Source organism: Lygodium microphyllum, chromosome 26, assembly GCF_053477565.2.
Source record: "Lygodium microphyllum isolate KBCC chromosome 26, Lygodium_microphyllum_v1.1.10, whole genome shotgun sequence".
In the NCBI taxonomy this organism is placed as follows: Eukaryota; Viridiplantae; Streptophyta; class Polypodiopsida; order Schizaeales; family Lygodiaceae; genus Lygodium; species Lygodium microphyllum.
Window position 1 is genome coordinate 115,048,748 of NC_141160.1, and position 130,171 is coordinate 115,178,918.

At 40.9% G+C, this 130,171-nt stretch overlaps 1 protein-coding gene across 1 annotated transcript; it reads left to right on the forward strand.

Moving 5' to 3' along the window:
- The first annotated feature begins 74,593 nt into the window (after nt 1-74,593).
- On the forward strand, nt 74,594-121,422 carry LOC148013713 (nicotinamide/nicotinic acid mononucleotide adenylyltransferase-like). The gene is made up of 9 exons (XM_087668507.1): nt 74,594-74,915; nt 95,892-95,971; nt 109,033-109,118; nt 117,872-117,955; nt 118,071-118,155; nt 118,297-118,376; nt 118,644-118,745; nt 118,999-119,054; nt 120,857-121,422. Exons 1-9 carry the CDS (start codon nt 74,710-74,712, stop codon nt 120,957-120,959), a joined length of 882 nt encoding a protein of 293 aa, XP_087524633.1. The 5' UTR covers nt 74,594-74,709; the 3' UTR covers nt 120,960-121,422.
- The last annotated feature ends 8,749 nt before the right edge of the window (nt 121,423-130,171 follow it).

A 130,171-nucleotide genomic window follows, 5' to 3' on the forward strand; every position in this document is an offset into this window, starting at 1 on the left:
TCCTCCTGCTAACTAGAATTCCCTATGACAAGACCTTTCATGTCATGATTGGTCTAAACTCACTAACGGGAAACAAAAAAAGAAAGAAAAATCCCTTGGAGTAGGTTTTATTCACATTGGCCTTAGGGAGGTCTAGCGCCGTCAAGAACAATGCTCACTAGAATACTACCTCAGTTGGTAATCTGCACTCAGTCATCCATCTTTTAGCCTAATGATTTTAGGAAACATCAGTACCTAACTTACAGTCACAAACATCTTATTTCGAATGCATTATACTTAAACTTTTTAATAAGTTTATTTCCAAGACAAATCTTTTCTTTCCAAAAATAATAACATTGAGGCAAATTAGCCTAAGTGGTAAAATTAGCGTAAGTGGCAATACCTTTCAATAGTCTTCCTAGATTTTTCCTTTCTTGAAATCTACTTAGACTAAATCTAAACAAGAATTTTATTGAGGATAACCCCTTTGGAGTTTCATGGGTCCTTGCCCACAATAAAAGAAAATCTTGGCTTGGAACAATATCTCTTGGCAATTTCATCTCAAGGTCTCTTATATACTGGGGATTAGTGTCCCTGATTACCCATCGAAGGTTTCATTCGATCAACACAAATAAAAAACATTAAATCTTTTAGGGATACAATACCTTCCTTGTACTCGCTTAGGTTCATCTTGTAGACCCAAGTTATTCCTTGGAATTTGTGATTACAAATTCTTTTAAAAATATTATATGTAAAAATTGAATAAAATCCTATTTCACGAATGCAATTTTTATTGCCCGTTCATGGGATGAAGGCCTGCTAGCTTTTTTTTTTTTTAATAGTACTTGAAGATCCATGACGGGTGCTTGGTTGATGGCATTCATAGCTTCATTTCTAATCCTCGTACTCACCATTTCGTTTGTAGTAATTGTGTCCGCAACGTTAATGGCAGCTCTTGCCTCCGCGACCTTCGTAACTTTCTTCTTCAAGGCCATGGTATTTAATTGCAAGTATTGAGAAGGGGATTTTGGGGAAGGAGTGTGGGGGTATTTAGATTGACAAAAAAATTATTGATGGGGGAAGTTAATCACCAAGAATTTAGAAAAATCAAGAAGAGTCTTGATTCCATAGAGAAATAGGATAGAAGGGATGGGGGATTCGAATTCAAGAGCTTGCGAAGTATCCTCCTTGTCTTCATGACAAGGTTTCCCATCGTAGTGCTTCTCTTGCCCACTTCCTCTCACTCTATATTCCTAAGAAGGGCATGTCCTCTCTGTTCGGACTACCTCAAAACGGCTTCTCATGCCTCATATTTATAGGTAAATTGAAGGAGAAGGGTTGTGGCCAAGAAGAAGAGCTCTTTATGGAGGGTATCTTGGCAAATCAGCAAATCGAGAAGCTTTCAACATCCAATCTAATACTAGTGATTTGATCTTTGAGGCCTAGAGAGGCTGCCATAGATGCCATGATTGATTCATCTTTGATGGACCAAAAAATGAGCCAGCACTGGCTCATGCACTAGCCAGACCTCGTCACTACGCACAGGACAACCCCTCGGCCTCGCGGCCAGGAGCGTCTATCAAAATCTCTGCCTTCCTAAACATTGCGTTTGTAATACGTTGTAGTCCAACTGATCTTAACCCAATATTACTCCTCAGAGGGAGTCCCTTTCACATAGCCAAAAGGCTCGAATCACATACATATGGGGTTCCTCCTACAACTGAATGCCGTCAACCCTCTGCGACTCTCCTACACCTTGGGGATTGGCCCCTCGATGCGTCGCTCAACAAATAGACATTTCGCACAAAAGTCGCTCAAGGTACCGAATAAACGTATCCAGGAATGTACCATTGTCCTTACTTGATTTCCCCTTTGGGACCCCACGACTAGCCTACAGCATGGGTACCTCACTGCCTCTCATCGTAGGTCATGTCCTAATAAACCAATTGCAATGCATGTCCAGGAGCTGATCATTGATACTTTTAAATTCTTTTCATGCTCTATGCATTTGGTGGATGCCTAGTGCTCAAGCATTTAGTAAAACAGTGTCGTGCACAAGTGCAAAACATCCTTTTCATGGTTCCTTTCTCACGATTGTGCTTCGTTGCATGGTATTTTACGGCTTTTTACCTTATTTTTTCATATCAAAAGCGGACAAAACCGAACTAAAACACAAAAACAAGGCTGATCTAAAGCAAATCTTCATGCCTCAGCCCTGCTATACATTCACGAACATTACTCATAATTTTTCCAATTTTCCGAAGCCCAAAATATAATTTTTCCCTATTTTTTAGGGTTTTTCCATCATTTTCTTGCAAATTTCCCCATTTTCTCCCATTTTTTAGTTGCTAAAAATTAAGTTCAGTTTATGGGCTGTGGCCCTTAGTTCATTTCAGCAGAAACAGAAATTTTAGTAGGTGTGGATTAATTTATTGCATGATTTTTAGCCCAAAAAACCCTATTTTCCTTCATTTTTATGGTTTTTCGTGTCTCGGTTTTCTATTTTCTGCTATCCCACACATGTTTTTCTGATTTTTTAAATGATGAACAGCTAGAAAACAACTCAAAGCATGACATACTCAAAACTCAATCCATATGAACACATTTTTATCAACCAAATTTGCATCAAAAGACCATTTTCTTTGTAAAAACAATTATTACCGTGTCTTGCGGGTTTTTCATTAAATTTGGCACGTCCCACGATTGATTTCTAGCCATGAATTCTGCTTGGAATCAGCAATCTACAATGGTTTTGCATTGCTCTTTCATCCCGTCAAGAATCGGCATCCATCCGGCCGTCCATCTCCATCCTATTCCTTCAAGCACGAACGGGGGCTAAGAGGAGAGAGAGGGAGGAGAGAGAAAGACTGATTTTCTCTCTCTCTCTACAGTCCACCATTGCGGGAGCGGAGACCGGCGATTTGATCGGCACAATGTCTTGATCGGGCCTGAGTGCTCGTAGCTATGGCTTACATGTAAGCCATGAATCGATTATGGGTGGGGGGGGGGGGGGGCCAAAGGTCACCCCCCCTCTCTTACACCTTTTGGGATTTCCATTTTGGGCCCCCTTTTGGGTACCCCGGCCGGTTTCGGGCCATCTTCCACATCCGGACTCCAAACTTCGATCTGAAAATTCCTGTGAGCTCGTCTCAACATCCCGGACAAGCCTGCAGCTTCACTGACTGGCACGGGTGCACGAAAAAATTATGAAAATTCACGGAGTGTCGCACGGGCGCCCGTCAAGCACTTAATGCTTAAAATCGTCCTAGGTCGAGCCGCCGCCTTCGCGATCTGGTATTTTTCCCCGCATTTTCACATTTTTCTGCTATTTTTAGGCACGTTCCGGGGCCTAAAATCCATCCTTCATTGGCGACCACGGGATAGGACGACTCAGTCCGTCGAACCCATGAACATATCTGCACATAAACAACCAAAGGAGCATCAAACTGCTACAAAACAAAAATGCAATAAAACACAGCACAATGCTCACCCTACCCCTGACAAAACCAAGGCATGAAATCCACGAGGAGTAGGCCCAGCATAATCTGCCAGAAAGCCTGAAGCCAGTCACTAACCGACTGCTCCAACACGGCCAGACTAAAAGAACTATCATAGAGGTTGCCCTAAGTGGTGGTCTGAGCTGCCTACCTAACGAAGGACAACAGAACCAGGAGTTCCTCCTAGGCAAGGACTCCTATAGCCTGATCAAAAGATATATATATATAATTTTTTTTTAGCACATTTCAGCTTTTAGGTTTTTATTTCCATACTCAGGCGTGTAAAAAGGAGGGAGCTGAGCGTAGTGACCCAAGGAGGACAGGGCATCGGCCTCGGGTCCTGTCTTGGTACCCAAGGACCTACCAAGCCCTCGCGAGGCGACACGTAATCCTTCTCTGACGCTCACTTTTGTTTTCGCTCCAACCGTCCTTATTTTCTCTTTTTTTTTCTGGCAAGATGTCACCCCAAGGAAGGGCAAGGCATCGGCCCCGGGTCTTATTCATCCCCAGGAACCTACCAGGCCTTCGCAAGGCGATGATCAACTGCTTCTAAGATTTTTCTTGTCTTTTCTTCTTTTAGGGGCTAGAACTCCTTTTTACACACCTCCTTATTTATTGTTTTTTTTTTTTCCTTTAGGGATTTAGGGTTTTGTCCCTTTTATCATTATCATTTTTTCCTCTGGCAGGCTTCTCTATCGGCCTCACAACTAACAGGGACTCCTAGAACGGCTGCCTAGCAAGTCAGCAGAACAGGGTCACTAGAACTGCCTTCTAGGACAGATCTTTCAATGTCTGGCAATGCCTTCACAGGAGGCAACAACTAGTCAGACCTCCTTCAGATATACCGAACCTAAACCTGGGACTTCATGCCTTGGTTTCCGGTCCCCAACAAAAATATATCCCCTCGGCAAGTACAAATACACATATAACAGGAAAGAAAAGTACTCGTAAAGGAGAGATATCACCTGGATTGGCCACAAGAAGCTTCCATCGCAGCAAAGGCTCCTCCAGGCTCCACCAAATTCCACGAAACACGAAACCTGTCCAGCACAACACTTAAAACAAAAACCCGATTAAACGCACCCGCACTAGACAGGGAAATGGCCCTCTTGGCCTAATGAAATCAAACACTTCACTACAAAACTGCATCGGCCCTCTTGGCCTAATGAAATCAAACAATTCACTACACAGAACATCCTCCTGGAAACAACTATGATAGACAGCAAAGCATACCATTCCCAGGGGAACAGGGCTTGTAGCCCTAAACTAGGTGCATTAGATTATGACCTATCCCTCCTGCGTATATCGCAAGAGGTGTTCGCATTACATGTCGTCGAATCAGTCTGTGGGTCTGAGATAATAAAGGCAGATGAGTCTCGCTTACCCTTTGCATCACCCAAAGCAACCATCGTCTGCCAAAAAGGGCATGTTCAAAAAGCATACCCCACAAACGACCGGGTCCTGTCTCACCATCAATAGATATATCAGGACAAGGGCCACAATTAAAGAAGAGGTCCTCTTCATACGCAAGATTAGCCAAAGAATCGGCAAACTGATTCCAATTCCGTGGAATCAGCTGAAAAGACACTCTATCGAATTTGTCTAGCAGGGCTATGGCAGTATGATGGTACATACAAAGGATGGGGTTTCGTACGATGTACGTCCCATTGAGTTGATTTAAAACCAACTGAGAGTCCCCTTTCACCAATAACTGACGGATACCACCCTTCTTTGCAATATTCAAACCCATAATCAGGGCTTTGTATTCGGCCATATTATTGGTAAAATTCGCCCCGAGATAAGCAGCTAACTTTATGACAATGCATCGTCGGGGGTCTCGGATGACAACTCCTACACTTCCTTTTTTGCATGGACCCCTGGACGCCCCATCAAAGTACAAAGTGTACGTCCATAAAGGGTTTACATATCCTGCCATCCTGAACTCTACTCGTAATTATGGCAATCGAAATTCAGCATATTCAATGGGTGGACTGTAGGTTCCATCCCTCCATCGTCATTGAATTCAACAGGGATACTCGTCAATATTTGTAGGCAGTGATGGCAGAAGACCTTGATCTCCCAAATAAATGTCCCGCCTTCTTGCTCAATCACCTTGTGTCCTTTGCTCCACCAAATGAGCTTTCCCTGATGATACCTCTGTTCCAAATATGGGTGTTCTAAATAAGGGATCAGACGACCCATCAACCTCTATCACGATTTCCTTGCAGATGTTTGATCGATCTCGCCTAGACCTGCAAGGCAGTCATAGCATTAGTGCAATCAGAAATAATAAGGTTTAATCTTATTAAGATTAACCTTATTTTTAAATTCTATCCCCTCAAGGTCAGCTAACAACACTGTAGATTTATTCTTTCCTATCCTAACAATCCTATAGGGCCCATCCCATTTGGGTTCTAGCTTGCCTGGAAATAATTCTCGTCGTGCGTCATAATACAGAACAAGCTGTCCTTTCTTGAAGGTGTATTTCTTGGCTTTGAGGTCGTGTAGCTGCTTCATTCGGCGCTTCGCCACTTCTTGGTGCAATAAGCTCTGCAGCTTAAGCTCATCTAAATGTGCCAGTGTCGTCAAGCGCTCAAAAAGTGCGTCTTCATCGCTCTCGGATGATCTTGCTTTTATCCAAGGTTCTTGTTGAACTAAGAAGAGGGGGAGATTGTTGGAGTTAACTGTTGAATTACTGAAGCTGGATTCATGCTTTTTGATGGAGAATCAGAGATGTCAAAATTGGGGGGTTCATGGTGCCCTTTTTTTTCCATTAAAAAAGGTGAGGTGACCTGTTCACAACGTCTTCTTCTCCTTCTTCTTTATTCATAAGCTTTTAAAACTTAAATATTTGTGATTTATTTGACTTGCCAAGTTTAAAATGTGTTTGGTCAAATTTGACTTATGGCTCACAACTCTTATTCATACGATAACTTCTGTGATAAATGGATACAATCCTTGTCAATCCGAAAAAATGTCGAGTTACGAACCTTGGACCATTTTACTCGAGATCTTCTCCATTTAATGATTTAGAGTTCTTCAAGTACATTTTGTGAGAAGTCGGGAAGATTTAAAATTAAAGTTAGGGTATCACAAAATAACAACTCACTGATGACATAGCAGTTGTCTGGTGATGGCTAGCAACAAAATGCAGTAGTCTGAAAGGTGGTGATGGTTGATTAGCTATAAACCTAGCCTGGATGAAGGTTGGCAGTAGGTATTTGACTGGTGGATAGAATCATAAACTAAACTATCCACGTGAAGGGGATGTAGGCAGTAGTAGGCTGAAACACACAGACTCAAACAATATGTATCGTCCACTGAAGATGGATCCTGATGACTGCAGTAACCACCAATCGGATCCTGATGTTGATGTGTATCGTCCACTGAAGATGGATCCTGATGACTACAGTAACCACTAATCGGATCAACAGCTGATGAAGAAAAGTGATGAAAACACAAAAAGGACCTAATGTAGATGATGGAAGCTAATCACCAATAGCAATGGGAGGGTGGGAAACAATTGTAGACCACATAGTAGCAATCAATGGGAGCTAGACAACTAGTGGAAGAGATTTGATGTTGAAATGTGCAAGACAAGGATGGGGTTGAATGATGGGTAGCCTATCTACTTATATACATGAAAGGATCCTCTGAAATTAGGGTTTTGCATATGGAACACAAAAACTCTTTAGAACCACTCCCCGTTAATGAAACTTTTGGTAATTTGTTATTTTGAGCTATTTTAAAGAGCTAATCAATGGACAATGAATTTTTAGCTCAACAACTCCTCTAAGGCCCAAAACTAGAACCAAGAAGAGATTGGAAGAAAAGCTTAAGCTCATTTGTACCCCAAGGCATCTGACCCCACAATAGCCAAGGCATCAAACAAAGGGTGCACATCGACTGCCCAGTGGCCTACTAAGACTACAACAATGGTTATCTTACCAAAGGAGTCCCATTACTCACCCCCCAAAGAGGATAGTGCATCAGACAAAGGGTACTTGCCAGTGGCCTACAAAATCCTGCAAAGGCAAATGGAACACTGCGCATCCCAAGTCCCAAGCCCAAAAATAACTGATGCAAACCTGCATGTTAGCCCTATACTAAAAACAAAATTGTGCAAGAAATATCAAAATCTACAAGACAAAGGTCAATAGTGAGATGCTCCAAATCAAAATAAAACAAAAAAGGAAAGCTAAATGAAGTAACAATGCAATGAGTGTATATGTATGAGTGAAAGTAGTAGAAGATTGAAGGAAAGAGTAAAGATGGAGCCACCATCATGTATGTCCATCAACATGTCTTTGCCAATGAAACACTTAACAAGGTGGAGAAGTGGTCCTTAATTGTGCAAACGATGACCTAGGAATGGATGCAAAGAGTGCGATGGGATGGGGAGCTAGTGGACCAATCACCTAATCCTTCAATTTTATTGAAAGATATAGGCTACTATGACTATCCTCCATGTGCCTCATGTCTAGTTGCCACTAGGCCAGATGGAGTAGCAAAGGATCTGAAGTGAGAGATTTAGCCCCACTAGACTATCTAGTAGGAGATAGTTGCAGCGATCTATTGAGGCTTCTTATGAGGAAGACCCTAGGCATTGGTACGACACTCCTTGTCCACATAGCCCAATCTTTGAAAGTGTATGCAAAACCTATTTTTCTTAGGAACTTGTTGCCATATGGATTTTGTTTCTTTGGTTTTGTCTAAGAAAGGGGTGTCACCCTTGTCTTTATGTACTTTCACATCTTGTGAGTTCTTGCCACCACTAGTTTTCCCTTGCAAAGAAGAGGCAACTTAACCCCTCTCTAAGTACGAGTATGTGGAGGATTTCTTGTGGACTTGATCATGCAACCTTGCGTAACACAAGAACTAACACTCAAACTCATAGAAGGTCAGAAATTGGGGTAATGAGATAATGTGCTAAATGAATTGGAAACATTTTTCATGTAGCTTATTCAAAAAGAATGTAGCCTAATCATTGTTTGACTTCAAAGAGCTAGTAGTGGCAAACTCAATGAGTAGCCTTCGATATTTGGCCAACTTGACTTTAAGATTATCCCCTTCTTCATAGAAAATTCCTAATGCTCAAAATTGAGATTGATACGCAAGTGCAATCTCATGCCGCATAGTGGTCAATGAGATGACTCTAACGCGAGGGGAAAATGTTGTAATTGAGAATGGAACTCACCTCCATTAACTCAATGTTTGTTGTGGCATTATTCTCAAGGTGAGCTATTCGAGGGTCTGTCATGGACTCTAGACCAATGATGAGGTCCCAAAGTCCCTTAGATTCAAGCACTTATTGCATGAAGTTCAACTCAGTGGTGAAAGACTACCTTTTAAAACGAGTCTTATCCGTGAAGGCATTCTTGGCCATTGCAATAGGAATGGTGGTGTTGTAGGAAGAAGAAGGTTGGGTAGGGTGGGGAAGTGTACACTTGGGAATTAATCCTAGAGTCCACATTATGCATATGAAGAGTGTGCACAATGGATCAAATATGGGCATGGACTCACTGAGCATGGACATGGTGACTGCATGAGTGCCCCATGGAGAATAGATAGGGACACATGAAGCAAAAGATGGAAATGCATATGTAGGAGTGATCCATAGAGTGTGTGATGATGCACCTTAAGCAGAGGATGGAAATCCTTGCATTTGAAAGGTCAATAAGTAGAAAGGTGAGTGTCTAGGGGAATAGCCATAACTGACATCCCAAGTTGAAAAAAAGTGCGCACTTGCAAGAATGTGGAAGGCACAATGGTAAAGGGTGGAATTCCCTCTAGTGATGTCTTAGGGTGCAAAGGGATAGTAAAGTGAGGGTAGGTAGAAGATGGTGTGGAGAAAGAGAAAGTGCTAGGAGCAAAGATGGAGGATCCAATTCCTAGTGTATTGAATGCGCAAGTGGAGTGTAATCCGAGGTTTTGGAAAGAAGAAGAGAGGAAATCAATATGTGGATTATAAGAGGGTGGGAGCTGAGGGATTTGAGAAGAGTGGTTTACATGCTCAAATTAAAGAGAAGATATAGATATACCTAATGAAGCATAATTTCTTCGAAGTCCTCTCTATTGAAGTTTACATACTGAAAACGGTCTAAATCCTATACACCAAAAGGAGAAACATGAGAGGGTTTTGATTCATACGACTCAAAGGGTTTATATGAACCTAACGTTGGGCCTAGTTGAGATGAAGAAGATGGGTCACTACTCATCCCAAATGTCATATGTACTCCCTGATCAAAGAGGTGGCTAGCCTCACCAATCAGTCTGGATGGAGTAGCAAAGCTGGTAGGAGGAGTGTAAATTCGACTATACGTAATGCACAACTAAAGAGACAAAAATTTGGAACATTAAAAGAAAGATAGGATGAAGGTGAAGGTTGGGTGTCGTCTTCCTCACCGAGTCCATAATGTCTCCTCAAGGCCTCCAATGATGGAAAAGCCTAATAAAGACATCATGGAATCCCGAGAAGGTCGGTGAGACATTATGAATCACTTATGTGTTCTTTGTGTATCTCGAACAAAACTAAGCCTCCATAATATCCATTGGATACTCTTTATAAGAGCACCAATTTTGATATCATGTCAAGATATGCTAGGGTTTACACTAAGGAAACACAGAATGTAAGACTACAACTGAAACACAAAGACTCAGACATTGACATGGAAAACAAAACCCTAAATGAAAAACACCAAAACAAAAACACAAACAGAGAAGAAAGAGAACTTTGAAGAGAATGAATCAATTATATAAACAAAAGAAAGAATGTACAAGGTGCTCAAGGGTAGACTTGTCCAACATCCGATGGCTCTTGTGGCAGCCGAATGAGAAAGGTATCGATGTGTATCATATATCAGGAGAGACAGATCCCGAGTGCGATAGCTACTAGTTATTGAAGTAGAGGTTGATAAAGAAAAGAGCTAAAAACACAAAAAATGACATGATGTAGATGATGGAAGCTAATCACTTGCCAACAACTCGCCCAATCGGAGGTTGGGCAGCAATCATAGACCATGTAGCAATAGTTGAAAGTAGCCTTCCTTCTCGGATAGGATGGTAATACTTGATTAAGCACTTAATTACAGCAATCAATAAATGAGTATAAACTAAAATGCACACTTTATCTTAATAATCTTGGACAATAGACACCCTATTGGCCCCGAAATTGGCACCCATTTTGGTATTTCTTTAATTTTAATTGATAATGGATTGATTACAACAAGCAGAGATTCTACAATCTCCTTAGCTAATCCAAAAGCCACTTGCTATACCAACAATCAGCAAACAAATTGGACAACATTTTCTCGATTTGCATGGGCATTTTTGCCAAAGTGGCAACCTTCTACACCCAATTTTCAACATTATCCAAGCATTAAACTAATTTTTATAATTAATTTATTCTAAAAATTAATTTCAACCCTTATAACCCTACCCAAAATTAAATGTATCCATCCATAAATAAATTTGCTAGGCCATTTGCAACGTGGAGTGGTCCCCAATCTTTGTTGGTCCTTAGATTGACATTAATTAGTTAATTAATGCTAGTCCCTAGTGTCATCACTAACACTTGTAGGCCAAACAAGTATCCTACACTCAAAATTACCACCAACTAACAACCGAAACCCAACTGCTATAGCTTGTAACAACTTTTGCCTTTGTTGACACCCATTGCGTCCTCAGGTCCTTGGCATATTACCATAAAATAACTGCCATTTACAACACATGCTAAACAACCTTACACATTCGATTAGTAACTTAATCAAATGGCACAAATATCCATGAAAACTATGAAAACATTTTGGGGTCTAGTTTCAATCATTATGTTAGTTTTCATCCTATAAGAGAGAGAAAAGGAGCTACTAGTCCATTTTATGAGCAAAGAGCAGCAAATTGCTACAGGTGACAACCATTTGAGGGCCTTGACACAAGTAGACGACAATAAGAGGATCACCATCTAGAGCCAGCCATTATATTTATTGATCTTCAAGCAGCATGCAACTACATTTAATGCAATCAAGTTTATATAGAATTCAACCATTTCTCACATGAAAATTAGGAATTTTTCTCTCCTCTTGTATTGTTTTACCTTCTCTAGTCCATTCTCAGGTTTTCTCACCCATTTGGAGTGTATCTCAGCTAGATTTGGTTGACAATATGAGAAATTCTACTATAAGCCCTAATTTACATTAGTAAAATGTAAATTAGGGTTTAGCAGTCAACTCAAGACTTATGCCATGAGTCAAAGGCATCGTATACTAAATTCAACATCTAAGATTTATAGAATTTTCAAGGAATTTAGATATCAACCCATCCACTGTGAATTTGAGGCAACATTTGGCCACTTGAGGTTCCATTAGAGCAAGTCCTAGGTGAAATTCAAGGGGCATTTGCCCAATTTGTTTGCTAATTGTTGGTACCACAAGAGGCCTTTGGATCAACCAAGGACATTGTGGAATCTTGATTTCTAATCAATCCATTAGCAAACTGAAGTTAAAGAAATATTGAAAGGGGCACCAATTTTGGTGCCAACAGGGTATCCATTGTCAAGAATACTAAGGTAAAGTGTGCATTTTTAACTCATTAGTTCATTGATGTAACTAACTACTTAATCTAGTATTACCACTCTATCTATGAAGGAATGCTAGTTTCATGTTTCCATTGGCAGGATACCACCTAATTCTTTGATTTGGTGGGCTTGAGGCACTTGATTGCAAGCTAGAGCTTTGTGCTCAATTTAGTAATTATAGTACGATGTCTTCATATAGTGAGATGGAATCAAGCAATGACGATGCCTTTCAGTATGGACATTGGCTTGGGAAAAAGGAAATGCATTGCCTAATCTTGGACAAGGCTCACATGATAGAGAGCAAGCTGAAAATATTGCTATTAGACAAAATGTAGGGACTTTAAGGCAAAATGGGATATGGACAATAGTAAATATCTTTGTTGAGTTGGCAAAGGATCCTTTGTTTGGTGTACAATCAGCTCCATCCTATGTTTTTGTTGCTCTAGCTCACGTGTGAGTGTTAGTCATCATTTCTATCAATGAGGTTGTCTCCTTGATATCTTCAACACTTGTTTTTCCTTCTCCAACTAGTTGTTCTCTTGCTTCTAGTGGATCATCTTACTCTGACACTTGTCTTTCTAACTTTGTTTTGGTTGCATGTCCACTTCTCTATCATTCTTTGCTCCTATCGATTAAATTTGGACTCGGGATCTATCTCTGGTGAATGTCTTCAATACTAGTTATTTACCTGATTCCCAAGCATGCATTTGCATTAGATCAAATGACATTGGATGTCGTATAACGAATCCTAATATGAAGACCTACTAGTTGTGGTCAAGTTCAACAAATGCAAATGAAACTTGTATTGATTATGACACTTTCAGTTTTTATTTATGTTCAGCCAAGTGGTTCTCATTTTTTTACCAATGGTAAATGTCATGTCAAGATAGTATAGCTAAGGGTTAGGATGTTCCAAAGATGTGAGGAAATTTCTCATAGGAATGTCATGGAGTCTACAAGATGAGCTCTCATAGCTATAACATTAATAGGATGTGGACTTTTAATCTCATATTTGAGGTTAATTTTCTATTTTATAATTGCTTTATCTCAACGTTATGATAAATTTACAAATTGTAGTTCCACATCTTTTAATGGGTTTCTTCACTTTTAGTCATCACAAGGTTATTTTTCTATTTTTTAATTGCTTTATATCTCTCCTTGTAAGTCATTATTGTGATAAATTTACAAGTTTTAGTTCCACATTTTTTAATGGATTTCTTTGCTTTTACTCATCATGAGGTGGTCCAAGTAGCTTTGGTTGCAACAAGTAGCTTCAATCCACCAATATACATGCATTTGAAAATGTTCGGTATGTGATGCCTCTATGTGTGTGTGTGTGTGTGTGTGTGTGTGTGTGTGTGTGTGTGTGTGTGTGTGTGTGTGTGTGTGTGTGTGTGTGTGTGTGTGTGTGTGTGTGTGTGTGTGTGTGTGTGTGTGTGTGTGTGTGTGTGTGTGTGTGTGTGTGTGTGTGTGTGTGTGTGTGTGTGTGTGTGTGTGTGTGTGTGTGTGTGTGTGTGTGTGTGTGTGTGTGGTTATCATATTAAAAAGCTATGAGATACACAAATTTCCATCAACGTGACATACAAAAACCATGCACATCAAAAAGAGCAAACTAAAAGCAATACAACCTTCAATAAGAACTTATTAAAGCCCCATCCTAAACATTGTGAGGTTCTTGCACCATCATGGAAAAGAGAAGAAAAAGAAGAAGAAGAAGACTATATGTATGTTTCTCAAATGCCAACGTGGCCTTTGAAATGAGATGAATATATACACTGAACTATATTTGTCAACTAGAAAGGTAAATGATGAGCCTGTGAACGTAGAGGTTGTTGAGATGGCAAGCTCAACACATGCGGACGTTGATGATGGACCGCCTGGCTAGATGAGTCCGAATGTCTACATTTAGCACGTTGGTGGTCATTATGATACTCACATGGCCACTGACTTATCACTGATTATATTTAGTTTGTTACACCTACCTACAGCTAGTAAAGATATAGCGCCAGTCGATTAGTGTAGTCTGTTATGCACTGTTTGACTTAATAGACCACTTTCCTTTATGTTGTATCTTATCTATAGTTTGTGTACATTGTATAGTGTTTTTAAAAGAAGAAGAAGAAATCAGCAAGAAAACGTTTTGGCATCCATCTTTCTTCTTGTGTTCTTGAGTGAGCTTCCTTTTGTGTATACAATGTGTATTTGATGTAGCAGCTCAAGCAAGTCCCCCCCACCACATGATTCTTGACATGGTATCAAAGCCGCGCCACTGATAGCAAGTCCCCCCTACCACGATTCTTGAAGTGAAGGAGAAGAAGCAAGGTTTGAGCAAGCAAGCAACAAGTAAGAAGCTCTCCCATTCTTCCAGTCTCTCTCTTGGATAGTGCCTGTGGAGGCACCAGAAGTCGGGTAGAGTGAAAATCTCAGATTGCTGTGAGATTTGGTGTGCGAGCAGAGCACTGTATATTCTGTAGATTCGTCCTTTGGGGATTTCTCGCAATTCCTTTTGGCATCTGAGTCCGTTTTAGGCCTCGTTTTAGAGCCACAAAGTTGCGGACATTAGTTTCAGGGTACACTATGATTTCGACTGTATTGACCGAAAGTGGGTGCACAAGTTACAGATTTTGAATCTGTAATTTTTGAGGTGTTTGCCAGGAAGCAAACATAAGGTTTATCTACAAACAGGTTGCAGATTACATGTACTATTCAGCAATCAGTGAAAAGGTTGCTTGGTATATTATTGTGCACTTGTTGTGAAAGGTTGCAGAAGACTAGCTTGCTGTGTTGTATCCTTTTTTGTGATAATGGTAGAGAATAGTGGAAAGCCCATTATTGAGAAGCTCAATAAGAACAACTACCCTTCATGGAAGTTTCGTGTGATGAACTTCCTCATTGAAAAGGACCTTTATGAGTTTGTTTTAGGTGAAGAAAAGGAGCTAGAGCTGGGTATCCCTCCGACTGCAAATGAATTAAAAGCATGGAAAGAATGGAATGCAAAAGACAAAAAGGTGATGTACTGGATATCTGAGTCATTAATAATATGATGTTGGGACATATCAGGAATGTAGAAACTTCACATGCAGCTTGGACAATTTTTGAGAACATGTTTCCAGTAAATACAAAGGCACGGAAGATTCAACTCAAGCAAGAGTTAAATACCTTGAAGAAAGGGAAAATGTATGTCAAAGAGGATGTTTTGAAGGTGAGAAGCATTGCAGATGCTTTAGCAGCAATTGATGCAATGCCTGATAATGATGATTTGGTTTCATCCACTTTGAGTGGCCTTAATAATGAGAAGGAATGGAAATCATTTGTTACTTCAGTATACGTACGGAAGCCATTTCCAAATTTTGATGAGTTGATCTCTCTCATGATTACTGAAGAGATCAATATGCAGGGTGACTCATCTAAAAAAAATGGTGAACAGGTCCAACCATTTTACTTAAGTTTAGGAAGGGGACATGGTAGATCCTCTTCGAGAGGCCATGGTATGGAACATGCTGGCAATAACCAGAAAAACAAGTTCAATCAGCAATTTGGTGAAATCCAGGTTTTAGGAGGCCGAGGAAACTTTAGAGGCAAGGGGAGCTCTAGAGGAAGAGGTGGATGGCAGAATAGAGGTTCTGAAAATTCTGCTATTATTTGCCATTATTGTGGCAAGATAGGTCATATTGCAGCTGATTGTTATACTAAGAAGGATTACATTCACAGTGATAAATTGGAGCAAGGAAACTATGCATCTTCTTCATGACAGAATGAAGACAAAATGAGTGTCTGTTTGTTATGCATCATATGATGAATGTAGTTACAGGAAAGGGGACACATGATGATGATGTATGGTATGTTGATTTAGGTGCATCTAATCATATGACCAGTCATATTGAATGGTTTGGAGAGATGCAAGACTTACAAAATCCAGGTTATATGCAGATGGGTGATGATTCATGCCACCCGATTTTACACATTGGAAAGGTTCCCTTGTTCTTGTATGATGGCGAGACAAAGAGTCTGACAAAATTATTACATGTGCCATCAATCACAAAGAATCTAGTGTCTGTTGGCCAAATGGTAGAGCAAGGGTTGCAGGTTTGATTCAATGCAAAAGGTTGTTTTATAGAAGACTTTAATGATAAGTGGAGGTTGGTCGCAAAAGGAAGTAGAGTCAACCGCATGTTCACTTTAGATGCTAGAATTCCTACAATGGATGCTGCTATGTATGCTAAAGGAAAAGGAGTGGTTGCAGACATTGAAATATGGCATAAACGTATTGGACATGCAAATGTGCAAAGACTAAAATTAATGCAGTCCAGAAGATTGGTTACATGTTTGCCTTCTTTTAGAGTTGCATAATTTCATAATGGATGTTGGAATTCCTGTAATGTATGCTAAAGGAAAAGGAGTGGTTACAGACATTGAAATATGGCATAAACGTATTGGACATGCAAATGTGCAAAGGCTGAAATTAATACATTCCAGAAGATTAGTTACATGTTTGCCTTCTTTTAGAGTTGCAGAATTTCATAAAGTCTGTGAAGCATGCCAGTTTGATAAGCAAGCGAGACAACCCTTCTTGCATGACAAAGAGGTGAGCAAAAATATACTTGATGTAGTGCATACAGATGTTTGGGGGCCTACACAGAATGTATCTCTTAGTGGTAGCAAATAATTTGTCACATTTATTGATGACTGTTCAAGGAAGCTATGGTGACTGTTCAAGGAAGCTATGGGTATATTTTATGAAGGAAAAGAGTGATGTGTTTGAGCACTTCAAATCTTTCAAGGCAGCTTTTGAAACAGAAATAGGCTTGAAAGTGAAGTGCTTGAGATCAAATGGAGGGGGAGAGTATCTCTCTAATGAGTTTAGTGGCTTCTTGAGGACTCATGAATAAAGAGACAATTTACTTGCAAGTATACCCCACAGCAAAATGGGATTGCAGAAAGAAAAAATAGGCATATTGCAAAAGTTGCGCGGGCATTTAATGGTTAAAAAGAATATGCCAAAACATTTTTGGTCGGAAGCTATCCATACTACTGTCTATATTATGAATAGAACCCCCATAGCTGCAGTTCATGGGATGACTCCCAAAGAATGCTTTACTGGCAAGAAGCCCGATGTCTCACACTTGAAGGTAATTGGCTACATTGCATATGTTCGTGTGCCAGATGAGCTATGGAAGAAGCTTGATCCAAAGGCTGAAAAATATATTTTTATTGGATACTCTTTAGAGCAAAAATGGTATCGTTGTTACGACCATGTCATAGGTGAGTTTAGAGTGAGTAGTGACATTATTTTTTATGAGATGAGCAATTGGTATGCACCTACTGGAGATGTATTAGATTATGATCATGATCATGATAGCTATGTGCAGAAGGAAAATTAAGAATCATGGAGTTTTAGTGGACCAGAAACATCATCTGATACTACACCTACATTGAGCCCTTGGTATGGGAGACTAAGGAGTAGCACCACATCTTCAGGTGTATCTATAAGTGTTGCAAGCAAAGACAAAGGAAAGAAGAAATCGCTAGATGGTAATGATGCATCTACTAGTCATTTGGGATTTGATGGAGATTCTATTGGTTCAGAGAGTTTGGATGATGAGCTTGGTATTCCTTCAATCTGGACACCATGTGTACAGAGAGCTCATAGTAATGTAAAGGCTCTATTGAGTAATCTAGTGGTACACAGATCTAGCACGGTCAGATACCCTGTTAAAAGATTTGGCTTTGAAGGTTATGCAGCTCACCATTATGCTTATATGGTGAAACTAGTTGAGGATGTTGAGCCCACTTCTTTTGAGAATGTTGTTGGTCATGCTCATTGGGATGCCGCAATGGATGAGGAGATGGCTGCATTAGAAGCCAATAAGACTTGGGATTTGGCACGCTTGTGTAAAGGTAAGAAAGCTATTGGCTATAAGTGGGTTTACAAAGTCAAGCATAATGCAGATGGTTCGGTTAGCAGGTATAAGGCTAGGCTAGTTGCAAAAGACTATGCTCAAACATATGGCATAGATTATGAAGAGACATTCAACCCAGTTGCTAAGATGGCAACTGTTAGATGTGTGATTGCCTTAGCAGCAGCCAAAGGTTAGAGTTTGTAGCAAATGGATGTTAAGAATGCCTTCTTGCATGGTGAATTGCAAGAAGAAGTGTATATGGAGCAGCCAGCAGGTTATGAGGATTTAGAGCATCCCACATATGTGTGCAGGTTAAAGAATGCGCTCTATACACTGAAGCAAGAACCTAGAGCATGGTCTAATAAGATTGGAGAGTATCTTGTCAATATTCGTTTTTGTATTTTTTATGCTGATCACTCACTTTATGTGAGAAAGGGAGATGCAGGTTTGGTCATCATAGTCATCTATGTGGATGATTTGATTATTACAGGTGACAGTGACAATGGGATTGCTGAAGTTAAGGACTTCTTGAAGAAGAAGTTTGAGATGAAGGATTTGGGTGAGTTGCGATACTTTCTTGGTATTGAGGTGATCAGATGTGATGATGGTATATGGCTATCACAAAGGTAGTATGGCTTGGATATGTTATCCAAGTATGGTATGGCAGCATGTAAGTCTCTTTCAGTACCATTGGAGCAAAATGTGAAGTTGAGTGCCGACGTTGGGGATGAGATAGAAGACCCTACTATGTTCAGGAGGATAGTAGGGAGTTTGATTTACATGACCATCACAAGGCCAGACTTGAGCTATGTTGTTAGCCGTGTCAGTCAATTTATGCAGATGCCTAGAAAGCCTCACTTGGATGCAGTTAGATGTATATTGAGATATGTGAAGTCCACTTTACATTATGGACTTTTTTATGATGTAGGAAAGGATCTACATGTCTTTGGATAGACATGTAAATTGGGCTGGTAGCATGTCAGACAGAAGATCTACTAGTGGATTCATGTTTTCCCTTGGTAGTGTAGTAGTTACATGGAGTAGCAAAAAGCAACCTACAATTAATTTATCGAGTACATAGGCTGAGTGTAGAGGTGCTACTATGGCAATATGTGAGGTGGTATGGCTAGAAAAGTTATTAGGTTTGGATGTGCAGGGAGATGGTCCAGTTGTCATTCATTGTGATAACATGAGCATTATACAATTAGCTAGGAATCTAGTATTCCATGCTAGGACAAAACACATTGAGGTGCACTACCACTTTATGAAAGAGAAGGTACTTTGCAGGAGAGATTGACTTGGTATATGTCAGCACATTAGATAGCTAACATTTTCACAAAGGCATTGGCTGCAAAGAAGCTTCGAAAGTTTCAAAGCTTACTTGGAGTTGCAGAGATAGAGTTGAGCGTGAGGGGGAGTGTTCAGATAGCAAGCTCAACATGTGCGGACGTTGCAAGCCCACATACGAGAAAGAGAATCAAACATTATATTGTCTTTATCTCTCATATGAGTGATGTCAAAATCATAATTCAATAGTACGCTGCTTAGGAGTAAGATTAGATTGGGTAAGGAAATACTTAAGAACCTTGTAATCACTCTACACTCTGAATAGGCTGCCATACAAATAATGGTGCCATTTCTTTATTGCATGCAAGATAGCCAACATCTCCTACTCATAAACATTCATGGCCATTTCTTTGTCTGTAAGCTTACAGCTTTCAAAGGTAATCACTCCATGCTCCAGTAACAAAACATCCCAATGCCACGACCATTGGCATCACATTGTATGGTAAATTCTTTGGAGAAGTCCAGGCATACTAGAATAGGAGTGGAAGTAAGGAGTTCCTTTAACTAGTTGAAGCTACTATCTACAAGAGCATCCCAAAAGAAAGCTTCCTTCTTCAACTTGTCAATCAAAGGAGCTGCAATAGCCACATTATGCTTGATGAATCGACTATAAAATGAAGATAGACCAAGAAATCCTCTAAGAGAAGTAGTAGTAGTAGTAGTAGTAGTAGGTGTTGGCTAATCTTTTATACATTGCACCTTCTTAGGGTCAACTTGTATCCCTTTCTCATTGACAGTATGTTTCAAGTATTCCAATTTAGTCTGCATGAATGAACATTTCTTCTCCTTAGAAAAAGCCTGTGATATCTCAATATATCAAAAACCTTCCTCATGTTGATAAGTGATCATGTAGAGTCTTATTGTTTATCAAATGGTCATCAGAGAAGACTAAGATAAATTGAAAGAGAAAAGGCTACAAAATCTTATTCATCAGGCTCTGGAAGGTAGCTCGAGCATTTATAATCCCAAATGGCATCACTAAGAAATGATAGAGCCCTCGATCAATCCTAAAAGCATTCTTCATTTCATCACCCTCTCTCATGCGAATTTGATGATACCCTAACCTCAAATCAATCTTTGTAAAGAATCGAGCCCCCTTGAGCTCATCAAGCAAATCATCAATCCTAAACATTGTGAGGTTCTTGCACCATTATGGAAAAGAGAGGAAAAAGAAGAAGAAGAAGAAGACTATATGTACGTCTCTCAAATGCCAACGTGGCCTTTGAAATGAGATGAATATATACAATGAACTATATTTGTCAACTAGAAAGGTGAATGATGAGCCTATGAAACTAGAGGTTGTTGAGATGGCAAGCTCAACATGTGCGGATGTTGATGATGGACCGCCTGGCTAGATGAGTCCGAACGTCTACATTTAGCACATTGGTGGTCATTATGATACTCACATGGCCACTGACTTATCACTTATTATATTTAGTTTGTTACACCTTCCTACAGCTGGCAAGGATATAGTGCAAGTCGATTGGTGTAGTTTGTTATGCATTGTTTGACTTAGTAGGCCATTTTTCGTTATGTTGTATATTATCTATACTTTGTGTACATTTTATAGTGTGTATGAAAGAAGAAGAAGAAATCAGCAAGAAAATGTTTTGGCCTCCATCTCTCTTCTTGTGTTCTTGAGTGCTCTTCTTGTGTTCTTGAGTGAGCTTCCTCTTGTGTATATAGTGTGTGTTTGGCGTAGCAGCTTAAGCAAGTCCCCCCCCCACCACATGATTCTTGACAGAGGTTAGGCCATACTCTTGTAAAGAGTATATCTATGATACAAATGTCTATGTCATGTCATACGTCACTTGGGGTGGGAGGTGGCAAGGTGGGGCACAGAGATATATATATATATATATATATATACATATATATGAATGAAAGTCTTCATTTGGAGGATGTTTGTGGTTGATGTCCCATTTGCTATGGACCTCTTGGGACACATTATTCAAATGGATCTTTCTTTTCTCATACTCTAGCTAAGGAGACCTCTAGTCATTGATATCTGACTTGATTGATCACTCAACACATATGGTCTCTTAAGAGAGCCTGAGACTAGCCTTCCTTGTGCAATAGGGTGATAAATCCATTATTTAAGTAATTACAATAAGCAATGAATAAATGAATGGGCCAAATCAACACTTGCCAATCAAACAAGGCAACCGACACCCATTGGCCCCAAATCTTAGTACCCTTTGCAATATTTATTTAATATTTATTCTAGAATTAGATCGTATAATAGAGAGAGAGAGAGAGAGAGAGGTTAAAGGTTTGAGAGAATGGAGGACTAGGCTGAGAACTCTGAATACACCCGAGTTCCTTTAGCTAAGAACCCTGAATATGGCCAAGTTGGTTCAACTAAAATTTGCCCAACCCCTACCAACCAAAGCACCATCTCTACCAAATTTGAAACCACTTGCTATATAGAAAAACCAAAATCATTAATGCTCAATTTTCTCGTTGTTTCTAAATGGCTAGGGAGCAAATTGATTCTTCAACAATTGCATGCTAGTCACCCTTGTTGCAAATGACCAAATCTCTTCAAATCTGTTATTACTAGCAACGATGCTTCATGCATGATTGAGATTTTTTTGGCACACATTCAAAGACAGCTATATGAAGCCTATGAAGCTAGGTCTAAATCAGTCATTTCCATGTCAAAATGCTTCAGGTTCAGAAATCCAGCTTCATGTAGTCTTTGTGTTGTGATAAGAAAATTAGCAATAGCAGTCACATGTCCTTTCTAATGCTTGAAGTACAATTGTAGTCCCAAATATGGCCACATCAGGTCACCTACTGCCCAATGAGTTCTCAATCAAGTTGTCTACTATCCTAATGTGTTATCATGCTATCAAAATAGTAAGTTCTATTGTGGGTTGCTACAATTTCTCTCTTTGGTGCTACCCAAGTGCCCTAGCTAGCTCAAGAATGGCTTCTACCAGCCTTGCATCATATCTTGTCATGTTGCATGCCAAGTGGCAAAGCTACCCATGTAGAACTCAGCCCCTAGACTCAATTATCATCTAATAATTAATTGAGAAATTTCAAATATACTTGGCCCCATCTAAGTATTGGCGAGTGCACAACCTCAATTTTAAATTCCTTATCCCTACAAACATGAAAGTGTCGAAACTTTCATAAACCTTAGTCTAGGACATTTAATGTTTTAATTATCTAAGTGCCATGACACCAAAACTCATTCTTAATTTCATATTTAATGTCTTTGACCAAGATATGTCACCAAGCACCCACTGGCACCTATCCATTACAACTTCTACGAATGTCCCCCATTGCCCAAGCTGCATCTTCTGTGCACCATGACTCACATTTTTCTCACATGTGTACAACTTAATTGTGTCAATGAAATAAGCTGAAAATTCATGACCCCATGATAGACTTCCCCCTTGAACCATTACTATTGCCCTCAATTCCATCGCAATAAGGCAAAAGCATCAATTACCACGAGAAATACATGTGGCATCATAGTCAAAAAAATCTAGAATTGTTGCCTAGCCACGCTCATAAAGAAACGCAATTAGGGTTAGGGAAACACAGAGACAATGAACATGGAATTTGAAATAAACATGAATAATGAATAATTACAATGCTCAATATAGCAAACACACTATGCAAGGTGAATACTGAACCTTGAACTCTCATGTCTTAGGGACTAAGGCATAGAGTATGAGCTAAAGAGTGTGTCATACTTTGATGGATTCCAAAATGCAATAGGTAGTGAAACTAGCCTTCCTCTTCAAATAGGGTGGTAAAACTTGATCAAGCACTTCATTACACCAATTAATAATTGAGCAAAATTGAAATGCACACATTACCTTAACAATCTTGGACAATAGACACCCCGTTCGCCCCAAAACTGCCACCTCTTTTGATATTTCTTTTACTTTGATTGCTAATGGATAGTGTACGAGTTGAGATTCCATAATCTCCTTTGCTAATCTAAAAGCCCCTTGTTATGCATACAATCAATAAGAAATTTGCGCCAATGGCCCCTTGATTTTCACCTAGGACTTGCACAAATGGAACCACCAATTAGCCAAATGTTGCTAATTTACAATGGATGGACTAACATTTGTAATTCCTATCAATTCCATGAATTCCGAGTGCTAATTTTAGTGGATAATGCCTTCTCCTATTGGCATGGGTTCAAGGTGGCTTCTCATCCCTAATTTTTGCAAAAATTTAGGGTTTACAGCACAAATCCTCCTACTATCCACCAAACTTGACTGAGATCTGTTGAGAATGGCTAAGAAATGCTAAGATCTTTGGAGAATTTACTAGAGAAGGTGAGAGAAAGCCAAGATGAGAGAGAAATCTGATTCTCTTTGTGAGAAAATCCTAAAATCTATCTATGCCTGCTCCAATGTGCATTTAATGCAGTCACCTATTGTCAAGCACCTCCAAAATGTTGTCACCTAATTAGCAATGCCATTGCTAACCCCTAGAAAGTGTCTCCCGCTACTGTCCCCTACCTACTAAGGCTCCCAGATGGTTGTTTTCTACAGCAAATTGCTATTCTCTAATCAAAAAATGGACTAGCAACTCTCTCTCTCTCTCTCTCTCTCTCTCTCTCTCTCTCTCTCTCTCTCTCTCTCTCTCTCTCTCTCTCTCTCTCTCTCTCTCTCTCTCTCTCTCTCTCTCTCTCTCTCTCTCTCTCTCTCTCTCTCCCCCCCCCAGGCTGTAAACTAACTGAATGGCTAAGACCTAACCCCTAAAAATGTTTTCTCAGTTTACATGGGCATTTTTCCAAGTGGAGGGCCTTCTAGATCCATTTTGCAACATTATCTAGCCATTTAGTTCATTTTTAGAATTAAATAATCCTAACAATGAATTTCAACCCTTCTGACCCTACCCAAAATTAAATGTACCCATCCATAAATAAATTGGCTAGGCCATTTGCAACTTGGAGTGATCCCTAATCTCTGTTGGTCCTTAGATTAACATTAATTAGTTAATTAATGCTAGTTCCTAGTGTCACCACTAACACTTGTTGGCCAAGCAATTGTCTTAAGGTAAAAATTGACACCAACTAACAACCGAAACCCAACTAGCATAACTTGTCACAACGTTGGCCTTTGATACCCACTGCATCGTCGAGGTCCTTAGCCTATTATCAAAAATAACTGCCATGTGCAACACATGTGCTAAACAGCCTTGCACATTTGATTAGTAACTTAATCAAATGTTACTAGCAAGTTTAAAGCATCTCAAAATTTCACGTCCTCGTGATAAGAAACCTTTGAGAATGTCTAGCAATAGCAAGTGGAACTAGCCGTTGGAAGACCAAGGGACAGTAAACCACATTTAGCAAACACTTAATTCATCTTAAAAGTAAATTCAGCAAGAAAAAATCCACCCTACAATTGTAGCTAGATTGTTCCTACACCACACATGATATCAATGGATAAGTTGAATTTGCATTTTTAGTCAATTGTGCCCTGTTGTTCACTTTTCTCTTAATGCAACAATTGCAGATTTCTTTGAGTGGACCACCATAGTAGGTCTCTATTTGCTTAACCATTGTAATCTCAGGGAAAGTGCTAACTGATAGTAAAGCTTCCCAAAATTTGTTTGTATACTCTTCCAAATTATAGTGCTTCCACTCCTATCATAGTTTGATTGGACCTCTTCGTTTGGCTAATGACCTAGCACTAGATGAAAGGTGAGAAGGATCGAAGCCTGCTTGGAAGTGAGCTATGGTGGAGAGCAAGAGTAAGAAGCGAGAGAGACACAAATGGAAACTCCAACAACCACAATGTGTGGCCGGGCCTTCCTTTATTCAAACTATCACTAAAATAATAAAGAATAAGTGATTGTGATGGGCGCCTGCCACCTGCAGTGTGCAGTGGCGGGTACTGTCAGTTTAGTAATACACAGGCAGCTAGGCAGAGGCGCCTCTACCCCCAACAACCTCCCACTTAAAGGCGAATCTGCCCCAGTGAGAGAGAAAAAAGAAAAGATAGTACAACATATACACATCTACAACAGGATGAGGAAAAAGTCGTCATCTCATCCAATGCCCATAATCTCCTGAGGAAGACAAAGCGGTCGGTAGTGAGGCTTTTCGTGAGCAAGTCTGTAGGATTCTGCTCAGTCGGAATCTTAACAAGGTCAATAGGCCTATCCTCAATGACCTCGCAAATGAAGTGATACCTCACCTCAATATGTTTTGTCTTCTCATGGAAGACTGGATTCTTGGCCAAATGAATGGCACTCATAGAATCCGAATGCAGTGTAGGCATAGCATTTGTCATACCAGGGTCTGCAATCAAACTACCGAACCAGATAGCCTCGTTGCAAGCCTCTATGGCTGCAATATACTCGGCCTCTGTAGTGGAAAGAGCCGTACACTTCTGCGCCCTGGACATTCAAGAGATAGCTCCTCCAGCATAAGTGAAGGCATAGCCAGAAGTGGACTTTCTACTATCTGTGTGTCTTGCATAATCAGAGTCAGTGTGCCCCACGACTCCTATATCCTAACTACCATAACAAAGACACATATCTATTGTGCCCTTCAGGTACCTCATGATACCCTTCACGGCATCCTAATGTTTCTTACCAGGTGTGGCCATATAACATGCCACAACGCCAACTGCAAAAGCAATATATGGACGGGTGGCTATCATGGCATACATAAGACTACCCACGGCTGATGCATAGGGAATCTTGGCCATCTCGGCCCTTTGCTCATCTATCTGGGGACAATCGACCTATGAAACCTTCACATGAGAAGGCAATGGACAGCCAATAGGCTTAATATCGTGCATGATGCGGAAGTGCTCAAGGACTTTATGAATGTACTCCCTCTATGACAGATAGAGTAGTCCCTGAGATCTATCATGCGTAATGCACATACCAAGTATATGAGAGGCATATCCCAAATCTTTCATCTCAAAGCTCTTTTTGAACTACATGTCATCCACATAGAGTACCAAAATCAGTAAAGAATTGTCACTGGCTGTCTTCATGTACAAGTACGGATCCATAGCACTGTAGCTATAGCCCTGTGACTGCATGAATGCATCAAACTTATGGTACCATTCCCTAGGTACCTGCTTCAAGCCATATAGACTCTTTTTTAGTTTGCACACTAGGTGTTCCCTGCCAAGGTCTACAAAGCCCTTAGGTTGTTCCATGTAAATCTCATCATGCAAGTCCCCATGTAGAAAAGCCGTCTTGACATCCATCTGGTACAAGTCCAGGTCAAGTTGTGCAACCAAGGCCAAGGCTAAGCGTAGGTTGGTCATCTTGACCACAGGAGAAAAGACTTCATCAAAGTCAACACCATGCTCTTGCTTAAAACCCTTAGCAACCAATTGAGCCTTGTATGCCGGCTTGGGGTGTCTAGGGGTACTTTTCAGCTTGTACACCCACTTGCATAGCAAAGCCTTCTTACCCTGAGGCAAGGAAACCAAATCCCAAGTCTTATTCTTATGCAATGAGTCAAGCTGAGACTATATAGCCCTCTCCCAAGAGTGACAATCACCCCCGCGCATAGCCTCATCATAAGTAAGAGGTTCTCTTGCATCTGTAACTAGTACCTAATCCATAGAGGATGCAAAACGGTCACAAGGTCATCTATCTCTAGTAGAACGCCTCAACCCAGGCTCTGCTGCATGAACGGCATCATGTCTAACATTAGCATGTCTAGCATCTGGGCCATGAGCATCAGGTGATGCTATGTGTTGTCTAGCTGGCCGTGGAGCGAGCTGAACAGGAGTAGGTGGCTCCTCCTGAAAGAAAACTATGCGTACCTCAACCACTTTCTCAAGCTGCATATGCATTTTGTCCTCGTGAAAGATGACATCATGGCTGCGGATCACTTTCCGCGCATGTAGATCCCATATACAGTAACCCATCTCTCCTGCATCTCCATAGCCAATGAACATGCATTTGACACTTTTAGGGTCTAGCTTATTGCGTTTATCCTTGGGCACATGGCAGAATGCCTCACATCCAAAGACACGCAAATGATCATAAGAGGGGGGCTTGCCTACCCATACCTCCTCTGCAACCTAAAAGTCAATGCCACTACTAGGCGACCTATTAATCAGATGCACTACAGTAGTAACTGCCTCAGCCCAAAAGTGTTGTGCTAAGCCAGCCTGGCTAACCATGCTACAGACCCTTTCTTGAATGGTCCTATTCATGCGTTCAGCCATACCATTCTGGGTGGGGTGTAAGGGGCGGTCAATTGACGCTTAATACCCTGCTCATCAAAAAACTACTCAAAAGCACATGATACATACTCACCCCCATTATCTGACCTAAGGCATTTGAGCCTTTTCCCAAACTAGTTCTCTACCAATGCAAGACAATGCTGAAATGTGTCTAAGACATCGGATTTTCTCTTTATGGGATAAGCCCAAACCTTACGTGAGTAACCATCTATGAAATTAAAAAAGTACTTTGCCCCACCAAGTGACTGACAGGGCATGGGCCCACATACATCTAAGTGCACAAGAGCCAAGGGCTCACCCATGCGTTTCTTACCAGAATTTTTGTGCGTATTTCTAGTCTGCCTGCCATACAAACAATGATCACAAGAATCAAAATGCGAAGAGTCAAAAGGCAGAAGATACTACAAAGCATAGAGCATTCTCATTCCTTGAAGAGACATATGGCCCAAACGAGCATGCCAAAGGGGTATATGGGGAATAGAATCCACAGACAAAGCATGATCCAGTGTAGCTTCTGATACAAGTAAGGGATAGAGGCTACCAGACTTGGCACATCTTGCAAGTACAAGCCTGCCATGAGTAATCTTCCATGCAGAGTCTCCAAAAGACACAAAATACAGTGCATCATCAAGTTGTCCAATTGACATAAGGCTGCAAGTCAACGCAGATACATGGCATACATCATGAAAAACAAAAGAACTGCCAGAAGGAAACTACAGCCTAACATCTCCAATGCTCACAATGTCAAGAGACCTGTCATCACCAAGATACACAGAACCAGACATGGTATGATAGGTATGAAACCAATCTCGATAGGGTGTCACATGAAAGGACGCACCCGAATCCAAGAGCCAGCACTGCGCATACATAGAATGTATCTCAGAAGCCTGTAAGGCATCGCATGAAGAAGCTGCAAGTATGTAATCATCATCTGAATCAATGGCCTGTATGACATTAACCTCTTCTATCTTCACACTCGACTTTGCAGGTATAATACTGCGCTCCAAAGACTTTTCTTGCACTTTTTCTTTTCCCTTTTCCTTGCGCTTATCATCGCGCATTTTATGACACTGCGGCCTAATATGTCCTCCTTTCCCACAATAATGACAGGTAAGATCTGACTTCCATCCACGGGACTTACTGCGACCTCGTGACTTGGACTTGGACTTCTAAGAGTTCTTTGCCCTTATGATCATTATCATGCCTGCCATGTCTACTACCTCTAACAGTCAATGCATGTGAAGAGTGGGAAGCATCATTGTTTCTCCTGTTGATTTCCTCATTCAAATAAAGCACTCTCAACATCTTTGATTTTCAGCCCATCAAGCTTGTTCGTGCATATGGCAATACGGAAGACATCCCATGATTCAGGCAAGGTGCCAAGCAGAAACAACGGGTGCAAGTTTTCTTTGAACTCAATACCCTATGACAACTGACTCTTCATGATAGCATGAAACTGATTAAAATGAGATGAAAGGGAGGTCCCCTCCTTCATGCAAAGGTCCATTAACTACTTCAACCAATACATCCGTGATGCAGGACTCTGTTGCGCATAAAGCTCCTGAATCTTCTCCCATAATTCCCATGCACTTTGATTCTCATCTTCAACAACATTATGATGGACCTATTCTGAGAGTGACAAAATAATGGTAGACTTGCATAGCTCATCAACTTCCATCCAAACATCATCATCCATATCCTCACGTTTGACACCCTTGAAATGCAAGGGTTTAATCTGCAACTTCTGCACCAAAACCTGCCATATTTGGGACTTCCAATACCCATAGTTGGTACCATCCAACTTGGCAATGTTAAAGAGAACTATATCTTTCAAATGACCAACCATACTGTCCCAAATCAAAGCAAAAAAGTAAAATTGCAGGTTGTTGTACTTAGCACAAAATGCACTAAAGCTACTGCTAAAACTGGCTGAAAGGGTGGACTTCACCAAGAGAAGCACTTGTCCACCAAATATGACCAAGATAACATCAAATAGTAAGCATTACCCTCATAGAAGTGCTCAAAATCTATAGATTTTATCTTGTTGTAATAAATGATAGCAGTATGTAAAACTGTCCCAAAAATGATGCAATCACTGATACATATGTCACTGCAACTGCCAGGTAACAAGATACATCAAACTGTGAGTTTCCAGGGGCAAGAAGGTACCAAGAACTGTCAAACCAATAACTTGTCAAGCAAGAGACATCTCATAGGTCCAGAAGTCATGCATCTAAGGGGTCTTCGGGTAAGAGAAGAGACCAAGCACAAGCACAACTGATAGAGCAAGAAGCTCAATACATAACCATCCAATATGCATACAAAACTGACAAACATGTGACAGAGATAGGTGCCTGCCTCAATAGTCATATCAAATCAGCCCACTACAGACAAACTCCAGGCATAGAGCTCTCAAGAGAGTAAATGCATGTAACTGTCCCACAAGCTCAACCTCATCTGTAAATAAGACTCTGTATACATCTGAATATAGCAAGAGGCTCCCAGTGGAAGTGAAGTCAGATGCAAAGAGAGCAAGCAATGCTCTAATACATCAAATACATAGCATCAGACATGCCAAATCCTAGTAGGGTTCATCCGAAGCATAAATCCCAAGCTATCTCAAACCCGTAAAGCATAAGCTTGAAAGCATTCAAAGAGCATGTAACTGACAACCAAATGTAATGCCCAATAGATCCAAAATGCTCAAATACATCTGAAGATGAAGCTCCAAGTAACAATCAAGCATGGGCAAACCAAGTGGCATCTATATCTGACCAAAGCATAAATGCAAGAGGCCTAAATGTCAATCAATGACAATAGGCATAGACCGGTCCAAAGCATGCCAATTGAAACCAAAATCCAGTGAAGAACAACCAAGTCAGATCTTAATACAAGCTCAAAATCATTTCGGAACCAAAGACAAGCTCGATGTCATACCCCAAAGGTCAATACTTCATTGCATATCCCAAAGACTTAGCCCAAAACCAATAGGCATAACCAAACATGAGATAATTGGCTTCAGCCCACTGTGGTACAATAGTGATTTACTATTTAAAACTGAGTATTTTCAGCAAGAAAATATTTCCAAAATGATGGCATAACATGTGCCTTGCATCCCCCAAACAATCGAGCATCAATAAGTACCAAACTGGTTAAGTAGAAGTGTCCAAACAAGCATAGCATTAGATGCCAATGTTACTTCTGCATAACATGACTGTGGGACTACTGTAAACATTCCTACGAATGTACAGATCAGGCCCAAAACTAATGCCAATGATCAAGGAGGCTTCAACCGAAGTTAGAGACCATTGCCAAGTGCATTGCCAAGCTTGAAGAAGCATGACATAGCCATTAATGAGGAATAGGTGAGCTGTTGTAGTGTGTTATCCAGAACAGCCAAAAAAATGGTGCAAATTTTTTGATCCCTTCTTTTGCTCCTGTACAACCACGTGGCTTCAATGGTAGTGGTTGGAGGCTCCAGGGGGTGCCCAGGGAGGCCCACAACAAGCCTCAAGTGCCCAAATGCAAGCGGGAGTAAGATCCAAGCTCCAAGGGTTTGAGCTATGGCTGCCCTGTTTGACTGTAACCTGAGAACTGAAGAAAAAAACTAAAAGAACACTTCAATATCTCTGTAGCAATGCCCTCAGGGTGCCTCAATAGCCTGAGAAGGTGCTCGGCAAGCCAAGGAGTGACGGGAGCTCGGAAAGGTTGGCTATGGCTACCGGGAAGGAGACCCAATGCTGTAGGTATTTGAATGGAAGTTAAGAATGCCATGAACCAAGCTTGGGAAGTTGGGAAGCCTCGCTCTGATGCCAGTTGAAAGGTGAGAAGGATCGAAGCTTGCTTGGAAGTGAGCTATGGCGAAGAGCAAGAGCGAGAAGAAAGAGAGACACAAATGGGAACTCCAACAACCACAATGTGTGGCCAAGCCTTCCTTTATTCAAACTGTCACTAAAAGAATCAAGAATAAGTGACTATGATGGGCGTCCGCCACATCTAGTGTGTAGTGGCGGGTACTGTCAGTGTAGTAATACATGAGCGGCTAGGCAAAGGCGCCTTTACCCCCAACACTAGAGATAGTTTATATTAGTAATGTCCATGGTTCGGGTTGCATGTTTACTCTTCATGATGTACGTCATGTACTAGCTTTCATGAAGAGCCTTATCTCTACTTGCACTTTGGATGATATAGGTTATGTAGTTTCTTTTGGTAATTCATCATGGAAGATTACCTATGGGAATCTTGTCATTGCACGTGGTACTAAGTCCAATACTCTCTACCCCTTGCTTATATCTAGGTTAATTGACCATACTTTGATAGTGGATGTAGTTCCACATGTATCTCTTTCGCATCATCGCCTTGGGCATATGTTTGTGAAAGGAATGAAAATGCTTACCCATTTGCAATATCTTCCACCCCTTGACTATAAGTTCTTTGAGTCTTGTGATCATTTTTTATATAGCCAACAAACACATAATATGCGTAAAAAGTTTGGTATGATATGCATGGATGAGCCATTGGTTCTCATTGATTCAAATATATGTGGTTCCATACCTTGCAAGTCACTAGGTGGCGCGAAGTATTTCATTACTGTCATTGAAAGCTATACACATAAAGCATGGGCATATCCTATTAAGCAAAAATGGTAAGACTTGGCTGCATTTCAGTATTGGCTTACTTTGGTTGAGAACCAGTCTAGGTATAGGTTGAAATGCCTAAGGTTAGATAATGGGGGTGAGTTTGTCTCTAAATCCTTTGAGCAGTTTTGAAAGGAGAGGGGTATTAAGCATCAGTTGACCGCTCTACACACCCCACCCCAGAATGGTATGGCTAAGCACATGAATAGGATAATCCAAGAGGGATTTCATAGTATGCTTAGCTAAGCAAGCTTACCATAGCATTTTTGGACTAAGATAGTTACTAATGTTGTACACTTGATAAATTGGTCCCCATGTACTGCTCTTGACTATCAAGTTGTAGAGGAGGTATGGTCTAGAAAACCTCCCTCATATGCTCATTTGCATGTCTTTAGTTGTACGGCTTTCTTCCATGTATCCAAGGAGAAGTGTAATAAGCTAGATCCTAAGTCTAGGAAATGCATCTTTCTTGGTTATGAAGATACATGTGAGATGGGCTATCGCTTATGGGATCCGTAGGCTCGGAAGGTTATCCATAGTCACGATGTTGCTTTATGTAGGGTGATATTTCAGGATGAGCCTCTTGCTACTATGTAGCCAGCTAGATAGCCTATCATAGTAGCAAGTGCTCCAGTGGCCTAAGTCCCTGATGCTCCATAGGATATCCCAGCCCCACAACCTATTTTGAGGCTATCTATTAGAGATAGATGATAGCTTGAGCGGTTTGAGCCCTCTCTGGATTGGTGAGCTACTTATTTATGATGAGGCCATGCACAGAGGTGATAGTCACTCTTGGGAGAGGGCCATGCAATCAAAGTATGACTCACTACAAAAAAATCATAGGTGAGATTTGGTTCCCTTGCTTCGTGAAAAGTGTGCTTTGCTATGCAAGTGGATCTACGAGTTGAAAAGTACCCCTAGATACCCCAAGCCAGCATACAAGGCCAGATTGGTTGCTAATGGTTTCAAGCAAGAGCATGATGTGGACTTTGATGAAGTCTTTTTTCCTATTGTGAAGATGACTACGCTACATTTGGTACCTGGCTTTAGTTACTTAGCTTCACTTGGATCTTTATCAGATGGATGTCAAGACAATTTTTCTTCATGGGGACTTGCATGATGAGATTTACATGGAGCAGCCTAAGGGCTTTGCAAAACTTGGCAGGGACCACCTAGTGTATAGATTTGAGGAAGAGTGTTTATGGCCTTAAGCAAGCACCTAGGAAATGATACAACAAGTTTGATGCTTTTATGCATTCGCAGGGATATTTCCATAGTGATATGGATCCATGTTTATATATGCAGAAGGCTCGTGATAGCAACCTTATGATTTTGATCCTCTATGTGGATGATATGTTGATTGATGGGAGTGCTAGTGATGAGATGGATGCCTTGAAAGGTGAGATCAAGAAGAGCTTTGAGATGAAAGACATGGAATAGGCTTCACATATTCTTGGGATGCGCATTACTACACGTAATCACTCTAAGAGGCTCCTTTACTTGTCAACAGAAGAGTATATCCGAAAGGCCCTTAAGCGTTTTAATCTACATGATGCTAAGTCTATTGGATGTCCTTTACCTTCTCATGTGAAGGTTAGTCATGCTTATTGTTTGCAGTTTGATGAGCAAAAGGCCAAGATGGCCAAGATCCCTTATGCATGTGCAATAATCAATTTGATGTATGCCATGATAGCCACTCCCCTTGACATATCATCTATAGTGGGAGTTGTGGCATGTTGTATGGCTATACCTGGTGGATAGCATTGGGATGCCGTCAACGGTATCATGAGGTACTTGAAGGGCACATCAGCTATGTGTATCAATTATGGTGGCTAGGATACAAGAGTCATGGGATACACCGACTCTAATTATGCACACGACATGCAAACAGTAGGAAATCCACCTCTAGCTATGTCTTCACCTTTGCTAGAGGTGTTGTTTCTTGAATGTTTAGGGTGCAAAAATGCACGACCCTATCTACTATAGAGGTAGAGTACCACTAAGGCTTGCAAGGAGGCTCTCTAGTTAGGCCGAGACCTTGGCATTACCGATGTGGTCCCTACACTGCATTCCAATTCTATGAGTGCTATTCAATTGGCCAAGAATCATGTTTTTCATGTGAGGACAAAGCACATTGAGGTGCATTATCACTTTATTCAAGAGATCATTGAGGACAACTCCTAAGAGCTGAATTTAAAGTGCAAAAGTGGCCCAAGATCCATAAAAGAGTCATTTTTGGCAGAAAATGTGTCGATCACGAATCAAGAAGCTAGAGTTTTCTTAGACGCATTTCAATGTCAGAAATCCAATGCAAGTGTTCATTTGTCGATTGGAATTCATTTGACCCCCATTTAATGGTTGTAAGGTTTAGTGTTATGAAGTAGCTACTTGATCTCGAAACCAAAAAGCAAGTAATGAAGGCTAGAGTAATAGATTTCGATGCCAAAAACCAGTCAAATCACAAATCCGAGGTCATTTGCCCCTCCATTCAATCCAAAAACCACTTGTGAGACAGTGTAAACATGCTGGACTAAACCAATTTTTTTAAGTTTAAAGTGACTAACAATGTTTAAAAAAGCATAAAACTTAAGAAAACGAGAGAGAGAGAGAGAGAGAGAGAGAGGGGGAAGCGCAAATTTTTTTGCATCCCCTTTTCTGTCAAATTTGGAGATTGGCAACACTTGGAATCATTCTCCCTCCCCTTGGGGCTAAGATCCCTAAATTCTTTGCTCCCAATCGCTCTAGACAACGTGTGATTTAACACACTATGAAAAGTTCAAATTTTAGTCTTTTTCTCTTCTCTTTCTCTCCCTCGCTATAAATGCTGTTCATATGGACTAAGAGGGTAAGGGGGGATGGGTGCCAGTTCATAACGAGATGCAAGGAATGGAATGGGACAAGGAAGCACAAAGGAGGCATCAGCGGCTTCTCATTTTTGAAATACAATGGGATGCATATGCAAATTATAGCGTAAGCGATCTTTTATTGAACTTTATGATTCTTTCATTTTTGTTTTGAAATTTGATTGAAAATGGTTGAATATGCTTGAATATATTTGAAATTATAAAATAATCAGTAATTTCTAGCAATTCACATAATGGAAATCAAAATCGTAAAACCCACAATGCGGGATTTAGTAGAAAAATGATAATTTCATGGATTTTTATGGTTTAATTGGTGTTCCTATGGAATTGTATAGAATATAATGCTGAATCACAATCTACATAAGCTTCATAAATCTAAAAATTAGAAAAATAAATTATTAATCTTAAAATAAATCATAATAATATATGAAATATATATTTTTGATGAATTTTTTTTCATGCATAAAAATTTAAAATAAATTAGGTATATGGGTGTGGATGTATGTCAAAGGTAGGGCATGGAGATTTGCCTCAATCTACCTTTATTTTATGTGAAAGCATATGTTTATCACTTTTTCACATGGAAAAAAGGACTTGAAACACCCTCTTAAAAATAGTGCACGATTGCAAAACCTAAACGGTAGGGAAAAAAGGGGTTATTAAAAGTTAAATATCAGCTAAATTCTGATATGCATGCATATTATGACCACGAACACTGACATTAATGACTAATATGGCATTGGTTCTCTAGATTAATAAGAAAGCCAAATGACGATACACTCTAGAGTTTTTCACATTATGACTGCGTCGCGGCACGACATTCACCCCCTCCTAACCTGCACATCCTCTGACATATGCCAAAGTCTTACGAATGTGCAGTGTCAAAAGAAGTATCCTCTCCCATGTCAATGTCTTCATCTTCTACCTCTTCTTCTTCTTCCATATTCTCATGTTCATGCTCAATACCTAGCTCCTTCAACTCATATGTTGAAGACTCCCTATGTTTAAAGAGCTTGATACGTTTTCGAGCCAACCACTAGAATCCTTAGAGTTGCCCCATCCATCTCATTTAATGCATAGGTAGCATTATCAAAAATAAACCTTACCACATATGGACCAAACCATCGCTTTGCCATCTTTTGATTGTCACTATGTTGCTTTTCCAAGTTGTTGTCATAAACTAGCACCCAGTCCCCTTCTTGTATAGCTCGTGGTGGTTGAAGTCCATGTCTCTTGTCAAACCTCTTCTTGTTCTTAATCTTTGGAGCCTTCAACTTTTTCATGGCTGTCTCAACAACTTCATGCCTTCTTTCTAACTGTCTAATGAGTAGGACTAGCAACTCTTCTCTATTCAAACCCTCTTTCCATGGTAGAACACTCCAAATAGAAATAGTCTCCTTGATAGCCATGATTGCTTGTTGTCCGTACATTAATTCAATAGGCATATACCCTATAATTTCACTATGAGTCCTATCAACCCATAAAGAAAAGGGTAATATTCTTGGCCATTCTTTCATCCTGCCCTTGAATGACTTTGTTAATGCCTTAATGATAGGTTGATGACCCCTTTCACTTTTGCCATTTGCTTCAGGATTATATGTTGAAGTTAAATCCATCTTGATACCCAATCATGAAAAGAAGTCACGAGCCTCATCCACATCCAATTCTCCTCTATCTGCAATCACTTTATCAACACAGCCATACATGCAAAAGACTTCTTGCAATAAGAACTTGCAAATTGCTTGAGTAGTCTTTATACGTAGTCTTTATACTAAGAGCTCGACCTTCCACTTGATTTGTCAAGCCTTCTTGTATAAGCACAAGATATCTCATATTCCATAAACCTGTAGGCATGGTAACCAAATCAACTACCCATTTGTAATGCAAAGACAATTGATAGGTTGGTTGCAATCCATCTCTATGCTTTTCCGTGGAATACATCTGACAGACACTGCATGATTCCACAAAATGCTCCACATCTTTATACATGTTTTGCCATCAATACTTCTCTTTAATCTTGGAAAATGTGCCCCAAACTCCTCTATATCCAACCCATAAGCTTTCATGAATCTCTTGCATCACATGTTGCTGAGAAGCCATATCTCCCTATACATGTACTAGAGCTCCTCTCTTTTTCTTTGCATACTTCCATAAATATCCGTCTTTCAAGAGAAATCCATAAGATTTTCTTTTAATCCTTTTGAATTCAGCTTTAGACCACTCAACCTTCTTTGTCATGAGGCTGAGATATTGGTCTATTTTCAGTCAATCATCCTCATACAACTCTTCCAAAATTTGTGTTCTCACTGAAGCATAACACTAATGATACTTTCTCTCTACTACCCATCTCTTCTCCATGGCTGTAAATTCTTTTCTTACTACTGAAATCCATGTTACAAACCTATAGTAACAGTAGCTATATACTCATTCCTTGTTGTCGTAAAGTCATTTTCAGCACCTATCACATCATCCTCTTCATCTTCAAACCCTGCTTGTGAAAGCATGTCAACCACAGGGTTTTCTCTACCTACAATATGCAGAAAATGTGGGTTAAGTGACTTTATATATGCAATCCACCATAACATGGCAATATCAAGAGTTGAGCAATTTACTATCATGCCCAATAGAGGTAGACAATCAGTCTCTACCACTACATGAGCTCCCATAAAATACTCCCTATCACACTTAAGGGCTGTCACTACACCCCAAAGCTCTCTTTTCACTTGAGAATATCATCATTGCCATTCATTGAGGACCTTTGCTCCAAACGGAATGGCATACCTATTCCCATCAGCATCATCCTGACCCACTGCCCAACCAATGCCAATTGGGCTTGTATCCACTGTGAGAATAATAGGCTGTCCATTCTCACAATTTGCTCTCTTTAGTGTTGGGGTGGAAATCAATAAGCTCTTTAACTTCTAAACTACCATCGTATGCTATTTACCTTAGATACATGTCAAGTAAAAGACACATGCATATCAAGTAAAAGACACATGCATATCAATAAGCTCTTCAGTGTCGCATACGATGAATGCTATCCATATCAAGTAAAAGACATATGCATCCAAAAATCTTCTCACCTTAGATACATTCGAACATGTCTCCCACATCCTGCTTATGGCATCAATCGTTACTGGTGAGGGCTTTCTCCCATATGGTCCACACATGTGCCCAACAACTAATACTTCCTCCACTCCAAAAATCGACTTTTCTCCTAAGAGAGTCAAATGCACTTTTTCAAGATGGCTCAAAATCCTGTCACAATCAACAATATGATCAGCCACAAATCTTCTACATCCATGCTCATTCAACTCTTCATTCTTCTCATAGATATCACATCCTTTGATCAGCACATCATCAAGAAAGGGTAAGGTCAACTGAGGAATATACTCCCTCAAAACTTTATGCATAGCATTCATCATATGCGACACTGAATTGGTTGCTCCCTGTGGAAGCATATACATCCTAACCAATCCAAGCAGTGTTTTCATGATAGTGATATCCCAGCTTTCTAATGCAAGCTGGAACTGATCATATCCTAAATATAAATCTCCCATAGAGTAAATTGCCTTGCATGCAAATGCTTTTGCCAATTCATCCACTATTGTGCCTGATCCAACATTCCTTATGGTGACCTTATTAACTAGTTGTAAATCCTATAGAAACCTCAAAGAACCATTCTTCTTTGGAATAGTAAACCACCGATTTGAATATGGAGTTGAAGAGGGCTCCAAAATCCACATCCTAATCTTCTCATCCAAAGGCTCCAATAGCTTAGGCAAATGCACCTGAGGTACTAGAATAGGCTTTAAATTCCATGGCACATGAGGTACTGTAAAGATTACCATAGGTACAACTATGGTCAGATCAACACATCCAATTTCATCTGGCTGGAACGCAAAGGCATTCCCATGCCTTGCTAACATCTACAAGAAACAAGCTCTTTTTGTAGGCAAAAGAAAGCTTGTATCACCAATTTTTAGTTTTTGTAAAGTTTCAACTGTAAATTTATGTCCTACTCCATGTGGATCCCGTAAACTAGGTTGTTGAGTCACTTTTTCAACCCATCACTTTCAACTGGTAAGGCAAAGCCACAAGCTTAACCTTCATTGCAATTGTTTTATACTTTATATCCATCCTTGCAGCCCTGTTTTGCAGTCCATGACATTCATGCTCAACAAACTCTTGAATGACTTCATACATCTCTAAAGTGTCAACATAAATTCATATGCTCACTTTCGGAGTAAAAACAATACAAAGGCGGTATAGTTTCTCACTGTTTGTTTGAATCATCCCCGCAATCGGGATAGGTTGTGGGATAATCCCATGCCACCTAATGCATGAGAGTTTAAGGGTTTTTAGACAACACTGCTGTAATTGGAGGCTATGGTAGTGGCTCTAGGAAGATAATTATGCGTCCAAGAAAGGGGGAAATTGTATTTGTGTCTGGATTGCAAGAATAGATAGCATGTAGTCTTTACAATTTTAAGAATATTTTAGTCATGTGCAGGGCTAAAAAGAAATATGTAGGATAGGCTAAAAAAGAGCTGAAGACATATGGTTTGATGACTGCAAATGAAGGTATTTTAGGGCTGATTGATGTTGATACAATGGCTGGAATTTGTGTAGCAATTAATGCTAACAATAGGGCAGAAGAAGAGGTTAGAACCATAATCCAAGGATTTTGTTTTCAGCCTTGATTCTGAAATATAGGCTACCCCAAAATCACCAGATAACTACATGAATCCTGCACAAAAAAATGATATTCATCCCTCACATCTCCAGTAGTCATGGTTAGCTGCATAAAGATCCCATGATGAATTGTTTGCTGCCTGCATGTGCCATCCCAGATCCAGATCAATCGTCCAACCTCCATTCCATACAAGCTACATGCCATAACATTGATTTTGGAACCATGATTCAAGAGAGCTATGCAAGGCATCTCTCTTTCTCCCACTTTAACAATCGTCTCCATTGTAGCACAAGCCCAATGCATTTGTGAATAATGACTACTTGGAGTGCTTGTTGATGGACATCCCCATTATACATAGCCTTCTCTCTATGCTTACTGCTACCCATAAGACCAATTTTAGCCACAAGCTTGTTGTCTACACTCCTATTTAACCCATTTTCAATATCAACCTGCTCCAAATCAGCATTACATGCATCATCATATTCCCTCTGAAGATGTTTCTCTATGTCTTTGTCAACCTACATCAATGCTTACAAAACTTCACCATCAAATTGTCTTTTTTGTTTCAGCATATCAATGATTGCATCATGAAATTCATGCTTCGCGATTCCAAGAACTTCACCGGGTGTGAACTCCACTCTACTACCAAGTATGTGATTTTCCAAGACCTTTTTAAGGTTTTGTAGTCTCAAGATTCGATTGTAACATGTAACCGAGCTACTTATCCCTTTTTTTCCTTTCTTGTTTCTTCTCTTGAGATGTATCCTCCATAACATGCTCAAGTATGGCTTTTTCAATCTCTTTCTACTGCTCCATTTTACTTCATGTTATGCGTTTAGATGGGCCTAAAGAGGAAGGACCAACAATGTCCTCATCTCTTCTTCTATTTTCTTCCACAAGAGCTTATTGATTATGAACCTCAGCCAAATAAGCATAGGTTGAAAATGAACCCACTAGTGCACTCCATCTTATTCTGCCTTGTATACTCTGACTTGCATCAACCAATTCAGACTTTGTTGTTTTGCCCTTTTCCATGCAATCTAATGCTTGCATCCAAATGCAAGATTTTGCTTCAGCCATGCCTCCTTTATGAGCTTCATCAACCCTTTCAATTCTCAACCCATATGTGGCTGCATCTATGGCAACAAATGTTGTCCTTTTGCAACCATCTCTTCCAACCTCTTCTGCATGCCACCATTTCCAAAATTTGGCTCTATTGGAAGACCAGTTTCTATTGCATGTATTTTGCCATCTTTCCACAAAAGACTAGCCTTTTTGTTTCCGCTTCACAATAGGCTATATAGTCTCGCTTTTCATGCTGTAAACTATCACACCAAATGCATCTCCTCTTGTATCCTTCTTTGTACGATATTTGGGCTGTTGCCCGAGCCTTCTCTTCTACCTTAACATCCAACTTTTTGACCTTTGCATAGATTTCCTATCAAATTTAGCCTCAAATCATGTGTGCCTTTGATTAATTCATCCACAACATCCCCTTTAAGAGCCAAACCAATAGGTATAACTAGTTGTTCTGCCATAGCTACAAGTGTCTTGGCTGCAATTTCAATCCCCTTCTAAGCACTGGCAGGTGTGGTGCATGTACCCCATCTTAATTTCATCCGCTCTCTCTTTACCAACATATGCACTGCCTTAGTTACATTAGCCCAATCTGATTTCAGCCCCGTTTCAAAATAGGCATATTTTAAACAATCAGTCAGCTTTTCTTGCAAAATAGGATTTGCAGCCTTCAAAAACAAATCAATTTTCTAACTCTCTGATGATTGCTGCTCATCGGCATCCAACTACGCATACCAATTTTCAAATTCATGGAGCAAAGTTGTAGCAGTCAACCCTTTATTGGACTTTTCAATCCAATCTATAAATGTCTTTTTAGTTACCAATCCTGCATCTTCCAAGAAAAACTCTTCTCTTAAAGCTTTTTTAAAAGATGCCTAATCAGCATCTCTTCTATATAACTCATCAATCCGATCATGCAATGCATGCATGGCCAAACGGGAGAAATACAGACTCCAAGCATACTGCGGTACCCCATGAAACAACATGTTTTCTTCATACCACGGATGAAGGCCAAAACATTTTGACCCTTAAACTGCTTCAATTCCTATCCCACTACCTGCAATGCATTCATAGCTAAGGAATCAATTCTTTTTGCTTCCCGCCGAGTTTGCATCTGTTGTTTAACAACAATTGTCGTTGTTATTGTTGCTACAACAAAGCAATCATCTGTTGTAAAGCATCACCACCACTTAAACCTGCAAAATCCCCCATCTTTACACACATGTTGCCGACTTTCACGTTGGGTTCACCGCACTGTCGGAGCATTTGGGGTCAAAAGTCTACCACGGGGGTAAGAGATAGTAGGGTGAAGGGATATTTAAGGAGAGGAGTAGACAAAAGAGAAGGGTTTTAAAGAAATAGAAGATATAGAAGAACACTCATAGAGGTAAAGCATGTCAATTTATTTCTGCATCCTGAGAAGATAAATCTCTTGTAGACAAAAACGTTCATAAAACAATAGCTTTATCTCTATTGCTTAGACTGCCAATCTGATGCTTCCATTGTTTTCAAAAGAAGGGTAAAATACCAACACACATGGCCAGAATTCTCCCAGATCGCTCCTTCTTCTCCTAGTTCGAAGTGATGTTCACTATCTCAAAACTATGATCGCATGTCGCACAATTTCACCAATCCTTCTTTTTGCATAAAATCCTCCAAAAATGGCTAAAAGCCACTTGCTTCTTCTTTTTTCAACATGTCATTCTATTCTAAAAGTTGTCTACAGTTTTTGAATATTTACAAGAGATAATATCTAAAATATAAAAAATAGGCTAAACTTGTCTAAAAATCTAGTATTTTTGAACCATCCACAATACGAACACTAATATTAATAATGACTAATATGGCATTGGCTCTCTAGATTAATAAGAAAGTCGAATGACGATACACTCTAGAGTTTTTCATACTGCGATCGCGTAGCGGCACAACAACGTTAGAAAGGATATAATTGAAAGAATATTTTTCACACCACACGTTTGTTGATTTGTGGTTAATTTGTTTAACTACTACATGGCATTACACCTTGCATTTGCATTCTTATACATGGCATCAAGAAAGAGAAAATCTGCTGGATACATTGCAATTGGTTGTTAAAACTATTGACCACAACAATGAGAGTGTGAGAATCCTTGAGCTATAGGATAGTACGATTTTCTTTGGGGACAGATTAAGTAAGGAAACAAAAATACCTCTCGGAATGTGAAGTTTGGAAAAAGGGTGGACAATGTTATAATTGTGTTTTATGTTTAAACGGCACATCATTGGGCTAATCCCTGGGGTGTAAGAGAGCCATAAGAGCCACAATGGTTGGTTGGGGAGTCCTCTGTTTGTGTATGCGACGAAGTGCTAATCACTTGTATGTGTGGTATACTCCCTCTATTGGAGTTGGGATGGAAAAAAATCATTAGACTACAAAATGATACAAATGTGTGATTTATTTAGAGCAATATATAGCCTCTAGGTGGTCCTAGCCATGAGGGTGCTTTGCTGAGCATATAGGAACCCTAGTTAGAGCCTTAGAGCCAGTGTTAGGCCTATTTTAGGTCCCAACAAAACAAGTGGTGCGTTTACTGAGAGCCACTCTGATAAGTGGCAATTTTTGAATCTTGGTTAATAGTGATCAGTTCTTCAATGTGTATGCCAAAGAGCATTGAAATAGATCTATTATTTTCTGATAGACACTGTCAAAGCCAAGATCCAATGTCAAGAAAGAGATGAAAGGGCTAAATGCCAAGCTGTGATCCTTAGGATATATTCTCCTAAGTGTATTAGTCTGATATCCTTGTGAAAGAGAGATCTTGTTGACCCTATTATCCCAACCAGCCCATTAGGGGAAGGGGGAAGCTCTAGCAAACCTCTTACCCCAACAAGTTAGCCAACTTTGAGCGAGGGTGTAGTCCCAATGATACAAACCCCTATAATGAATCTAGTCATCATTATAGCACAACCCATTGCAATACCTACAAGAACATCGGATCTGTCGGCCTTAGGTTTCCCTCTACCCATTTTTAGCAAAGGAAGATGTGGAGTTCCACATTAGTGAGTTCTAAAAATTAATGTTCAATTACCGAATTCAAGACGAAGGGCATCTCATGATGTTTTTCAACATCAATTTGAAAGGAAGAGATGCAATGTGGTATCATGGCTTGGAAGCCAAGACCATAACAACGATCGACTTATTCTTTAAGGCATGCCCGTCAAAGAGCATCTAGAGTAAACCTAAATTTGAGTCTAGTTCCTAGAAATAATTCGGCATTGATCAGTGGAAGTCAATGTGCGACTAGTACATCTATAACCAATTCAAATGGAAAAGAAAGCGTAATGTAGAATGTGCCCATGATTTTGGCTCCTCTTAATGGTTCTATGCCAATGGCTAGCCAAATGGTTCCAATGGCTAGCCAAATGGTTCCACTAAATAAGGCAGCCAAGTCATCAAGCACAAGGGAATAACCTTCAACAAGATGAGGGACCAACATTAGGGCCAAAAAACGTTAAAAATGGCACTTTTGTTAATCCGTGGATTAAGGAAAAGGCCAAAGAGATTTAGCCACGTGGACAAAAATATGGTATTCTTGTCTCCTCTTCTTTTGAGATAGTAGAGTTCATTTTGTGGTTCTCCCCTCCTATTTAGCCAAAATAACAAACCCTGACAAGTTTTGGTAGTCCCAATGGCCCCTATTAACTAATAAAAGCTAACAAAACCTTTGCCAAAGACATGACAAAGTTAAGTTAATTAAGACCATTGTGAGAATCGGGAGAATTTTCAAAGTTCTTAGCACTCGTAGTATTTTTAATATGTCTCCTTGACCTCTCTCTTTAGGTTTCTTTCTTTGCACGTTGTCTGCATATACTAATTGTCTTTTACATGGCATCCACAAGGCATCCTTCTCATTCTATAAACTCTTGCACCATGTATAGCAAGAGCGCAAATGGAGAATGGGAGCCCAAAAGATTTACTATAAATGATTGGGTTACAATGCTACCATCTTGCAGGTGTTCTCACAGAGTGAAAAAAACAAAACAAGGGGATATCAAATATCATTGGAAGGGATGAATATTTGTCTTCAAAACCACGCCTCAAGGCTGGTTTGCTTTGGTACAAGATGTTTACCTAGCTAGAGATATGCACTTGGCTCCACATGAATGTTTTTCAAAGCAAGCACATTGTAAGTTTGAGTTGTAAAATATATGTGAGTATATGGTTTTGTTTGAAGGATATGCTAAATAATGGATTGTTGGTTGTAGATATCTTTCCATCAACAAGTTTCGAGTGGAAACCTGTGGAGAGCCTCAACGGAACATTCCATGCCATTCATAAAGAATTTACATACATTATTTATGTTAATCAGACCACGAGTTTTTTTCATGAAAGTGGAATTTTTGTGCATTATGCACAATATGTGATTCCTTCAAGAGAAGGTGTGTATGGATACCTTGAAGATCTGCAGTTACCAAGCCTCTCATCTTTGGATTGGGAGATGCCTAATGAAGCAACAATGGAGAGTTTTAAACTCAAAATTGCTCAAGATATTCAAAAGCTTATAACTCTTGGAAGGATCTCAAGAAGAGTACGCTTATCATGGTTTTTACCCTTGCATATTTTTATAGCTTGCTTTAAAACAACATGTTTACAACAAACGAAGGTTTCATTGCTAAACAAAAAAATTTCAAAGGAAGATTAGAACAAAATTTTAGGTTTATGTTGGAAAGTCAAGGAATCTGACCACAAAGGTGACTTTATAAGATGCAATGTATGCCCTCAATCATTGGGTTTGTCCTATAATATATCTCGACAATCTCTTATCATAAGTTTTGATTATATAAGATACAAACTTAGATTGGGTGCTAGGGTTTCTTTAGATTCATATATTGATTGTAAGACATTGAAATTTACACTGCAAGTTACCACATAAGAAGTAAAAGAGGTGAACATTACTTCAAAGTGAAGTCTTAAGGATGTAAGAGATACCTTGGAGTTTCTAGACAATGTTACTCTTGGATATAAGTTTAAGGTAAATGGTGCTATAATTGAAAAAAGAGCTGAGAGCTTTGTATCATGTATGAGTTGTTTGCCTCCTAATGTTGTGAGTTTCGAACCATAAATATGTATGTATAAATAATTTTGAATCTTTCTTTTGCTCACAAATATTGCTACCAGAAACATGGAATTATACGCATTGATAAGTATTATTTAAAAAAATCTTGGTATAAGCTTTGCAACGATTCTGTGAATAACATATCATTGTTTGTGGACCAAAATGATTTCATTATATCATGAGTTACAAAATTGCAATGCAATTTAATAGGAAAGACTTGGTACAAGCTTTATAATTCTCTATGATTCTATGAACAAAAAATCGTCTTTCATGGGTAAGATCAATATGATATATCATTACATTTTGGGTTGGAATATTGCACTACATATGTATATACAAGGGGAACATTACTTCAGTACAAACAGACAAATTGATAATTATAAGGCTATTCTTTAACTTCTCTTTGATCTTTAACTTCTCCATTCTCAGGCTATTCTTTAGATTCTCCTTGATCTACAGCTTCTCCATCCTTAAGACTTCTCTCCTTCTTTGGAAAAGTTGCTTCATCTTCCATACTTTCATCCGTCATCACTAGTTTCCTCTTAGTAGGTGTTTTCTTTCGTTGCTTGAAGAACTTAATTACCTCAAGCACTCTTTTCTCCTTAGGCTTTAGAGGAGATGGACTAAATTTCAATGGGGAAAGCTTAGGCATGCCCTTCATTTTGCACCCCTTTTGTTTGGACCTTGGAGACTTCTTTTTCTTGGTGGTTGCCATTTTCTTGTCTTTGCCCTTCATTGTTGCTTGTCCTTTGGAATTTTTAGCTAGGAGAGAGGAATCTGGGTCCATCGGTGTAATTGCCCTATCTAAAACTAGTTCAATACACCTCCCCCATATCCACCACATGTATGCCTCAGGGTAGTCTCTGCATTGTAACAAAGCACACAAGTTATTTGAAGTAGCAAGAGACTTTCATTATAAAAAGGATACAGCATAGGAGACTTACATTCACCCCCTCTACATTCAACAACTTTGAATCTATTATCCTTGAAGCATTTGAAACCACTCTCCAACCACAACTATGTAGGTCATTTTGCAATGGGACCTCTTAAAGCAGAAACTTAAAAGGTCTCTGAGGATTAGCAATGCTTTCAAAGCTAGTGTCCAAGTGCGTAGTAACAAGTCTAGCAACGTTGCATATATTAACTTATTAGCAAATATATATATAATTTATCCAATAAAGATAAAATAAAGAGTGTTTATTGACAATACATCTTTGATTGGCCATGGATTCCTAAAAGAGAATTCATAAAAATGACCTCTCTTGCAGGAATGTCAATATAGATTAGGCTCCAATGTCCTCTACATACCAAAACACAAGTGAGCAATAATAACCCTAAAGACAAATCATCAAGAGATAAAATGTTGAAGAAAGTACATTTCAATATATGGAAAAAAAATATGATGGTTTATGACACTATCGAAGTCCTTAAAAAACCTTGCAATATTTGAATCAAATTTTGAAAACAAATCCACTGAGAGAAGTGGATCAATAACAAATATACTCTTAGCAATATTAATTCTAAGAGAAGCAACATATGCCCTATATACAAAGTATAGAATGAATAAGAGAATGAGTGCAATATAAGGACACTTGGAAAATTTCATTATAAATAAAGAGAAGCGAAAGACCTTACCTCAAACAACAATAAACTACTAAATCCGTTAGTTGAGTATCCTTTTTCTCAAATAGGATCTTATCCTCTGGAGAAATGTTGAGGTAGTCTTCTTTCTCATGACTAACAGAAACATTAACGACCATTTTTCCGTACACTTTGCCCATCCTCTCGTAGTTCACTAGGCCAAGAGTCAAAATCTTTCTTTGCCAAATCAGATCCTCATTTTCTATTACCTCTTTCCTTTTCTCCTCCAAGACAAATTCCTGCTCACTTGCAACCCTTGTAGGATACAAATGGGTAACCTCTTCAATCTTGGGTCCTGGTGGAGCTCCTAGGTGGAACATTGAGGATTTCAAATGCTTTTTGATCAGTCGATGGAAGAGGCTTCAAAACTTTGTCGAACCTATACCTAAGTCTACTAACCATACTAAAGTCTTTATTCATTAATGTAATTCGATGTGTATGGGCAGCTGCAATATAAGTATCATTCATAAAATCTATCCCAAAATCCTCTGCTGCCTCTTGCAAGCATAGAAGGGCAGAAAGTTGCCATCTCTTGTTGAGGCCATCCATAGAAGCAACAGAGGACAACCTATCAGATATCTCCTTGACTAGTCTAAAAAATGCAACCTTAGAAATGAGGTGCCTGGTTAACTTTTGAGCTTTCTTGATCTTTGCAAAACACCTCTGCATGTAAAACCATCTTGACTTTCTCTTTTTCCTCACAAGGGCTTCCTTGGCAAGCTGAGAGTGAGGAGAAGCTGAGGGCTCAAACTCACCAAATGACTTGTTCTCTGAGGATTCACTTGAACATACTTTACCAATTATGTAACAGGGACAACAATTTCTTCAACTGTCTCCTCAACAGTTCACTCAGCTTCTTCTTCAGAAGATTTCTTTACCAACACCTTCCTTGCAGTTTGTTTTGTCCTAGCCATTGAAACCAACACGGCGCGATTAGGAAGCTAAATACGAAGGAAAATGACTCCTCCTATGTAATATAGAAGCCAAAATAATAATAGACCCAATACAATGCGATAGCACGAATCTGAGTTTCTCCTTTGATCTTCTCGCTTCGTATGGAAGCCGAAACGATGCTAGGCATTGAATCCCTTCTCCTCGCTTCGCACAAGGGTTTGCCCAATACAATGCAATTAAGTGAATTTGACTTCCTCCTTTGACCTTATCGCTTCGTATGGAAGCCAAAACGATTATAGGCCTTGAACCCCTCCTCTTGGATTCAAACATGAATGTATGAGTTGCTTGCTTCTTTTTGCATGCCCTCGCTTCGTACTTTCATTACTTTCTTTGCAACACGGACATATGGCACCTCTTTCGATTGGACACGTCAGTATACTCGGACATAAGGCACCTCTGTCGATCAGTTACATCAGTACTGTCGAACGAACGGCAGTCGTGATGTAAGGTTTGAATTCGCACCCGCGCCAAATGAGAATTTCTTATATACTTGGGTTGCTGATGTCCACGTGTCATGTTCTCATTGGCCGTGATATTAGGGTTTTTGGAACATTCCTTCTTCCCCCCTGACACCTATTTAAGTCCACTCAAATTTGTTTGCGCATTTTTTCTCCCCATTTGCTCGCACGCCAAACATCTCCCTCTCCACCCTCCTTGATGCAATGTCTCTATCTCCTTCTGCTTCTCCCCTCAACTCCATCTCTGTCTCCTTCTCCCCTCAGCTCCTTTCAAAGTCCGAATTGTCCATCTCCATCTCCGTCCCCTTCTTAATCACCGACACCCATCCCTCCATAACCTCGTTCCCCCCACGTCACTCACTATGTCCATACTCCATCAATCCGGTTCCCAACATCCATGTCACCCCCTCCATTCATAATCTTGTTCCCAACCTACGCGTCATTTCGACCACTTCACCATAGAAATTACCACATCCTCCCCTATCAAAGTCGTCCTCCACCACATGCCTGAGCACATTCCCAAAGTCCATCCGCAAGGTAAAGTACACAAAAATAGTGCGAGAAGGTGAATAGGAAGGTTTCGATTTTCCTCTTATCGCGTCATATTTGCCAGTCATCCCCCACCACACTTCCACATTCTCCCATGTCAAAGTCGTCCTCCATCGCACACCTGAGCACATCCCCAAAGTCCATCTGCAAGGTAAAGTACACAAAAACAACGTGAGAAGGTGAATAGGAACATTTTGATTTTCCTCTTATCGCTTCATATTCGCCAGTCTTTCCACAAGGTTTTCTCACATATATTTTCCTACTTTTGTGTCATATTAGTGTAGAATCTCAGTCGACTTGCGAACTGAAACAGCTCAATGGTGGATTTTGGAGATTCTAAACGCTTCAATTCATGTCGTATAACTTAATCGTCCAACATGGAGCAAGGGTGGCACTTCAAGAGCCTTATACTTTGATATTCGCATTGTATAGGCAAGCAGTCTAAAGCGGAGCTATTGTTTCTCAAGAAGATGTCGGGAACAGAGATGTCACACATGTCTACCTCCACATCTATAAAGGGGAAAAGAGTCCTTGAGCCCACAATGAAAAAGGAGTCAATTGCCTCAAATGTTTCAATAGCATCTCATATGTCAGTGACAACTGAAGGTTCAAGGAAGGCTTCAAAGAAGGGAAAGGCTTCAAAGTCTCTTGTTAGGGTCCCAGGGATGTCTCAAATTACAGAGGTTACAGCCTTTGAGAAGCTTTTGAATTTTCTCATAGAAAACAATATTGGCATTGCTTTCTATCCAACAACTAGGGAGATTTTCAATCCAGAGTGGAACATTGATCAAATTCTTAGTTTCTCAAAGAACTTTTGCAAGGAAGATTTTGCATAGTTTGAAAAGTTGGCATTGCTATCTATCCAACAACTAGGGAGATTTTCAATCCAAAGTGGGACCTTAATCAAGTTCTTAATTTCTTAAAGGACTTTTGCAAGGAAGATTTTGCAGAGTTTGAAGAGTTGGCATATCCTATTGGTCAGTTGGATTCCGAGTATGTTCACACCCCTGTTGGAAGGTCAGGCACTGAGAAGTCCTTGTTTACCAAGAAATTTGGTTATCATTCTCTTGATAGATTTTATGCAGCTAAGTTATGCTCTTTACACCCAAAAAAATGCAAGCTTATGCAAAAGTCTACTGCATTCATTGTATTTGCCCTTGTGAAATACCCTCTAAAATCTGATGAAAATCATAAAGAAACCTCAAAATTATCTAGATGTTGCCTTCTTAAAGAGATAGTAGATGAAGTTGATGTTGAGGAGCAACTAGACACCCAGATGGAAGCATTAGTTGCAAAGGACCTAGATGTTGTTGAATTCAAAGCAGAGACAGTAATTGAAGAGACCACTATAGAGGTTGATGAGCCATCTGACAGTCCTTCAAGCCTTATCGTTCCATCTTTGCCTACTTTCCCAATTAAAGACAAGGAGTACATATTATTGTATGATCTCCAAATTCTTTTCAATTTGAGAGAAGATTACTACTTGTTAGTTATTGCAAAGGCATCTATAGATGCAAAAGGCATACTGGATGTTGAAAATGAGTCCAAGGAGGACTTACTTAAATTAGATACTCAAATGTCCGATGATATATTTATAGATACATCAAATCCTTTTTCCCTATGTTTAAGCAAGGTTAAAGATGTTGAGAGAGAGTTATAGGTTGTTGACAAAGAGTTTGACCAATTTCAAGGGAAGCTTGGAATCTCCAATTTCGGAAGGGAGGAGTCTGAATATGTAAAGGGGCTCAAAAATACCAATGAGACATCAATTAGCTTATGGAATCCAAGCAAACTTGAGAGTGATGAAAATCAAATGGTAATTGAAAGAGTCCAGATTGCAATGGTCCATATGTATGAATTTGCTGTCCAAGAATGTGGTGGTTTTTTGAAGTTTACATTAAAATTGGATGAAGCACAGATTCAAAAGGGACAAAAGATAGAAAGAGTCAGCATCTGTATCATGAACAGGGCATTGGATTACAGTACTGGTAGGGGGCAAGAACAACAATTTAAGATACAATCCGAGATGGAGCTTTGGTGGATTGGTGTGGCCCAAGTAAAAACTGAAAGTCATGAAATCTTGAAATGGTTATTCTCTCATACAGGTATTCTTAATATTATAAAGTCTCAAAGTGAAGGTGAAACGTTGATAATTGATCATGTTGGTAGTTTTAATGTTGAATGGCATATGAGTGCTGACTTAAAAAGTATCAAATGTATGCTTGGAGTAAGTAATGGGGCCAATGCAAAATATCCTTATATTTATTGCATGGAGAGTTTGGGATCCAAAGAATGGAGTACTTTGCATCCAGCAAGAAGAGCCTCGACTCGAAACTCTATAAATTTGAGTAAGTTCAAAAATGTGGATGGCTTATGGGATTCTATTCTCTCAATCTCTCTAAGGAACATTCATACTTGTACATTATATGCATAGATTAGAATAATTGATAAGTTTCTTAGATTGCATCTTGACTATGCATATTCAATAAAACCAGTATCTTTGTCAGATGATTGCATTGATAAATGTGAGGCTTTACTGTCAAAAATGGGTTTTCATGGAGGTCAAGTTCACTTGAGAAAGGATCCAAAAGCCTCAGGGAAAACAAGAGAGGTCTTAGCAAATGTCTCTATGGGGGGTGAAAAGCTATATGATTTCTAAGAAATCATACTAGTAAACAAATGAACGCATTATGGGAGTGTTGGAGAGAGTTGTGTGCAATCACAAAAAATATGGCTAGCACACCACGAATTGTATTCGTATGAATGGAGGTTTGGAGACACCTTGACATTTTTTTAAAAATGCTTAGGGAACAAAAGATAACATCTAACTATTTAGAAGAGTACAAACGTCCAAATATTTGTTTTATGTTTTTCATAGGGCATAGATCCTTCTATATGAATATACTCCCCAAAAACTTCTGGAATCCTACAATTCATAGCTGTCCTAGCAATTGAAACTGCAAGAGGCCGAGGCAAACTAAATGCACTTATTCTATGACATTTAAGATTTGTAAAGCACAATTTAGAGAGAGCACGATAACCTCTATGTGACTGATATCCATACTGTCACATGTCTCCACTATTTCATTTGGTTTAATTGTTCCTTTTAAATCTTTCACTAACTCTTTCAGAGTTTGGCTTCTCAAGTCTACATTTTTAGGTTATTTAAGAATCCTTATAATGTCCTTCTTTGTCATGGTTTCTTTAATAATCTTAATCCTCTCATCATTCTCTCAAATATTAATACCTAAAATATTAGAGACACATCTCTTTGCAAGGTTTAGTCTCCTTTTCTTCACCCAACTACACAAGTCCATTATATTTTTTAAGTGGTCTTTTTCTCTGTCTAAATCCTATTGGAGTTTCTTTCAAGCGCAATAATTTTTCTTCAAATGACTAATTAGAGTTTTCTAGATTATCAACCTTGTCTGTTAGCTCAAAACTAGTTTTTTGTGCCAATGTTAATGCTTCCTTCATTTAATGCATTTGTTCTATAAATGTAAAAGATGCATAATGTAACCTCATGCAATAGCCAAGCATCCCATCACAACCATCTCCAACATGCCTTATGAAGTTGTGAATATTATAAAAAGGAGGATGCTTACCTATAGAAGGGTCCGGAGGATAAATATTTCCATCCATCCATAAGTCTACATGCTTCTTTCCTTGTAATCGCAACATGTTAGCTTCATCCTTGTCCAACAATGCTCGATGGTGTATACTCCTCCAAGATGAATAGACAGGATCTAACTTAATAATAAGTTTATACTTGCATAGTGGGGCTACACTTGTATTGCTAGAAGAGGTACTGTGGTAAACATTTTGGTAGGGATCCCTAAATGGGGCAACAATATCACAGAGAAGGAAATAAAACCACAGGAAAGAGAGGTGCAGAAAATGAACGTCCAGGAGCACAAACGAACAGCGTCTTTTAGTGTGAAAATTCAAAAATACAAGATTTGCAATTTCCAAGAGAATAAGATTGAAAAGGTGGCACTTAACGTCCATTAAAGATTGAAGATATTTAATACCCAACCTTTTAAATGAATCATATATTCTCTCATTAATCAAGTCCAGGCAGCCAAATTTGGAGGGTTTTTTCTTCTAGACCTCCTCTAATTAGCAACTTAATCATTTTCTTACAAGTGATGTTTTAAAACTTTTTGGTCCTAATGAAGAAAATATTGCAGAAAGAAAAAGCTATCGTAGAATAAATGCCTAATGGTAGTGGTGTTTGCCTTATCAAAGATGTGCATGTCAACACCATTGAGGTTTCCGATTTACGAGCCATTACAAGAGGACGAAAGGTTAAATAATACGACAGAGATAATGAAAAACCTAGTGAGGCAAACCCTAAATAGGACAATAAGGGGATGCAAGTTTTTAACCCTAATGTGGAAGCCAGTCCTCTAAAAGCTGTTGATGGCAAAACTGATTCCAATAAGGAGCTACCAAATCAGAAGATAAAAGCCAAGAAAGAGATACCTAAGTTCATTCAATGACTAAGAGAAAGAATGGTATGGCAAGAGAAGAAAACTATTGCTAATTATCATGAATTTGATTTAACTAATTCTCTTTGTGAGGCAAAGCATAATGTGAATCTCATGTAGCTGATCAAGTTATCTCTAGGAGTACATAAAGAGTTTAAGAAGATTCTTCGTACTGGCTATATTGTATATTGTCAAACCCTTGGGAATAGCCCGTGTGGGAGATGGTTGGTTTAAACATGCCGAAAAGCATTGTCCAAGGGTAGCAGCATATGTTAACGGCATATTAGTGGACCACGCCATTGTGGATACAGGATCCTCCATCAACATTATGAGTTCAGAATTGATGGAAAGGCTGGGACTAAAAATCCAAAGGGATGCCTCCACAATTCTTCAAATGGCTAATGATAGTTTAAAGCAACCGAAAGGTTGCATTAACAAAGTCCACATGATTTTTGCTAATGTGGAATGATTTTGGATTTTAGGGTTATTAGCTTTGCAGGGCGGCCAAGCTATCAAGTATTATTAGGAAGGCCATGGATCTTGCAATCAAACTATCAAGTTGATATACCCGCTAATCATCTGATTCTTGGCAGAGGTGCAAAACTCATAATAGTGAATGCATATCCTAAATCTCCTCAAAGCAAGAGAATGCACTTATCTTTGATAGAATTAGATACATTAGAGGATCCTTCTGGTAGTGAGACTTCGTCAAGTGATGAATCAAGAGAGGGTCCACTACAAAAAATGTCTACCAAGTGAGTTTGAATGAGCTAATAGAAGCTCAAGACAGAATCAAAGATGCAGATGTGATTGAGCTAGATCTCGATACATTGAATAAGCCACAACCGATTAAATTAGGATCGATGCTCAGTTCCACAGAGAGGAAGGACTATGTGTCCTTGATCTAAGAATTCCGTGATATTTTTGCTTGGAGCTTAGGGGTATTTCTAGCTATGCATACTATTCTCTTGAAGGAGGGTAGCCGTCCTATTTTACAAAAAGTGAGGCATATGCCCTTTGAGCTAAGGGACAGACTATTTAAGGAGCTAAAATTTTTGCATAAGGCAAGCTTGATATTTCCTATACAACACACGAAGTGGTATTCGCTAGTAGTTATTAGGAAATAGAAAAAATAATCAAATCTGACTTTGCATAGATTTTAGGGAGCTTAATAAACAAATGGTCAAAGATTACTATCCACTGTCATTTATTAATTGGATTCTAGATCAATTAGTGAATAGGGATATCTATTTGTTTATGGATTTCTTCGTTGGTTATAACCAAATGGCTATTGTAGAGGAAGATAAGTTGAAAATGACATTTATCATTGCATTTAGTACCTTTGCATATCATGTTATGGCTTTTGGATTATGCAACGTACTAGGGACTTGGCAACGTACGACTAATAAAACTTTCTGTGATATTTCTCCCAAGGAGTAAACGTCTTTATTGATGATCTAAGGACAGCCACCACAAGGGAGAGACAACTGATTATTTTGAGAAAATATTTTGAGCATTGTAGGAAGTTTTGCATTGCTCCCAATCCAAGAAAGTGTGTCTTTGGAGCACCCTATGGATTGTTATTGGGCCATGTGGTTAGCTTTGCTGGTATCACGACCAATCCTAAAAAGATAAAGATTGTCATTGCTATGAGTCTACCACGTACTACTAAAAAAGTACATAGCTTTTTGTTGTCAATAGGACATTATCAACAATTTATTAATACACTTGTTGAGAGAACATTGCCATTGGCAAAATTATTGTCCTTTAACTGTCTGTTTGTTTGGAGTGATTCATGTCAAGTATCCTTTGAGGATGTGAAGCAGGATTTGGCAAAAGTATCAGTCCTGAAAGCACCTAAAAGGGGGTGATATATCTTTCAATGCCTATGATGTACACTATCAACTCTGTTGTTTAGCCTAGATTTGGGAAAAGACGTAGTACCATCCGATTGTGTTTGCCAGTCATCGCAAATTAGAGGTGTTTGAGATTAATTATATCTACATAGAGAAACTGTGCCTTGGGATGGTCTTTGCAATGAAGAAATTTAGATACTACCTTCTATGTAAAAAGTTAGTATTTTATTCAAAGCTAGAGGGGTTGAGGCTATTGATGAACAAGTTGTAGCTGCTTGACTACCTTAATCACTTTGCAAGAGTTTGACTACGAAATTAGGAGTAAGCTACCAAAGTTGCATGGCATCATTGGATATCTTGTGGATTTTGCGAAGGAAAAGGAAGTCTTGGCTGAAAGTAGTGACCTCGAGAGTCTATTCAAAATTGATACAGCCTCCATTCTATCCTAGTATGCTACCATAACACACTATCTATCCATAGGAGAGGCTGGAGCCACTTTGTCAAAGGCTAAAAAGAGAAAAATTAGGTAGTAAGCCTTGAAATTTGCCTTAATTTCAAGAATACTACATCAACAAGGGTTTGATGATGTTTATTGTTGATGTATCATGTCAGATGAGGTTCCGTTTATCTTGGAAGAATGTCATGACTCCGCTTGTGGAGGGCACTTTGCTAGATGGTTGACTACGTAGAAAACTTTGAGAGTTAGATATTGGTGGTTGTCCATTTTCCAGGATGCATTTGTGTATGTCAAGAAATGTATCATAGGCATGACAATAGGGAGAATAGGAAATGCCTACTACTAACTCCTATCATGGCTATACTATCATTTGAGAAGTGGGGCATTAATTTCGTTGAACCTATATATCCTTTGCCAACTACACAAAACTGTTATATCATTATGCCGACAAACTATTTCACAAAATGGTCAAAAGCTTACACTACGATGAAGGATAATGCCAAGGAGATGGCTAGTTTTATTTTGAAATAGATTGTTTGCCATTTTGGTCCACCTAAGGAGCTTGTGTCTGACCACCGTGGGATACATTTTTTGAATAAAGTGATTGAGGTTTTGACAAAAGCTCTGATGAAGATTAAACATAATAAGACTATTCCTTACAACCCCCAAGCTAATGGGAGAGTAGAGAGTACTAATAAGCAACTTATGGGGATTTAATCTAAGACTATATCGGAAGGTAAGCATGATTGGGATAAGAAGATATATATGGTTATTTGGGCTTATAATATGACATTCAAAAGAACTACAGGACACACCCCTTTTAAATCAATTTATGGGGAAGAGTGTGTTTTACCTTTGGAGATTGAGCTACCTATAATAAGGTTCGTTCTAAACCATTCTTTTGGTGAACAGAAAGCATTGCAAGAAAGGCTTATTTTCCTTGCACATCTTGACAAGATTCGGTTGCAAGCCTTGTTACATCAGGAAGTAGGAAAAAAGTGAATGAAAATGCTTCATAATCTTCAGGCTATGAAGTATATATTATCCAAGGGTCAATTGGTCCTATATTATGATGCCCATCATCATGAGCTTTTCCAAGGCAAGTTGGAATCCAAATGGGATGGTCCTTATAAGATTGTCTGTGTAGGAAAGAATGGCTCTACAACCCTTTTAGCAGATTCGCAAGGAGTAGAGTTCAAAACTAAAGTAAACTTCAATAAACTGAAGTCTTATTATGTGTAGGGTGAAAGGTGAGAAGGATCGAAGCTTGCACGCGAGAGCTATGGCAAGAGAGCAAGAGCAAGAAAGAGAGAGACAAGAAATGGGAACTCCAACAGTCACAATGTGTGACCGGACCTTCCTTTATTCAAAGTGTCACTAAAAGAATAAAGAATAAAGTGACGGTAACGAGCGCCCGCCACCTGTAGTGTGCAGTGGCGGTGACTGTCAGTATAGTAATACACTGGTGGCTAGGTGAAGGTGCCTTTACCCCCAATAACCTCCCACTTAAAGGCGAATCTGCCCTAGTGAGGAGTGAAAAGAAAAAACAAAAAAGATAGTACAACATGTACACATGTACAACAGGATGAGGAAAGATATCATCTCATCCAATGCCCATCAACCTCCTAAGGAAGGCAAAGCGCTCTGTAGAGAGGTTTTTCGTGAACAGATCTACAAGATTCTAGTCAGTCGAGATCTTGACAAGGTCAACAGACTTGTCCTCAACGACCCCACGTATGAAGTGATACCTCACCTCAATGTGTTTCGTCTTCACATGAAACACCGGATTCTGGATTCTTGGCTAACTGAATAGCACTCATAGAATCCGAATGCAGTGTAGGGATAGCATTAATACCAAGGTTAGCAACCAAACGACCCAACCAAATGGCCTCCTTGCAAGCCTCAGTGGCTGCAACATACTCAGCCTTTGTAGTAGAAAGGGTTGTGCATTTCTGCACCCTGGACATCCAAGAAACAGCACCTCCAGCATAGGTGAATACATAGCCAGAAGTGGACTCCCTACTATCTGCATGTCCTGCATAATCAAAGTCAGTGTACCCCACGACTCCTGTATCCTGGCTATCACAATATATGCACATATCTGTAGTGGCCTTCAGGTACCTCATGATACCCTTCACGACATCCCAATGCTTCTTGCCAGGTGTAGCCATATAGCGTGCCACAACACCAACTACAAAGGCAATATCTGGACGAGTGGCTATCATGGCATACATAAGACTGCCCACTGCGGATGCATAGGGAATCTTGGCCATCTTGGCCCTCTGCTCATCTGTTTGCGGACAATCAGCTTGTGATACCTTCACATAAGAAGGCAATGGACAGTCAATAGGCTTTACGTCCTACATGCGGAAGCGCTCAAGGACTTTATGAATGTACTTCCTCTGTGACAAGTAGAGGAGTCCCTAATGCATGTCGTGTCTAATGTGCATACCAAGTATGTGAGAGGCCTGTCCCAGATCTTTCATCTCAAAGCTCTTCTTGAGTTGAGCCTTAAGAGCATCTAGCTTAGCATGAGCTTTCCCTGCTATCCACATAGAGTACCAAAAATCAATAAAGAACCATCACGGGCTTTCTTCGTGTAAAGACACGGATCCATAGCACTCCTGCTGTAGCCCTGTGACATAAAGGCATCAAACTTATGATACCACTCCCTAGGTGCCTGCTTCAAGCCATAAAAACTTTTCTTCAATTTGCACACTAGGTGCTCCCTGCTAGGTTCTGCAAAGCCCTTAGGCTGCTCCATATAAATCTCATCATACAAGTCCCCATGTAAGAAAGCCATCTTGACATCCATCTAGTATAAATCCAAGTCAAGCTGAGTAACCAAAGCCAAGACTAGTTGCAAGGTGGTCATCTTAACCACAGGAGAAAAGACCTCATCAAAGTCCACACCATGCTCCTGCTTAAAACCCTTTCATATGGACTGAGAGGATAAGGGAGAATGGATTCTGGTTTGTAATGAGATGAGAGGAATGGGACAAGGAAATGCAAAGGAGGCATCTACGGCTTCTCATTTTCTAAATACGATAGGATGCATATGAAAATTATAGCATAAGCAATCTTTTATTGAATTTTATGATTAATCTTTCGTTTTTGTTATGGAAAATTATTGAAAATGGATGAATATGCTTGAATATGTTTGAACGTATAAAATATTTAGTAATTTCTAGCAATTCACATAATGGAAATCAAAACCGTAAAACCCACAATGCAGGATTTAGTAGAAAGTTGATAATTTCATGGATTTTTATGGCTCAATTAGTGTTCCTATGGAGTTGTATTGAATATAATGTTGAATCAGAATCCAGAAATGCTTCATAAATCTCATAAATCTTTTAAAAAAGAAAAATAATTCATTAATATTAAAATAAATTATAAAACTATATAAAAATAATATTTTACAATTAAAATAGTTTCTATACATAAAATTTAATAATAAATTAGGTATATGTGTGTGGATGTATGGTGAAGGTAGTAGGGTATGGGGATTTACTTCAGTCTACCTTCATTTTTATGTGAAAGTGTGTGTTTGCCACTCTTTTACATAGAAAAATTCACATGAAACATCCTCTTAAAAATAGTGCACGATTGCAAAACCTAAACGGTAGGGAGAAAGGGGTTGTGAAAAGTTAAGTATTAGTTAAATTCTAATTTGCATGCATATTATGATATATAGGAATCGCTTTATTGAAGTTTAAAGGGACAATAGCATTGATTAGTTTGGTATTTTTTCTCAACAACAAAGTAATACATTAGAAAGAAAATCATTGAAAAATATTTTTCACACAACATGTTTATTAATTTTGGTTAATTTGTTTGAGCACTATATAGCATTACACCTTGCATTTGCATTCTTATACATGGTATCTAGAAAGAGAAAGTCTCATGGATGCATTGCAATTGGTTGTTAAAACTATCGACCAACAGTGAGAGTGTGAGAACCCTTGAGCTATAGGATAATACAATTTTCTTTGGGGATTGATTAAGTCAAGAAACAAAAATATATCTCGGAATGTGCAATTTGGAAAAAGGGTGAACAATGCTACAATTGTGTTTTATGTTTAAACAGCACACCTGGGGCTCCCGAGGTGTAGGAGAGTTGTAAGATCCATAGCGGTCAGCTCTAGGAGGTGCTTTGTATGTGTGTGCGACGAGGTGCTAGTCACCTATATGTGTGGTATACTCCCTCTGTTGGAAATCGAATGGGAAAAAATCGTTGGACTACAAATCGATATAAATGCATGATTTATTTAGAGCAATATATAGCGTTCAACCAAATGCTCTTTACTGCAAGGCTGTGAGGGTGGTTTGGTGAGCATAAGAGCCTAGCTTGAGCCTTAAAGCTAGTGTGGAGCCCATTTTAGGTCCTGACACGTCCATTGAACTTGTCAAGATCTCAATTGACCAAAATCCTACAAATCTGCTCACTAAAAGTTTCTCCATAGAGTGCTTTGCCTTCCTTAAGAAGTTGATGGGCGTTGTGGATGAGATGACGTCTTTCCTCATCCTCTTGTAATATATATATATATATATATATATATATATATATATTTGTATTTTGTCACTTTTTCTTATTCTCTCCTCACTAAGGATACATTCGCCTTTAAGTGGAAGGTTGTTGGGATTAATGCCACATGTGCCTAACTGATCGTGTATTAGTTACACTGACAGTACTCGTACCGACACTACAAGTGGCGGATGCCCACCACTATCATTTTATTATTTATTATTTTAGTGACATTTGAATAAAGGGAAGACCAATCACACGTTGTGACTATTGGAGTCCCCACGTGTTGTGTCTCTCTCTCTTACTCTTGCTTCTTTCACCATAGCTCTTGCTTCCACTTCAAGACTTGCTGCCTTTAAAAATGATTATTAGTCCATCCATCTCAGTCATGTGTGATACATGCATGACCCATGTATGGAGTATGGTATAATAATACAAAGTTTATTCTCATAGTAAAGAAATCCATTCACATACATATAATGATTAAAAGAGGTATCATTTGTATTTTTGAATGTATTTTATGTATAAGAAAAATAATCACATGAAGCATAAATAGGAATCATGGAATCAAATGTTTGAATTTCAACTAATAAAACATTGTTCAAATATACATGTTGATCTTGTCAAAAACAAGCAAGTACTTCAATAGGAAAACAATTAAGTGCATCAACCACTATATTAACTAAGTAATGACTTAGTTGATATTAAATGATTGGATAAATTTTTTGAGTAAAAGATGTGTCAATAAAAAATAGTGTTAATAAATGCTTTATAGCTTGCAAAGAAGGCCTAATTAGAACTTTGGAACCCATTGAATAACTAAGATAATGCTTCCAAAGATCTAAAGCATGGACTATTGCAAAAAAATCATTTTCATAAGAGCTATAGTTCTACTCAGATGGCTTGAGTTTTCTACTCCCATACATTCTAAGATGATCATTTTGCATAAGTACAACTATTGCAAACAAGTCATTGGTATCAATAACAATCAAAAAGAAAGATCGGTTGAAGTCAAGCAATTGTAATAGTGATCCATGAGTCAAAAGATATTTCAACGTACCAAAAGACTTAATGTTGACTAGCTCCAAACCAACCAAGCCAAGAAACGATCTAACTCATGAATAGTAGGTCACTCTTTTATGTTATCAATTTTGTTAGGATCCACAAAAATTTCTTTAGTTGACACCACATATTCTAGATATCATATTATATATCAAAAGAATATACTTTTATCTAAATTTGTATACAAATTATTTAATGTAGTAAATCAAAATAATGCAAATATGTTTTCTTAACTCTTCCTCTTATTTACTAAAGACTAAGATATCATCAAACAATACAATGATTTAAAAATTATAATTAAAAATATCATTAAGTAACCTTGTAAATACAACAACGCATTAGTATATCTAAAAGGGTTAAAAACAAATTCATAAAGATCGAATAGTGTCATAAATGCAATCGTAGACACACCTATAGGCTCTATTGATAATACCCAAACTTGATATCTATTTAGTTAGATGTTTCACCTCCTTATAATCTATCTAACAAGTCATCTGCACTAAGATAATCTATTATGAACAATCATCTTATTTAGTGCCCTAGAGTTAATGCACATTTTATGAGACTCATTCTTTTTATTTACCAAAAGTATAGGTGCTCCAAAGTGTGATGAACTAGGTCTAATTAAACCTTTGTTTAGAAGCCCACTTATCTATCTTTAGATTTCTTTTTAGTGTAATGGACTATGCCTCTAAGCAGCTTTATGGGGAGAAGTAACACAAGGGAAAGGTTCCAATTTGTGATCTAAGTCTCCTTGTGAAGGTTGTAAATAAGGTGAATGATTAATTTTCAACAAAATGATACTTATAGTTCTCTAGGAAACTCTCCCACATCTATAGCACAAATAAGGTAAATTTTTGGCATGCACTCCCTCGTGTGGGCTAGGTGGGTTGATGTGAGACCATCACCCAAGAACACCCTAGTCCCCTTCAATGTATGGCATTGAGCTAGGGAATCACTCCTAGTCTCCATGGTGGGGAAGCGGAGGATGAGTGCATGCTCTTTCGAGATCTTGTTTTTTGTGCTTTTCTTGCCCATTCACCAAGCAAAGACATGCATGTCTTTCTTGATATTCATTAATGTGTATAGCTCATTGGTATCCTCTTCCACTTTTTCATGCATATTCATCCCCGTCACTTGCACACTCTAGTGCTCTTATATTCCTTTTTTGTTCCTCCTCCAGTGTGTTGCTACTTATGGTTGTTATAGATACGTTCTTTCACGAGCACTATTTGAAGATAAACTTCTCACGCTACCTGAAAACGAGACGATAAGGATGCTAGTAAAGTAATTGACTTTGTCTGAATATTAAACTTTGTTAATTTATAGCCAAAACACCAACACATCCAATCCACAAATTCAACTACAAAGCTTTTTGTTATCATAAACACATTGAAAACACACAAAATGTAGAGCATCTACAACCTCAAAAGAAATACACAATGATTTTTGAAGAAATTCTCACTCAAAGTCTTCATACTTCATTTTTTGTTGTGGTACTACATCGACCCTTTAGTACCAGGAATATAGAAGTTCAAAAAATACACAAGTTGCTCCAAAATCTTGGTTGTGACCCTCCTCTTCTCTTAATTAAGTCTTTTGCAAAACCAAGAGAAGGGTCCTTACTCTCTTGCCCCACACTCTTTATATAGTTTTTAGCATCCTCATAACATGGCTTTTTAAAAAGCTTTTAAACTTCAATTTAAGTTTCTAGAAAAAACATTGTAGCTTTTATCTATTGTCTTTATTTAGATTTTTTCTCCTTTTTTTAAAAGGTTGCCACATCCATTGACTTTTCACCAAAAGCAGCAGCTTCTGTGTTTGTAGCTTTCATCATCCATCTTCATGTGCGCTGAACATAAACAGGGAAAAAATCCAAACCAACCTTCTTGTGTTTAGATGAGGTTTAGATCTTGTCCATATCTTCATCTTCAAACTCCAAGTAGTCATCGCGGCTACCATCCTCCTTATTAAGTTTTGTTTTTTACTTGTGGTTTGGATAACCAATTCAAAGGCTTTAGTTTCCATATTAATAATGAGACGTGTGAATGCTTCAAAGGCTCACACTTTCCTGACAAGGTGCCCATGATACATAGATTGAAGAACATGAACAACCCATCCTCCCTCACAACAACAAGAATGAACTAGCTACTTCCTCAAAATACTTCATGATGTTGATCTTTTTTGTAAACAATCCGCCAACTGCTTCATAATCTCACCAGTGTGAAAAAATATTGCCATCTTTAATCTCATCACATGTTAAGAAATATGAATTTTTTGTGTGATCGATGTAAGTCATCAATGCTGTGATGAATGAGATAACAAAAAAATGAGACACTTTGCACAGAGAACACTAAATTTTGGATCTAGCCAAATCTAGCAGGCAAATAATCATGATCATGATGAAGATATGGATGGCAATGATCATAGAGTCGAAGCAATGGCTTTTGCTGCAAATAGCCAATTCGAATGTGGATAACCTATGGATCATCTACTACTTGCCTTTGAAGCCTCATTCTTTTGAGCAAAATTATTAGTGTCTTAGGCTAGCCAAAATGATTATTCAGAGTAGGGGGACTTACCAAGCCAATCAGCTCTACAAAAATATACAATCAATTTTTGTCAACCCTGATTGTAGCAAAGATTCTCCCCATAATACGATGACTAAGAAGTGAAAGGTGAGAAGGATTGAAGCTTGCTTGGAAGTGAGCTACGGCATAGAGCAAGAGCAAGAAGAGAGAGAGACACAAATGGGAACTCCAACAATCACAATGTGTGGCCTTCCTTTATTCAAATTGTCACTAAAAGAATAAAGAATAAGTGACTGTGATGGGCGCCTGCCACCTGCAGTGTATAGTGGCGGGTACTATCAATGTAGTAATACACGGGCGGCTAGGTGGAGGCACCTTTACCCCCAACAAAGGCGACCTATTAATGAGATGCACTGCAGTAGTAACTGCCTCAAACCAAAAGTGCTACAGTAAGCCGGCCTGGCTAAGCATACTACGAAAATTTTCCTAAATGGTCCTATTCATGCGTTCAGCCATACCATTCTAGGGTGGGGTGTAAGAGGCAGTCAACTGACGCTTAATACCTCGCTCATCACAAAACTACTCAAAAGCACGTGATACATACTCACCCCCATTATCTGACCTTAGGCATTTGAGCCTTTTCCCAGACTGGTTATCTGCCAATGCAAGCCAACGTTGAAATGTGTCTAAGACATTGAATTTTCTCTTAATGGGATAAGCCCAAACCTTACGTGAGTAATCATCTATGAAAGTAACAAAGTACCTTGCCCCACCAAGTGACTGACAAGGCATGGGCCCACATATATCTGAGTTCACAAGAGCTAAGGGCTTACCCATGTGTTTCTTACCAAACTTTTTATGTGTATTTCTAGTTTGCCTGCCATACAAACAATGATCACAAGAATCAAAATGCGAAGAGTCAAAAGGCGGAAGATACTGCAAAGCACCGAGCATTTTCATTCCTTTAAGAGACATATGCCCCAAACGAGCATGCCAAAGGGATACATGGGGAATAGAACCCACAGACAAAACATGATCCAATGTAGCTCCTGATACAAGTAGGGGATAGAAGCTACCAGACTTGGCACCTCTTCCAAGTACAAGCCGCCATGAGTAATCTTCCATGCAGAGTCTCCAAAAGAAACAAAATACCCTGCATCATCAAGCTGTCCAGTTGATATAAGGCTACGAGTCAACACAGATACATGGCGTACATCATGCAAAATAAAAGAACTACCAGAAGGAAACTACAGCCTAACATCTCCAATGCCCACAATGTCAAGAGACTTGTCATCACCAAGATGCACAGAACCAAACATGGTACGATAGGTATGAAACCAATCTTGACAGGGTGTCACATGAAAGGACGCACCCGAATCCAAGAGCCAGCACTGCGCATACATAGAATGTATCTCAGAAGCCTGTACGACATCGCATGAAGAAGCTGCAAGTATGTAATCATCATCTGAATCAGTGGCATGAATGACATTAACCTCTTCTATCTTCACAATGGACTTTGTAGGTACAATATTGTGCTCAGAAGACTTTTCTTGCACTTTTTCTTTTCCCTTTTCCTTGCACTTATCATCGCACATTTTATGGCACTGCGGCCTAATATGTCCTCCTTTCCCACAATAATTACAGGTAAGATCAAACTTCCATCCACGGGACTTACTACAACCATGTGACTTGGACCTAGACTTCTGAGAGTCCCTGCCCTTATGATCATTATCATGCCTGCCATTTCTACTACCTCTAACAGTCAATGCATGTGAAGAGCGGGAAGCATCATTGTTTCTCCTGTTGATTTCCTCATTCAAATAAAGCACTCTCAACATCTTTGATTTTCAGCCCATCAAGCTTGTTCATGCATATGGCAATACGGAGACATCCCATGATTTAGGCAAGGTGCCAAGCAGAAACAATGGGTGCAAGTTGTCTTTGAACTCAATACCCTATGACAACAGACTCTTCATGATAGCATGAAATTGACTAAAATGAGGCGAAAGGGAGGTCCCCTCCTTCATGTGAAGGTCCATTAACTGCTTCAGCCAATATATCTGTGACGCAGGACTCTAATGCGCATAAAGCTCCTGAATCTTATCCCATAAATCCCATGCACTTTGATTCTCATGTTCAACAACATTATGGTGGGCCTCTTCTGAGAGTGACAAAATAATGGTAGACTTGCATAGCTCATCAACTTCCATCCACCAAATATCATCATCCATATCCTCATGTTTAACGCCCTTAAAATGCATGGATTTAATCTGCAACTTCTGCACCAAAACTTGCCATATTTGGGACTTCCAATACCCATAGTTGGTACCATCCAACTTGGCAATGTTAAAGAGAGTTATATCTTTCAAATGACCAGCCATACTGTCCCAAATCAAAGCAAAAAAGTAAAATTGCAGGCTGTTGTAATTAGCACAAAATGCACTAAAACCATTGCTAAAACTGGCTGAAATGGTGGACTTCACCAAGAGAAGCACCTGCCACCAATTATGACCAAGATAACATCAAATAGTAAGCATTACCCTCATAGAAGTGCTCAAAATCTACAAATTTTAGCTTGTTGTAATAAATGACAGCAGTATGTAAAACTGTCCCAAAAATGAAGCAATCACTGATATATATGCCACTGCAACTGCTAGGTAACAAGACACATCCAACAATGAGTTTCCAGGGGCAAGAATGTACCAAGAACTGTCAAACCAATAACTTGTCAAGCAAGAGACATCTCATAGGTCCAGAAGTCATGCATGTAAGGGGTCTTCGGGTAAGAGAAGAGACCAAGCACAAGCACAACTGATAGAGCAAAAAGCTCAATACATAACCATCCAAGATGCCTACAAAATTGACAAACATGTGACAGAGATAGGTGCATGCCTCAATAGTCATATCAAATCAGCCCACTACAGACAAACTCCAAGCATAGAGCTCTCAAGAGAGTAAATGTATGTAACTGTCCCACAAGCTCATGCTCATTTGTAAATAAGACTCTGTGTACATCTGAATATACCAAGAGGCTCCCAATGGAAGTGAAGTCAGATACAAAGAGAGCAAGCAATGCTCTAATACATCAAATACATAGCATCAGACATGCCAAATCCCAGTAGGGTACATCCGAAGCATAAATCCCAAGCTATCTCAAACCTGTAAAGCATAAGTCTGAAAGCATTCAAAGAGCATGCAATTGACAACCAAATGTAATGCCCAATAGATCCAAAATGCTCAAATACATCTAAAGATGAAGCTCCAAGTAAGGGTCAAGCATGGGCAAACCAAGTGGCATCCATATCTAACCAAAGCATAAATGCAAGAGGCCTAAATGTCAAGCAGTGACAATAGGCATAGACTGGTCCAAAGCATGCCAACTGAAGCCAAATGCTAGTGAAGAACAACCAACTGGAGCTTAATACAAGCTCAAAAGCATTCCAAAACCAAACACAAGCTCAATGTCATACCCCGAAGGTCAATACTTCATTGCATATCCTAAAGACATAGCCTGAAACCAATAGGCATAACCAAACATGAGATAATTGGCTTCAGCCCACTATGGTACAACAATGATTTATATTCAAAACAGAGTATTTTCAGCAAGAAAATAGTCAAAAATGATGGCATAGCATGTGCCTTGCATCCCCCAAACAATCAGGTATCAATAGGTACCAAACTAGTTAAGTAGAAGTGCCCAAACAAGAATAGCATTATATGCCAATGTTAGTTGTGCATAACATGACTGTGGGATTGCTGTAAACATTCCTAGGAATGTACAGATCAGACCCAAAACTGATACCAATGATCAAGGAGGCTTCAACCGAAGTTAGAGACCATTGCCAAGTGCATTGCCAAGCCCGAAGAAGCATGACATAGCCATCAATGAGGAGTAGATGAGCTACTATAGTGTGCTGTCTAGAACAACCAAAAAAATGGCGCAAATTTGCTGACCCCTTCTTCTGCTCTTGTGCATCAACGTGGCCTCAATGGTAGTGGTTGGAGGCTCCGGGGGGTGCCCAAGGAGGCCCACAACAAGCCTCAAGTGCCCAAATGTAAGAAGGAGTAAGATCCAATCTCCAAGGTTTTGAGCTATGGCTGCCCTATTTGACTGTAACCTAAGAATTGAAGAAAAATACTAAAAGAACACTTCAATACCTCTATAGCAATGCCCTGAGGGTGCCTCAATAGGCTGGGAAGGTGCTCGGGAAGCCGAGGAGTGATGGGAGCTTGGGAAGGTTAGCTATGACTATCGGGAAGGTGACCCAATGCTATAGGTATTTGAATGGAAGCTAAGAATGCCACGAACCAAGCTCAGGAAGTTGGGAAGCCTCACTTTGATACCAATTGAAAGGTGAGAAGGATCGAAGCTTGCTTGGAAGTGAGCTATGGTGGAGAGCAAGAGCAAGAAGAGAGAGACATAAATGGAAACTCCAACAACCACAAGATGTGGCTGAGCCTTCCTTTATTCAAACTGTCACTAAAAGGATAAAGAATAAGTGACTATGATGGGCGCCCGCCACCTATAGTGTACAGTGGTGGGTACTTTCAGTGTAATAATACACAAGCGGCTAGGCGGAGGCGCCTTTACCCCCAACAAGAAGACCCTCACAAATATTTTTTTCAAAAGCTAGCCAAATAATCTGTCATTGGAAATCCATTGTGATTGATAAGATTTATGACCACTCAACAAAAGAAATATAATATTGATCTCTAAAACACGTTGACCCTTGAGTTGAAACCTACATTGTGGTTCCAACATGCATGCAATTTAGCCTGATCTTTTATCCATCCGTCACATCCAGAGTCTTCTCCTTTGAATGCTCATTCCAACTATCTTCTTTTTTTACCCCAATTACCCAAGCAGTCCAAAACAATCCCCCTTTTTGAAATAATGATAGCTTGCAAGCTCCTTCTTCTACATATGAATGAGTTTCTTTTCCACGATCTCCATAGTTGGAGGCCCATCATTTGAACCTAACTAGTGAGTTGATACTTGAACATCCTCTACCAAATTATAATACCAAGAAGATGATAACTCCATTTATATCTGAGTCCTTTGAAAGGCAAACTTTTGGTCTTTGAGTAGGAACTCCATAACATCTCCTTTTAACACATTAACAATCTTCTTGGAAAAAATAAATATATCTTATTAAGACTCACTGATCATCCATTCCTTCATAGCATATATATTTCCCAAAATTGATATGAATAACCAACACCACAACACCATATGAGCAATAGCTAGATGTATATAGTTGTTGAGAAAATTAAAATTTCAAGTCTCCTTTGCATCTTCAAATGGGTATTGATCTTTCATATATTCCTGCTTTTTTGGTTCCATACAATGTGTTCTATCCAAAATTATGCTTGAGAATGTACATAATGCTCAATCTCTCATGGTTTGAAAAGAAAATGCAAAATTCAGAACCCATGCCATACAATCATACAAAGCAATGCCATATGTGAAAAGATAGATGCATTGAAAAGATTTGTGTCTAGCATGATCTATGAGTGCTCGCACCTTATGCAAAATGGAACACAGATCCTTGGTTTAGTTTTATGATTCTTAGCCTCACCACTCATCACTCAACAAAGAAGAAATGTTTTATTCCGCTCCACCCACCCAAAATCTCACAATTGCTAAAAAAAAAAGGTTCTCATGATGTTGACCAAGAAAACATCCAATCTCATAAGTGTAGGCATCCTTCACGACCCTCAAAACTCACCCATCCACCTTTCCTCTCAAGTGTAGGCATCCTTCACGACCCTCAAAACTCACCCATCCACCTTTCCTCTCATCCAACGGTTCCTAATTTTGGTGATGAATATCCTAACTCTCATGCATGTTAAAAGTTGTGTATGCACAATGAAAGGTGTATGTGTGCATCTAAGGTTTACTGCATATAGTTGTAGTAAGCATCATGCCATGCTAGTGCTCAACGGGCATGGAAGTAATTGATAAAATCAAGAGACAAGATCCCATAGTGCAATGTATTCAACAAGTGCAATGTGAAGTGCTCGTGATTCCATAATCCTTGTGATGTGCAAGAGTATCAGCAATAAAATATACATGTTTCATGATGTTAAATAGCTACCATAAAAGTCCTGCTCTAATCTATCTAGAAAAATACCAATCTCAATCAGGGCTATCAAGTTTTCATGCTCAAAATAGAATCCAGTGACAAAACAACAAAACAAATGGTTACAAAAAATGATCAAGCCACAAAAATCCTACCTACCTAATGTTTTTCTAGAGGTGAAAATGTGTGTTGGTTGTTTCCTCTTCTTTGCAATTTCAATCCATTGGTTAGCCTCCTCTACTTGTTGTTGGGTTTTCTTGAGCATCTTTGCTAAAGAAATGGTCTCCTTTGTGGTCTCCTCTTTCTTCCTTTATAGGTGTTGTACTTTCTCTTTGACGTGGTGAGCTCCTTGGTCATGCTAGGTTGAATTTCTCCTTCTTCCAAGCTTGGGTATGAGACAAAAATCCTACCTACCTAATGTTTTTCTAGGGGTGAAAATGTGTGTTGGTTGCTTCCTCTTCTTTGCAATTTCAATCCATTGGTTAGCCTCCTCTACTTGTTGTTGGGTTTTCTTGAGCATCTTTGCTAAAGAAATGGTCTCCTTTGTGGTCTCCTCTTTCTTCCTTTATAGGTGTTGTACTTTCTCTTTGACGTGGTGAGCTCCTTGGTCATGCTAGGTTGAATTTCTCCTTCTTCCAAGCTTGGGTATGAGCTGAATTTTAGTCCAATTGTTGTTGCCTAAGTGATTGAATCTCTTCATCTCGAGCTTTGATCTTTGATTCTAGCCTTTTAATATTATCATTCAACCACTTATTCACTAAACTCAATCCATTGTCATACTCCTTCTTGACTTTGTTGATGGCATTTGTTATCATCTGCTCTATTTTGACCTTCCCCATTTTGGGGGGCGACATTCTTGTTGTATTGGGCTTGTGGGAGAGCTCAATTTAGAATATTTCAAAATAGGGGATGGCCATTTTAGTGTAGGTGAGGGACAACCATTTCCACAATAGGTTTACTATTGACAAGGGTAGGATTGTAGTTTGTAAATAGGGTGGACTGAAGGATTGGGAGGTGGTAGCAAGGAACAGAGCAGGGATTGATTGGAATAGGACTAATGAATGGTAGGGGGACATGTTCACTGTTAATAGGGGCAAGATTGCAATCTGTAAACATGGGGGGATTGGAGGTGGCAAAAAGGAATAGAGGATGGATTGATTGGGATAGGACTAATGGATGGTGAGATCGAGGGGATGGTGGGAGAGGTTGGCACTATAGGTGACACAAGTAGGATAGTTGTGGGAGGGGGGTTGAGGGATGACAGGTGGGCTGAAGGGTAGAGGTTGATAGGGAGATAGGCAGGTGACATAAGTAGGGTAGAGATGGCAGGGGATTAAAGGATGGTGGATAGGGCTAATGGGTGCTTACAAGGAGATGTTGGGGGGGTTGAGAGAGGTGGATAGATGTTGACCACACAACTTTCATGAGACATTGTGTTAGTAGCACCTATCATTTGTGTCAAAGTTGATGTGGCCTCAAATAGAGGGTTTGGTTGTGAGAGAGAGAGAGAGAGAGAGAGAGAGAGAGAGAGAGAGAGAGAGAGAGAGAGAGAGAGAGAGAGAGAGAGAGAGAGAGAGAGAGAGAGAGAGAGAGAACTCTCTCTCATGGTAATTTGGGAGACATGGTTTCACCATTCAAAATCTCCTCATTGCACTCCCTTTTGTGAGAGAGGTTCATAATTATGATTAGCTAAGGCTTTAATTGCCTTAACTATCCCATAAAGCCACACACACACACACACACACACACACACACACACACACACACACACACACACACACACACACACACACACACACACACACACACACACACACACACACACACACACACACACACACACACACACACACACACACACACACACACACACACATCATATGCCTCTTGGGAAGGTTACCCTAGATTGGCACATGGTAATTGTAACATTCTCATTTGTTTCATTCACTTACATTGGATTGGCCTTTAGCACATTTGATGTGTTTGATGTGTTAGAGATACTTTTATCTTTGACTTTGCCTTTGGGGTTCATGGTGATGTTGGTTGCCTTAGAGGCTTATTACATTGTGGCAATAGGCTTCTATGATATAGGTAGGGGTTGTCTTATGTGATGTGGTTGCTTCCATGGTTATAGATTTTTTTTAGAAGATTCCAGTCACTTCTCATGCAGAATGGTATAGGATATTCTTAACATTCTAGGGTTTCAACAAGTTTTCTCTTTGTTGATTTCATATTATTGACTTTTTAAAGTTTTGTTTTTCCCATTGGTGAATATGGCTTTTGCATGTTGGTGAGATGACTTCTTGTACATCTAAGAGTGCCTTCTCATGGGATAGTCACAACACACTATTTGCAATTCATGATTAAAGGTCACCTAAAAAATCATGGGCTTTTTTTATGTGTTTGCTAACTTTTGCAATTTAGGACAATCTATGTAAATTTATTGATAGTTTGGTACGTTTGACCTTCTATAACCAGTTAAAAAGCAAGAGACAACATGGCACCCTTCGTCAAGACTGAGTATACCTCATCATTTACCTTTAACATTGACACAAACTGTGCTGTCGTTTTAGATACAATTTCAAACTCATCGAATGAAAGCTCTCTGATAATTATTTTAACTTCAGCACCTCTATGGTATTTTTGAGAGAGAGAGAGAGAGAGAGAGAGAGAGAGAGAGAGAGAGAGAGAGAGAGAGAGAGAGAGAGAGAGAGAGAGAGAGAGAGAGAGAGAGAGAGAGAGAGAGAGAGAGAGAGAGAGAGAGAGAGAGAGAGAGAGAGAGAGAGAGATTGCCACTTTGTCTGTTAGCATGCGAATGGAATACACAGTTTTCACTCATTGAAGGTTTAGGATAATTTCAGTACCTCTATAGTATTTTTTAGATACAGTTTCAAACTCGTTGAAGGTTTTAGATACAATTTCAAACTCATCGCATGAATGCCCTCTTATAATTATTACAAGTGCAGCTATGTGATGTATTGTAATGATCTTTTTTGTTATTTTTTGGGCTAAAAAATAAGCGTACACCTAAAATTGAAGAAAAGCTTTAATGTTTGAAAGCTTTTAGGCTTAAGCTTTTAGACTTTTCAAGTTTGTAAACTACGAAAGCTTTAAAAAGCTTAAAGGAAAGCTTTGAATGTTGGGAAGCCTTAAGCTTATATAAAGGGGGGAGAGTTAAGTAGTATGGGTCATTCTCTTCTTTACGAAATTCGTCTCTTATTTGAGGAGAGAGGAAGGTCATACACAAGTGTGTGGAGATGCGTACGTTAGTTCCTTGGTCATCGCGTTTGCAAGATAAAAGGGTAGATTCAAATCTTCGTCATTCATTCTTTTTAGGATTAGTTTAAATAGTTTTGTCCTTCGTCTTTTTAGTTTATTAAGGTTAGATTCAAATCTTTGTTGTTCATTCTTTTTAGGATTAGTTTAAACAATTTTGTCCTTTGTCTATTTAGCTTATTATAATCAGTCAACATCATTAGTTAGTCTTCATCCGTCCTTGGAATGGTTAGTTTTATCAAGGTTAGTTTACTATAATTACTCAACATGATTAGTTTATTATAATTAGTCAACACGATTATTTATTTAGTTTTCATTAGTAATTTTAATAGTTCTCCTGTAATTAGTAAATTAGATACACATTTGTAATATTAATAGTATTTGTAATAGTTAGTATGTAATTAATAGTTGCAATACTAGTAGACAAACTTATGTTAGTTAATAGTTAAATAGCAGTGAAATGAAAATGAAAGAAAACAATCTTTTGAATGTATGGCGAAAACGAAAGCGTAACGAACTTTCGAATGTAAAAAAATAAAAACGTAAAACTTTAAAAAATCAAGTATTTTGAATGAACGGGAGAATGACACCTTCTCCCATAATTATTTAATTACGAAGAGATTTGTGCCAACTCTTCGACATGTTATATAACATATTTTTTCATTTTATTTTTTTATAAAAGTTATTGAAATATTGTTATTATTTATTAATTATATTTATTTATTTTATTAAATTTACTATTAAAAAAATCATCCTTGCACAAAGGCACCTTTATTGAGTTGCACGTGTCGACCTAGTTTTAATTTTAGCGCCTCTATGGTAGTTTTTTTTAGAGAGAGAGAGAGAGAGAGAGACTAATTCCTACACGTCCGTCTGTCAACGTGCGAACGGAATCCGCAGGTTGAAGGTTAATGGAATACGCAGTTTAAACTCGTTGATTTCTCCAAAGGTTTAGGATATGGCTTCTCCAGTGTCCTTGAGCAGACTCAGTCTGACGCCAAAGAGTGCCAGCCCTGAGCAGCTTTACGAGCCTAAACCAGACTGTACTCTCGACGACCTCAAACACGAGCTTGATGCCCTTCCTACCAAATTCAAGAAGAATGCCAATGTCGAACGCATCAGTCCTGTCTCAGAACGACACTCGCCTTCTCCTCATGACTTCTGGTGAGCTTTCCACAGCGTGAAGGTTAAAAGCAATCCCTTGTTTCTGTTTCTCATATGATTGGTAGGCAAAAGGATCAAGCATTCGATGTTAGTACTGAAATAACCAATTCTAGGGCCTGACGATTGTCTAGCTTCTGACAATAAGAGGAAAATGGTAGCAGCTCCAGAGGCTTTTTAATCGTTGAACTATAGGCACTTAGCCTAGCCTCTAATTGTCGAATCATAAGCATTAGTCTTCATAGTGTATGATCGAGCAAGTATCTATACGTGTGGATGAAGGAGTATGCATAGCTCCTCCTTCCTTGTTGGTGGCGGGAGTTGAGAACAGAGCTTTTTATTGAGACCATGGAATTAAATTCAAGTCTAAGTAGAGATGTAGAAAGTCATTGCTATGCACGGTCTAAACTTTGAGGTTGTTTAGCATACGATCTTTATGCTTACATAGCTGTGTATGCCCCGACTTACAGTTTTGCATGGTTTTGCATGGAAAGATAGACCAGTCCATTTTAATCAAGAGACAAGAACCTTCAGGATTAGTACATTTCGACAAGGACGATGACGGTAGTGCATAGATAACCAAAATTGGTCCCAATACTCAAAGCATTGACAATGTTCCATCAATAGAAAAGCAGAGTAGGTATTCCTCTTTTATTTTGATGCCTTAAAAGTTCCAAGGAGCCCATCTAAAAAATACATTGTGTGCTGTTTTTAAGTGCAATTGGCAAGACATTGCGGAAAGATGGAAATGAAGTGCAATTGGACTCGCAATATTATTCACATGAAACATTGGATGCGTCTTCCAATTAGAAGGTAGCTCCAATTGGTAGGTCACATCACTGAGCTCTAAAAAATGTGGAAAGGCCCTTCTTTTGAGGTGCTAGACTCCCCAAATCACTTTAAACACTACCTTTGGATCTTGAGGTAGCACCATTGACTCTCTTGGAAGTTCAACTCACACCAATGGTTGTTGGGCTCCTTCTTTTACTGTTGTTGGGTATGTGAAGATATGCTAGGGTTTGCATTGAGAAAACACAGAATGTACGAACATGACTAGAATACAAGAACTTAGACAATAATGCAATAAATGCAAAACACAAACACAAACAAAGAAGAAAGCAAACTCTGAAGTGAATGAATCAATGTTGTAAATGATGGAAAAATTGTACAACATGCTCCACGGCAGAGCAATGAGAGCAATGGGAGTGTGATGTCTATTGGAGATAGATCCTGAGTACTCTAACCACCAGTTGGAGTGAAAATAATACTGAGAATGGAAGGGCAGTAGGCTGGTAACCAAAATGTAGTAGTCTGAGGTAGGATGTGGCAAAATGCAGTAGTGTACCACCCGAAAAGTGTTGGAAAATAATCACCTGAGGCTAATAACAATCAGACGATAGCTTGGAGAGGGTGTGCTGATGTAGGTTGGTCTGTAGAACCTGAAAATGCAGGCAGCACAAGTGCATTGATGACATCAGTAGGCTGCTGGCGATGACCTACAGGCTGCAGATGCAGTTGTTTGACACCTCTTGGCAGTAGGGTGGTGGCTGGAAATTGGGACGCCATTGACTGCAGTGAGTGTGGCTGTAGTTGGCAAGGGCTGGATAGCTGATGGATGTGGGCTCAAGGCTGAAAACTAGGCATGCCAAAAGCAGAAGAGAGAGAGTATGGACTGATGTGATCTACAAAATAAGGATAAGGCTGAATGGTGGGCATCCTGGCTATGAATAGATGAGTGGAGTTAGGGTTTGGCTTATGGAACACAGAAACTCTCTAGGAATGCGTTTCTCTTTTAGTAAAAGTTTTGGTAATTACATTTTTTGGGCTTGCTCAAATGAGCTTATCAGTTTTTAATGCATTTTTAGCTCAATAGGGTTTGCTAAATATTTGCTTGAACCACCTTCAACATTCAATCCATATCCACAATTAGTTGATCTGCTTGATAGTTCCTAACGGAGTCCTCCAAAGCATAGTTGAAGCTGCTATTAATAGGCCGTTCATAAACTATCTCAAATGGGTTCACTTGGTAGAAGCATGGATTGCATGATTGATTGCATGCTTGACCAATGGTAGATATTGTGAGAGTGTGCAATGGAAGAAGGTACTCGAACACAAAGGAAGAGAGAGAGACAATTTGCAAGGGAAGAAGAAAAGAAGCCTTCATTGAACAAGGAACAAATGCTGAATATAGAAGGAGGATTGATCACTTCGTGCACGCAGGCCACAATGTCAGTGAGGGCACCAAATCAGGCTAATGATGATAGCAACACCAAAGATGGAGGAAGACGATGGAGAGTGCACTTGCCAAGGAAGGAGAAAAGATGATGATCTAATTGATTGCCAAGTGGGAAAGGGCTATAACGGTATCTTGCGGTGAATGTGGAGGCTAGTCTTTGTGCAAGACTCACACGTGACTTGATTTTGACTCATAATGTCTCAGGCACCTTTTTCTTTAGATCCTATGACACCCTATTAGGCTTCTCCATCATTGGACACTTTGAGAGGTCATTATGGTCTCAAAGAGGAGGTAGCCACACCTTTACCTTTACCATCATCTTCTTCTCATTTTGGTCATGTTATAGATGAAGAGTTTGAGGAGTACTTGCGCATCACATACAGTCAGGTTTACACTCCAACGAGTGCTACTACTCTATCTAGACCGATTGGTGAGATTGGCCATCTCCTTGATCTTGGAGGGACTATGATATTCGATGCATTTGGCGATCTATCTCCTTCATCATAGCGAGGCCTTGTGCCAAGTTCTGTAACCCTTATGAGTCGTATGAACCTAAACCCTCTCCTGTTTCTTCTTTTGTTGTGCAGGATCTGGATGATTTTCAATATGTTAACTTTAATAGAGGAGGCTCTCGATTCAGATATTCTTCATCAAGTATATCTCTACTCCATCCCACCACTATCTTCTCCACATTTTGATCTACTCACATCTTCATTCTTCCAAAATCTTGGATTACATTCCACTTCTACTCAAAGCACACTAGGGATTGGATCTTTTATCTCTACTCCAAATACTTTCTCTTTCTCCATCTCACCATCTGCCGACCCTCCAATCACTCCACCTCTTGGTGCATCGTTAGGGGGAATGCCACTCTTTAACACTGTACCTTTGACATACCCCCACTTTACCACATCCTTTCACTCTTGGACGGTTGTGATGGAAATCCCCCTCACTACCCCTGGATACTCAAAAACCCCCCACTTGACGTTTCAGATACATGGATATCCATCCTTTGCTTATGGATTGTCGTCCCACATCCCTTTGGTCACTCCTACGCAGGGATTTCCATCCTCTGCCCCCTGTGTCCCTATCCCTCTAGCATGGGCTTCACAGGTGGTTACCATGCCCATACTCAGCTGCCCTTGTCCATAGTGGATCCGCTATGCACACTTCTCGTATGCATGGTGGCCACTCTGAGATTCCTTTCTCAGCGTACTCCGCTCCCCCGCCCTATTCCCCCTATTTACCCTACTCCCATTACACACCTCCATCTCCTAGCACTACCATTCCTGTTGCAATGGTAAAAAATGCCTTCACAAATAAGACTCGTCAGGTCAAATTTCACCACTTGGTTGAACTTCATGCAACAAGTGCTTGAATCTAAGGGACTTTGGGACCTCGTCGTTGGTACCAAGGACCCTCGATTAGCTCACCTGATCACATCTGTCAGTGAAGAGCGGGCAATGCTACAACCAATGTTGAGTTAATGTAGGGGTTGGTTTCTGAGTTCTACTCTCAATTACAACATTTTTCCCTCGCATCTCAGCATTGGAGTCATCTCATTGACCACTATACGACACGAGATTGCACTCGACGTATTAATCTCAATCTTGAGCTTCGGAAGTTTTCCATTAAGGAAGGGAATGATTTGAAAGTTAAGTTGGCCGAATATCGACGGTTACTCGTCGAGTTTGCCACTATTGGCTCTCTGAAGTCAAACAACGATCAGGTCACGTTCTTCTTGAACAAGTTGCTTGACAGATACTTTCATTTTATTCAACACATTTCTCACTCCTTAGATTGTCGACTTTCTATGAGTTTGAGTGTGAGTTCTCGCGTTACATGAGGCTGCATAATCAAGTCCACAAGTTCTCCACACATATCCATTGAGAGGGGCTGTTGAGCGAAAACACAGTTTACAGCTGATTGACATTTTTAAATAGCCTCAAAACACGCGTAATGAAAAATGCAAATTTGGTGTGTAGTTCGAGAGAGTTTTAGTGGTCCCCCAAAACCCTAATTTTTTGGGGTACCCTTTAATATCTATAAATAGGCGGGCTGCCCATCATTCAACCTCATCCTTTTGTGCAGGTTTCTCACTCTACCGTCGTTCAGATGTCAACCATCAGCTATCTAGCCATCATTGACTGTAGCCTATCACTATCCAATCCTAGGCGCCTATTTTCAGCCATCGCCTTGCTGTTTGGAGATCTCCATCTACTACGTCATCATAGCACTTGATCAACCTGCGTTTTCAGCATCTAGTGCTAGGCCATAGGCTGTTGCCATCTCTCCCACTAGGCGACTTCTGCAGTACTTGCGTTTTTGTTGCTCGTCAAGCCGTCTACATCATTAAACACCTCTCCTGTTGTCACCTTAGTTTTCCGCACTCCAACACTCTGACTGGTGGTCACAGCACTTGGGATCCGTCTCTGGTGGACGCCACTCTCTAATACTACATTGCTCTCCCCTTGGGCATTTTGTACACTCTTACATTCATTTACAATATTCATTCACTTTAGAGTTTTTTCTCCTTGTGTTTGTCTTTGTGTTTGAGTTTTGAGTTTTTGCGTTATGCATTTTTCGTTTAGGGTTTAAGTTTGTCCTGTCTTTGTCTGAGTCTTTGTGTTTCACTCTTGGTCATACATGCTGTGTTTCCTCAGTGCAAACCCTGGCATATCTTTACATAGTAGTAGAGTTGGTGCTCTTCTAAAGAGTATCATGCGGTGATTGTGGAGCGTAGTCTTCGAGTGTAGTCTTCGTGCGAGACTTACACGTGACTTGATTCTTACTCATAATGTCTCAGGCACCTTCTTCTTTGAATCCTATGATGCCCTATCAGGCTTCTCCTTAGTGGAGGCTTTGAGAGTTCATTATGGTCTCGAGGAGGAGGTAGACACATCTTTACCTTTACCATCTTATTCTTCTCGTTTTATCATCTTACAGATGAAGAGTTTGAGGAGTACTTGTGCCTCATGTATAGTTCGGTTTACACTCCTCCAACGAGTGCTACTACTCCATCTGGACCAATTGGTGAGATTGGCCATCTCTTTGATCTTGGAGGGACCATGACATTTGGTGCGTGTGGCAATCCATCTCTTTTATCTCAACCAGGTCTGTTAGAGATCACAGCCAGGCAGGAGGCAGCCAGGCAGGAGGCAGAGTGCAGTCGGACAGGTGTGCAGTCGGACTGCACAGTCGGACTGCACAGTCGGACTGCCACGTGGCAGTCCGACCTGTACAGTCAGTCGGCTGCATTTAATGCAGCCGACAGGGTATTTCTGGCGCCCTATTTTCTGGCAGATCTTGGCTATTTATACCCGACGTTCCCAGCAGTCTTACACACTTCTCTGACGCAGATTACAGACCGGTGACGCGCAGATTCTGTCTCTGTTCACAGATTTCAGACAGCAGACAGTGCAGACTGCAGCGGACTTCGAGGTGGACAGCAGGTTGCATCGTCGAGGTGGAGACACGCAGTCCAGCGCACTGCGCCCGTGTATATCTTTGTATTCAGCATTCTTTATACAGCAGATCTTCATCGTCCATTGTCTCTTTCTCTCCCTTCTCTCTCTGCGTTCTCTCTCTCTCAGTCCTACGCTTCCGCACCGTTGCACTTTGACATGGTATCAGAGCAGTGTTTGAGGGCTGACTGAGCGCAGAATCAACCTGAAAAGGAGTTTCCATCGCGACACAAATTTGCGTTTTTTGCGTTTTTTGCGTTTAAGGGCAGACAGGAGGGCTGCGCCTTGGAACAAGGCTGAAACGAGTGTGGGCACACAGGAAAGGAGTACAAGTGGTGGATTTGCTCCTGTTTACTGCTGTTTGACGCGGAGGAAGTTTGAGTTTTTAGCCTACAAGTGCAGGTTTTGCTTTTTCATCGCCTCCGGCGGGTGAAGAAGCTTCAGGACGCGGAAGAGCCTTAGCAGGCTGAGTTTTCCCAGTCAGAGGGGGCTGCTTTTGCGTTTGTGAAGGCATTGCAGGTGAAGATGTCTACAGAGATGGACTTGGAGTTCCAGGCGATTATGGACCGGAAGGTGCCTGTCTTACCGGCTCTTCCTACAGATCAGAAGCTCGACGGCGACAACTACCGCATTTGGCGCGTCATGATGTTGGCCATCCTTGAGTCCTATGATTTGGCGGAGTTGGTACAGGAGGAGATTGACCGGCCCTCGGTAAGAGATGAGTCCAAACTCTCTTCCGATGCTCGTGCGGAGTTGGCCAAGGCCCAGTCTCATTGGGACAAACTGAATGCCAGGATTCGATCCTTTCTCTTTCTATCATGCACTACAGCCGTGATCGCTCACATCGAGCACTTGACGGTGGCTCGTGAGATATGGCTGGAGCTTGATCAAATGTACAATCGGATGACCCTAATGAAGAGGGTTTCTTTGGAGGTACAGATGCGGACCTTGTCCGTAAATAAGTCTTCTTCGCTACGGGAACACATTAACAAGCTAAGGCAGCTACAGATGCAGGTTCAGAATATGGGGAAGCCGATTTCCTCCGAAGACATGGCGATCATACTATTGTCCCAGTTGCCGCCACGATTCGGTACATTTTACTCTGCCCTTATTGCTTCGGGGCGAGAGTCTACTCTTCGGTGGGAAGAGTTGGTTCCTATGGTCTTGGACCAAGAGGAACAGTTAAAGGGACAGAATGCTTCCAAGTCGGAGGCGCTGACAGGTCAAGCCTCTCAGAAGAAGGGGAAGGACTAAAAGAAGAAGAAGGGGGATAACAAGTCCAAGAAGGACAAGGAGAAGGACAAGGACAAAGACTCCACATGCCATATTTGTGGAAAGACTGGCCATTGGAAGAAGGATTGCCCTGACAAAGACACGAAGGACACCAAGAAGAAGGATACCAAGGATTCTGGAGCGGTGGCTGCACCCTCATCAGCTGCATTTCTTCATCTAGCTGTCATTGAGGACGCTTCACCGAATGCTTCTGATGCTGCGATGACGGCTCCCCAAGCTCGAGAGTGGATTGTTGATAGTGGTGCCTCACGGCACATGACTCCTTCATCAGATGGTGTTGCCCAGCTGCGACCCTCGCGTGGGCAGATTCTCATTGGAGACAGCTCTTCAGTTTCTGTTGTAGGTCGGGGTAAGATATAGCTTATTCCGGATGGACGAGGTGGTACCCATACCTCAGAGGTTTTGCATGTACCAGGATTAGGGTACCATCTCCTTTCAGTTCATAAGATTTGCTCCCTTGGTCTTTTGGTGGAGTTTGACAGTTCTACGGTGCGAGTCCTTGATCGTGGATCGAGGAAGGTTCTCTCATCTGGATATGAGGAGAACGGCATTTACAAACTGAAGTCTTCCACTGCCCTCTCTACTCTTCTTCTTACCTCACAGTCACAGTCTGAGTTATGGCATGCTCGGTTTGGTCACCTGAACTATGACTATCTTCGGAGGGCGTCACGTGGACAGCTTGTTCGAGGGTTGCCGGATATAGTGGTGAGCCAGCAGCCATGTGTCTCCTGCATTCGGGGGAAGCAGCATAGAGATGCCATTCCCCACACAGCTTCGCGGCGGTCTACTTCACTGATGGAGCTAGTATCTACGGATCTATGTGGCCCTATGAGGAATGAGTCCCTTCGTGGGAGCTCCTACTTCATGCTGATCGTGGATGACTATAGCAGGATAACATGGGCCTATTTTTTGGCATTAAAGTCAGAAGCTTTCTCGCACTTCAAGGATTGGCTTCTCTTTGAGGAGAACCGATCAGGCCGGAAGTTGAAGACCTTGCGATCCGACAAGGGAGGTGAATTTGTGTCTAATGAGTTTGCTCGGTTTTGTGCAGATAGAGGCATTCACCAGGAGTTTGCCAATACCAATACTCCTCAAGAAAATGGTATTCTTGAACGGAAGAACCGCAGTGTGATTGAGATGGCGCGCACCATGATGGAGCACCGACAGACCCCTCAGGTTCTGTGGGCCGAGGCTGTGGCTACTGCAGTCCACATCCTTAATCGATCCCCTACTTCGGCCGTGGAAGGGATGACTCCATTTGAGGCTTATTTTGGGACGAAGCCAGATGTTTCTTACTTTCGGGTCTTTGGCTGTGATGCCTATGTTCACATTCCCAAGGCTCACCGTGATAAATTTGAAGCGGCTTTCCGAAAACAGGTATTTGTTGGCTACAGCTCCCAGTCCCAAGGCTACCGACTGTATGATCCCGTCAAGCGGGATGTGTACACTAGCCGTGATGTGCGGTTTGTGGAGGTTCCGGCTACTTCAACGGGTGAGGAGCATCCCGTTCTTGGAGATCCCGGGGAGAGTTGGGCTCCTTCTACAGTTCCACTGGAGCCCGTGCCTTTTGATTATGATTCTGTTTCTGACACAGAGTCTACAGTTCCACCGGACACCTCTGAGGAGTTACCACCGGTGGATATTCCAGAGTCTTCTGCTGATGGAGAACGACGAGGGGAGGTTCGGCCTCCTCCTCGCTGGGCCCGTGACACACTCCGTGATTCAGGGATCGAGGGGGTTCCTGAGGAGTGGGGACTGCAGGATGGTCCGCGGCGGTCACGGAGGCACCAGGCACATTCTACGGAGCTGGTTTGCTCCAACTATTGTTTGATGACCCGTGTTATGCAGGATCGAGAGCCCACCTCCATGAAGGAGGCTTTACAGTCCGCCCCATGGAGGAAAGCTATGGAAGCCGAGTTGGAGGCTATTGAGAGGAATGGCACTTGGTCACTCGTGCCCCGCCCCCCGAAGAAGAAGGTGATTGGAGTCAAGTGGGTCTTCAAGACCAAATATCTTAGTGATGGTACTTTGGATAAGCACAAGGCTCGCCTTGTTGCTAAAGGTTTTGCACAGCGCCCAGGTATTGACTGTCATGACACTTTTGCCCCCACAGCTCGTATGGCGACCATTAGAGCTGTTCTTGCTTTGGCTGGCCATAGGAGATGGCCTGTTTATCAGTTGGATGTGAAGTCAGTCTTCCTGAATGGTGATTTGAAGGAGGAGATCTATGTTGAGCAGCCTCCGGGCTTTGGTTCTTCAGATGGGAAAGTCTACAGGTTGAAGAAGGCCCTGTATGGCCTCAAGCAGGCCCCGCGTGCATGGAACGAGAAGATTGATTCGTTCCTCCAGTCTCAGTTGGGCTATCGGCGGTCCAAGGCCGATCCGCAACTGTATGTTCACACTTCCGAGGATGGTTGTGTGCTGTTTGTATTATATGTTGATGATTTGATTGTCACAGGTGATGCTGCACAGCAGGTCCAGGAGACGAAGTCAGCTTTACATCGGACGTTCGAGATGACGGATTTGGGTCTACTCCGTTTCTTTTTGGGCCATGAGATTTATCAGTCTCAGAGGGGGATCTTTATCTCTCAACAGAGATATGTACAGGAGCTCTTGGTGTCTTTTGAGATGGAGGATTGTCGCGCCCTCTCTACTCCTATGGATCCGAACTGGAAGGCCACTTCCCATTCAGCTTCTCCTTTGGCGGATGCGTCCCGCTATCGACAGTTGATTGGGTCCTTGATTTGGCTTCTCAACACCAGGGTTGATCTATGTTTTGCTGTTGGGCTCTTGGTAGGGTTCATGAGTGAACCTAAGACGGTGCATTGGCAGGCTGCTCAGAGGATACTTCGGTACCTGAGGGGGACGTCTGATTTAGGGATTCATTACCCCGCAGGGACAGATGGGTCAGATCTTGTACTTGCAGGTTGGAGCGACTCGGATTGGGCCGGTGACGTGGACCACAGGCGGTCTACTACAGGTTACTGTTTTACTTTGGGTGCAGGTGTTATTTCATGGAGTAGCAAGAAGCAGCCCACGATAGCCCTTTCGTCTACTGAGGCGGAGTATCGGGCCGCGTCTTCCACCACATGCGAGGTTGTGTGGCTTCGGAGATTATTGGAGGAGCTTGGGTACCCCCAGACTCGTCCTACATTGCTGCGATGTGACAATGAGAGTTGCATTGCCTTGGCAAGGAACCCTGTTTTTCATGCCCGGATGAAGCACATTGAGATCCAGTACCACTTCATCCGAGAAAAGCTTCTGGATGAGACCATCACTGTGGAGTATTGCAAGACGGAGGACAATCTTGCGGATTTGTTTACGAAGGCGCTTCCTCAGGCTCTACTTCGGCGACATTCCAGATCCCTCAGGCTTCTGCCCTGCCCCGGCTCTGAGAGGGGGTGTTAGAGATCACAGCCAGGCAGGAGGCAGCCAGGCAGGAGGCAGAGTGCAGTCGGACTGCACAGTCGGACTGCCACGTGGCAGTCCGACCTGTACAGTCAGTCGGCTGCATTTAATGCAGCCGACAGGGTATTTCTGGCGCCCTATTTTCTGGCAGATCTCGGCTATTTATACCCGACGTTCCCAGCAGTCTTACACACTTCTCTGACGCAGATTACAGACCGGTGACGCGCAGATTCTGTCTCTGTTCACAGATTTCAGACAGCAGACAGTGCAGACTGCAGCGGACTTCGAGGTGGACAGCAGGTTGCATCGTCGAGGTGGAGACACGCAGTCCAGCGCACTGCGCCCGTGTATATCTTTGTATTCAGCATTCTTTATACAGCAGATCTTCATCGTCCATTGTCTCTTTCTCTCCCTTCTCTCTCTGCGTTCTCTCTCTCTCAGTCCTACGCTTCCGCACCGCTGCACTCTGACAAGGCCTTGTGTCAGTTTTATATAACCCTTTTGAGTCGTATGAGCCAAAACCCTCTTCTGTTTCTCTTTTTGGTGTGCAAGATTCAGATGATTTTCAGTATGTTAACTTTAATAGAGGAGGCTCTCAAAGTAGATTCCCTTCATCAGGTATATTTTTACTATCTGTTTCATTTGAGCAACTAAACCATATTTCTCAACTCCCTTCCGTCCCATCACTTTCTTCTCCACATTCTAATCTACTCACATCTTCATTCCAAAATCTTGGATTACATTTCACTTCTGCTCATACTGCACTAGGAGTTGGATCTTCCATCTCTACTCCTTACACTTTCTCTTTCTCCATCCAACCATCTACCTACTCTCCATTCACTACACCTCTTGGTGCATCATTAGGGGGAATGCCACCCTTAACACTGTACCTTTCATCTACCCCCACTTTACCCCATCCTTCCACTTTGGGACGGTTGTGATGGGCACCCCCCTCGCTACTCTCGGACACTCACAAACCCCCCACACAACCTTCCAGACACATGGATATCCATCCTCTGCTTATAGACTGTTGTTACACATCCCTTGGGTTGCTCCTGCGTAGGGATTTCCATCCACTGCTCCCTGTGTCCTTGTTCCTCTACCTTGGGCTCCACAGGTGGTTACCATGCCCATACGCAATCTACCCTTGCCCACATTTGGATCCACTATGTACACTTCTCGTATGCATTGTGGGCACTCTGGGATTACTTCCCAATATAGGAATCATTGGTGTGCAATGGTATATGCGTAAAAATGCTTTAGTGCATAGCATCTATGAGAGTACACAAGCTTCCCATACATTGGTGACTACTTCATCTCAAATTATACACATAGAGGGCATCCTCGGGCTGAATGCTATGGTCCCTACGACTCTCTTACACCTCAAGGATTGGCCTCGAGATGTGCCATTTTAACACATAAAGAACAATGAAGCATAGTCTGATCTCTTTATATCTTCGATCTAGGAGATTTATTATTAGTGTACTCCACTCTATTTCCCTATTCTCCCTCTCCACCCTACCTCCATTACACACCTCCATCTCCTGGTATTACCACTTGTGTTGCCATGGCTAAGAATGCCTTCACAGATAAGACTCGTTTTAACGGGTCGAATTTCACCCCTTGGTTAACACTACAATAAGTGCTTGAACCCCAGGGACTTTGGGACTTTGTCATTGGTATTGAGCCTATGCCATGGACCCTCGATTAGCTCACTTTGATCACATTCGTCAATGGAGAGCTTGCAATGCCACAGTCAATGTTGAGTTGATGCAGGGGTTGCTTCCTGCGTTTCACTCTTAATTACAACATTTTTCCTTGGTTACCTGGAATGGGGAACGGGAACGGGAACGGGAACGGGACCCCTTGGAACGGGGGGAACGTCCAAGGTGGGGGAACGGAAACGAGGGACACGTCTTAAGAGGCCCCAAATATGCCCTGCATGACTAAGTTGCCCCAAAGAATGTCCCTCTAATTGCCCCAATATCCCTCAATGCTCCAAATTGACCGGAATGTCCCAAAATCGACTCGATTACCCCCACAGCTCCAAATTGCTCTGAATTGCCCCAATTATTCTAGTTTCCCTTGAAATTAGATAATATAAATGGATGATTACCTTGAAATTGAGAATAGGCTGAAATTTGATTGTGATTTGCAAGAGTTCATAATGCATTAAATTTGAGCTTTGCATGGACTCCTAATGGGCTTGTGGGTTGTCTTGACACTTTGAATATTCAATGAGAGAGAGAGAGAGAGAGAGAGAGAGAGAGAGAGAGAGAGAGAGAGAGAGGCTGCAGTTCTAAAATACGAAGAGGAGCTTTTGTGGCGGTAGCGTTAGAGAAGAAGACACGCATCTGAGAGAGGTCGTGGAGATGATCAAGCGGCTAGAGGAGAATGTTGCATTGAGAGCTGAAAGGAAGCAGGCCATGTCTGTAGGGGAAGGCAAGTGGATAGACATGAGGGCAAGGGAGCTTTTGGAAGTGAAAGCGGCTCTACAATTCTGATGTGGACATGGCCGATTGTCGTTCTACTTTCGGCATGATCTAACATCACAAACAAAAACCTGTAGTATGTAATCTTGAAGATGAAGGCGTAGGGCCTGACGAGTTCAACGTCACTAGCCCATGTGATTGAAGAAGAGGGAAGCATCGTTATCTTAGGATGAGAATTGATGAGCAGGGTGGCGGACCGCGACCGATAATCAACTACAGGCAGCAGTTGCTAGCTTATGGCCATGCGAGGAGTGCAACCCTTGAAGGAGAGGCCGTGAATAGCCTCATGGCAGTTGAGGAATAAAGCTGCCGGCATGTTGAGGTATTGATAAAGCAAATCCAATCGTCCTGGCCATTGTAGCAGATAAGTCTTAATCCAAAGTATGTTAGTTGGAAAGCCTCTTTGTGAGAGTGAGATTAATCCTAGCTCTTGTTAAGTTTTTGTGTGAGAGGGTACTTTGAAGTACTTGTAGTATTGAAGAGTCCATATGAAGGTGTTCTCTTTTCCATTAAAGAGAGAGAGAGAGAGAGAGAGAGAGAGAGAGAGAGAGAGAGAGAGAGAGAGAGAGAGATTAGTGTGTGAATATTAGGCAATGGAGATAGGTGAACATGTGGTGGTAGGAGTGTGATACAAGCAAAAAGAAAAAACGTGGAAAAATGTAAATATTTGGTCAACAGGCCTGGAACGGCCGTTCCAAACAGGGAACGGTCCAGGGAACAACAGGGAACGTTCCCTAGCCGTTTTACCTCCTCCAAGGATTTGGAACGCGTTAAACCTTTCCTACAGGCCGGAACGGCCGTTCCCTATTTCTATACATTTTTCCCTCGCATCTGAGGGTTGGAGTCATCCAATTAATTGCTATGCGGCTTGAGATCGAACTCGATGTATCAATCTCCATTTTGAGCTTTAGGAGTTTTCCATTAAGGAAGGGAATGATTTGAAAGTGAAATTGACCGAATATCGACAGTTACTCGCCGAGTTTACTAACACTAGCTTCCCAAAGTTAGATGACAGTCAGGACACGTTTTTCTTGAACAAGTTGCCTGACAAATACTTACATTTTATCTAGCACATTGTTTCACAATCTAGATTGCTGATCTTCTACGAGTTTTGAGTGTCAGTTCTCGCGTTACATGAGGCTGCCTCTTCTTCGGAGGGGCGAGGGTTGGTTGCCTCTTCTTCGTACGCGATGGTGGCCTCTTATTCGGAAGGAAAAACCAATATTGGCAAGAACTTGCAAGATGTGAAGGCAAGCCAAAACAAGGGTGATACCACTTCCTCCAATGGAAACAAAGAAACACGACCCTTTTGGCAGCAAATTCCTAAGAAAAATAGATTTTGCATACACTGCCAGTGGTCGGGTCATGTGGACGAGGAGTATCGTACCAAGGCCCAAGGTCTTCCTCCTTGAAACCACAGTAGACTATTGCAACTGCCTCCACTCCGGCTGGCCAGTCCAATGGGGCTACGCCTCCCACTGCTGCGTCATCTACTCCATTTGCCCCAGCGGCTACTGGATATGTGGTACATAGACAGCCTCAACAGCCCATCTCCTTTACTACTCTTGAAGGATTGACTGATTGGTCTGCTAGTGACTCACCTATTGCACTTTACGCATCCATTCCTAGGACATCCACTGCACCTTCCAGGACCACTTTCCCACCTCATCGTACGCGATGGTAGCCACATACTTAGCGTTTCTCTTTTTAGACTTCCGCTACATATATATTCATTGCATTGCACGTAGCTTTTCTTTCCTTTATTTTATTTTCAGTTTTGTTTTTTGAAGCATCTCACTATTCACATTTGTGCTTGCAGGTTTTGATCTCTTTTGCAGGGTTTTGTATTTTAGTGTAGGGCTAACATGCAGGCTTGCACCAGTTCTTTGTGAGTTGGAGACATGAGATGCACGCCGTTTCTTTCATGGTTCCATCTATTGGAGTTTTGCTCTTCTACCAGCATGGAGGCTTCCCCTCACGCGGCGGATCATGCAACATTTCTCTTAATGCTATCATGGCGGTGACTTCTATCTTTGCTCTTCGAGTAGGGATGCTTCATCATTTTCATCCACATGGTTCTCGGCACCACATGAAGATCAACATCCTTAGGCTCCTCTTTCTTCTTCGACATTAACATCCATGTTTAGAGAGGGTTTCTACCCTTCTTGGTATTCTACAAGTTTTGCCAATTGTCTTTGACATCGGCCTTTCTCCCTCTGTTGTACCTTTCCCTATGCATTGCATGATTTTATCATCTTTGTATTAGTGCGCTTGGGTAAGTGAATAATTTTCCAACGAGGGACACTGTCCAAGTGGCACTTGCTGCATGAGCATTCTTAGCATGTAGCATACTATGCATCCCATTGTGCAAAGCCCCATTGGATGGGCCCTAAGCTATTTCCACCAGTGGAGTACACCACCATTCTTGTTCACATGATACTTTATCACCTTTCTCTTGTCATCGACATCCTTGAGTAGTTGGGTAAGCTTGTACTGTTTTGTGATGCATTGGGTGTACCATCCCTCCTTTCGTTTTCTCGGTCCCTCTTACTTAATTGGCAGCCACCCCTAAAAATAACTTTCATCACTTGCAAAGAAAAAAGAAAAAGAAAAAGAAAGGTTCAGTTTCCACCAATGGATTACACCACCATTCTTGTTCACATGATACTTTATCACCTTTCCCTTGTCATCGACATCCTTGAGTGGTTGGGTAAGCTTGTACTATTTTGTGATGCGTTGGGTATACCATCTCTCCTCTCGTCTTCTCTGTCCCTCTTACTTAATCGGCTGCCACCCCTAAAAATAACTTTCATCACTTGCAAAAAAAAGGGAAAAAAAAAGAAAGGTTCATTGTGGTTTCATTCGCCTTTGTAGAGCTTGGTAGGCCACTGGGCGTTGACGTGTACTCTTTGTTTGATGCCTTGTCCTCTCTAGGGTGACTACTTGGACTCCCTTGGTAAGATAATGATTGCCTTTGTAGTCTTGGTAGGCCATTGTGCCGCCAACGTGCACCTTGTGCGATGCCTTGGCTGCTTTGGGGTGGGATGCCTTGGGGTACACATTCTCAACCTTCCCTTTTAGACTTAGTTTTGGGCATGAGAGAAAGTGTCGAGCTAAAACACGCTTTATAGCTGTTTGGCATTTTTAAACAGCCCTAAAACACGCTTAATTAATGAAAAATGCAAATTTGACACGTGGTTCGAGAGAGTTTCAATGGTTCCCCAAAACCCTAAATTTTTGGGGCACCCTTTAACATCTAGAAATAGGCGGGCTGCCCACCATTCAGCCTCATCCTTTTGTGTAGGTTTCTCACTCTACTGTGCAAATTTCAACCATCAACCATTTACCATCTGCTGCCAAGCTATCACGACTGCAGCCCATCACTATCCAGCCCTAGGCAACCTGTTTTCAGCAATTGCTTTGCTGTTTGGAGGTCTTCGTCTACTGCGTCGTCATAACACATGATCAACTTGTGTTTTCAGCATCTAGTGCCAGGTGACAGGTTACCGTCATCTCTCCCACCAGGCGACTATTGCAGTACCTACGTTTTTGTTGTCTAGCAAGCCGTCTACATCATCAAATACCTCTCCTGTTGTCGTCTCAATTCCTTGACACTCTACTGATCAACGTTTGGTGTTTTTTGCACTCCAACACTCCGACTCGTGTTCACAAAACTTGAGATTCATCTCCAGTGGACGTGACTCTTCGGTACGGCATTGCTCTGTAATTTTGAGTTTTTGCGTTTTGCGTTTTGCATTTAGGATTTGAGTTTTGATTGTCTCTGTTTGAGTCTTTGTATTTTAATCTTGGTCATACATGTTGTGTTTCCTTAGTGCAAAACCTAGCATATCTTGACAGGGGCGAGGGTTGGTTGCCTCTTCTTTGGGAGAGAAAACCAATGGTAGCAAAAACTCGCAAGATGCGAAGGCAAGCCAAAACAAAGGTAATTCCTGTTCCTTTGATAGAACCAAACAAACACGATCCCTTTGGCAGCAAATTCCGAAGAAAAATAGGTTTTACATACATTGTTAGAGGCCGGGTGATGTGGAGGAGAAGTGTTGTACCAAGGCCCAAGGTCTTCCTCCTAGAAAACCACCATAGACTGTTGCAACTACCTTCACTCTAGCTAGCTAGTCTAGCGGGGTTATGCCTCCTATTGATGTACCATTTGCTTCGTTTTCCCAAGTGGCTATTGGACATGTGACACACGGACAGCCTTAGTAGCCTATCCTCTTCACTACTCTTGAAGGATTGGTTGATTGGTGTGGTAGTGGCTTACCTATTGCACTTTACACATTCGTTCCTAGGACATCCATTGTACCTTCTAGGACCACTTCCGCACGTCACTGTACGTGATGGTGGCCACACAATTAGCCTTTCCCGTTTTAGACTTCAGCTGCATACTTACATACTCATTGCATTGCACTATGCCTTGCTTTCCTTTATTTTCAGTTTTGTTTTTTCTTTTGGAGCATCTCACTACTCATCTCTATGCTTGCAGATTTAATGCAGTCAGTAATATATAGAATTCAACCATTTTCCATGTGGAAATCATGAAAATTTCTCTCCTTGGGCATTCTCTGACCATCTCCAATGCATTCTCAGGTTTTCTCAACCATTTGGAGTAGATCTCAGCTAGATTTGGTCGAGAGTAGGAGGAATTTTACTAGAAACCCTAATTTACAAATTACTATAGTAGTAATTTGTAAATTAGGGTTTAGTAGCCACCTCAAGACATGTGCCATAAGTCAAAAGGCATTGCACACTAAATTCAGCACTTGAAATTTGTGGAGTTTTCAAGGAATTCAGATATCAGCCCATCCATTGTAAATTTGAGGCAACGTTTGGCAACTTGGGGTTCCATTAGAGCAAGTCGTGGGTGAAATTCAAGGGGCAATTGGCCCAACTTGTTTGCTGATTGTTGGTACAACAAGGGGCTTTTGGTTCAACCAAGGAGATTGTGAAATCTTGACTTGTAATCAATCCATTAGTAATTGGATTTAAAGAAATACCGAAAGGGGTACGAGTTTCGGGGCCAACAAGGTGTCCACTGTCCAAGAATACTAAGGTAAAGTGTGCATTTCAGTTTATGCTCATTAGTTCATTACCGTAATTAATTGCTTAATAAGGTATTACCACTCTATCTAAGAACGAAGGATGGTTTCATGTTTCCATTGCCAGGATACCACTCAATTCTTTGATTTGGTGGGCCCACGACACTTGATTGCAAGCCAAAGCTTTGTGCTTAACTAAGTAATTACAACAAGATGTCTTTATACAGTGAGATGAAATCAAGCAACGATGATGCCTTTCAATATGGACATTCACTTGGGAAAGAAGGAAATGCATTGCCCGATCTTAGACAAGGCTCACATGATAAACAACAAGCTGAAAATGTTGGTATTGGACAAAATGCAAGGCCTCCAAGGCAAAATGAGGCTGATGACTAGTAAAAGGAAGAAGAATTTGATGACTAGTTTAAGAATTGGATGAGAACAGCAGCAAATCTCTTTGTTGAATTGGCAAAGGATCCTTAGTTTGTTCAATTTCTTAATGTTGCGAAGAAGGATAACAAGGGTAAAAAGAAGAAGTCATCTTCTACACCTTCGGGACAACAAGGTGCACCGAAGGTAGTGCTAAAGCTTTCACTTGAAGCACCCAAAGAAGCCAATGAAGCAAGATAGTTGGTACCTATGGGGCAAGGTGTGCAAATGCAAGCCTATCATGGAAGTGCCAATCCAATGGATTCTACACCTTCGGGACTACAAGGTGCACCGAAGGTAGTGCTAAAGCTTTCACTTGAAGCACCCAAAGAAGCCAATAAAGCAAGATAGTTGGTACCTATGGGGCAAGGTGTGCAAATGCAAGCCTATCATGGAAGTGCCAATCCAATGGATTTTGGATAGCCGAGCATGTATGCAATGATGGGGCAGCCATGATACTTTGGTGGTGACATGAAGTTTCGTGCAATGGTTGGTAATTTGCAAAATCCTATGTATGGTAGCATTGATTGGTGCAAGGTCCAATGTATTCGAGTATGCTTGGTAATATGAAAAATTCTATGTATGGTAGCATTGGTTTGATGCTCGAGGCACAAAATGGCATGTTTGGTAATGCATCTGCACCCTGGAATGCTTATGAAGCTCAAGGAATGAGGGCTGATCATGGAAATGTTTCCTTTGGGCTTGGTCATGATGTAAATACAGCGCAAATGCACTCTTTTTGCAGCAACTAGTATATGACAACTTGACTCCCAATGGGGCAACAAAAGACTATGATGAGGGTGGAAAAGAAGTGAAGTTTGAGTCCTTCAATGGTGCACAGGATAGGTTGAAAGTTTTGACTTTCGTTTAGCAGTTTGATGCAATCTATTTCAAGAGAAACTTCACTGAATTCTCTAAGATTCAAAAGGCAACCACTTTCTTGAAGGGGAATGCATTGCAATAGTGGTTTGTGCTCTTGATGCAAGGTAGAGAACCATCAACATGGGTACAATTCAAGTAAATGTTTGCATCGAATTGATTGATAAGTATCTTTGAGGTGGACATCATGAGGACTTCGAATAAGTTTGATGCAAAGGATTGCAAGAATTTAGAGCAATACAATAAGAAGTTTTGGGATGCATTGCTTCCTGTCACTTCTTATCATCCGGTACTCCTTCATGAAAAAGTGGAAAAATATGTATGTGGGTTGCCTAAAGGAATCATGGATTTTTGCACAAAATCCACGATGTCTAGCATGTCTTAGCTCATGGAGATTGTTGTTATAGCCAATGCTTTGTTGCATGGAAAGGATTTAGGCTTTTAAGAGAGTGGGGAGAAACTGAACAAAAGGTTGTTTAGGTTTAAGAAAAGGGGAAGATCTGAAAATCAACTTGAAAAGAGACCAAAATAGCAAAGAAAGGGCTAGAAATAATTGGCACAATGCAGGGAATTGATAGCTATAAAAAATTGCTTTATTTGTGAGTGTGAGGGTCGTATTTCAAAGGACTGTCCTGATAGGCAGCAAGCTGGAAAATAAAAAAACTAGGGAGATTTGTGCAGAGCATAGGGAAAAATTAGGGATCGGCATGCATTCATATTCTTGATAATGGTGCATGGGCCAACTTTATCTCTGTAGACATGGCAGCCCATCTAGATCAAAGAGAATGAGATGGGACCCATGGGGAAAGTTGGAATGGCATGTAAGGGTCATGCAGAGCCCGTCACACCACTTATTGGAAAGCTTTGGCTGCACATTTAGGGATATGTGGACAACGAAGATTTCTTTATTGTTCCACTTGAGGGTTTAGTGGGTAATGAATTTTTAGCTCAACATGATCCACAAGACAAGATTGACTAAGTGAAAGGGCAGCCTTTTATGTATAGATTTGTGGATCCTCCCAAATTAGGGTTTAGATTATGAGACAGAGACACTTTCTAGGAAAGTTTGGTAATAACATGTTTTGGGGCTGTTTTAAAGTGCTCATTGAATGATTTAAGCTTGCAATGTATTTGTGAGCTCAACAAGATGATGTTTCTAAAGGTTTGGCAGCACTTGTTCGTGGGCTACAACACTGAGTTAGTGGTTTGCTGCATGTATGATGTTCTACTCAAGTTGTTTCTGTTCCTCCTCTTCTCTTCGTGATTCCTCCCAAATGCAAATGAAACTTGTATTGCTTATGATGATTTCAGTTTTTTTTTATGTTCAGCGAAATGGTTTTCATTTTTTACCAATGGCAAATGTTATGTCAAGATAGTATAGCTAAGGGTTAGGATGTTTAAAAGATGTGAGGAAATTTCTCATAGGAATGTCATGGAGCCTACAAGGTGAGCTCTCATAGCTATAACATTAATAGGATGTGGACTTTTAAGCTCATATTTGAGGTTATTTTTCTATTTTCTAATTGCTTTATATCTTTCCTTGTAAGTCACTGTTGCAATTACAAATTGTAGTTCCACATTTTTGAATGGGTTTCTTTGCTTTTAGTCATCACGAGGTGATTTTTCTATTTTTAAATTGCTTTATATCTTTCCCTGTAAGTCACTGTTGTGATAAATTTACAAATTGCAGTTCCATATTTTTGAATGGGTTTCTTTGCTTTTAGTCATCACAAGGTGGTCCAAGTAGCTTTGGTTGCAGCAGGTAGCTTCAATCCACCAACATACATGCATTTGAAAATGTTTGGTACGTGATGCCTCTCTCTCTCTCTCTATGTGTGTGTGTGTGTGTAGATTGTTATCATATTAAAAAGCTATGAGATGTACAATTTTCCATCAACCTCACATACAAAAGCCATATGCACATCTAAAAGAGCAAACCAGAAGCCATACAACCATCAGCAAGAACTTATTGAAGCCCCATCCTAAACATTGTGAGCTTCTTGCACCATCATGGAAAAGAGAAGAAGAAAAAGAGTAGTATATTAATGTCTCTCAAAGGCCAATGTGGCCTCTGAAACGAGATGAATATATACAATGAACTATATCTGTCAACTAAAAAGATGAAAGACGAGCCTATGAAACTAGAGGTTAGGCCATACTCTTGTAAGAGTATATCTATGATACAAATGTCTATGCTAGGCCATACATCACTTTTGGGGGGGGGGGGGGGCACACACAGAGAGAGAGAGAGAGAGAGAGAGAGAGAGAGAGAGAGAGAGAGAGAGAGAGAGTTTTTGGAATTACGAAAAAAAAAAAGAGAGAGTTTGGAGGATGTTGGCGGGTGATCTCCCACTTACTATGGCCCTCTTGGGATGCATTATTCAAATGGCTCTTTCTTTTCTCATACTCCAGCTGGGGAGACATCTAGTCATAGATATCTGACTTGACTGATCACTCAACGCATATGATCTATTGAGAGTCTGAGACCAGCCTTGTGCAGCAGGGTGGTAAATCCATGATTTAAGTAATTACATTAAGCAATGAATGAATGAATGGGGCAAATCAACAGTTACCAATCAAACAAGACAGCCGACACCCATTGGCCCCAAATCTTGGTACCCCTTGCGGTATTTCTTTAATCTTTATTCTAGAATTAGATTGTATGAGAGAGAGAGAGAGAGAGAGAGAGAGAGAGAGAGAGAGAGAGAGAGAGAGAGAGATTGTTGGCAGTATCCAGATTACTTTCATGGGAAGATAAACATCAGCTCAGACCAAGATTTAACCGCATGGCCCGTTTGGGTGTGACTTCGATTGCGGATGCTACCCTTGCTACTCGCAATGTCCTCGCATCGTTTCGGACTGCTAGGAGACTTTTCAGGATCCCGCGCGGATACCGTGATTTATGGGGGAAGCTTTCGTCGGAACTTCAGGGTAGGCAACCCTTTCCTGCCCTGGCTATGGATCGCCCTTGGCAGGACTGGGACCTTGCAGGCCGGTTGACTCTGGAAAAGGCCTCTACTAATCAGGTGTATCATCTTCTTATTAAAGATCACCAATGGCTGGGTGTGAAAGCTAATACTGTTTGGGGCCTGCGGAAATCACTGTCATGGTGGCAGGCAACGCTGATGGAGGGATGGCAGAATAGGGCACCTTTCAAATGCAAGGTCTTTCTGTGGCGGGTAATGATTGGTGGTCTTCCTCTTGCCTCGGCCCTTTCCAAGCGTCGAATCTCGAATGGCAATTGTTTCTTCTGCACCACTACGGCGGAATCGGCCCGACATCGTTTTCTTTCTTGCCCGCTCGCCAAGAATATCTGGTCTTTCTTGTCCCAAATCTGGCGCACAGTGGTGGGGTCCTCACTGACTCCTTTCGATTGGGTTTTTGTGCGCCCAAAGTATCCCACGCCGCCACCGTTACATATGAAGATCTTATTTCCCTTTTTCAGATACTGGGGATGCTGGCACATTTGGACCACCCGAAATGCTTTTCTCTTTGATTCGGCCTCTAATGTACCGCGACATATTGCAAGGCTTAAAGGGCTCTTGCATTGGCAGCTAGATCTCATCAGGCACTCTGACTTGCTCCCTCGGGAGGATTTGCATTCCTGGCATTTGGCAATTGCCTCTGGGTCCTTGCCATGATTGCTGTAGCCTTTTTAGTATACTAGTCCGGGGATTTCCCACACGTTGGCCTACGGCCCTCGTGTCTCTTGTACTCGTGTAATCATGTAATCTTGTACTTTTTTCGTAATTAATACAATTACCTTTTACGAAAAAAAGAGAGAGAGAGAGAGAGAGAGAGAGAGAGAGAGAGGTCGGAGAGAATGGGGAACCAGGCTGAGAACTCAGAATACATCTGAGTTCCTTCAGCCAAGAACTCCGAATACAGCCAAGTTGGTTCAACCAAAATTTGCCCAACCCCTAGCAAACCAGAGGACTATCTCTACCAAATTTGGAACCACTTGCTCTATAGATTCTAGAACAACCAGCAGCATTAATCCTCAATTTGCTCGTTGTTTCTAAATGGCTAGGGGGCAAGTTGAATCTTCAACAATTGCATCCTAGTCACCCTTGCTGCAGATGACCAAAGCTCTTCAAATCTGCTATTAGTAGCAACAATCCTTCATGCATGATTGAGATTTTCTGGCACACATTCAAAGACAGTTATATGAAGCCTAATTTTTGTTGAAGTCAGGTCTGAATCAGCAATTTCAATGTTGAAATGCTTCAGGTTCAGAAATCCAGCTTCATGTGGCCTTTGGGCTGTGAGAAAATTAGCAGCAGCAGTCACATGCCCTTCCTGATGCTTCAAGTGCAATTGCCAGTTCCAAAGATGGCCACATGAGGTTGCCTGCTGCCCAAGGAGTTCCTGATCAGGTTGCTTCTATCCTAAGGTGTTATCCTGCTGTCAAAACAGTAATTTCTGTTGTGGGCTGCTGCAATTGCTCTCTTTGATGCTGCCCAAGTGCCCTAGCTAGCTCAAGAATGGCTTCTGCTAGCCTTGCATCATATCTTGTCTTGTTGCATGGCAAACCTGCCCATGTAGAACTCAGCCCCTAGACTCAATTACCGGCCAATAATTAATTGAGAAATTTCAAAAATACTTGGTCCCACCTAAGTAATGGTAAGTGCACAGCCTAAATTTTAAATTCCTCATCCCTACAAACATGAAAGTGTTGAAACTACCTACTGGCACCTATCCATTACAACTTCTACCAATGTCCCCCATTGCCCAAGCTACGTCTTTTATGCGCCATGACTCACATTTTTCTCACATGTGCGCAACTTAATTGTCCCAATGAAATAAGCTGAAAATTCATGACTCCACGATAGACTTTCCCCTTGAATCATTACTATTGCCCTCAATTCCATCGCAATGAGACAAAAGCATTAGTTGCTGTCGTCCTCAATTCATGACCCCATGATAGACTTTCCCCTTGAATTATTACTATTGTCCTCAATTCCATCGCAATGAGACAAAAGCATCAGTAACCACTAGAAATACATATGGCATCATAGCCAAACAACATCTAGAACTATTGCCTAGCCATGCTCATTTTCAGACTAATAAAGAAATAAAATTAGGGTTAGGAAAACATAGAGACAATGAATATGGAATTTGAAAGAAATATGAATAATGAATAAATACAATGCTCAATAGAGCAAACACACTATGCAAGGTGAATACTGAACCTTGAACTCTTGTGTCTTAGGGACCAAGCAGAGAGTATGAGCTAAAGAGTGTGTCGTACTCTGATGGATTCCAAAATGCAGTAGGCAGTGAAACCAACCTTCCTCTTTAGATTGGGTGGTAAAACCTGATCAAGCACTTAATTATAACAATTAATAACTGAGCATAAATTGAAATGCTCACATTTCCTTAACAATCTTTGACAATAGACACTTGGTTGGCCCCAAAGCACCCCTTTCGGTATTTCTTTAACTTTGATTGCTAATGGACAGTATATAAGTTGAGATTCCATAATCTCCCTTGCTAATCCAAGCCCCTTGCTATACATACAATCAACAACCAATTTGGGTCAATTGTTCCTTGATTTCACCCAATACTTACGTAAATGGAACCACCAATTGGCCAAATTTTTCCCCAATTTACAATGGATGGGTTGACATTTGAAATTCATATTAATACCATGAATTTTAGATGCTAATTTTAGTGTACAGTGCTTTTTCTTGTTGGCACGGATTTCAAGGTGGCTGCTAAACCCTAATTTTTGCAAAAATTTAGGATTTACAGCATAAATCCTCTTGCTATCCACCAAATCTGACTGAGATCTGCTGGGAATGGCTAAGAAATGTTGAGATCTTTTGAAGCCTAGATGAGAGAGATATCTGATTTTCTTCACAAGAAAACCCTAAAATCTACTTGTTGCTTGCTCCATTGCATTTATTGTAGTCACCTATTGCTAGGCACCTCCAAAATGCTGTCACCTAATTAGCAATGCTGTTGCTAGCCCTTGGAAAGTGTCTCCTTGCTGTCCCCTACATATTGAGGCTCCCAGATGGTTGTCTTCTATAGCAAATTGCTATTTTCTAATGAGAAAATGGACCAAAGCTCCCTCTCTCTCTCTCTCTCTCTCTCTCTCTCTCTCTCTATCCCATGCTATAAACTAATTGAATGGTTGAGACCCAGCCCCAAAAACGTTTTCTCAGTTTGCATGGACATTTTTGTCAAGTGGCAATCTTTTAAACCCATTTTTCAGCATTATCCAACAGATAGAAAATAACAGAAAGAATGCAGTTCAACCAATCAAAAATGGGCTGATTGTAGTAGAAAATGTGTCATTTTAATTAATTTTCAAAATTAAGTAATCTTGAAAATTAATTTCAACCCTTTTGATCCTGCCCAAAATTAAATGTGCCAATTCATAATTAAATTGGCTAGGCCATTTGCAACGTGAATTGGTTCCCAATCTCTATTGACCCTTAGATTGACATTAATTAATTAATTGATGCTAGTCCCTAGTATCACTACCACTCGCACTTGTTGGCCAAACGGGGTCCTTGGCCTATTACCATGAAATAACTGCCATGTGCAACATGTGCTAAGCAATCTTACACATTTCATTAGTAACTTAATCAAATGTTACTAGCAAGATTAAAGCATATCAAAATTTCATGTTCGTGTGACAGGCAACCTTTGAGAATGTCTAGCAACAGCAAGTGGAACTAGCCTTTGGAAGCCCAAAGGGAAGTAAACCACATTTAATAAACACTTAATTCAGCTTGAGAGTAAATTCTACGAGAAAAACCCACCCACAAGTGGAGCTAGATTGCTCCTACACCACACATGATATCAATGCATAAGGTGTATTTGCATTTTCAGCCAATTGTGCCATGTTGTTCACTTTTGTGTTAGTGCAACAGTTGCAGATTTCTTTGAGTAGACCACAGTAGTAGGTCTTTGTTTGCTCAACCATTGTGACCTCATGGAAAGAGCTAATTGACAGCAAATCTGCCCAAACTTTGTTTGTATACTCTTTCAAATTAGCACAATATATTGCATCCAATTTGTGCCAACTTCTTGTCACATCTACTTCAAGAGTGTTTGTGAGCCGTTGGGAAGATAAAATGTGTTTAAAATGCACCCAAGTTGTTGGTGCCTTGCCTTGCATCAAAAGGATTGTCCACCACTAAAGTGCATTAACTTTTAAGAAAGTGGTTGCCTTGTGCACTTTCGAATGCTTGGATAATTTTTCCCCTAGAGTAGGCTACATCACATTGTTGTGAATGAAGGTCAGAGCCTTCAATCTATCTTGCGTTATTAAAAGTTAGAATATGTCTCATTAGATTTGACTCAGTGTTATAGGTAGACCCATTAAAACAAGTCTTATTAGTAAAAGCATACTTGGGTGATCAAGTCGAAGGACTGTGAAATGTCTGAAAAAAAGAATAAGAGAGATAGTAGGAATAGGGAGAAAGATAAGATGGTTAGGTAGGAATAGGTTGACAGGGGCTCACAAGTGTTTGTGAAGAAGGCATAGGGACTCTCAAACCTTGTGCAACTATCGGTGGAGACATAGTGGAATAACTAGATGATCCACTAGGAATTGCCATACTGGTAAGCTTCCGTACCAAGTGGTCCACACGTGGGTAAGCTTGTGTATGTACCCTATGCTGTGGATATTCCAAAGGTGCGTAAGGACAAACCTGTCCCATAGGTGCATGAGGACTACTCAAGAGGTTTAGAGGTCCTAAAGATTGTACCTATGTTTGGAGAACCCCTCGATGGGGTGTGTAAAGTTATGTGGGGTATCCAAAGGGGAATGTAAACAGTGTGGATAGTAATGAAGATGTAATGAAAAAACTAGGTGGGATTGGTTGGTTCTAAAATTGATGCTCTAAATTGATTTTGTGGATTTAATGATGGAAATTGAAATGAAGATAAAGATGCAGAATGTAATGAAGATAAAACACCAAAATCATTCTAACTTTGGGAAGCATAATTCAAAGAAGGAAAAGTAGAAGAGTTACGTGAATTTTTCTTGTAATCCCCTCTACATATGTTAAGATATAAGAATTAATCTTCTAGGGAAACTTTTCTTTGGTCAATACATTGAACTTTATCTTTCTGATGATTTTTACCAAAATGTTGCAAAGAAGCAAAAGTAAAACAAAAAGAAGGAACATAAGTTGAAACTTTTGTACCTTGCATGTGAGTGGAAGGACGAGTCTAAAAGAAAGGAGTATACTCCATATCTCTTTCTCCAATAGGGGGGTCCATCCTTGTTGGAGGTTTCGATGGCCCTACAATATCAACAGATCTATGCACAACATTTGAAGATAAAAAATTATAGATATTCTCATTGAGTAGTTGTTCTCAAAGTACAATTCTTCTGTCAAGCTATTTGATCTTATTTGCTCTATGAGCAATGATAAGCTTAAGCTCCTCATCGGTAATAGGATATGGCCTAGCTTCTCTAGGGTAGTTAGAAGTATCTCCACCTATGTTGGAATCTTGCAGGGTAGGCTATGGAACCCACTCTTGCTCAATTCTCGACACAATTTGCTTTGGAGACCGAGTTGATGTGGAAGTGTTTGATGTCATCTTCCCTATGTTGTTCCTGTTTTTGAAGACGGGCTTTCCAATCAAGGGAATAGGTTTCTTGAGTAGTTAGCTCATGCTCACTCACTGAATACAAATACAATCGTATGACAAACACTTAGATTGATAAAGAAACAGAGTTAAGGTTAGGGTAATACAGAGATGATGAACACAAAAGATGAAAGAAATTTGAATGATGAATAATGCAATGCTCAATGCAGCAAACACACTATGCAAGGTGGATACTGAACCTTGAACTCTCGTCTTTTCGGAACCGGGACAAAGTACGAGCTGAAGTACTCTCTTAGATCCCGAAATGCAGCAGGCAGTCTCCGAGAATGTTTGGCAATAGTAAATGCAGCTATGTGATGGCGGGATCAATGATGACAGATAGACAGGTAGCAGTGCAGGACAGCAATAGTAAATGCAGCAGTTGTTGATGATGTGGCAGATAGTCGATGCAGCTAATCAGCAAAAAATGCAGCAAACTGGATGACATGCTAGCATAGGCCATGAAACAGACAGGTAAATACAGCCTCTAGGAGGTCATATAACTCAAAATGCAGTAGATTTGACACATGGCAATAGGTGACAAGTTCTAAGAGGTGTAGACAGCAATTGATAGGTGGACAGCAGCACATTGCATTGAAAACCAGTTTCCAACAGCAGCAGGGGGCTGGACAATAGGTGCTTGATGATAGGCAAGAGTGGGCAGCAGCTCAAACTGAGATATCCTCCGTGAATGGAGCAAGCTGCAAAAACAAGATTAGGTTGAGTGGATGGGAGCTTATCTACTTATAGATGGATGGGTCCCCCCAAATTAGGGTTTGGCTTATGGGATATAGACACTATCTTTTTTTTTTTGCAAGTAAAATGTGGCTGATTATACTATTAAAAAAAATTGATTACATCGGAGTGCTCATGCTCAACAGACTAGCTGGAGCTGATGCAAAATCACAAATACATCATGTATACAAGCCTCTCAAGGTGGTCTGGGGGGGATGGGGGCAAGAAGCCATTGGGGGGGGGGGGGGGGGGTATATCACCAATTGGGGCTGCCTGCCTGCATCACGAAGAATATGTCCTGGCCGTCCCAAGTGCGCATGAAATGATAGCGGAGCTCTTGACGAGCCTTGGACTCACCCTGCACTTGATCCCATCGGCCACGGAGGGAGTGGATGATGGAGGTCCGAAGCTCTACTAATGTCTCCTATGCTGAAAGTCTCTCTCCGCCGAAAGCCTCCTGATACCGCGCCTTCCAAATATGCCATCCAGTAAGGCTCCCTATGATCTCCCATACCTCTGAGCGGTCTGCTGTGGGCTCCAATACTTGGCAGATGGGTAGAGCCTCCAGACCCACCACTGTGCATGACCCTGCCTCGATAATGAATATCGTGTCTTGCATCCTGGCCTCATATAGAAGGTGACGGCCCTGGCTGACTGCCTGTCAACAGAAAGCTCCCCATGAGATACATCCAAGGCTGGGTGCTTTACGGCGAAGGATGCGGCATGCTTCTCTCCACACAAGCTGCGCCTCCTCACACGACCAAAGGCAGTGCTTTGGGGTTTCCAGAGGCCGCTGTGTATAACGCTTACAACCTCCTTCCTTTTGCATCTGGGCAAGCCAACTTCCCACCGCCAAGCCTCCATGTGCGACTAGCCATAAGAAATACGACACCCTCCTCGGCCTCTAGCACCATAGGCAGCGCCAGAAGGTCCGTCGGAAAGGCTCCGTGATGCTGTGCTTCGCCTAGTGCCTGCTGCGTGACGGTGCCCAATCCATATCCTCGTGCATCAGTACATGTCTGCCAATCCTGGCAGTGTACTCTAGGAACTTGGGTGGCTTCTTGGTGACCGCAATGGCTGGCCATAGCCACTCTCCTAGGTCCCACTCCAGCTCATCAAGTGGTCTGTCCTCCCAGATCCAAAGGCGCCACTCCGTGAGCTCCTTCCAGAAAACATAGGGGTCCAGTCGCCATGTCTTCCCCTGAAGGCCCACCACTCGAATCCTCCTCCATGAAAGGGCAGCTATCCCCTCATCTTGTTGTCCTCTGTCAAGGGCCAAACATCCCCCCTCCTGCACTGCCAAGAAAGTCCCCTGTGGGGCGCCGCCCACTTTACCTGCCACCTATAGGGGAATGCCTGCTGGTGAAAACCTAGCTGACCATACCTCCCCGGGCTTAATCGGCTCTCGTATCGGGGGAGCAAGCCACTCCAGAGGTATTGCTGCGTCCATCTCCCTTCTCCTTAACTCCACTCCTCTCTGGCAACCTGATACATGTTGCAACACCTCCTCGTCCATCATCCTGTACACCTCCCGCCATGTCCTGATGTTACGAGCCGAGCTAGCCTTCCAACCAGCCCACTGGATGTGGGGGCGCTCGTCGATCTGTACCCTTTCTCTATCTTTGACCTTGGGGTTCCAGATCACTGGCTGATGGTCTATCTCCTCCTAGCAGCCTGGGGGGGCTCTGGATTAGGGCCTTATGGAGGCCTTGCTACACGTGGAGTAAGCTGCGAAGGAAAGGTGATCTGGGGGGGGTGATTTGGGCTGACGTGAAGATCCATCTCAGGGACGGCCTCCACTCACCGCCAAGCTTCGGTCTACAATCCTGAAGACCCTCTTGCAATAGGACCTTTCAGGTTTGCCCTCTTGGTGTGAGGCCGCGGACTACTAGCTTGCCCAAGAGGGCCATACTCTGATACTCTGGGTCTATGATCCCAAGACCTCCCTCTGATCGATGCCGTATGATGGTTGCCCATGCCACCTTAGCCCTGGAGTCTCTAGAACCATCTGACCCTGACCAAAGGAAGTTCCGCACTAGGCGGCGGAGCTGCACTATGCATGATGAGGAGAAACACCAATACGAGGCAATGTACCAGGCCGTTGCTAGCTTGGTTGATCACCAGGGCTCGGCCGGCTAGTGAGAGGCGAGCCGTGATCTAGTAGGTCAGTTTTCTTCGAATAGAATCAAGGACAGGAAGAAACTGTTGGGTAGGAGTGATGTCAAGTCCCACCTAGAACCCTAGGTACCGAACGGTTTGCCCTCTGCTCACCCATCTAAATCCCAGGTGGACGTTCCACTCCGTGCTAGAGTCTAGGTCTGTGAGGAACCTAACCGACTTTCGCTAGTTGATTTTTGGTCCCGCTGCAGAACAGAACACGTCAAGAGCCAGCCTCACTCTCTGCAACATCAACTCATCGTCCTCTATGTAGAGTGTTGTGTCATCTGCATACTCTGAGTCCAACAACTCAGTCTCCTCTCTCATTGGAAGTTGGAGGCCGCGTAATCCGCTCATATGTGACCTGAGGAAGTGAGAAACTGCCTCTGCAAAGAGTAGAAAGAGATATGGGGCCAGGGGGCAGCCCTGTTGAATCGATCTCTCCAGCCGAAACTCCTCCCCTCGCCTTCCGCCTATGAGAACCCTGTTGGTAGCCGATCTGTACAGGGCGGAGACCTTCCTAATCCAAACCTAGGGGAATCCCAACCTCACCATGGTGCCCTCTAGGAAGTCCTAGTCCACCGTGTCATAAGCTTTCTCGAAGTCCAAGAGTAGTACGGCCAGCCTCTGCCCACTGTGCTGCGCCCACTCTGTCGCCTCAAAGAAGGTAAATACATTGTCTAGTATGCTCCTATCCTGGACAAAGCCTGTCTATGTGTCATGGATGATGTCTGGAAGCACGGGGCGTAGTCGCCTACCGATCATCTTTCCCAGTGCCTATATACTTTTCACTATAAACAGCAGCATACTTGATTTTCTACCTCACACTAGGTTACAAGTTGGGTTTAATTGTTGAAATGCAATTGCATAATTCCAATGGTATTGACACAGAGGTATTTAACCAGCACATCAATGTTGGTATATAGAAAGGCACTTTGGATTCAGATGTAGATCCCTGGGCTGAGGATTTTCAGGATGATGGATAAGGAGGTGAAGTAGGCACGTGCTGGCAGCTAGTGGCTAATCCTTTGGACTCCGACATTCCAGAGGCCCATCGGCCAGGTTCTTGTCCTTCTCAATACGAGAGAAATGACAAGTTCCAACATATGCAACTCAAGCTAATAGTCTGATGAGTGGTATATTTGTGCAAATAAAGGGAAAGCAACTTTTTTGCCAGTAGGAGAAACATGCAGTGTCAGTTTCAGTTTTGGGGATAGACATTATGTTGCGATAAATTGTAGCCTTCCATGAGAGGGCTACCATAGCCTATTTCACTGGTGGAACTCTTGTCATTGCCCATATAGAGACATTGCTAGAGGCCTTGTTTCTGCATGTGCTTGCATAATGATGCCAATAATGGACAGCTACAGACTTCGCATGTTGAGGAAAGTTGTGGTGGGACCAAGGGGTTCTTTGAGGTCCTCTTTCACACCTTGGAAGCTCCTGCTCACATCATGCAACTCAGTCCTTTGTTCTTGCATGGACAACTGGTTCATGTTCTTCTGTGGCAGCCAATGGAGGAATTCCGAGATGTTTTTAGGCAGGCCTGTCACATTTGGGTGGAAGTGGTGAACTTTCCTTTGCAACTTTGGTGGCCTCTTCCTCTAGTCTTGTGGTCTTTGGGACAGCTTTTGGTGGAGCCTTGCTTGGTATCCCAAAATAGAAATAGAGCTTGCCTGCTGTGGGACAAAGGCAAACTTCGTTCCACCAAAATATGTTTTGAGGCTCCTGGTTTGTAGCCCTTGGTGAAACGAGGAGCGTTTGTTGGGCATTGTTTTAGGTGGGGCCAGTTAGGTAACTTGCATTTCTGATCTTGAGGCACTGCAACATCAAGTGGGTTCTGAGGTAGATGTGCCTATGCAAGTGTATGATATTCAAGTCTTGTCTCAGCAGTGGCAAATGTCTCCTTTTGGACCTCTTGGGCAAAATGGGCAAATGGATTTGCATAACCCTAGGCTGGAGGGAGAGCCCCATCTTACCTCTCAGCAACAAGACGCAAAGGAAGTTCCTTTAGTGTCTATGGTGTAGTGCGATGTACATCAAGAATCCTGTTTGGCTCCACTGCTTCCACCCCAACTGATGTTACTCAGACTTTTAAGGGGTGAGGCAAAGAATGTGAATGCAAGATTGCACTAAATCATCGCATGTGCAATTTCAATGTCCGCAAGTTGTTGCCTTTCTCTATGAAAGGGAATTGATCCATGCACATGACCGGGAGCTTTAGAGAGAGGATTGTCTCTTCGGTGCCGCATGAGCCTCCACTCTTTGTCTTTTACCAGAGCCGGATGCGGATGTGGAGCCCCTATCACCAATGGTAGAGGCCTCTCCCGCATCGGTTGAAGATACACTCACATTTGATGCTTCCTCATTAGTAGGCATAGGAGTTGGAACTGATAAGCCACTTTCTCCTCCTCTTGTGGATCCCCCTCTCATCTTGGCGAGAATCTCATCCGCGATGTTTTGAGGGATCTCCTTGCATAGAGAAACCTCCCCCCCCAAAGTCTTGGAAAGATATTGGAGGAGTCGGGTTGCACCACTTGTATAGCGCTTCTCGTAATACTTGCATGTCCAATGATGGGAGTTGGACTTCTTTGTGTCCCTCTCCACATGGATTGCATGTAAATTGAAGGCCTCATGCTTCTCATGAGTCATGGTGCCGATGACGGATGGAGAAGCTCGGGGGAGAGTGAGAGAGAGGGGGAGAGTGAGATGCTTGAGTCTTGACTCTTGAAACTTGAAGTTGAAAGAGAGGGAGAGGGTTGGGGTAAAGTTGAAAGAGCAAGAGTGAGAGAGAGGGGATGGGAGATGAGAATGGCAAATGCTTTGATAGGGTGCGGGAAAGAGGGGATGGGAGATGAGAATGGCAAATCACAAATTAATTCAAGATCCAAGAGAGGGAGATGAGAATGGCAAATGCTTGCTGAATTGGTGTGGAAGCATGGAGGAGAGGAGCACCTTTTATAGATGAGAGAAGGGTCAAATTGTGAAAGAGGGGTCAACAGTCAAAGAGGGCTGCCAGCTGGATGGAATCCAAGGAGGGCTGGGGTTTGGGGGGGGGGGAGAGTGTATAGTTGAAAAAGGGGGTGAGATAACGTATCCCCCCCCCCCCCCCCCCCCCCCCCCAAAAAAAAGGGCCATGTAGGTAGAATGCGGGGAGACGTGGTGGCTAGAAATAGCCCATTTTTTGGTACGAATCATGCGGTACAATCAATATCGTATCATGTACGGAGGTAACTATGACTTGTCCATGAACCACTAACTTATAAGATCTTCATACTCTGCTTTCAAAAGTAAACAATCAAGCTTAAAGTAAGCAATTATCCAAAATTACTAATCTTGTTGAATCTTGCTTTTTTCCAGAGCTAGGAAGAGATGCTGTTATCTCTCATGGATTTTATTTCTTGGGTGCTTATATCTCTCCTGTAAATGATGGCTATGGCAAACCAGTAAGTTACTTTTGGTAAACGTTTTTGGAGCTATGATTATTGTACACTCTTATTCTAGATCTGAAATATATATTGTGGATCTCATTTCTTGGATGGTTATATGTCTTCAATAAATGAGGGTTATGGCAAATCAGGTAGTTGTTTTGGTGAACGATTGCCAATGTCCTACACAATTCTATAGGGCAAGGTTAGGCATGGAGATCGAGGTAGACAGACCTTACACGTAGTGAGAGAGACAGAGAGAGTGCGAGTGAGCAGAGTAGAGAGTGAACACGTTTTTCGGTACAATGACAAGAGTACCACTTTAGGCTTTAGATAGATATATGTATGAAAGTACAATGTGCTAAGGGTATGTTCACACCCGTGCACATATAAAAGGCATGATGGCCCTTTATTCCCAACAACCTCTCACCTAAAGGCAATGTGCCTTAAGAGGAGAAAAGAATCAGCTAAGTCTAAGTATGTACAAAGCTGAAATAAATATATCTATCCAATTCCCATCATCTGTCGGCAATGAGCAAACCGCTCTGCTGGAAGACCCTTCTTGAGAAGGTCTGCAGGATTATCATCTGTATGCACTTTGACAAGCTCAATGCTCTTGCTGTCAAGTACATCTCTAATGAAGTGGTACTTCACCTGTATGTGCTTTGTCTTTGTATGAAAGACAGGATTCCGTGCTAGCATGATAGCACTCTGACTATCACAATGGAGAATAGGTACCTCTGTGATGCCAAGCTCTCCCACTAGACGTGAAAGCCATAAAGCCTCTTTGCATGTCTCAGTGGCAGCTACATACTCTGCCTCTGTAGTACACAATGCAACACACTTTTGTAGCCTAGAGATCCAAGAGACTGCTCCTCTTGTGAAAGTAAACACATATCCAGAAGTGGATTTCCTGCAATCCGCATGACCAGCATAGTCTGCATCCGTAAAGCCAACAATAGATGCCTTCTGCTTTCCAAAGCAGATGCACAACCTCTTTGTGCCTTTGAGGTATCTCATAATACCTTTCACTGCCTCCCAATGCTTCTTGCCAGCGGTTGCCATGTATCTGCTAACCATTCCCACTGCAAAAGCAATGTCAGGACGTGTAGCAACCATAGCATACATTAAACTGCCAACAGCTGAAGCATATGGTATCTTGGCCATTTTAGCCTTCTCATCATCAGATGTAGGGCTGTCCTCTGCACTGAGTTTCACATATGGAGGCAATGGAACCCCAATTGTTTTCCTCCACTCCATATTGAAACGTTGCAAAAATTTGGAGATATACTCCTGCTGAGATAGATAGAGTAATTCTTTAGATCTATCTTTGAGTATTCGCATGCCAAGAATGTGATTTGTATCACCCAGATCCTTCATGTCAAAGCTGCCATGAAGACTTTGCTTCAATGAATCCAAGGCATGAGTATCCTTGCCAGCAATCAGTATGTCATCAACATACAAAACCAAGATAATCAGGCTACCATCTGCTGCCTTCTTGGTGTACAAGCAGTGATCCACTTGACTTCTATGAAAGCCTTGGGACTGCATGAATGTATCAAACTTATGATGCCATTCTCTTGGTGCTTGTTTCAGCCCATACAAACTCCTTTTGAGTTTACATACCATTTTTGCTTTCCCTTGTTCAACAAACCCTTCAGGCTACTGCATATACATGTCTTCATGCGGATCACCATGTAAAAACACAGTCTTTTCATCCATCTGTATGAGCTCCATATCCTCAACTGCAACCAAGCCCAAAATGGTTCTCAATGTAGTCATCTTGACTTCCATCTCTGACAGCATGGCTTTATACCATTTCTTGCTGTCCTGTCTGTCCATTGCTTCCTTGAAGCAAGACGGTTCACCACAGTTTGTCAACATGACATACTCAGCCACATTAATTGCACCAGGAACAAATCTGTCATGTTGTCTAGTAGCCCTAGACGATCTTCTAACCCAATGGTCATTGCTTGTTGGCTGTTCTTGCAAATTTCCATTTTCAGCATGCTGTCCTGGCATTTCAGCCTGCAAATCAGCATTAACAGCTTGCTGTCCTGGCTGTTCCTGCACATGTAATGGCTCATTTTCATGGGCAATAGCTGGCTGATCATTTAGAGCATCATTTTGCTGCATTTACAGGTTCATTTACAACTGGTATTTGCTGTTGTACAACGGGCACATTTTGCTGTCCAAAAGGTATTTCTTCCCGGAGTACAACTCTACGGACCTCCTCAGTCTTTTCGGACTGTTTGTGCATGCGATCTTCCCGGAAGATAACGTCATTGCTGCGTACTATTTTCCTTTTCTCGGGATCCCACAATTTATATCCCATTTCACCCTCGTCACCATATCTTAGGAAAATGCATTTACAGGACTTTAGCTCAAGTTTGCTACGTTTTTCTTTACGAATGGGCACAAAAGCCTCACAGCCAAACACTTTCAGATGAGCATAGGAAGGTGGCTTGTCCAATCACGCTTCTTGGAGAACCCCTCCCCTCCCCCCCCCCCCAAAGACCTGTTTGGTGATCGATTAATCAAGTGAACGGCTGTCATAATAGCCTCTGCCCAAAAACCATGGGGTAATGCAGCATGAGACAACATTGTACGGACCTTATCCTGTATGGTCCGATTCATACGCTCTGCAACTACATTTTGGGGTGGATTATGAGGGGCAGTGAGCTCCCTCTTTATCCCTTTACTGTCACAAAATGCCTGAAAGGCTTTGGACACATATTTCCCACCATTGTCAGAGGGAAGACACTTAGGTGTCTTATCTGTCTGATTTTCAGCCAATGCTAAGAATTTTTTAAACTTGACAAGCACCTCATCCTTGCTACGAATAGGGTAAACCCATACTTTCCGTGTAGCATCATCGACAAAGGTGACAAAATATTTCTTCCCCCCTAAAGACAATCCTGGCATTTGAGATACATCCGAATGTACTATTTCTAGAGGAGAAGATTCAAAGAAAGAGACTTTTTGTGAGAAGTCTGTGCATGTTTGCCATAAATACAATGATCACAGTGCTCAAAATCAGCATAACGAAGACAAGGCAAGTAACCCAAACGAGAAAGCACTTTCATTCCTTTTTGACTCATGTGTTCCAACCGGCCATGCCACAAAGAAACACTTAGCTGCTCGGTCACGGCAACAACATGGTATGCACACTAGATATATGAAGTGGATACAATGTATCACTCTTGCAACCTCTGGCAATAACTTGGATCCCTTACAGATCTTCCATTTTCCATCACCAAAGGTGGTATGAAAACCATCATCATCTAGCTGCCTTGTGCTAATCAAGCTCTTCTTGAGCTGAGGTATATGCCGTACATGTTGAAGTGTAAAGATATAGCCATGCTGAAACTGTAACTGCACACTGCGAATACCTGCAATCTCACATGCATAGTTGTCCCCAAGATGGACAACACCATGTCGACCCCCTGTATATGCGAAAAACCACTCACGATGAGGGGCGACATGAAAGGAAGCACCTGAAATAAGAATCCAGGTATGCATATCATCATCTGTATCTGCAAGTAGAGCATGTGTACCAAAATGTGAAGAGACAAAGAGTACTTCACTCCCACTGTCACTGTCATGAGTGACTACATTCACCTCTTCAATTTTTACACTGCTTTTCTTAGGCTGACTGTCCTTCTTTTCCTTGCAGTCATCTGTCTTCTTGCCTTTTCCTTTCTCTTTCTTCCATTTGTAGCAGTCACGTTTAAAGTGACCCTTCTTGCCACAATGATGGCATTCAACATCTTTTCCACGTGATTTACTGTGTCCCTTGCCATTATATTTGCCCTTTTGCTGTGATCTGTCCCTAGTATGCAAAGCACTGGAAGACTTACTGGATGCATTGTTCTGCCGATTCATCTCTTCCATAAGTAGAGCACTCTCTATATCAGCATACAAAAGGATCACATTAGAATTGCTCATAGCAGTCCTGAATGTATCCCAACTCTCTGGTAGAGTGCAAAGCAAGAAAGTAGCCTTAAATTCCTCATCAATCATGAACTTCAAGGCAACCAGCTGGCTGCAAATGGAGTTCAACTCACTCAAGTGAGTAGACATTGCTATACCTTCTTTCATAGGCAAATCCATAAGCTTTTTCAGCCAATACACTTTACTTGTAGCACTCTTTTGTGCATACAGTTCTTCCAGTCTAGTCCATATAGCATATATAGAATCCAAACCTTCAATGTTGAAGAGCAAGGCATAAGAAATCGATAGCTCTATAGTTGAGCGTGCAAGCTCATTCAACTCATGCCAATCGTCTTGATCCATGTCCGCAAGCTTTGCCCCTTTAGTTTTGATCGGCTTTGCCTGCTTCTTTTGTAACAGGATATTGTAGCACTGTTTTTGCCATACTGCAAAATTATGTGGGCCTTCAAGCTTCTTTATATGCATCAAATTACTGCTGTCATTGCTGTGAGCCATGGTTTTCAGCTCAAATGTGACAAAAAAACCAGTAAATGCAGGCCCAAATTGTCACCCTAGTGACCAAGGTACAAACAAGTACCAATCAGCAATAAATGACCACGCAGAAGTACAGATTTCAGATCTGTAATTTAGTTTTCAGAAGCACCAAACCAAGTGCTACAGCATTATCCAACTGATTACAGCTGTTCCAAAGGGCATGTGCATCACATTACATGAGAAATCCCAAAATTTCAGCTGCAATTTCTGTTGTACGTGTACCCACGGGCATAAAATTCGACACAAACGGTCAAAAGCCCCAAAATTTTGTGCTCAAAAGGATCAAACACATATCTGCATTTCCTCTGTCATGCATAGGACTGTCTAATTTTGCGAAAATAAAGCAATTTCAGCAAAACTCCCAAATTTCACCAAGTGTTGATGTCCAAAATGCGCGGAATTCAACCTGCATGTACATAAAATGGCCAAATGCTGCACAAATTTTGCCCAAATCGCAAAAGCTCCAAATTGCACAGGTTCCAGTGTGCCTCAATGTCGAGAAATTGGGTCAATTTCAGCCCAATTTGTGCATGTACATGAAAAGCCCCAAATGTCGGGGACAAAATGTCACAAATTCCTGCAATTTCTCAGATAAGTATCACTGTTGCATCTTGCTCGCATGAAATGTGGACAAATCCCCAAAATTTTCAAGTCCTGCATGCACTAATTTCAGTGAAATTGAAAGGATTTCACTAAAATGTGAAAAGCCCCAAAATTCCCGGGCAAATGTGCACTGACTTTGCAATTTCTGAGTCAGATTGTCCAATTCTGTGTTGAGATCCCCAGATTCGAGAAAAGCCCCAAATTTCTGAGCCGATTTTGCACAGATCTAAAATCTTGTGCTTACGCGCGTGGAACCCCATCAGTGGGTGAAGCAATTATCAGAAAAAAAAAGGTTGAATTTTGGAAAAAAAATTTGACGGGTCAACGGACCCGTCAATCGTGCGCTGTGACGCCCGCTAGACACGACACCTGTTCATTGGTCCCTCACGCCGCGTCAACTGGTCGCCCCCGTTGCCCGTTGTGCAGTCGCTGTTCCTTGCAGACGTTGCACCCACTAGTCTCCGCCTGCCACGCTATCGCCTGTCGCCTGTCGCCGTGCAGTTGTCGCGCCCGTCACCAGTTTGCAGTCGCCATCAGCTACTGCTGATCGCCCGCTATGCCTGCAGTAACAGTTGCCTACTCTCCAGCATCCACGACTTGTCGTGTGCCCTGCAGTGACGACTGCAAACTGTCATCTGCTGCTCGTCGGACTCCTGCAACACACGAGCCTGTTTGCAACCTTGCCCGTTGCTTCTGTTGACTGCCTCTTGCCAGCTCTGATACCAGTTTGTAGGGCAAGGTTAGGCACGGAGATCGAGGTAGATAGACCTTACGCGCAATGAGAGAGATAGAGAGAGTGCGAGTGAGCAGAGTAGAGAACACGTTTTTCGGTACAATGACAAGAGTACCACTTTAGGTTTTAGATAGATATATGTATGAAAGTACAATGTGCTAAGGGTGTGTTCACACCCGTGCACATATAAAAGGCAAGATGGCCCTTTATTCCCAACAAATTCTTAGGCATCTTATAAGGTATCTCAAGGTATATGCATTTGATATCTTCAAATTGTGCTTCAAAATGTACCTTCACATATAGAGGCTTCCATCTCAATGCATCATGTTGTCTCTTACAGTCACAAATGCAAGTTCTTCTACACCTAACAACTCACATTGGTAGGTATGCTGTCAACATCTACATGCACCTGTACTCTTGTCAAATTGTTGGTAACTTGAAGCAACACCTGGGCTTATTCGATAGATTCAAGTTGTAGATAAATCCAATTTAATGTTTCATAACAGATGATCTCAATTCCAGTATGGATAATGAATGAAAGAATCAAACCCATGTCTTGAGAAATATAGCTCCCATAGATGAAAGCGAAGATATGAATTCAACCAGTGAATACTAAAAATTTGCAATATTAAGCTTGACAAAAATTGGGTCTCAGCCTTACCGGGTTGTGGCTCATCTTGTTTAGTCTAAGCAGGTCCTCTGCTTTGGAGCAGATAGTAACAGAGAGACAAAGAGAATCGAGACAAGCAAGAAAACTGGAAACGGTTCTATCTGATTCTGAGCTGGTCTTACCGGTAGGGCAACCTGTATTGATAGGTTTCTACATACCGAAATCTTCACAATCTTACTCTTAGCCTAGGGATCCCATGTCTACTTTTTTCTCACATTGTGTGCATTTTTTCACCAAAAAACTGTCGGCAAAGCTTCCTTTTTTCACTAAAATCATAATAGCAGGAGTTCATGCTCCAAAACCTGCCAAAGGCAACCTGTAGCTTGCTCTCCACTCGTTAAACTCTCCCATCCCTTATCAGGAACACCTGGGCTTCTTCAATAGATTCAAGTTGTAAATAAATCCAATTCAATGTTTCATAACAGATGATCTCAATTCCAGTATGGATAATGAATGAAAGAATCAAAGCCATGTCTTGAGAAAGATAGCTCCCATAGATAAAAGCGAAGATATGAATTCAACCAGTGAATACTAAAAATTTGCAATATTAAGCTTGACAAAAATTGGGCCTCAGACTTACCATGTAGTGGCTCATCTTGTTTAGTATAAGCAGGTCCTCTGCTTTGGAGCAGATTGCAATAGAGAGACAAAGAGATCGAGACAAGCAAGAAAACTGGAAACGGTTCTATCTGATTCTGAGCTGGTCTTACTAGTAGGCCAACCTGTATTGATGGGTTTCTACATGCCAAAATCTTCACAATCTTACTCCCAGCGCATGGATCCCATGCCTGCTTTTTTCTCACATTGTGTGCATTTTTTCACCAAAAAACTCTCGGCAGAGCTTCCCTTTTTCACTAAAATCAGAATAGAAGGAGTTCATGCTCCAAAACCTGCCAAAGGCAACCTGTACCTTGCTCTCCACTTGCTAAACTCTCCCATGCCTTATCAGGAACTACATGGTCTGCATATTTGCTGATGAAATTATGATTTTTTCATCCCAGGTCTCCAGCCGCTACAAAAAGAAACATGCAAATAGTCTAAGAAGGGGACATTGGCAGTTCCAAAAGAAAGGTTCTTCTAGAGTCTAGACCTTCTGACCTAAGTCTCAATTCAACCAAGAATGGTTTCTTCTAGAGTCTAGACCTGCTGACCTAAGTCTCAATCCAATCTCTAAAGTACCCTCCTATGGTAGGGGCTAGGACATTTTCTTCCTCCCCCCCTTTGTGGAATTGATCTATGTACCATCCACCTCTTGCCACAATGTGCTATAACTCTAATATTATGAGGCGATATATAAATGTGCTATCATTCTAATCTTATGAGATGCCATACTATCAATGCTCATGCATGTCAGTCTCCTCTCTCCAAAGCTTGCCATCCTGTCTGACAGAATGGGTGAAAGATCTACTCTTGCTGCAGGCTACAGCCATAAGCAAGACGCCCCCTCTAAAGCAACCTATCCATGTCTGGGTGTGTGTTTTACTCTTTCCCTATCCTTCAGTCCTCCATTGTAATAGCCTTAGCAACTATTTTTATTCTAATCTGTCCCCCTTGAGACCTTGCAGTCTATCTTTGAAAGTCCATAGTGCACCCCATTAAAGACCACCTCTCTCCAAATATCTGTGCTATCTCTGAAGAAAACCCCCTTCATGCAAGGGGAATCTTTAGCCCAAAATGCACTTTGTATCTAATGGGATTCTTTAATATCTTCCTCTCTTCAACTGAACCCAAGATTGTCTGATGCAGGCAAAGAAATTGAACTCGAATAACAATTGCTGCTAAATCTGACCTCAAAACCTCTTTCCAACTCTCTGTATATAGGGCCTCCCAACCATGACTGATCTCCAATTTTTAAGTGGTTTCTTCCAAGACTCCTGTGGAAGAGGCATTGTGGGACTTTGACCTTTGCTTGACCAAATGAAGTTCCTAATGAATTGCTTTATCTGGCCAGTGGAAGATCTAGCAAAAGCCCCAACATAAGTTCAAACTTCAACCACATGGTTACACAAGGAACTTGGTTGGCCTTATCACCATTCCTGTAGAGAGAATCGAGCTCTGCTCTATAAACTCAAGAGATGTAGCGTAAAGTGCTCCTCCAAGATGATGTCAATCCTAATGTGGCAACCTGAATACCTTGCTGAAGTGAGGTCTCTAGTCAGGCTGCTGCATACCACAAGGCTAAAAACTGTTGTGTGTTTTTTTGCTGAGGTGTTTTGATTATGTTCCTTTTCTTGGAAAAAGAATATGTTACTAGATGTGTGATGCTTTTCTATGCAGGGCCTAGTTTCTGCAGAGCACAGGTTGAGGATGTGCCAGCTTGCTGTTGAAGAGACACCATTTATCAGGGTAGATCCTTGGGAGGTATGCACATCTTGTTCTTCTGCTCAATTCTCTTGTAACCCAGATTTTTCTCTATTGACCACCATTTTTGCATGGAGCTGCTAAATGGCTGTTGAAAAACTTGTGACTACTGCAGGCTTTGCAGCCAAGTTTTCAACGGACAATAAATGTATTAGCTCATATAAAAGATGAACTTTGCCTCAATGAGTCTATGAAGGATGGTAAAAGTCTTGGCTTTGGCTGAATTGATCAGAGCTTCATGAATTAAGTGCTTGAAAGATGTGCATTAGAGATGTGTTCTGAATTTCTTAGTATCAATCTTGATGTAAAGGTCATCTGGGAATGCCTGTCTGTTTTTATAGGTATGTTGCGGGTCATGCTTCTCTGTGGTGCAGACCTACTAGAATCCTTCACTATACCAGGTGTTTGGGTTCCAGAACAGGTATCAAGCTTAATCACATAGAATCTCGTGCACTCTCTTTGTACAAGTTTCACCCACAACTCCAAAGAGGTGATAGAAAAACAGACATTCACAAGTACTTTACAAATGGCCGTCTTAGAATTCTCAGGATGTACTCATCTTGATTATCGAATCTTTATTGTGCATATTTTTTGTTGTGAGAACAGACTGATCAAAAGTTGTTATGACAACAATGCCAATGTGATCTCGCTTAGAATGCTAATGATCAAAGACTTTATTTATATGCAGATGGAAAATATTCTTCGGGACCATGGCATTGTCTGTATTAGTAGAGGGCAAAAAGATTTGAGAAAAATTATTATGGAAAGTGACATGATTGCAAAATATCAGGTATATTTTCAAACTTGTGCAATACTTGCAGATAAGCAGAAGTGTGAACAAAGCTCTCATTTGGCTTCACCTAACTAAAAGACTACGTGCCATGAATGCTAAAGAGGAAGTACTTTGTTAGGAGAGTTTGTTCCAGTGTTGAGCATTATCTTAGAAGTGGAGAAGCTTACTTAGAAACATTCTTATTGATGCTTGAACCGTTTCACCAATACAGCAAATATGAGCAGCTTATTATTTTCAATTATTGTTCCAGGGAAACATCATTGTAATTGATGATTTCAACTGTGATATCAGCTCTACAATGACAAGGTAAGAATCAATTATGTTGAGTTTTCATCCGAGAATGTCCATTACTGCAGTTTGTGATTTGTGTTCAAGTTACCTTGTTTATATTTTACCTTAGAGTACTGTAGTTCTTTTGATTTCAATTTCAAAGTTTCGAATGAAAACGAGCAGCACATTTGTGATAAGTTACAACCCTCCTTTCCATGAATCATTGTTGGACTGGTTTCACCCATCAGAGAGCCCTCTGGACTTCTCTTAGGGGTTATGAATGTATGCTTGAGACTGTACAGAGTGATTGGATTTTAAGCTTTCATTTGGGGGACTAGCTGTCATTTTTTTTCATGGGACCAACACAGCCGTACACAGTATAAAAAGACTATCCCCTTGAACAACATGCACTATATGAGATTTCCACAAAACTTTAACTGAAACCCCTCTTCCCTTCAGTTGAGTGGCTGATGCCTAATGACTGCCAAGGATCTTTCTTAACCAGATGATCAGTTATGCCATCTAATATAAGAACTCTTGCATAATCAATACAAACAAACGAATACATTGCGAATTGAATTCTTCCTTAATAACTGAATGGAAGAAGGGACATGGTGACCTGGCATTGGCCCTAGGGTCAAACTTTTTGAGCTTAACAAGACATCACCTCAAAATTTGAGTATCATTTTCAGTCCAAAACCAGCTATGCTTTCCCCTGATTTTGAACTCTCTTAGGTGGCATTTCAGCCTATGTGCCTTAGGTTTTATGCCTTCACTTCTCTACAATCTGATTTGTAGCACAACTAATCTATGCAATTAAACTTGTATGATAAACCTGGTCAATCTTGAGCTCCTCAACTGTTCCTCAAACCTCATGTGCAACTAGGCTTGTAGGACCCCTTGCAGTTTCTTGTGCCAGTTTGTAACAGCCTGGAGCATCAACATCAAACAAATTGTATTCCCATTCATTAAACTTTGACAATTCTAGCAAACGCCTTATTGCATATTTTATTGACTAGGAAAAACACAGAGAAGCTTCTATTTATCACAAGGGTGGTGTGATTCGAAACATGAATTAAATCACCTTTCTTTTGTACCAAATTGATAAGCTTCCAGTCATAATGGATCTGCTTCTAGCTTTAGCTCCAATAATTTGGACCCATGGAAGTATCCACGATTGATAAACAAGTCCTTTTACTATATTATATCCACTACCCAATGCTCTAGCTCCAACATGTAGGGGTTCGACCCATGGAAGTATCCATGGTACACGACTATGTGGGAAAATACGAGAGAAAAAGTAAAACATGTAGGAATTCACAACAGTCTTTCTATTACTTTGTAATATGAAGGATGTGCAATTGCCTAAAGGTGCAAAGAATTTGGTGTATAATGCTAAGAAGGGATGAAAAAGTGGAACTATCAATCTATGCAAAACGACCAAAGAAATGATAAGCCTTTTCAAATGATGGCTTTTGTTTTTAAAGAAAAATGGCCATAAATACAGAAATAATTGTATTAGGCATAGCCATTTTGTATACAAACAACTATATGTGTTAATACTTTTTGAAAGGGATCTATCATGATTGGGGTAGCAAAACCCAAAGGTTTTTTAAAAGTCAATGTGGTACTCCATCTCATTGGTTTTGTCTTTTTTCAAGGGTAGGTACACATGTCCACAATGAAGTGGGTTTTTCTTTGCTTTAGCGTGGAATTATGCTACTTAGACATGCATTGTTCAATATTTGCTTACTCTTGCAAATGTCCTTAAGTTGCATGTAGAGTTCACTTTTTGTGCTAAGTTTCAATTTAAATGCACTTGTACATGTCTTGGACAGGGAGAACTTGGGTAAAGGTATGTCCATAGAGCACTTGACTCCACCCAATGTTATCCAGTATATTCGCGAAAACAACTTGTACAACATGAATGCCCAAGGTTAACATGTAGCAGATACATTCAAAGCAATTATAAAAGAGGATGGCAGCACTTACATGTTATATACCTAGCAAAGAAACAATTCGTGTAATCATAGTACTCTACAACCAAGCACAATCACTATTTTTCTTTAAAAGGAGAGAAGTTTTGTTAATGATAGACAGAAAAGATACAAAGTACAAAAAGCCCTATGAGGGGCTACTATGTATGTATCATTGGATACAATAGTTCAGTGAAGAAACCAATCTAGTGGGTAATTATCCAAACCATGTGTGGTGCTCAATGAAAGAAATCGCAAGCACCCCATGTCCACGTAAAAGCATCTCCCCTCTTCCGCTTATTGTTGCCCTACAATCTCTCCCATCTCTTGCAAAGAGTTTGATTGGTGGAAATATTTTGTCACATCATAATGAATGTAGATCAATTTTTATGGCTTGCCAAGGCTAGGCCATTGCGTTTGTTTTAAAGGGTGTTATGTTTCAAAAGTCTACAATCCAAATTTTTGAAATATTAGAGTTTTTGCTATCTTCTTGATAGAATGATTGAAGTATTCCACAAAGAGTACAACTTTGGATATGAGGATCTTAGCGAATAGCAACAAGTTTAATCTTATCCTTAAGAGTCTTTGGGTTCATAATTATCGCTAGTTTTTTTTGAGCTCGTGGATGAAGATTGGTAGAGTTTGAAGCTCTTTGTCTAAATAGAACATTCAAGATCCAATACATGTTTGCAATGGCTATCTACTACCAATATTTTCAACATGAATTTTTTTATTTGATTGCTCAAGTCTACTTATTTTGTAGGAGGGTGTGTACTGAAGTTGAAGCAACTATTCTTCATAATGTAATTAGAAGCTCTATCTACTACAATTCGTTCTTCGTAATCACCTTCTCTACATTTGGCAAAAATTCTCATGTGCTTTAATTTGTCAATCAATGTATGAGTTTATTGTTAGTATCTTGTAATCATGAACTTCTATTTTATTTAAATGTTTCCATGCTATGCTTCTATATAATTCTCTCTTTCACTTCTACAATTATGATGTTAAATGTATTTAGTCACTTATTAAGGTTGAGGCATTAAAGAAATCAAAATTCTTCAAGGAAACAAAAATTGCATTGTAACTAAAATCTTTATGTGGCGTTATGTTCTGTGTGCTTTTGAGGTATCTTATAGGACTTTAATATAACCTTCTTAATGTTCTACAATCCAAATGCCTCTAGCCTTTCCCTTTAGCCTAAACTCATAGATGATGTGACCATGGTGTGGCTAGTAGGAATCCACTTCAATCACCTAGATGTTGAACCAATATGCTAAGATATTAATGCTCAAAAGAAATTGAGATTAAGTTATATGCCTACATAGCTATCTTAAAATATGATTTTTTGGATCTTAACAAAATAGAGAGTTCAGGTTACACATGCTTGTGATATCTCACATGAGGTTGAGCATTGATAATTCTTGGCCATTTTGGTAATTTATTGTGGAGTTAAAGGCTTCTTATTAGTTGATATAGAAGATCTATCACACATTAAAACCTTTGTAAAGCCTCAAAATTTTACACTCAATGTTAATATTTTTGGGCACAAACCTTTAGAAGAACAAGTGAAGTGTTTATCTTAGAAGTATGGTTGTTGAAGTTCACTGTCAATACATGATAGTATTTGAGTGTATTTTGACTCATTTAGTGTAGAGTGTGCTTGAAAGATTTAATGAGCATCGATCTAAGACATGACTTGCTTAGGGAAAACAATATGATTTCTTTGCCAAAATCATGGATAGTAAAGAGAGAAAGACCACTTGTTGCCAAAGTAATGAGACTAAAGAACATGTTAGATGTGCAATTCCGTTGGAAACAATGTTGATCTCTACCACTAGCATATTGATTGCATGAACACACTCACTTTCATCTTAGAATCACGAAGGTGAGAAACATAGAACTTGAAGGGGAGGAACAAAGTGAAGATGAATATGTACAATGCAATTACTCCTTGGCCACATTGATGTGATGTAATTGAGTGATTTATAGACAATGATTGGACACCACTCCAGGTGCATCAATGTCCATAAGTGGGTTAAAGTGTAGGATGCTAATAGATTTTTCTAAATGAGCTAGAGATTAAGTTAGCACCCCCTTTTACCAACATTTTGGATGAGCTTGAATACCAAAATTCTAAGGTGAATACATGTGAAAGCACAAACGTGATTGAGAGGCAAAAGAAGTAGCCTTCAATCAAACTTAAAACTATGAAAATTTGTTATAATTTTCTTTGAAGAATGAAGCGTAGAAACAAGGTTAAGTAGCTCCTTTCAGGAATGGGTTTGTTGAGTATCATTGCTAATTCAGTGGTAAAAAGTCTTTGTACGAGTCCTAGAACTTAAATTTAGAACTTAGGCTATCTCGTTGTATGTCAAATAGTGAAGAAAGACCTAAAAGATGATATAAAATATAGAAAAGCTTAAACTATTACAAAAATGGTAAATCCAACACCTTGGATGCAATGCTAAGAGGGCATCAAGGGCCTTCAAATAGCATGTATGCATACAATTGGGCCTGACTAGAAGAATCCCTTTCAGAGGTATAGGAGCAATAGCAAGCTTATGTAATTCAAGTCCAAGGATTCAAGCCCAAGTAAATTGAGTCCTAGAAATAACTTAATTAAGTCTCAAACGAGACTATTAAATCCATAGAAAAAATTGGGATGTAATAGTTTGACTATAAGGACAATTTGATACCAAACTTGACCAAAGATGGTAAATCCAAGATTGAATTAGGAGATAAAGGTGTAAGAATTTTGGAGGATGTAATTTTGGAATCACGGTTGGACTAAAAAAGCAGTTCACTCTAGAATTTTATGGCCTGGTTTAAATATAAAAAATTGTTAGTCCCATCTGCACATTCCAACTTAACCTTACCTTGGGATGTAGTTGACTCTGTATGGTTTAGCTTTTTTCATCAATCTATTTCAAAGAGCGATCTCAAATAAAGCCTACAAAATATATCCGAAGGGGATTAGAACTTGGGGGGATATATGGGATCCCAATATAAAAGATTGGCTAAGCAATGTACAACTCATGACTAAATTTGGTATACTTCCTAGTGAAGTCAACATGGTAACCCTAAGAATGCAACTATGGGATCCACACCTCTCAGTATTCATCAATCTAAAATAGCCTTTCAATCCCAAAGGAGTATGTCTAATCAGAGACAAACCTCTTTCGCCCCTTCCGATCTTCAGGTATGCAATAAAGATTTATGTGCTAAACTCAATGAAAGGTGGCACATTAATTGGTGCAATAAACAATGGAATTATAGATTTACTAATATTTGGATGAAAGTTCTTCAGCCTAAGATGTCATGTCTAATGTGGCTCATAATCCTTAAAGATCTCATGAAAGGGCTTTAAAGGCAAGAATTGGAAATGGACTCTGCCCAAGATGTAATACAAATTTAGAATCAATATTGCATATTTTTTATAACTGTCATCATAACACTATTTTTTTTTTTTGTTTCTTACAGGTGTTGTTAATGCTAGTCCACCCAACTAAGTTCACCTAGAAAGAGATAATCTTGGGTGAAATATATGGCATATCTCCAATAGTTTGGAATTGGATTAGAAGTCTCTTTCTTTGGAATATGTGGATTTGCAGGAATAAAAAAGTATTTGAAAATGTTTCTATTGATCCTATTCATGGATTTAAGGCAGATTTTTTGTTGCAGGTGGATAAGGATACTGAGAAGTTGTAAAGTCTCCATGAGGAAGCTTATCCTGGAGGATCAGAAGAGGAAGTTGTTGCCATGATGCTAGATCTTAAGAAGAAAGTTGTGAATTCCAAGAGGATCTGAATGTGATTTAAGTTTATTCATGCTCTAATCTAAGGCTGGTTGCATAAGACAGTTTCCCTGTATTGAAGCTCCTCTTTACTAGCAGTTGTAAAATTCACTCTCTTTTTAAATATATTTTAACAATTCGTACAAAAAAAGGAAGAATTTTATGGGATTAGAATCAAATTTTGAGAAATTAGTCTATGTCTTCTTAAATGAGAGAATGAAACCGCAAAAGAAGTATGGTCGAAATGATTAGTTAATTAGGTGATTAAGAACAAAGAATTAACTGCATAACTTTAGGATCATGGAAATTAGGCAAATAGGGATAAGTGTGCTAGTGTAGGACCTTCTTCTATAGAAAAAAAGCAAGCAAATCTTTAGGTTAAGGAGTAATGGTCTCACTACCCCTCTTGGCTACCCTTGATCATGATAATAAGGAGGAGGAGTTATAAGCCTAGTAGCTTTTGCTCATAAGCTATTACTCTCCCTCCCTCTTATCATTTATCATCTCCTCCCTTATCAAACTAGCCCCCTTTCTCTCTCACAAGCTTCATAGATAGGTATGTTTGAAAGCCCATGACTCCTTGACATACCAAAATCCACAGTGGATTGTAGAAGGTGAAGAGACCCTATGATGAAGATTTTTTCACTCTCAAGTGACCATTGAAGGAAGCTCTAAGCTTTTAAATCAGAGATGGAAAACTTTGCGCAAGGGTTGTATGCCGTAAAATATTACACGGCGCAGCGAACAGAATCGGAGAAAGAGATAGAGAGTACACAACAGATAAGAGGAGAATCAGTAAATTCTTTAACTCCAAATAACTGATACAAAGATGGCTCTGTCCACCCGTGCGCTTCCACTGTGTGAAGCTTAGATGGCGATCTAGACAGAAGATAGGTGAAGAGCTTAAGGCTAGCTGGAACAACAACTCTGACTGGGTGAAAGATGAGTGAGTGATGGCTGCGAAGGGGTTTAGCTTTTATAGCCCGCGAAGGTCGTTAGGTCGGCCTGCTGACCTACCATATGAGCCTCCACTAGTCGGACAGGGAATATTCCCTTTACCATTGGGCCGGGGGCGCTGCCTCCAGACCCCCGCCAGGGGGGCCGCTGGCCCCCCTGGGACCCCCCCCAGCCAGGGGCCACTTTCGCGGCCCCCGGACCCCACAATAGGGGCCCCTTTTAACTCCCTTACACTGCAACTCGATGCAATGCGCCTCGAGTTGCTACCAGCTTAACCACTCCGTCTAACCCAAAGATTAGACCCACAATGGTCACCTTTTTGCTATCCAGTCACATAGACCTCATCTGATATACAAGTCAGGACTCCACCAATGTCCGGGCTCACACTTGGCTTCTCCTCATAATGGGGGCCTTACAACTTTGAGCACCATGGATCATTGGTAGCACCTAATGAGGGTGGGGCATTGATCATATCTAACATATGCAACCTCAAAACAGGAGTCTCTCATGGTCACAATAACAACATGCTCAAAACCCAAATATCGAACTCGGTACCTAATGATCAATTGGAAGCAACAAGCCTTTTCGATTAAATTTATTTGGTAGTTATTCTTGCAAAATTAATCACTTACCATATTATATATGAAATATTAAAATTATAGTGCTAAATTTAGGTAATAAATTGCTTTTCAAGCATAGACTTTAGAGTTTGGCTAAAAATGGTGGAGAATGAAATCATCATAATTTCTAGGCTAAATGAGTTAGCCAAAGTATAAAAATATTATGATCTATTGAAAAAGAAAGAAGCAAGAGGATGAACATACTAATGATGCAGTTAACTATATTGTTGATGTACCCCTTTAGTTGTGAAAAGGCTAATGAAACCTTGTATTAATAAGATTGAATACATTTAGGTTGCTCTTGATTGTGCTTGTGGAAATATATGGAATCAATACTCAAATTCATGGTTGTGATAGCTAGACAACGAGGAAAGGATATAAGAAGAGAACTAAGCCTCTTGAAAGATGCAAGAGTGAGACCATCTTACAAGATGAGTGACTTCATTTTTTGGGTGTGAGGAAATGAAAGAATATGCTCGAGTACCTTCAAGGCAAATAGTAAGTCTCTAGTGCCCCTATGATGTAGGACGTTTCTCAAGGTACAAAGAGGCCTAGAGAGGCTATGAAATATCCTTGTATCCTAGGATGAGAGTGCAATCACACTTGGCCTACTAACCTTGCAAGGTTAGGAGGTCCCATCGTAGACAAGGATGACTTTTCCACTTCCATGGGGGGATATATAGTAATTAGTCAATATAAATATGGTACTTTTCAATTGATCATGTATGTTAAATGACAATGGTAAAACTTGTGTAATAGGTCATCAAAGAAAACTTTCTTATATGTTGTATAGTGTAGTTATATAAATTGCACATATAATTGAAGAGTACTTGGATGAGTGTATGGAAAGTGAGAGAACTCTAGCCCAATTGAATTCTATTGATGGATAGACCCAATAAGACTAGTAACGTTCCAAAGGAGCTAATAGAAAGAGCTGTTAGAGTGTGGTCACTTTTGTTAAGCCCAAACCAACATTGTTTTAGGAGAACAAAGTGTGACAATGCTACGATGAAAACTTTGATGCTTAGGTTCCCCCCATTTCACACTCTCCTTGAATAAAGTGTGGTGTTTGTTACTATTGTCCCTGGTTATGCACATGGTATGCTGCTATGTATTTTACAGAGCCTCTTACATGGATGCTTTTACACAGATATTTGGGCTTTTATTGGATCTTGATTCTTGCAGGTTTATTTTCCACCTACCGTTCTTGGCTGGACATGTATGTCAGTACATGGTATGAGACATTGCAAAGTTATGTATACTCCTATGTTTTGGGGATGCTTATGCATTTATGGCTCCGAGGCATGCTTATGCTTTTATGGTTGCGAGCTACAGTGGTTGGATATGTCATGCTTTTGTCTGCTAGGCTTGTCCGTGTGGGAGCTTTTGCATTCGTGGTTGATGCCTTTGTGTTCTCCCCTTTTGGTTTGGATGAGTCCCCTTTGCAGTATGCTATGACGACTTCCAGCTCTTATAGTCATGTAGATAGTCCTCTTGATGAGCTTGTTCTCTCTGATGAGAGTTCCCCTGATTCTTTGAGCTCCTTGGATGTATTGGACAGCCCTACTCATGCTATTACAGAGCAGTTGTCCTCTTCTACAGGTTTTACAGGTTCTGTTTGCTTTCATTGTGGAAAGACAGGGCATGTGAAGCGTAAATTCTTCAAGTGGATTAGAGAGCAGAAAAGATTGCGCCACACTAGACGTGAGAGCAGAGTCAGCGATACAATAGATGAGACCACTGTTGATAGTGGTATGGTGCATGTAGTTACCCATGATGATGCAGCTGAGCCTAGACTCCTGGCATTGCGTTACCCTGCTGATTACTTGCTCAGTGATATGGCCTATACCTTTGATCGGCTTTTAGACAGTATGGCATCTTGTCATGTTACTCCGCATAGAGCTTGGTTCTCTTCTTACAAGGAGGTTGACGGATGTTTTTCTTTGGGTCTTGAGCAGGATTGTCATGTTATTAATACAGGGGATATAAACTTGGCTTTACCAAATGGGTCTTCTCTTATGCTCCGTGATGTCTTGCATATACGTATGCTCAGTAAGAGCCTGATCTCTGCCAGTCAGTTGCATGGTGCAAGATATTATGTCTCTCTTGGGCATACTTCATGGAAAATCCGTCGTGGTTGCTTGGTATTGGCCAGAGGTGCTAAGTGCACGTCTCTCATGTGGGAGATTCTATGGTTGCAGTTATGCAGATACCACATGCATTGTTATGGCATTGTCGCCTAGGCCATGTACGACACACTGAGATGGATGCTTTATGTGATAGGGGGCTATTGCCTGCTCTTCCCCATGCTACTTGCCCTCATTGTACTCATGGTCCGTGCAGAGCCTCTTTGGCTTATGGCAATCGTGTGAGGCATGCTCCTCTAGATCTAGTCCATGTTGCAGTATATGGACCTATGCCTTCCCAGTCAGTTGGTGGAGCGTCGTATTTTATGACCTTCATGGATCATGCTACCCACTGTGTTTGGGCTTACCTTTTGGTATGGATTGAGGATGCTGTTACAATGCTTGACAGGTTTATGGATTCTGCTGGTAGCAGGCCTAGATGCTTGCATATGGATTATGAGAGTCATGCTATCTCTCCCAACTTACGGATCCCTTGTCAGCAATATGGAATTGATCTTTGCCCACAGTATTATGGGATTGCTCATGACATGTGCCTGACTTTACAGACAAAGGTTGCTTCTATGCTTACCACAACTAGGTTGTCTTATGGCTTTTGGGATGAGGCCCTTATGACGGCAGTCTACTTGATTAATTGGACGTCGTGTTTCTCTTTGGATGTTATTACTCCGCATGAGACATGGAGTGGCATGAGACTCTCCTATGATCACTTGAGGATGTTTGGTTGCTAGGCATCTGTCAGTATGCCACATCAGCCTATGTCACACAAATGCATACTCCTTGGTTAAGGAGATGGTGACTTTACGGCTTACAGGTTTTGGGATTTAGATGCCTAACAGGTTCTACGTAGTCGTCATGCTGTCTTTTATGAGATGCAGACACCTCTCAGGCCTCTTGATGCTTGTTCAATGCGCTTTATGGCTGATTCTATAGCCGTATGTCAGCCTTCCGCTTTGTTGAGGCTGCATACTGTCTTGAGACCCCGTTTGACTTGTGTCCGAGATGCTGGCCCTCTTTCGATGATTGATCTTGGAGAGTCTGTATGCTCTCGGCTGCCTTTTATGTGCTGCACTAATGCTATGCGCCACTTTGATGCTTTACAGCCGTGCACTTATGAGTAGTGTTGCTTGCTTCATGGGAAGCAGTCATGGATTGCTCTATTGTCTAGAGCTATGGGATCGCTTATCTCCTGGATGTCATGGACTCAGGGATGCTTGACTCTTCTTGTGAGGAGGTTCCCACCACTTATTGCACAGCTCACTTTCTGATTGGGCGTTGGGTGAGATGTCATGATTCCTCACCCTGTCTCTTTTCTTTTGTTTTGTTTTTTCACTCCCTGGCCCATTAGCCTTTTAGTGGGAGGTTGTTGGGGTAAAAGGCCCTTGGGCTTGCCCATGTACAGTGACCACCCATATTTTTTATTCATATATATATGAAAGTGCAATAAGGCTGTCATAACATTGTTGGCAACACCTACATTGTGTGTGCTCTTCTCTCCCACGTCTCCTACATCCCTTTCATTTCACTCCTTAGTAGTTTAACTTTCTAGCCTACAATGCCATATAGAAGGAATTAGAGCTTTTATCAAAAACCAATGTTATCACCCCACGATCCTTTCTTAACTTCAAGAATACTTTCTTCATTAGTTTTATTTCTCTTATTA

Coding starts and splice junctions, on each gene's coding strand:
- LOC148013713 (XM_087668507.1), top strand. CDS start 74,710: ATGGCTTCTCCAGTGTCCTTGAGCAGACTCAGTCTGACGCCAAAGAGT. Junction 95,972..109,032: donor CATGCATTTGAAAATGTTTG/GTACGTGATGCC, acceptor GCTTTTTTCCAG/AGCTAGGAAGAGATGCTGTT. Junction 109,119..117,871: donor ATGATGGCTATGGCAAACCA/GTAAGTTACTTT, acceptor TTTTCTATGCAG/GGCCTAGTTTCTGCAGAGCA.